General features: G+C 42.2%; 3 protein-coding genes across 5 annotated transcripts in view; 2 read left to right on the top strand and 1 right to left on the bottom strand.

Moving 5' to 3' along the window:
- Nucleotides 1-612: 612 nt before the first annotated feature.
- Nucleotides 613-69759, top strand: LOC129702836 (histone-lysine N-methyltransferase SETDB2-like). The gene is made up of 24 exons (XM_055644863.1): nt 613-952; nt 2374-2482; nt 5836-5940; nt 7186-7319; nt 9799-9842; nt 11781-11890; nt 12151-12284; nt 16682-16818; nt 17645-17709; nt 18458-18503; nt 21916-22028; nt 27880-27949; nt 29539-29664; nt 31329-31400; nt 32546-32648; nt 38295-38891; nt 42928-43023; nt 43582-43751; nt 47546-47798; nt 50864-50978; nt 60026-60176; nt 65652-65938; nt 66957-67045; nt 67327-69759. The coding sequence occupies exons 1-24, from the start codon at nt 933-935 to the stop codon at nt 67442-67444; spliced, it is 3264 nt and encodes a 1087-aa protein (XP_055500838.1). The 5' UTR covers nt 613-932; the 3' UTR covers nt 67445-69759.
- A 7704-nt stretch (nt 69760-77463) lies between these two features.
- Nucleotides 77464-113638, top strand: phf11 (PHD finger protein 11). The gene is made up of 16 exons (XM_055644866.1): nt 77464-77856; nt 84666-84770; nt 86832-86965; nt 90278-90336; nt 92637-92743; nt 93346-93383; nt 97513-97592; nt 99113-99165; nt 99429-99483; nt 101597-101718; nt 105320-105368; nt 107038-107093; nt 108502-108589; nt 111377-111508; nt 112803-112874; nt 113384-113638. The coding sequence occupies exons 1-16, from the start codon at nt 77761-77763 to the stop codon at nt 113476-113478; spliced, it is 1341 nt and encodes a 446-aa protein (XP_055500841.1). The 5' UTR covers nt 77464-77760; the 3' UTR covers nt 113479-113638.
- LOC129702837 (RCC1 and BTB domain-containing protein 1-like) overlaps nt 101214-144179 on the bottom strand; it is a 48772-nt gene continuing 5806 nt past the window's right edge. Inside the window, exons 2-13 of one of the 3 annotated variants that reach the window (XM_055644865.1) lie at nt 139775-139971; nt 138203-138353; nt 132239-132405; nt 131287-131445; nt 127224-127331; nt 126473-126615; nt 125621-125811; nt 124052-124178; nt 123809-123960; nt 120646-120776; nt 118686-118835; nt 101214-101768 (exon numbers count right to left, since the gene is read on the bottom strand). In XM_055644865.1, the coding sequence (XP_055500840.1) occupies nt 118695-118835; nt 120646-120776; nt 123809-123960; nt 124052-124178; nt 125621-125811; nt 126473-126615; nt 127224-127331; nt 131287-131445; nt 132239-132405; nt 138203-138353; nt 139775-139971 (1667 nt within the window). In that variant the 3' untranslated portion in view covers nt 101214-101768; nt 118686-118694. Of the gene's footprint in view, nt 101769-118313; nt 118836-120645; nt 120777-123808; nt 123961-124051; nt 124179-125620; nt 125812-126472; nt 126616-127223; nt 127332-131286; nt 131446-132238; nt 132406-138202; nt 138354-139774; nt 139972-144179 lie in introns of those variants that run through there. The other 2 variants (XM_055644864.1, XR_008724448.1) reach the window with 2 other exon arrangements.

Raw genomic sequence — 144179 nt, forward strand, 5'->3', positions numbered from 1 at the left:
ATGGAGACTGAGATCAAGAAAGAGGAGGGAGGTGTTTGGAGATGGTAAATTTGAGTGCAGGTGAAAATTGGTGATGATGTAGTCCATGAGTTCTGCATGGGTAGGGTCAAAAAGAGAGAGGCGTGGTGGGGAGTTGGAGAGGGGCGAGGGAGGCTGGAGGGGATAGTAGGTGTAGGGGACTAACAGCAGAGATTCAGCAAAGAACTGGCGAGCAGCACCGGAAATTGGAGGAACAGCACCTCATATTCCGTTTGGGGAGTCTGCACCCCGGGGGCATGAACATCGAATTCTCCCAATTTTGTTAGTCCTTGCTGTCTCCTCCCCTTCCTCAGCCCCCTGCTGCTGTCTCCTCCCATCCCCCAGCCTTCGGGCTACTCCTCCTTTTCCCTTTCTTGTCCCCACCCACCCCAGCCCCCGATCAGTCTGAAGAAGGGTTTCGGCCCGAAACGTTGCCTATTTCCTTCGCTCCATAGATGCTGCTGCACCCGCTGAGTTTCTCCAGCTTTTTTGTGTAACCTTCGATTCTCCAGCATCTGCAGTTCCCTCTTAAACACTGGAGGAACTCCACGGGTCAGGTAGCCTATGTGGAGGTCTCCACCCGTAACGTGACCTATCCATATTCTCTAGGGATGCTGAGTTACTCCAGCACGATATGTTTTTTTTTAGTCTAAAGAAGGGTCCCCATCCAAAATGTCGTCTGTCCATTTCCCTCCCCAGATGCTGCCTGACCCGCAGAGTGGCTTTTCTTTTTGCTGAAGTTTCTAGCATCTGCAGTTTCCTGCCTCCCAACATCGCAGATTCGAAATGTAGCAGCGAGCTCTCCCCACCGGAACGGCTTGTTCGGGGAACACGGGGCGGCCGGACGGGTGTGCAGTGAGGGACAGAACGGACGTGTCGAGCCGGGCCTGTGTGTCGACTTGGATCACGGAGCGATGCAGCGCACACGCAGTGGGTACGGTAACCCGACTCCCTTCCCCGGCAGTAAAGCGGCGTCGGTGGGCCCGTCGCCTGACTCGCATCAGGCATGTCCTCCGACCCCGGCGTTGTGTTAATTCAGGCTCTGATTGGAGCTTGCCCAGATCGGCCCTCCTCCACAATCTGACAGCTCAGAATACGGGACACTTTAATCACTAGACATTAAATACATTTCACTTGAAATATATTGAACATGCATTCTCCCACCAAAATTGTAGTTGTGGCAGTATAAATGTATTTCATAGACACAGTGCTGGAGCAACTCAACGGGTCAGGCAGAATCTGGAGGAAAGAAATGGGTGACGTTTCGGGTCGGGACCCATCAGACTATTGTTAATTTCCAGTCGAGTTGATTGACATTTGCACAAGATGGCCAAGTACAGGTGCAATGACAATCTTGTACACAATGCTGCTACACGATGGTATCACGGGCACTTTTATTGGCACCCTATTTGACTGCAGAGTGGCTGTTATGTTTGCCATCTATAAAATGCACTCACCTAGGCTATTGCAATAGTAATTCCAGAACATTTGACCTCAATTACCAAGGATAAGGATGGTCGTCACATGGGAACAAGGCCTGGAGGTTCTCCAGGTTGCACAGTATCCTGACCTGGAAAGGAACTGCATCATAAAATCTGACGGTACACAAAAATGCTGGAGAAACTCAGTGGGTGCAGCAGCATCTATGGAGCGAAGGAAATAGGCAACGTTTCAGCCCGAAACGTTGCCTATTTCCTTCGCTCCATAGATGCTGCTGCACCCGCTGAGTTTCTCCAGCATTTTTGTGTACCTTCGATTTTCCAGCATCTGCAGTTCCTTCTTAAACTCATAAAATCGGAATCCTGGAACCCACTACCCAAAAGGACTGTCGTGTACCTTTGTTGGAAGGACTGCAGCTGTTCAAGAATGCAATTTACTACCACCTTCTGGAAGACAATGAGGATGGGTGCTAAATGCCTGCTTTACAATGATAAAAAAAATAACGTACACTCTTTTGGTTTAATTTTGTTTTATATGTTATTCCCAAGCTTTCTCAAAGTTATTGTACACTCATGGAAGATGTTGCCAAATGGCACTTTCTGACTGATTACCTCATTACGAACTTTTCAACCACAACCAAGATATGGCTTTGCAAGTGATAATTGTATCATTTGAATGTATAATCAGTAGATGCTAATATACCTCGGGTCTGCATGGCTATTTTCTGTGCTTTGAATTCTGTGGATGCTTTTAGCATAATTCAATATGGGTTTAGTAGAATAAACGGTCTTGCACCTACCTGCAATTTGGTGCAGTACTGTTAGTTCAGCAATGAAATGCCAATTCAGCTTGTAAGATTATAGTCCATTGAGAAATTTAACTAAACAGCCTGTCGCATAACTGTAATTTATTTAGTGGGATGCCATCAAAATGTGGATTTTGTAAGCGGATTAAAGAGGACACATGCAGTGGAGAAATGCTCTTTTCTCAGGATGGTCAACTGGTAATTCACCGCAGATGTCTGGTAAGTGTTTCCTGTAACTGTTTAGGCTTACAAAATAAGGAAACTATGTCTTCTGTGCGTGATGCATTTACATTATTATAGTTTCACCCAACACATGAAACACGTCTATTGCTCAGTCTTTCTGAATTAGGAGATCCAGGTGTCCACACCAATGGTTTGAGCAAGTGAAAATTAAACTCCTAGCTTTGAAGTTTCAGTTGGAACGGAATGGATAACGCCAAGGATCTGTGGGGAAGGACCAGAGTCTAGGGTACTTCAGCTGCTGGACATGGGGGGGGGGGGCAGGGTGTGGGGGTGACGCCCCTCAAAATAAGGGAAGGGATTCCATGCCAATGGGCCACATGAGTGGCAAGGATATTGTTTCTGTCACAGGATATTGACTATCGACTGACGTCTATCACAAACATACTGACTCCCACAGCTATCGAGGCTACATTTCTTCCCACCCTGTCTCCTGCAAAGACTATCCCTACTCCCAATTCCTCCGTCTCCACCACATCTGCACCCGCGATGAGGTGTTGCATACCAGGATATCTCAGAGGTCCTCGTTCTTCAGGGAACAGGGGTTCCTCTATTCTATCATAAATGAGGCCTTCACATGTGTTTCCTCAGTTTCCCATAACTCCACTATTGCTCCCCCTCCCCCCAATCACAACAGGGACAGGGTTCCCGTAGTCCTCATCTTTCAGCCTATCAGGCGTCGCATATAACACATAATCCTCCGGCATATTCGCCACCTCCAACAGGATCCCATTACTAGTCACGTCCTCCCATCTCCACCCTTTTCCGCCTTCCACAGTGACCATTCCCTCAACAACACCCTGGTTCACTCATCCCTTCCCACCCAAATCACCCCCTCCCAGGTACTTTTCCCTGCCACCCCACAGGAGATGCAACAGCTGTTCCTATACCTCCTCACTTGCACTTCCTCCAACCTCATCTACTATATTCGTTGCTCTAGGCGTGGACTCCCATATGTTGGTGAGACCAAGCAATCACTTCGCTGAATACCTATGCACAATCCATTGTGGCTTTGCGATAACCTGGTTGCCAAACATTTTAACTCTCCTTCTCATTCCCATACTGACCTTTCTGTGCTGGACTCCTCTATTATCAGAGTGAGGCCACGTGCGAATTGAAGAAACAGCAACTCATATTTCGCTTGGGCAGCTTACAACTCAGCAGTGTGAAAATTGATTTCTTTAATTTCAAGTAACCCTTGCATTCCCTCTCTCTCTGTCCCTCCCTCCTAGTCGTCCTGCTTGTTTCACTATTTGTATCCCTTCATTATCACTCTTCCACAGCCACCAACGGACCATTGTGAGCTGCACCTTTCCTGGGTCATCAGTGCCAGCTCTGATTTATTACCTCTAGTTTCCCTCTCCTCAGACTCTCAATCTGAAGAAGGGTCTCAACCCAAAACGCCACCTATTCCTTTTCTCCAAAGATGCCGCCTGACCCGCTGAGTTACTCCAGCATTTTGTGTCTATCTTCGGTGTAAACCAGCATTTGTACTTGTAGAAGAAAGGAAGAGGCGGAGACAGTAGGCTGTGGGAGAACTGGGAAGGGGAGGGGAAGAAGGGAGAAAGCAAGGACTACCTGAAATTGGAGAAGTCAATGTTCATACCGCTGGGGTGTAAACTACCCAAGTGAAATATGAGGTGCTGCTCCTCCAATTTGGGACGCACTCTGGCCACGAAAGATCAGATTCAGAATGCGAGGGGGAGTTGCAGTGCTGAGCCACCGGGAGATCAGGTTGGTTAATGAAAACTGAGCGGAGGTGTTGGGCAAAGTGATCGGCAAGCCCGCGCTTGGTCTCACCGATGTAGAGCAGTTGACACTTAGAACAGCGGATGCAATAGATGCGGTTGCAGGAGGTGCAGGTGAACCTCTGCCTCACCTGGAAAGACTGCTTGAGTCCTTGGATAGAGTCGAGGGGGGAGGTAAAGCGACAAGTGTAGCATTTGGGGTGAGGAAGCGACTCGGATAATAGCCGCATCCTCGCCAGGAAGCGACTGAAGGACGGTTTCCCCCTTACCCTACCCGCTTCCCCCCACATAAAATACCGAAAAAAAACTAAAAAAAAAAAAAAAAACATACTCTAAACATAACAAAATAAAAAAAGACAGCCAGACCGTGGGCGGAGGCAGCTAGCAACAGCACCACCAGATGTCCAGTATGCGGCGTAGATGGAGGAATTAGGAGTAGGGGATAGTCCTTACAGGAAGCAGGGTGGGAAGAAGTGTAGTCCAGATAGCCATGGTAGTCAGTGGGTTTGTAGTAGATGTCGGTCAGTAGTCTGTTACCTGCGATGGAGATAGTGAGGAATAGAAACGGTAGGGAGATGTCGGAAATAGTCCTGGTGAATTGAGTACTTTACCATTTATTTATTTTTTAATAAATTGAATAAGATCTTCCCAACTGTCTCCCATATCTGTGATAAATGTCACCTCCAAGAAGCTACCTTAACCCATTCCTTTGCATCCTGTATAAAGAAACAAAACCTCTGGATGGGAATATTCGATATCTTCTCTAAAACACTTAAAATTAAACTGGAGTCAGATGCAAAGCTAATAATTTTAGGAATGTCAGAGGCCTGTTCTAATGTAACGATATTTCAAAGACGTTTCCTTGACTATGGCTTAATAACTGCGAAAAAACTTATACTCAAATTCTGGAAAAAGATAACAGTTCCACAGTGAAGATGTGGATCACTGAAATGTCAGAGACACTACATTTAGAAAAGATTAGGCTTGCTTTAGCTGATAAAGTAGACCAATTCTCCAAATCATGGTCTCCTTTTACTGAATTTCTTCAACAACAGAATGGTTGAACACTAACTTGAAACCGATGCTTGGGATGGGTGAGCGGTGGGGGGGGGGGGGCAGTGGGTCATATCTCTTTTTTTTCTTTCTCTTTTTTCTTCTCTCACTTCTTTGGCAGTTCAGGGGTCTTTTCTTTTCTCCTTTTTGCATCTTGCTTTTTTTTCTTCATTCTTTCCTTTTTTCTCAATTTACGTATCAATTTATTTTTTTCGATTAATGTATCAATTTATAAAATGTTAAAAATTAAGCTGTACTAAAATTGTATCTCATGCCGATTGCTTTATTCTTGTACAATTGCTTATAAAACAAAACATTTTAAAGATGTTATGTAAACAAGTATTTTGTTGTTGAACTTGCATCTTTCTTTATTTTGTTAACTAAAATGTTCTAATAGGACAATGGACTATTTTCACTAATTGTAAAAAAATTACCAATCTCATTTCCTTCTCACAGTTAACTTTTCAGGCACGGGGCATTAAAGCATGGTGCTATGACAGTTGAACTTATGCATTTATTTTTCTCCACTAGCTGTTTTCGTTTGCACCCGTGATCTCCAAAATACCCAAGAATGAAAACCTTTGTGGGATTTCGATACAAACTATTCAAAAGGAATTGCAAAAAACTGCTAAAATGGTAATTTTATTTCTTGTAAAAGTACTGTTTGAATTTTATTTTGAAAGAACCAGAGAAGAGATTGGAATGTTATAATAAACTATTTTATTATATAAAATCGTTATAATATATATTTCATAAACTTTGAATAAAATAGAATATAATAAATTACTTACATAAAAAACAAGCAAATTGTGGTTCAAAGCAGTCAGTGAAAGCTAATTATAAAAGATAAAAGTATTCAATTATAAATCAAAAGTAGCATTGTTGTCTAATTATGTTTGTAAGAAGCAGTTATAATGCATGAGTGGTTGATATTTTAATTTTTTAATGGATCAAGAGGAATTTTAATATAATTGGCTGATTATATTGGTGAAAATAGGAAAATTGCACCTAAAAAGCATCTTCTGTCTATGCTTTAGAAGCTAATTAATATTTGTGTTATGTTATTGTAGTGAAATGTAGCAGCCAAATTAAACCAAGCAAGATTCCATGAACAGCAATGATGGCATGATTTAGGGATCTTGATGTAGCATTGGCGAAGGCATTTGGAATATTTTTTTTGTTATTTAAATTTATACATGGAATATTTTAAATCTACCTGATGGGACAGACCTGGTTTGAGTTAAATGATTAATCTGCAAGATTGCACTTCTTGCAATACAGCACTGCCTTGGTACTGAACTGAATGAGCAGATGAGAGTGGATGTGACATGCTGTTCCTCAGTGATCTATTCTTGTATAAATATAGTTTGTAATTGATTTTGTTTGTAGTTTTTAACGATGAGCATTAATGATTTGATTGGAGAAACAGTGGTTCATGCTAATTTGAGCACAAGAATGGGGAAATGTTCATAAAAGACATGCTTTAGATTCACTGCAGATGGAACAGACTTGCCGGGACAAGTAGCAGCAGTTTGTTCAAAGCCTCCATCCATCACACACTTTATCTTAACAATACAATGACAAAACTGCTTTTCTAAAAGGCTGCTTGCCATTTAGTGAACTAATTTATATATAATAGTGAAGTATATATAATATATAATAGTGAAATTGATTGGAAAATTGAATGATAGAAAAAATCAAAATATTTTTGTAGAAGAATAATTGTTACTAAGAATTTGATTTTTCATATCATTTGTTTGCTCATTTACATTAACTGACAACTGTGACGGCCTGGATTTTCACTTTTAATTTACATAGTTATCAGCTGTTTAGCTATGGTTGAAGGTCCTTTTTTACATTTCCATCTATATTTATGTTTAGAAGTGCACTCACTGTCATCGGTCTGGAGCTGCTGTTAAATGTGCTGTAACCAACTGCAGGAAGGTCTATCACTATCCCTGTGTGACGAGTGATAATGGTGCAATCAAGGAAAATGAAATCCGTGGGGTTTACAGGTAAAGTGACCTTGAGCACATACTCTTACATATACTCCACAAAATTGTCAGTGACTCAAATGCAACTGGGTCTGTACTTTCGGCCTTCAAATTATAAGAAAGCTACAGTACCCTCCATAATATTTGGGACAAAGACCCATCATTTATTTATTTACCTCTGTACTCCACAATTTGAGATGTGTATTAGGAAAAAAAATCACATGTGGTTAAAGTGCACATTGTCAGATTTTAATAAAGGACATTTTTATACATCTTGGTTTCACCATGTAGAAATTACAGCTGTGTTCATACAGGGCCCCATTTCAGGGCACCATAATGTCTGGGACAAAGCAATGTCATGTAAATGAAAGTAATCATGTTTAGCATTTTGTGCATATCCTTTGCATGCAATGACTGCTTGAAGTCTGCGATTCATGGACATCACCAGTTGCTGGGTGTCTTCTCTGGTAATGCTCCTTACTAGTCCCCTTCAGTTTTCTTTTCAGTATATAAAAGACATGCTCAATTGGGGTCAGATTGGGTGATTGACTTGGCCACTCAAGAATTGACCATTTTTTAGCTTTGAAAAACTCCGCTGTTGCATTAGCAGCATGTTTGCGATCATTGTCTTGCTGTAGAATGAACCTCTGGCCATTGAGTTTTGAGGCATTTGTTTGAACTTGAGCAGATAGGATGTGTCCATGCACTTCAGAATTCATTATGCTACTACCATCAGCAGTTGTATCATCAATGAAGATAAGTGAGCCAATAATTTCAGCAGCCATACATGCCCAGGCCATATCACCCCCACCACTGTTTAAGAAGGAACTGCCAATGCTGGAAAATCGAAGGTAGACAAAAATGCTGGAGACCTGCTGAGTTTCTCCATCATTTTTGTCTACCCCCACCACTGTGTTTCACAGATGAGGTGGTATGCTTTGGATCTTGGGCAGTTCCATCTCTTTGCTGTTGCCATCACTCTGATATAGGTTAATCTTCGTCCCATCTGTCCACAAGACCTTTTTCCAGAACAGTGGTCGCTCTTTTAAGTACTTCTTGACAAACTGTAACCTCCTGGCCATCCTATTTTTGCGGCTAAGCAGTGGTTTGCATCTTGCAGTGTAGCCTCTGTATTTCTGTTTATGAAGTCTTCTGTGGACAGTGTTCATTGACAAATCCACACCTGGCTCCTGAAGAGTGTTTCTGATTTGTCAGGCAGGTGTTTGGGGATTTTTCTTTATTATAGAAATAATTCTTCCGTCATCAGCTGTGGAGGTCTTCCTTGGCCTGCCAGTCCCTTTGTGATTAGTAAGCTCACCAGTGCTCTCTTTCTTCTTAATGATGTTCCAAACAGTTGATTTTGGTAAGCCTAATGTTTGGCTAACGTCTTCAACAGTTTTTATTCTTGTTTCTCAGTCTCATAATGGCTTCTTTGACTTTCATTGGCTCAACATACCTGCATTAAGGAGATAATTAAACACATCTGATCAATTACAAACACCTATGAAGCCATGTGTCCCAAATATTATGGTGCCCTGAAATGGGCGGACTACGTGTAAACACAGATGTAATTTCTATATGGTGAAACCAATACATAACTGCAAAATTACAATTTGTAGTTCAGTCACTAATATTGTGAAAGACATTTACACTACACTGAAATTGTGTTCTTGTTCCTTAAAATTAATTTTGTCTTAACATCATTGTGCGTAAGACTGTTTTATGTGCTGAAAATGAATAAATGATCCTTTCAAATTATTGTAAAGAGAGAATGTTCCAGCATTTCACCACTTTCACCATTTAATTGGATCCGCTGTTCTCTCTCATCCAGTTTTCTGCCAGTTTCCCCACTTCACTTTGTGCTTTCATTGTTGAAGTCTATCAGTCTCCACCTTAAATGTCCTCATGGACCGAGCAGCCTAGGAGATAAGAGAATTCCAAGGTTTCAGAACATTAAAAAATAAATCTCTATTAAATGTCACAGCCAACTTTACCCTTGTTCTAAACTCTATTTGGATGCAAAAATGGTTACCTGGGAGAAATACCCTTGAGTTCCTTTAACATTGGTGATCTCATGATAAGTTTACATATCATTAAAAGTGTTCCTTGTCTGTTTCAGCTGTAGTTCATCTCTCTTCCTCCCCCTCCCCACCACCTTCCCACCAAGCCACAGAGCTTTTTCGGAATAAGAAGACATAAACATCTTGAACTTGACAATCCACGATATTTTCTGTAAATCGAATATACAGACAGCATTATTGAAACCGCACGCATTCTGTTAAACCATAAACCAAATTCAAATTGATTAAAATGCATGATTTAAAAATAAATGTAATTTATCCATAAAATTGAATAACTAAAGTTTTTGTTCCCACGTTTCTGAGGTCTTGGTGTGGCATCTGGAAATATTGTGTAAATATTGTGCTTATCTGTTTGCAAAATACAGTAACCTATCACCGTACAGGATGTGTTTTGAAATTTGTTTTGCTTTAATCTGCAGGATTTGGTGTCATAAACATAAAACTGAACAGAAATTAGTAGAAGGTAATGTATTTTCTGCTTTGCCCATTTATAGAAAGAAATTAAATTCTACTGACATTTATTATATTTTCATTAATTTGAAACACATAGGTACTTCCAAAATCTTAGTGAAGGATAGAAATTTTAAATCTGAGGGTAGCATGAACCAAGCCAAGCCAAGAGTTTTATTGTCCTATGTCCCAAACAGAACAATGACATTCTTACTTGCAGCAGCACAACAGAATATGTAGAAGTAGTACTCTGTATTAATATAATAAATGAAAAAGAATTCAATATTTATATTTGCATATTCATAATATATATTGGAATAGTGCATTGGTGATATACACGCGCACACACATGTATACACATAAAATCAGACAAACAAATAATTATAGTGCAAAAAGATAAAACCAATGCTCCCAAGTCTATCCGAGCTTATTTGGATGTTCTGGTGTTTAATATGTGGCTGTAGGAAATAAGTTGTTCTTGAACATGGACGTTACAGTTTTCAGGCTCCTATATCATCTTCCAGATGGCAGGAGTGAAATGACTGTGTGGCCAGGGTGTTGCACGTTGCGGAAGGTTTCCCAGTTTGGTCGTTTACCTGGTTCCTGATCAATTCATTGTAGAGAGAAGTTTAAAGTGGAGGCTAACAACATTTCATTTGGCAAGGAAGTTCTGTAGTCCAAGTGGAAAAAGCTACAAATAATTGAAAGCATGGCGGAATATTTCAGATATCCTGGTCAATCTTTTCGTGGATTGAAATGTGGTATGTGGCAAGCCCTCGATGCCATAATCATTTATACAATGATGCAGTCATTTTTAAGAGAACGGTAGTGTGACCGATCCTTTGCTTAAATATTTTATTTTGAAACTCCCTTTAGGTGAAATAAAACTTCTAGATTGTGAGTTGTGATTAATTCCAAATTTGTTAAATCAGTGAATGTGCACTTTTTTGAAGAAATCAAATTTGAAGTATGTATGGATATTGTTGGATTTTCTGCATACTTTTCGGTTGTTTGCGTAGTCAGTAGTTGAGTTTTTCTTTAGTACTTTATTTGCTTGGAAACATGAGTAAATTTGGACTGACTTGAGTATGAAAAAATGGACTGTTCATCATTTATTGAATTGACAAATATAGCTGCCTGATAGCCTTTTGGTTATAAAGGTTTGGTAACTTTATACTTATAAAACTGCTCTTGGGTGTGTGTGTGTGCGTGTGCGTGTGTGTGTGTGCGTGCGTGCGTGCGTGTGTGTGTGTGTGTGTGTGCGTGCGTGCGTGCGTGCGTGCGTGCGTGTGTGTTGGTTAGTGCGTGTGTGGGTGACGCTGCAGGCACCCCCCACCGCATGGGTACCCCTTGGTCTAGTCTTCTATAAAATGGATAACATTTCGAGGATAAGTTTGGGTGAGAATTTCTGTTAACATATAAAATTGAATTTGAAATGCATTCAGTAGGATATGGCTGATAAATCAGAATTTTGGTAAATTTGCCCCCTTCATCATCTCTAGCTACCCAGTTCATATACATCATTTTTATATGTTGCTATGTTCTCATATAAAATATCACTTCAAACTAATTTATCCTGTTCAATAGTTAAAATTAAATGATGATGTGAATCTGGATGGTCAAAGGAATGGGTTGTGTAAGTCTGGTCGAAACTCACTGACATGAACAGTGTTGAGTAGATTTGAGGAATTCTTTGAAATATAAAGGAAGCCTATCTCAATTTTGAGGTGATATGATCACCCGGATTTTGCAACAATTAGGATTAAATTCTCTGATTTAGCAAGATAACGGTGCCGGGTTAAATCCAGGATTGGAATCAATTATGCACGAGGATCGATATTTCAAACAACATGGTCTTGGGGATTAAAAATGCAAGTGGAACTGTAGCATGCAGACGTGATCATGTGAGATTTCTTGCCATCTTTTAAAAAGTGTGGAATCTTTGGTTCAGACAGCTCCTTTGAACATGCTGAAGACGTTCAGGACACTGTACAACCTAAAGGCGAAATGCTGGAACAACAGGAAGGGCAACATCTCTGCAGCAAAAAGGCAGACCCTCAGGTTAGACTTATGAAATTTCTGTTAAGAAGTTAAATCTTCATATATGGAATAGAATATTAACTTTACCTGTGTACTTACATTTATTATAAATCCTCATGTAATATAACTTTCCATTAATTTCCATATGACCTTTTTAATGATTTTCAACTTGATTTTAGTATCTGATCACTGCATTTCAGACATTATGTCATTTTATGTTTCCCGCAGATAGATCGGAAATTGATGCTCACTTCACATGTGGAAACATTTATTTTTCACAGGGACATTCTTCTTGTATGCAGACTGAAATTCTTATGAAATGTGAAGTTAAGAACTGCTCAAAGACTTGCCACTTGGGATGTGCAACTTCTAACAACATAAAGCTCATGAAAAATGTTGAGAAAGGAGTTGACAGGTATGAAAAAGATTTATCCATAAGCATTAATTTACCCATAGAATTCAGCACATAATTTAGGTTGACATTTTGCTGGCATTTTGAGGGGAAGCCACATTATCATTTTGGATGAGATACTAGATTATTTGGGCAGATATGCAAATTCTGTGATGCTATTTTGAAGAATAGCTGGGCGATCTTCCCGATGTTCGGGACAATATCTTTCATCTAATGTCATGTGAACTAATTGCGATAGATCACTGGAGCCCAGTCCTGGATCTCACTGCTATATCTAGATCATAGTGTGGTCCAGACATACATTGTCACAATGGAGTCCATGTCATAATACATTGGCCTGTCTCATGTGATGAAGTGCAGGGCGTCCAACTGGCTGCAGAACACAAGAGAATTGACCAGGTGAAGGCCACGTGGTACATCAACCCCACCCGTCAAATTCCTAGGAGTAAATATCACCAACAACTTCTCGTGGACCACCCTATAGAAGCAACGACCAAGAAAGCACACCAAGTCTCTACTTCTTTAGAAGGCTTAGGAAGTTTGGCATGTCCCTAATAACCCTCACCAACTTCTACAGATGTGCCGTAGAAAGCATTTTATAGGGATGCATTATAGCTTAGTTTGGGAACAGCTCCATCCAAGACCACAAGAAATTGCAGCAAATTGTGGATGCAGCCCAGACCATCACACAACCTCCCTTCTATTGACTCAATTTATACCTTGCACTGCATCGGCAAGGCCAGCAGCATAATCAAGGATGAGTCGCACCCTGGCCACTCCCTCTCCTCCCCTCTCCCATCAGGCAAAACGTGTGAAAACGCACACCTCCAGATTCAGAGACAGTTTCTTCCCAGATGTTATCAGGCAACTGAACCATCCTACTGCAACTAGAGAGCAGTCCTGAACTACTATCTACTTCATTGGTGACCCTTGAACTATCTTTGATCGGACTTTATTTGCTTTATCTAGCAATAAACATTATTCCCTTATCATGTGTCTGTAAAGTGTGAATTGTCTCTCGATCAGTGAAGTTTTCAATCTTTAGATAAGTCGCGTGGCTTTGTCGATTAACCTACCGGCAGGTAGGCTCCAAACCAATCTCTGGCTGAGATCTCTTCAAGTTCAAGTTCAAGTGAGTTTATTGTCATGTGTCCCTGTATAGGACAATGAAATTCTTGCTTTGCTTAAGCACACAGAAAATAGTAGGCATTTACTACAAAACAGATAAATGTGTCCATATACCATGATATAAATATATACACACATGAATAAATAAACTGATAAAGTGCAAATAGCAGAAAGTGGTTATTAATAATCAGAGTTTTGTCCGAGCCAGGTTTAATAGCCTGATGGCTGTGGGGAAGTAGCTATTCCTGAACCTGGTTGTTGCAGTCTTCAGGCTCCTGTACCTTCTACCTGAAGGTAACAGGGAGATGAGTGTGTGGCCAGGATGGTGTGGGTCTTTGATGATACTGCCAGCCTTTTTGAGGCAGCGACTGCGATAAATCCCCTCGATGGAAGGAAGGTCAGAGCCGATGATGGACTGGGCAGTGTTTACTACTTTTTGTAGTCTTTTCCTCTTCAGGGTGCTCAAAATGCTGAACCAAGCCACGATGCAACCGGTCAGCATGCTCTCTACTGTGCACCTGTAGAAGTTAGAGAGAGTCTTCCTTGACAAACCGACTCTCCGTAATCTTCTCAGGAAGTAGAGGCGCTGATGAGCTTTTTTGATAATTGCGTTAGTGTTCTCAGACCAGGAAAGATCTTCAGAGATGTGCACACCCAGGAATTTGAAGTTCTTGACCCTGTCAACCATCGACCCGTTGATATAAATGGGGCTGTGGGTACCCCTCCTACTCCTTCCAAAGTCCACAATCAGTTCCTTGGTTTTGCATGTGTTGAGGGCCAGTTTATTGTGCTGGCACCATATGGACAGTTGCTCGACCTCTCTTCTGTACTCTGACTCATCCCCATCAGTGATACGTCCCACAACAGTGGTGTCGTCAGCGAACTTGATGATGGAGTTCGCACTGTGGTTGGCTACGCAATCATGGGTATAGAGTGAGTACAGCAGGGGGCTGAGCACACAGCCTTGAGATGCTCCCGTGCTGATTGTTATCGAGGCTGACACATTTCCACCAATACGAACAGACTGTGGTCTGTGGATGAGGAAGTCGAGGATCCAGTTGCAGAGGGATGCGCAGAGACCCAGTTCTGCGAGTTTGGTAACCAGTTTGTAGGGGATGATTGTGTTCTTCAGTTCCTCTTCTATAGAACCAGTCTTCAGTTCTGCTTCTATGGAACCAGTCTTCTAGCAGTAATCTCTCTCCAGAGTTCCAGCCCAATCTTCTGTCCCTCTTCCATGGGACCAATCTTCTACCTCCTGGCTGTAAGGTAGCTTTCGACTCTAGATATAGTGACAAACTTTTATATTGTTTCAAGGATTCCTCCTTTGTCACTATGATTGAAGATGGGTTTAGGAGATAATCGATACGCATTCAAGAGCTCTCCATAAGACATTCAATGCCATTGAAAGATAAATCTTCCAAACCCAGTCTCTTAATTAATAGTTTCTTTATTGTAGTAGTAAAAACAGTAAGATATTCATCCAAACGTCTTCTTGTTTAAGTACATTTTGATCTTACTCGTAGTCAAACTCGTGCATGGTGGAAAGCTGTGACCTCTCCTCCATGCCTGGGACCACCACTGCTCCGGGTCCCATTCGTCCGGGGTTGCCCCGGACGTCTCTGGCCTACCCCTGGGTGGGAATGGGACACTCGGGGGGGGGGGGGGGGGGGGGGGGGGGGGGGGGGGGGATGGATCCAGTGGCGGTTCGGGAACGCTTGCGGCGCCGGGGACTCGGGCATGATCCTGGCTGCGGATGAGGCACGGGTCTGTGTGGGCACTCTCCCCTGTCTCCCACTCGCATCTGCCCCCGTCTCTCTACATCCCGCTCTCCCGCTACCTGGCACCCAGATTAAATATATTTTTACACATAAATTATGAATAAAGATAAGAATTTATACACAGTTTATGTAGTCAGCGCTTCGTTCGCTGTTTCTTTATGGCGAATGACCTTTGACAAATCCTATGATTCCTTTTATTTTGTCGGAATACCGAACTCGCTTATTGCCTGTCAATTTCAATGGATTCCCGCAGTGTAACTAACAGCCTATGTTCTTAAAACGGCTGTTAGTGTCTGATTACTGTGAGATGAGCTCAGTCCACTACAACCAAAATCTGTGGGTCCATAATAACGAAGGTAGACTGTTTCGGGTTTTTTTTAATTTATTTAACCTTTTAATATTTGTTTATTACATTATCTATGGATTACTGTGTTTACAAACCTGTTGTGCTGATGCAAGTAAGATCTTGACTATCTTGACTATATTTTGCATTCTGTATCTTCCCTTATTCTCTATCTATTGTACTTGAGTTTGACATGAATATATTTATGTATAGTATTAACTGATCTGATAGATGGCATGCAAAACAAAGCATATTTGGTACTGATTGTGGATGATCAGGAATTGAATGGCGGCGCTGGCTCAAAGGGCCGAATGGCCTACTCCTGTACCTATTGTCTATTGTCTGTTGTCTATTGTCTATATCACTGTACCTTGATACAAATGACAACAAAAATACATCTAAAATTAAATCATAATCAAATTAACATTTATCTTGGTATTGGTATTGATTTATTATTGTCATGTACCAAAATACAAAGAAAAACTTTGTTTTCCATGATGTCAAGGCAAAATAATACCATACAGGAATACAATAAAACTATATGTAAGTATAAAAGGTAGTGCAAAAGGCAACAGTACATAATGTAGTTTTATACAGTAGCTACAGAGAAATTGCAGATTAAAAAAAAAGTGCCAGATCTGCAACAAAGACGATTGGGAGATCAGGAATACATCCTTAGTTTATGAGAAGTCTTTTCAAGAGTTTGCTAACTGAGGTTAAAGCTGTTCTTCAATTTGGTGGTACGTGCATCTTTCCATAATGTTTTCTTCTGCCAATCTGTACTTTCTTCCCTCTACTACCATGCTTTCTTAATTGTTTTAGACATATTCCCGATAATCTTGTGTCTATTATCGTGATTGTACATTAAGTTGCCCTCTAAAATATGCTGTTTTTGTTCTCAGTCCCTTATTTCTGCTAATATTTTGTGACAGCATAATAATGAGAAATCCTTGCTTAAATCACCTTGATAACTACTTTTTCTACCACGGTTGTGGGTTTCCCCCCCTGTATTTTGTAGTACTGCAAATCAGACAGTATATAGATGTTCTATTTTTATTGTATGGTCTTATTTCTGTTTCAGTCTAAATCTGTTTGTGCACCTCTACCCTTTAACAAACTACTCCCTTATGGTTTATATTGTAAATCCGCAGTGGTTCTGATGAAGATCAAAATGATAAGAAGGCCCTTGGTTCAACTTCGAGTAACTACTGCATGGACAACGGAGATGATGAAAGTTGCAATGATTGGGAAGATAACTACAAATGGAAAATGAGAAATAAAACAAAAGGTGGTAAATCATTTTTTAAAAATCTGATGTTCTATCATTCAATCAAAATCACAATCAATCAATCACAATAATATTTTATTAGCCAAGTATGTTTTGCAACATATACGAGGAATTTCATTTGCCAAGTCAGTCATACAAATAAAAAGCAACGAAACACACATTATATATTTTAACATAAACATCAACCACAGTTCAATCTCTTACCATCTTTGCTCTCCAAAGGAGGGCCTTTGGAGGGCCTCGAGCCCTCCATTGACGGGACCATTTGACTCCCATAGCCGGCGGTGTTTGGGCCCTCCGCATCAGGGCGATTAGCTCCTGCATCGGGAGGATGTCAGCTCCCACGCGCCGGCGATCGGACCCCGGGTCAGGCCTGGTCGAACCTCTGCATCTTTAGAGCTCTCGACTCGGCCTCTCCCGAGACTGCGAGCTCTCGATGGTAAAGTCTGCAGGTCGCGGTCGAAGCGATTCCAGGCAAGGGATCGGCTCCGATGTTAATTCCACACCCGCGGTGGGGCTCAAAGTTAATCCGAGGAGGCCTCCAGCTCCATCGATGTTAGGCCGCAGAGCGACCGGAGATACGACCCGGAAAGCAATCACATCTCCGGCAAGGTAAGAGACTGGGGGAAAAAAAGTTTCCCCCTCCCCCACCCCCTCCCCTCACATAAAACAAACCAGAGACAGTTACACAAACTTTTAAAACACACAAAAAAAAAAGACGAAAAAACGGATAGAATGTTGGTGGGGCTGCCAATCGTGCGCGAATCGTGTAGCAATTGCAACAAATAATGTCCATTTCTATGGTTTTTCTTTCTTTTATGCTAAGATGGAAGATTGAAAAAACCCCAGAAACATCATTCCTGTTTATCAAATAATCATGGAACCTTTGAGGTACTGCAGCTCGCGCACAATTAAATTCTATTACTTAAGTCTGTTTCCTGAAATTGGAATGCTCTGTATTTCTTTCCTTGAGAAGATATTTTTTATTTCTTTGAATTGAAAATGAATGAAAGCTCAATGTGCTAATGTTTTATGAGAGACGGAGAACTCGAAGATAGGCAAAAAAAGTTTGAAAAAGTAACAATTCACATCTTTAATTCTGAATGTTTAAAATAGTTGAGGTATTTGATCAACACACACAAGGTGTAACACAAGGTGGGTATTTTGTAGCTTGTCTGTGTTGAACCTAATAGAGAGATTATCTGCCAGCAATTGTTGAACAAATTTGTATATGAAGCATGGCCAGTGTAGGATGCAAGAATGTATTGAATTGCATACTTGGATAACCACAATGTTTCGAGGAAACCAACATTAAAAAAGGATTAAAAAAATGTTCATGCAATCAACCTGTTGCTGAAAACATTTTTGAGATATGCATTTGAGATATACAAGGGTTACTATTTTATTGGTTTTAGAATAATCAACATATTTTCAAGATAAATATAACCACTTTTGATTATAGTTGTTTGTTACTAACCCCTGCTCCTGATGAGGAATTAACATTTAGTTTGGTATGTGAAAATAGGTCCTGCACTTCAGTCATAAGCCGAGTGCACATGTTGGAATTAATCACTTGTTTTGTTGCTAAAAGAAAAAATGCTTTACATTATTTATTTATCTGGAGTGTTATTTTTCTTAGGGTTCCAATGTGTCCAAACCAACTTTCCAAGAACTTGATTCTTTCAGTAAGTTTTGCACTTCATATTTTATCATTATGTTTATTGTATGTTTTCTGAATCTGGAACAATTCAGGGTTGTATTTTCTTGGGTTTGGTTTACAGGGTAATTTGTTAGAACTTTTTACATCATCATGGAAAAAAAATAGTATGAGAAAACTAGACCAAGTGCAGACCCGTTGGGTCTGATCCCCCAACGTGCGGGGTTGGGGGGGGGGGGGGAGGCGGCATGCAGCATCACACACTAACTACCCCCCCCCCCCCGCTCATGCTAATAGAGGGGAGGAGGGGGGAGAGAGAGAGAGGGAGGAGGAGGGGGGGGAGGAGGAGGGGGGGGGGGAGAGGGGGGGGGGGGGGGGGGGGGGGAGGAGAGGGGAGGGGAGGGAAGGAAGAGGAAAGAGGGAGGAGAGGGGAGGGGAGGGGAGGAGAGGAGGGGGGAGGAGGGGGGGAGAGAGGAGGGGGGAGAGGAGAGGGGGGGGGAGGAGAGGGGGGGGAGGGGGGGGGGGGAGGGGGGGGGGGGGGGGGGGGGAGGGGGGGGGGGGGGGGGGGAGAGAGAGAGTGCCTTTTTACTTCAACCCAAACCCAAACAACCATTTGCAGGCAGTGCGTTTTTACCTCTAACCATATTTTCATTTTCAAACCAAATTAAGGGTACTCACAGTGCTGTAGACATTTGTCAGTGTCATTCAAAGCCCTGATTGAGGCACACCACTTGCAGAGACTGATTGAGGCACACCACTTGCAGAGACTGATTGAGGCACACCACTCCCTGGTTTTATAGTCCCTTCCCTTGCCTCCAGCGGGGGCAGCAGAGAGAATGGGGAATTTAGTAAAAACATTAATATCTCTGTCATATTTCATCGACGGGAAAAATTCTCAGCACACGTACAGCGGAGGAGGGCTCTGAGCGAGGTGGATAAAAATGACGGCCGTAGGTGGCGGCGTTCTCTCGGAAATCGCAGCACAGATCGCCAAAACCGGTCAAGAACAGAGTTTTAGTAATATAGATAGATAACTGCCTGTTGGGAATCTAGGACCAGTGCCATAGTATAAATATTAAACCAGGCCTTTCAGGAGTGAAGTTAAGCAAAGCTTCTACATTACGAGGAAGGTAAAAATTTGAAACACACTCATGAATGGCAATTGATGCAGGGTCAATTTTAAGTTTGAGTTGAATGGGTTTTTGATAACTAAAGGTATTATAGATTGTGTGAAAATGGCAGACAGATTAATTTTAATCCTATTGAGGGCAGAACAGGCTCAAGGACCTAAATGTCCGTGTATATTTTGTTCCTTCTTTTCTCCCTCCTGTATTTACTTTGTCTTTTAAATGCAACTACTATTTGCCTATTATTTCCTGTGTAATTGTGAGTTGCACTTGTTAGCCATTCTAAGAGGTTTATTGAAAAAAAAATCCTTTTGGTATGTTAGTGACTATTTTTACTTTTTTGTTTGGCCTCTCTCAAATGGAAAAAGCATCTCCACTACCCTTTTAAAATGATGTTATCAGTTTGCTCTTATCCACATTACTGGAAAAACTCACTCCAACTGCCTCAATTCCAGTTCTTCTGTTTCATTTTTATGATATGTATACTAGAGCAATGCCAGATACATCATTTATTATTATTATTATTATTATTATTATTATTATTATTATTATTATTATTATTATTAATATTATTATTAAATCATTCAAAACATTAGCAACGCAGTGGTGCTGGTTTCTGATGGGCATTCCTTACACTGCTATGTACGACAGTGATTGCAACTTCTCTGCTACAGAAGGTTGTTGAGGCCAGTTCATTGGCTATATTTAAGAGAGAGTTAGATTTGGCCCTTGTGGCTAAAGGGATCAGAGGGTATGGAGAGAAGGCAGAGATGGGATACTGAGTTGGATGATCAGCCATGATCATATCGAATGGTGGTGCAGGCTCGAAGGGCCGAATGGCCTACTCCTGCTCCTATTTTCTATGTTTCTATGAAGTGTGGATGGCTGTTGGCTCGTTAGGAAGTCATCCGCCCCATTGACAGGCCTTGTTTTTGGTCGTGCTGGGGGTTCACAGCCCCCTCCTCACCTGGCAATCCAAGCGGGGGAGACGGTTTAGTCGCCGACTATCCGACCATGGAGCAGGTAGCACAGGATTACATGGTACCCGTGGCAAAGGAAACTCCCCCCGACCTGACCTGATGATACATCAAGGGTGACTATTTTATTGGTTTTAGACTAATCGGCTCATTTTGAATGCAAGGATCATAATCTAGAGTGACTATTAACTACTTTATTTGCGATGCAAAAGGACACAAATTGCTGGAGTAACTCAGCAGGTCAGGCAGCATCTCTGGAGAATATGGATAGGTGATGTTCAGGGTCGAGATTCTTCTCCAGCCTGGAGAATCCTGAAAGAGGGTCTGGACCTCAAACATCACCTGTCCTGTTTACCGGCGATGCTGAGTTACTCTAGCACTTTGTGTCCTTTGTGTATTAACCAGCACATGCTGTTCTTTGTTTCTACTTATTTGAGATGCAGTTTGATTGCTGCCATGGTGATTATTAATATGGTTTCAATGGTTTTTTTTAATTTTCAAGCTAAATAATTGTAATTTGATCTACCTCATTCCTTAGAATCAATGGAAATGGCTGGGACCGTTTCCACTGGAGTGAAGCTCGGTTTTTAATACCATAAATAGCTGATACGTTGTGCCAGCAAGCACACCATGATTTTTCCATGCAAATTTCACCCTTCAGGTGCTCTTCTACCACTTTGCACTGGTGGTGGATTTAGCAGTTATTTAAGGAGTGTAGATGGGTGTGGGTCATTTGGCTGCCTTGTCCTATTGTGTTTTGTTGGCACTCTGCATCTAAGCACTTGGAAACCACTCCAGCCTACTCCTGACCTGTGCCTTAACAAATGATAGAATGTCTTGGGAGTCAGGGAGGGGGGTGAATCACTGCGCATCTAATGCCTAGAATACTTGTTCTTAAGAATTAGTCCAAATGCGATTGGAACAATTGGGATTATAGATAGTGGTGTCCCCAGAATGTTGATGTACGGAATTGAGTAATGATAATACATCATATCTATAATTACTAAAAGTCTGATCTTGACCACTTCCTGTTGTTCTGTATATTGATTTTAGAAAAAACGCTACCACTTACGGCTGTGATTTTTGGCCATCTTACTCAGAGTCCCCCTCCGCTGCGCAGGACAAGAGGATTTTTACCATCAATGAAAATTAAAAGAGTTATTAGTGTTTAAAAATGTTGAGATTCTCTTCTGAAGGCTCCCTTCCGGAGGGAATATAAAACCCGGAAGTGTTGAGTGCCTCAGTCAGTGCCTCAGAAATGCTAAAGCTGTGTTGTCAATAATGTATTATTTCTATTCAGATTTCTAGCACCTAGTTTCTCTTTTTAAATCCCCAGGTTGCAACAACAGGAATTCCAACAAAATGTCAAATATCCCTGAGAGAGATTATTTGGAGCACAGTGATATGAACACTGAGAGAATTAAAGGGAATACAGCAGAGCTCTTGCAGGTACTTGCAAATAATATACAAAAATTCATGATGCTGAAGTAAATGTCAGGACTTTCTTTGTTTATAAGGTTTTACCATCCATTTAGTGTTTCATGCATTTTTGTTTTAAAGTTAGCTGATTTGAGTGTTATTCATTTAATTTAGATTTGCAATCTATATTACTAAAAGTCTAAACTGTGAGCGGTTTTACTGACCTGTCAGTGCCCTTAATGTAGTTTGAAAATGTAGTTTGAAAATACAAAAGTGTGTTTTGGTTTGAAAGTGCTAAAGCTGTGTTGCCTTTGGTTTTGGAAGTGCTAAAGCACGCTGTCTTGCCTTTGGTTTTGAAAGTGCTCAAGCAAGCTGCCTTGCCTAATTAGAGCTGCCTTGCCTATTTAGAGCTGCCATGCCTATTTAGAGCTGCCTTGCCTAATTAGAGCTACCTTGCCTTCTATATAATTAAAAGTCTAATCTGGCCTACTTCCTGTTTGCACTTTATATTGATTTTAGAAAAAACGCTACCACGTACGGCTGTGATTTTTTGGTCATCTTACTCGGAGTCCCCCTCCACTCATCAGGTGCCGAGGATTTTACCCATCGATGAAAAATAAAAGAGTTATTAGTGTTGAAAAAATGTTGAGATTCTCTCTCCTGTGAATCACGCCATGAAGGCCATGCCCCTTTTGGTGGGAGGGACTATACAACTCAGAAGTGTGGGTGTGGCTCAGTCTCTGCAAGATGGGGGAGGGAGAGGTCACGACTCGTTGTCGTTAGTGGCCTTGCACCCTGCTTGAAATGGTATGAAACTGCACTTGAATTTGGTGCCCTTGCACCCTGCTTGAAATGGAATTTCAAGGAATAGCCGTGAGTCAACTGCGAGCCCACCAGCCGTGAGTGAATGAGCTGCCAGCACAACAGGCTTGAGTGACTGAGCCGCCAGCCCAAGTCTCACTTTTGTCCCTTTTGTTTCTTCCTCCCCATCTAAACGGATAGCTTTGAGTTTTTCAGAATTGGGTCTGTTTACACTTTAGGGCATAGGAAAGAGTGAGGATGAGCAGACCCGTATTTTCCACTTTCTATGATCTTATGTTCATATCTCCATGCTTCAATTTTCCCTTTGCCCTCCTGAAATGTACATTTTTACCGAATTGTATTTCCTGCAGGGGTGAAATTCAAGGTGTTGTAAATTATTAGCTTAAGGAGAAGGTGGAAAAAGACACTGCAGTTTTATCTGTTTACTTCATCCATATAAATAGCAAATGGAAAATGGAGTCTTAAATACCTTTTCACTGACTGCCTGATCTAATATTCCAGCATTATCCATTTCTCGTTCAGATTTCCGGTACTTAGCATTTTGCATTTGAATTATTATACAAAATTTTCAACTACAACTTCTTTTTAAAAATAAATTAAATAGCTACATGTAAGAGAATATTTACAGGATGAGCAAAGAAGGATGGAATTAAGTTAGGCACTTCATGAATGAATATTGACATAAATGAGTGGACATTGGGCTGTTTCAATGTGGCAATATTCTGTGCTTGTGTTTAATGTTTAATGTTTTATGTGTTATTCCTAACTGTCACTGTATGTTACGTTGTCACTTGCGGGCAGAGCACCAAGACAAATTCCTTGTATGTGAATACTTGACCAATAAACTTATTCATTCATTCATTCATTGCACAGCATAGTGTCAAAGCAGATCGGCATATATAGAGAAGATACAAGGAATTGTAGATGCTGGTTTGTACAGAAAGGCACAAAGTTCTTATCACACTATCAGTGGTTTACAACAAATTAATTTGCTGTTGTTCTATAGGTCATCATATGTGTCACCCTCTGGATACAGATGAGGGGGTCTGATTGGCAGATAGATGGATAAAACCCTGAGTTAAAAAGACAAAGGACTGTGAGATAAGGTGACGAGAAATGTGAAATGTAAAGCCAGAGGTTATTCTTTGGTTAATTACCTAAAATTGGAGAATTCAATGCTCATACCATTGTGTTGTGGGCTACCCAAGTGGAACTTGAGGTCCAGTTGTGTGTAACCTCACTCTAGCAACGGAGGAAGCCCAGTACGGAAAGGTCAGTATGGGAATGGGAAGGATATGTTTGGTTCGCCCTCTGGATTTTCCGGTTGCTACCCAAGCAACCGGAAGATCCAGAAGGCGAACCAAACGCGGTATTCAGCGAAATGGCAGTCGAATCTATGCTTGATCTCGCCGATGTCAAAGAAGCAGTAGATGAGGTTGGAGGAGGTACATGTGACATTCTGTTTCACCTGGAAAGACTGCTGGAGTCCCTGGATTGATGTGAGGAAGGAGAAATAAGGACATGTTTTGCATCTCCTGCAGTTACAGGAGTACCTGTGGAGTGGGTGTTTTTTGTGGTATAGTGAACCAAGCAGTTGTGAAGAGAGTGGACTCTGGAAAGCAGAAATGGGGTGGGGATGGGAAGATCTGGCAAGTGGTGGGACAAATGTTGCAGTTGGCAGAAATGTTGGAGAATGATGTGTTGGATGTAGAGGCCAGTGGGGTGAAAGGTAAGCACCTTATCATTGAGTGCTCCAGATTGGCTTCCTTTCCGTTGGTGAAACCATTGGTGAAACATTGGTGAAACCGTTTTGCCAAACACTTGCGTTCAGTCTGCTAAGGCCTGCTGCTAGTTGCTAACCATTTTATCTCCCCATCATATTTCCAAACAGACCTTTCTGTCCTGGGCCTCTTCCATTGCCAGAGCATGGCAAAACACAAACTGGAGGAACACCACCTCAGATTCTGCTTGGGTAGCTTACAACCAAACAGTATGAATATTGAATTCTCCAATTTTAGGTCACCAAACCAAAAAGCAACCCCATTTTGTTTTCCTCCCTTCACTTCCCTGTGCCCCATCTGGATACACACCCACTTATACTAACTTCCCTTATACTGTACACGTGATGTATCCCATAGGACATCACTTTATCCCATTTTGCACTTTGGCAAAATAGTAGCAGGTGGCACAACTTTAAACTGAAAGGTAACACAAAAATGACACAAAGTGCTGAAGTAACTCAGCGGGTCAGACAGTATCTCTGAAGAACATAGATAGGTGGGCAGCACGGTGGCGCAATGGTAGAGTTACTGCCTTACTGCGCCAGAGACCCAGGTCTGATCCTGACTACGGATGCTGACTGTTCGGAGTTTCTATGGTTTCACTGTGACCACCTGGGTTTTCTCCAGGTGCTCCGGTTTCCTCACACATCCCAAAGATGTACAGGTTTAAAGGTTAATTGGCTTCTCTAAAGTGTTAATTGTCCCTAGTGTGTGGTTTAGTGTTGGTTTACGGGGTGAGCACTGGTTGGCGCGTACTAGGTGGGGGAAAGGACCTGATTCCAGGCTGTATCTCTAAAGTTAAATTCCCCCCCCAAATTTTACTTTTAAATAATCAAGAGCCCAATACCATGTTAAACTAATTGACAGTATTTGTTGTCACAACTCTAGAAATTTTGAGACATTATTACTCACTGAGATGGCCAGTCCTCATAGGTTTCTTTTGGCATGCATTAAGATTGATTGAAGCTCTGGTTCTCTGACCGTGAGAATTTTAGACCACTTCCAATACAATCAACCAACAGGCTAGTGGAAATAAGCAGGCAGACCCAAGCGCTCTCTCTTTTCTCTCCCCTTTGATCTGTCCAGTGAGTCTCTTTCACCAACTTGGTTACACTTCACATTTCACAAGTGTACTTAAAACTTGTTTGTGCCTTTAATCAACTTTGAAATCTCATCTGGCCATTGCCTGAAAGATCTATTCATCTTTGATGGTACACAAAAATGATGGAGAAACTCAGCGGGTGCAGCAGCATCTATGGAGCGAAGGAGTTTCTGTGATGTGATGTGATGTGAGTATCTCCAGCATTTTTGTGTACCTTCGATTTTCCAGCATCTGCAGTTCCTTCTTGAACACAACTATTCATCTTTGATGTTTGATTAGTAAAACATATCATCCTTACCTTCTCACAGCACCATTGTTCAGTTCAGCTCTACTGATTCCACAATTTTTTTCTACATGGTCATTTGATTGATCATACCTTGATTAGGCAATATGTAGCACTTCTCTCAGTAACCAGTTTTAACAATGAATGTGAATGCCATATTAAACAATAGTAACGCACTAAATCAAACGTATATACGTGGACATGCTAATTACTTTTACATTATTACACAATTAGTCTCCATTTAACTGATTCTGGAGAGTAGATGTGCAGCATCCACTCATTCTTAAATGTAATTTTGTATTGCTGGAGTAAAGTGCTGCCCCCACTTGCATCTGTGAATGTAGATAGCTCTCTTTGACAAGAAAGTTATTTAGCTGGATTGCAAGTCATTCTGAAGGATGGGAGGTTCTACTGCAGTTGTACAGGGTCTTGGTGAGACCCACCACACCTGGAGTATTGCGTACGTTTTGGTTTTTGCAGAGAGGAAGACATTATTGCCATAGAGGGAGTGCAGAGAGTGTTTCACCAGACTGATTCCTGGGATGTCAGGACTGTCTTATGAAGAAAGACTGGATAGACTTGGTTTATACTCTCTAGAATTTAGGAGATTGAGAGGGGGGATCTTATAGAAACTTTACAAAATTCCTTAAGGGGTTGGACAGGCTAGATGCAGGAGGATTGTTCCCGATGTTGGGGAAGTCCAGGACAAGGGGTCACAGCTTAAGGATAAGGGGGAAATCCTTTAAAACCGAGATGAAAGAACTTTTTTCACACAGAGAGTGGTGAATCTCTGGAACTCTCTGCCACAGAGGGTAGTTGAGGCCAGTTCATTGGCTATATTTAAGAGGGAGTTAGATGTGGCCCTTGTGGCTAAGGGGATCGGGGGGTATGGAGAGAAGGCAGGTACGGGATACTGAGTTGGATGATCAGCCATGATCATATTGAATGGCGGTGCAGGCTCGAAGGGCCGAATGGCCTACTCCTGCACCTAATTTCTATGTTTCTATGTTTCTATGTGATGTGAGTTTCTCCAGCATTTTTTTGTACCTTCGATTTTCCAGCATCTGCAGTTCCTTCTTGAACACAACTATTCATCTTTGATGTTTGATTAGTAAACATATCATTCTTACCTTCTCACAGCACCATTCTTCAGTTCAGCTCCACTGATTCCACAATTTTTTTCTACATGGTCATTTGATTGATCATACCTTGATTTGGCAATATGTAGCACTTTTCTCAGTAACCAGTTTTAACAATGAATGTGAATGCCATATTAAACAATAGTAACACACTAAATCAAATGTATGTACGTAGACATGCTAATTACTTTTACATTATTACACAATTAGTCTCCATTTAGCTGATTCTGGAGAGTAGATGTGCAGCATCCACTCATTCTTAAATGTAATTTTGAATTGCTGGAGTAAAGTGCTGCCCCCACTTGCATCTGTGAATGTAGATAGCTCTCTTTGACAAGTCTGTTATTTCTGGATCAAGTCATTCTGAAATGGGTTACTTCTGATATTGGCTGTGTGCTCTTGGCCAGTAGTTATGTACATATAAGCATTGTAATTATGTCTTTGTACAAAGATAGCAAGTTCCGGGAGATCTGAAAAATTATGTAAAAACCACCAGAGATTGGGATTTTTTGCAATTTAGATTTCTCAATGGAATTTTGAATGTCTCTGTTGTGTGTATTATTTTTAATATTACATAATTATCAATAATTAAACCATCTGGTAATGTGAGATTTTGTTTGAAATAAAAAGTGCAATTACAACATGCAACTAAAGTCTATAGTTCAGGAGGTTGCATTCATATTGTGTTGTTATGAATATACAATGTTAGTTTAATATTTGCTTAAATTTATGTCTTGTCCACTTCTTTTCCTAGTCGAAAGAAAATCCTGCCAGAGTAGCTGAGAGTGAGGAAAACACATCCTGCATGGATATCCACAATCTTGGTACAACTACTTGCTACAGTACTGATACTAGCTTTCATTAAAAAAGAATGGGTAATATCTGGGCACTAAGTAACTTTGTTATCTCTCCTGTTCTCACCAATTGGGTGTGGAAGCAATGGGTTTCAGTTCATGGGGCACTGGGTACTGGGTTGAAGGTGGTGAATCTGTGGAATTCTTTGCCACAAAAGGCTGTGGAGGCCAAGTCAGTTGACATTTTTAAGGCATAGATAGATAGATTCTTGATTAGTACAGGTGTCAGAGTTTACAGGGAGAAGGCAGGAGAATTTGGTTAGGAGGGAGAGATAGATCAGTCATGATTGAATGGCAGAGCAGACTTGATGGGCTGAATGGTCTAATTCTACTCCTATCACTTATGACATGAGATGTATGGTGGGGGTTAAGGTTCAAGTGAAGGGGAATGGAAAACATGTAAGTAAATGAGAACATACAAGGTAAAGAGGTGTAGGTGAGTGAAGTGGGTAATGATTTACACAAGAGGAAAAAGAGCATACAGGCAAAAGTAGATTTGGAATAAGGAAATGCAGTAAAAAAAATTGAAGGCTCCTTTTCTGAGGATTTTAAGTATTGATAACGAAAGAGTTCAATTAATGACACAAATAGTAATAAATGGCTACAGTTGTGTCTCCATTAATGGAAACGTGGTTGCAAAATAACCGTAGGCGTCAAGGGGATGTTGCTCCAATAGCTGGTCATATATTGCACAAAGAACGTAAGTTGCAACTGTTGATGGTTGGTCATTCCAGACATCAGGAGTTCCTCATGGCAGAATCCAATCAGCACCCTTGATCAACATCCTTACGTCATAAAGTCAGAAGTGGGAATATTACAGTGTTCAATTCCATTTGCAACTCCATAGCAAACTAACCACACTCTGGACAATATTCAGGCAGTGGTTTAAATGGCATAAGTGGTATTACCGTTGAATGTCAAAGATAAGTGACACTCTATGTGTCACTTCACCAGCATCGGGAGCTTGGGTCAACATTGACTGGAAATCCAACTCAACCAGGCATGTAAATACGGTGGTGCAAGAGCATATCAGAAGTTGAGAATCCTTTTCAAAAGAGAGAATTTGGCAAGTATCACATTTGGCACCTCAAAGCCTTATCTCAGTTTTCAACATACGTCAGGATGTAATGGAATATCCTTCACTTGCTTTCAAGAAGCTAAACACTATCCAGTTCAAAGTAACTCGCTTTTTGGCACCTCATTCACCACCCTAAATGTTCGTCCTGTTAACCACCAGCTCGCCATGTACTGCAGTTATTCACCCAGACTGCTCAAATTGCACCTCTCAATCCAACAAACTCTACCACCAGGAAGCACATGGGTTTCAGAGCATGGGTACATCACCATTAGCATGTTCCCTCCAAATCGCAGTCGGTCCTGACTGACTGGATGTGCAGCATCTTTATCAGAAGGTTTTGCAATGGTTCAAGACACTATTTGCTGTTAAACTTAAGCGATGTGTTCTTAATGTGAAGTGAAAAGTTTTGCATGATATTATTGGATTGCGGAGAACAGGCAAATGGCCAAATGACATTCCGCTGTGTTCTTGTCTTCCTCAGAAAAAGCAAAATTATTTTGGATCAAAATGCAAGCTTCTAGGAGGGTGGAACTCGTCTTTGAGCAACTCAGTAATGTGATAACCTGCCTTAAAAAGAAAATTTCCAATGGTTCAGCAAACAATCAAGGTAACAGATTTTCTGGCATAATTCATTTTTTTTAATACAGGTACAGGGTATTATGGTTTCAGTAAATTTTCAACTTGTGCGTTTTTGAAGCGAAGCGCCCTGTTTGGTTGACAAGGATGTATGTATAATAATTTTGAGTTATAAAACAGTAAACCAATTGTCTTATAGTATTTTTTAAACCACAAAAGATTTGCATTTATCCACAGACGCCCATACCTGCTGGCACTGTGTTTTGCATATTTCGGAAGCAATTTCTTTGAATTCAAATGATGAAGCAAACTAGGGAATTTGTGTTAATATGAATATAGTTTTGATGCACCGAAATATTGGCTGGAATTTTACAGTGTCTTAATGGCATCCTGATCTCACTACTGATCAGCATTATGTGCAGTTATGTTGTTGCATCTGGAAAGAGAATCTTACTGGGTAACCAAACTGCAACTGAGCAAAATCATACTTCAAATTTACTATCTATCAAACCACTCAATATATTTTCATGCTTCTGAACACATTTGTGCTTCACAGACTTCTTATTGGTGTTTCTTTTGAATGTTATTGATATTTTTCCACTTCTAAAATATGCTTTTAATGAATAAAGAGAAATAGGGACACAGCTGTAGCATGGATAAATATAATTATGTGGATATATTATTCACTGTAATAATGTCAGAGATAAGGAACTAAAGTTATGAGCATCGACAAAATATTAGAGCTATTTCCACAAATGTTACAAAGTCCAAGAGATTTATAAATATTGAAGAAATTGAGGGAATTGGTCTGAGGTCCTGAGGTGAAAGGTTGCTATAAACCTATTTACTGATGGAGCAGTTGTCAATGACGAAGTGACCTACTGTCTATTTTTTAAATGAAGATTGTTTTTCAGGGCAAACAAGGAGATGCTACTTGTTCTCTCATCATGGAACTCCATAAAGTATCCAGTGAAGTTAGGAATAATAAGAACCGTTCAATGTGGGATTTTTTTAATGGAGGTAGGAGAAGTAAAAACTTAGCAGAATAATGGATTAACGATGGGCAATTCATGGGGTTAGCCTTGCATTTATTTTCTGTATTTCAATCCGAACAACTAACTGTTCTTGTGCAATAGGATCTGGCTTGGTAAACATAGTTTCCCTTCATTCAGGAATTTTGAACTCTGCTAGTATTGCATTGTAAAATCCTTTGTGATTAGAAAGTAATGAGTTAAGAAGGGCATAGCATTTCTTGGTAATTAATCAGCTGGTGATATTACTCATTATGCATGAATCATACACTGGTCATTGAAGTCTCACAGTTTATAGTATGACAGTGACTTTACAGCAAGGGGACTTTGAAGGAAAGATTTATTTTGAGAAGTATTGAACACTTCAATAAATTAACATGATTCTAACTATGTTCTGTAATATAACAATTAAAATCAACGATCGAGTTCCACTGAATTAAATGTAGTCACTTCTGCTCTTGTCAAATTTATATTTGTCAAGTAGCTGAATAAAGAAAATAGTCATTGCTATTTGACTCCAAATCGTTGACTTCTTTTTAAGCCTATCAACTGAAACTGATTTATTTAAATATTGACATTTGGTACATTAATGCAAATAATATTTAACAGATTCTCCTGGCTAACTATCCACAATATTGATTAAGAACATTTTCTCTTACTGCAGAATATTTGAAGGCTTTAAATTTGCTCAACAAAGCTGGAATCTACAACAACTCGTTTTCACCTGACACAGCAGGTAAAGGCCAAACATTAAAATACCTTATTGTCTTTATTCCATTGAATTTAAGTTATGGACAGCAGTTACATTTATGTCTAACCATATAACAAGAATAGAAGGCATTGTTGTTATCAAACCACTTTGTTTTAGATCCATTGGGCTTTCATGTTTATCTTCTGTTAATTAACCTCATTCCAAATTATATTTAAAAGAAGAATTGCTTACATTTAAGGAGCATTTTTCACCATCCAAGCCAATCGTCTACATTTTATCCAAGATACTTTTCAGTCTGTTATGTATATTTTGGAGTGTTTCCAGTGTTATAATGCAGAGTTAGCAGTAGCAAATTTGCATAAGGTAGATTCCACAAACAACAGTGAAGTAAATGACCACATTTTCTGACTTTATAAAGTTAATGGTTGAGGGGTAATAGTCATAGAGAGATGCAGCACAGAAACAGAGTCCAAATTGTCCAACAAACAACTATTTACATTCAATTTTTTATTTATTTTTGTACTCCCCATATTCTTATCATCTCTCCCAAGATTCCATCACTCACCTACACTAGGGGCAATTTACAGTGTCTAATTAACTTAGCACATCAATTGGTATGTGGGAGAAAACCAGAACATCTAGAGGAAACCACACATTCACTGGGAGATCATGTAAACTCTGCATAGACAACATCCAAAGTCAGGATTGAACTAGGTCTCTGATGCTGTGAGACAGCAGCTCCACTATTTGCATCACTGTACTATCCTTTAGTATTAGCGTGAACATTGCATGTAACTCCTACCCACCTTCAACACTGCTGCATTCTCCAATACTGTATTGGTGTCACCACAATAGACACTTGTGCACATACGTACACTCTTTATCTCCAACCTTCCTGTCTTCCACCAGGTTAGCCTAACCAGTATTGCCCATTTCAGTATGTAATCTGATTGAAATCTAAAAGATGTTTCAATTATTTTTTGGTTGCACACGCTTTGGTTTTTAAATTATATTTAACAAAAATAGAGACACAAGGAACTGATCTGTCTGAAGAAGGGTCCCCACCCAAAACATCGCCTATCCTGTTCTCCAGGGATGGTGTCTATCCATCTCTGGAGAACAGGTGTCTATCGAGCTAAATTACTCTGGCATTGTCTTTTTATTAATAGAAAATGAGGAAAGGTTTCAGTTGAATTGTGAAGATATTTCGGAAAGAATGATAAATACTGAAGAAATGGAAGCAGAATTAGTATTGGACAATCCCCTGTTTTTGTAAGTATGCAGTATTTATTTCACTAGTTAAGGTTTCACCTTTTTGAGTTAATGTCATATAACTTTGTAAGTCACGGTGTATTGTATTGTGATGTATATCAGCTGTATTGTGATATTATTCAAAATTATGTCAGTAGTTCTCCCACATTTTATCTTGTCCTGATTATGTTTGTCTGCAATGTTGTTTGTCTGCATTACTCATAGTAAATCAGGGGTGTTGATGTGAAGATAACACTAACATCAAAAAATTGTGTATAGTTTTTGTTGATCTCGTATACTTTTGTGCATTTTTTTTAACACTTTCTGTAAGTTAACAAACAACTGCCCAAGGCATTGTAACTCCAATGAGTAGATTAGCATGTAATAATAATAATAATAAATTTTATTTGTTGGGCGCCTTTCAGACATCTCAAGGCCACCTTACATAGATTAACAGGAATATAAACATATAATCAGAGTAAAATAAATAATAAAGACATCACAGAGACACAAACTAAAAACAGAATTCAGTCCAAAAACAGAAAATCAAAAACACAATGTGAAGAGAGAGCAGCGGCAGCTAAAGCGCGCCAGCGTCCACTCTCCCTCCACGGCAGCCGTCTTGGACAAAGACTAACAGGATTACATTACAGACAAAAAAAATCATCCCCCCACAGTGGATACCACTGTGGGGGAAGGCACAATGTCCAGTCCCCACCCCAAGTTCACCCCAAAGTCAGGCCTATTGAGGCCACCGCAATTGCCTCCACGGAGGCCCGATGTTCCTGGCCATTCTCACCGGGTGATCTTGCCCCGGCGTCGGGAGAGTCCTCTCAGCAGCTGGGCCACCTGGAACGGCCGCTTTCTAGTTGGAGACCGCGGCTTCCGAAGCCGACAAGGCCGCGCCGGTTTGTAGCTCCCAGGCTCCCGATGATGAAGTTGTTGCCGCCCGCTCCGCTCCGCAGACCCGCAGCCCGGAGGTGTTGAACATGGCGGTCTCAGCTCACCGGAGCTCCAGCGTGTCGATCCAGTGCGGCGACCCAGGCAAGGCATCGCCCGCTCCGCTCCACTAAAGCGCTCCAGCGCTGTGCCGCCACCGAGGCCGAGGTGCTGGGCGGTCCCCGCCAGGAAACGGCGCTCCAAGCCCGCTGGTAGGCCACGAGGATGGGTCGACGGGCAGCCCGGAGAAAAAGCTGCCTCACCGACCAGGTAGAGTTGACACCTACCCCCCACATTATAAAGTCCATATCCCCAACGAACGAAAAACAGGACTCACTAAAAACTATAAAAAAAAGCGAATTAAAGCGGACTGGCAGCCATTCCTCAAGATGGCTCCTCCTACGTCATTATGGAGTCATAGAGCATGGGAACAAGCCCTTCAACCCAACTTGTCCATGCTGACCAAGATGTCCCATGTACACTAGTCCCACTTGCCCGCGTTTGGCCCAAATCCCTCTAAACTTTCCTATCCATCTACCTGTCCAAGTGTCTTTTAAATGTTGTTATAGTACCTATCTCAATTACCTTCTCTGGCAGCTTGTTCAATATACTCACCAATCTCTGTGAAAAAGTTGTCCATTGGGTGTCCTCTGGTTCTTGATTTCCCTCCTGTGAGTAAAATACTCTGTGCATTCACTCTATCTGTTCCCCTCATGATTTTATACACTTCGATAAGATCACCCCTTAGCCTCCTGCGCACCAAGGAATAAGGTCCTACCCTGCCCAATCTCACTCTGTAGCTCGGGGGGGGGGGGGGGGTTTCCATGGAAAACCGGTCAGTTTTCCCTGGTCCTGAAAACTCCAATGAGCCAATCAAAATGCCCGGTCAGTGAAGGAGATTGCCTACGGTTGCCCTCGACTGCCTGAAGATAAGTTCCAGCGACCTCATAGGACCACGTGTCGACCATGCTGCGAGATTGAAGGTCGAAGGCACTCTTCTAAACTCGCAGTGGTCACCCAAGTGGGACAGCCCCTTTAAACTTCCTCTAGACTGTGACACTAATGAAGTTGTTCCAAGCCTTTTCTGAGACTCCCCCCAACCCCAACTCTTTCCCTGCTGTACAACAACTGCAATGGTTCCTTTCCTGCACACATGCAGACTCATCAGTTTCATTTTCTTTATCTCTGATACTGTTTGGATCTCTAACCTTTTGGATCTCTCCGTCTCCATTTATAAACAACTTCTCTAAACCCGCTGACTCCCATACCTATCTCCTACTCTCAATTTCTGCGGCATCTAACTTCTGGGACCCAAAACTTACATTTCAGGGGATTGAGTTTGAGCTGAATGTCTTTTGCACGGTCCAGCACCTTCTTCGGATTGTCGTCGTGCTCATCCAGGTCGCACCCGTAAGCGAGAATGTCATCAACAATGATGGCGCATGGATACCCTGCAAACAGTTGTTCCATGGAAAACCTCACTGGCAGAGTTGATGTCAAAGGGCATTCTCAGGAATTTGTAACGGCCGAAGGGGGTGCCGAACGTAGTAAGGTTGGACGAGTCTGGGTCCAGCGGGATCTGCCAAAATGAGCTTTTGGCACCCAGAACGGAAAACACAGTTGCGTTGCCAATTTGTGAGGCAACTTCCTTTACCGTAGGGTAGTCTGGGCGTTTGATAGCTGTGTTGAGGTCCCTGGGGTTGATGCAGATACGAGTTTCTTCCTTGTTTTTCTTCGTTGCAACCACCATGGTGGAAATCCAGTCATGTGGGTCAGTAACTTTAGCAAAGACACCTAGGGAAACCATCCGCTGGAGCTCAGTGCGTACTCTTGTCGCGCATGGCATGCGGAACACAAAGTGGTGCTCGAACCACAGGAGTGACTTTGGGATCAACGGTGATGTTGTATTTGAGGACAGCTTACCAAGCTTATTGTTAAACAGTTCTCTATATTAAGAGAGTGTCTGCTGAGTGGGGCCGCCAGCGAGAAAGAGTTGATGGACAGCACGGTCAAAGTAGACTAGTAGACTAGGCCCAAATCGTGGCATGCATTGATACCAAGCAGAGTTTCAGAATCCCCCTTGACGATATAAACGTAAGGGTATGAGACTGCGAGTCTATGATGCAGTTTAAATCAGTTTCTGCAAGCGGGTGCAGAACATTAGATAAGGAAATGACATTACACTTCGCTCCTGTATCAATCTTAATGATCACAGGCTTGTTATTCACAATCATGGTTACCTCAGGGTCAAGCTGCTCGTTAGAGGAAGGGAGGAGGGAGTGAATGGCTGAACTGTTATCTTCTTTCAGAGAGGGATGCGGGGATGGCTCCTCCAGCTCTTGGCTTTCGTTATCAGCGGGCTCATGTTGTAACAGGTGCAAGTTCGTCCTTGGGACGGATCGAGTCGCATGGGAACGGCAATATTTTGCAAAGTGGTTGAATGTCTTACAGAAATTGCAAATCTTACCACAAGCAACCACAAAATTCCCGACCTGGAGCATGAGAATTGTTACAATTAGGACATCGAGCAGCAGACCTTCGTTGCAGCCAGGGAAGGGAAGTCTGTGGATGTTTGTTACGACAGGAGGTTTCTGTAAGGTTGACACTATACTGGGTGCGCTGCCAAGAGGTCACAGACTTAGTGTGAGAAGCCGTTATTTCAGCGATCCGACAGGCGTGTTCGGCTTGATTTAGAGTCAGTTCAGTAATAGGAAGCAGTTCGTCTCTCACCTTGTCACTGAGCATACCTCCAACGAGTTTGTCGCGGATAACTTAATCGCATAAATTTTCAAAATGACAGTGTGCAGCCATGTGTTTTAAGTCGCTGATAAAGCACTCAATTTGCTAGTCAACTTGTTGCATACGAGCAAAAAACCTGGTGTGTTTGATTATAGCGTTCAACTGTCTAAACTTTGCAAGCAGGACAGCAGGGTCATCAATCGCTTCTGCAGGCACTTGGACCAGACCGTTGAGGTCTAAAACAGCAGGCGCAAAAGCAAAACGGTCTGCGCGTTTCATTGCCTCAGGGCCAGCCAGGTTTAGTAGCACGGAAGCACGTACCTCTGGAGAATCGTTGCGATGAATACAAATGTAGTGAGCGTAGTCGCGCTTGAAAAGGTGCCAGCGTTCAGCAATATCAGAGTCAAAGATCAGACGGCGAGACGAGTTTGCCATGATGGAAATAACAGGCACATAAAGCAAATGTGAAAAAATAAAACCCGATAAACTTGAACGGAGTAGGTAAGAAATCACTTCTTGACACCATGTAATGAGTCGAGTCATGCACACGTATTTATTAAAGTACACTTACAGCATTGGTCTGCATGGTGTTACAGTAACTAGCAGCTACTCTGACTAAATTATCTAAGCAAACTCCTGGTAATATAAACCGCATAGTAGGCTGAGCTACTACTAACAAGCAATACAATTGGTAAGTAAGCAGCAATCAATCTACATAGGCGACACCTTCTACTTTTAGAGCTTCGGAAATATTCCCCATCATTCTTAAATGTGTCTTCCCCTCCGCCATAGTTGTTGGAGTATTTTGTCAAATTTGCACATATCTGCTCTCAGTCTTCCGCTCCCTTCACTCGGACAGAACAGCAATAGAGATTCTTTGCTTGGTTCTTGCCTTTCACCTCACCAGCCTTCTTATCCAACACATAATCCCCTCGATTTTTACCAGTTCTAATGTGATCCTATCACCAGTCACATCTTTCCCTTGTAAATCATCCATTCCCACCCATCCCTTCCATCCCCTGAAACCTTCCCCTGATGTAACAGTTATGTTGTTACCTCCTCTCTCACCACCATTCATGCATCTAAACAGTCCTTTAAGGGGTGGGAGTTTTCCTGCACCTCCTCCAACTTAGTCAACTGCACTTACTGTCCTCCTCAACATTGGTGAAACCAAACATAGACGAGCTGACCATTTTGTGGAGCATCTGCACTATGTTTGCAACGGCCATTTTGACCTAGATGTGCTTCATTTTAACCCTCCTTCCTATTCCCATATGGATCTGTCTGTTCTATGCCCTCGCAATTTCTATCGAGAGGGTAAACACAAATTGGCAGAACAACGCCTTGTATTCTGCTTGGGTGGCATTCATTACAATAGTATGAACATTGAATATTCCAATTACAGATGACCCACAAGGCTCACCCCCACCCACAATGTTCTCCTCACATGTACACTTGCATGTAACCTAGATTTCTGTCTTTGTTCACCTGTGAACCAGCATCTGCAGTTCCTCCTTACACATGTTGTCTGCTTTCTCCCAATTTGTTTTCTTTACAATGATGATGCAGCAATCTCTGCAGTAGAATTTGAACCATAATTTTCGGAACCCAAGTTAAACCTGCTACCACTGAGTCGTAACTGATATTATATTTGTTGAATGGCCTCCACCTTGTCTTTGTCAATTTTGTTCCACTTATCAACACATTAAGCATTCATCTCAATGACTAAGATTGATACAAAAGTGTTTCAGAGTTTAGAAGAGTAAGTGGTAATTTTATTGTGATATCCTTTAATGTTTGACAATTTATCTGAATATCTGTTGAAATCTTATTGGTGTTTAATATTGTTTTCCAGAATCTGGTATGTGTTTCATTGATTGGTGAACTAAGCACTGTGCTAACCATATACCAGATGGTTTTAATGTTGTCAGAGTTGAATATGATTGTGTTTAAGTATGATAGAAAAAGTAAATCTTTATGTTCTTTTAGACAAACATCAGTTATTAAAAGTCTGGCTTCCTGCGTCACCTGCCCATCACCTACAAAGGAATTAAATTACCCAAATGTTCCTGATCAGTTAATACTTCATCAGCGTAAGTGCAATACCATGTGTATCGCTGGAGTAATGCCTCAAACTTCTGATCATTTCAAAGGGGAAAATCCACTGAAAATTCCCATACTCTGCCGGTTTAAAAGAAGACATGCAAAACTGCACTGGGATACTGAGGTTTTGGAGCCTCCACATGTCTCTTACAAAGCTCCTTGTGGGAGAAGCTTGCGGAATTTCAAGGAGGTGCGCAATTACATTTATGAAACGCAGTGTGGCTTTCTTTTATTGGACTTTTTCTCTTTCAATACATACATTCAGCTTTCAAGAACATTTCCTTGCAAGAACCCAGTTGTTTATGAAGCTGATATAAGCCACGGTATAGAACCTGTTCCAATTTCTCTGCACAATGCGATTGACATCTCTACGCCAGAGCACTTTAAATACAGAAAAGCACGGTTGCCTCATGGATGCCTTATTAGCAATTCATCAGAGATGTTCCAACAGAAATGCAACTGCACAAATGGCTGCAGTGACGGGTTAGTATGATTATATAATTTATTGTTGTAATCCCCTTGATGGTCAACAAATATAAGAGCTTCTTTGTGTGGGATCAATTGAGTTCCAAATTTATCAACCAAAAATGGCAATTAGGATTAACACAGAGACACCAATGCATCAATTTATTTATGCAAAACCAAATTATTGTGAATGCAGGTAGCCTTCAGTTAGTTGGGCATCATCTGTGGAGAGTGAAATTGAGTTAACCAGTCAATGATCCTTTTATCAGTTCTGTTTCATCATTTGCTAACTTTATTTATAAAGCTTTTTAAAGTATACTAGACCAAGTGGGGCCCGTTGGGTCCCTGTCACACGGGAGGGTTGGTCCCCGAACCCAGTATTCCACCACTCGCCCATAGCCCACAACTGCGCAGGCGCAGCTGACGGGTTCCCGGTGTGACGCCAGATATCCCTGTTGTGACGCGAGTCACGGCAACCCTCCCCAAGTGCGCCTCACCATCCCTCTTCCTACCCCTATCCCCCTCCTCTTCACCCTCCCTCTTTCCCCTCTCCTCCCCTCCCCTCCCCACCCTCTCTCACATCTCCCTCGCTCTCATTTCCCCTACCCTCGGTCACTACCCTTACCTCCATATCCCCTCTCCCCTCCTCTCCCTCTGTCTCCCTGCTCCCCCACTCCTCCCCTCTCTCCTATCCCACTCCCCCACTAAACACAATGTTTAAATAACATTTATCCTCCTCCCCTACTCCCTCTCCTTACAACAATGTAATAAATCTCTCATTGCATTGGGAGTCATATCATTTGATAACATTGTAACGGGCAGGGCAAGTTTTAAAGTGAAAAGTTTTAAAAAAAATTAAGTGAAAAGTGATTTTTTTAAAAGTTTAAATGTGAATAACGTAAAACATAACATCAATCTGAATGGAGTACTGCTGTGTATTTGAAAACTGAGTTTTTTTTAATGAAAATTAGATCCCCTAGTGATGTTATTGTGGGGTGGAACACTGCTGATGGGCAGTTTATGTAAATATGATCCCATTGTGGCATCATACGCTGCTAACTGCCAGTGCAAGTTCACGTGATTTTTGTCAAATTGGATTTTGTAAAGTTTAAAATGTGAATAACTTGTAAAATATACCATCAATCTGAACAAAACTTGACACAACACACCACAGGACAATGGTGAGTACGGTGAGCCAACAATTGTAGCTCGATCGTGTACCGTTTTGGTATAATTTCAGAATCACATGGACAGACAGACAGACATAATAACAAACAAGATGAGAGAACCCGTTCCCCAATGCAATATCCCACCACTCACCCATAGCCCCCACGGGAGGCCTGGTCCTCCAACGCAACCCATTCCCCCACGCAATATTCCAGCACTCACCTATAGCCGCCAACTGTGCAGGGGCTGCTCATTTCGCCTTATTCAGCCTCCCACATTTTTAAACTAAAAAAATGCACTTGCTAGTTAGCAGAACTCAGTGCACTTGGATAGCAACATTGTTGCGAGCAGGGTTAAGCACAGGGAATAAGCAAAATAGTTTTTTTCCATGTTTTTAGAGGTTTTTGTACATTTTCATAAATAACTCGAGAAATAATGCATGAAATGTTCAGATAAGGCGTATTTTGACTTCACGGCATAAATCTTTATTGGAATATGTAAAAAAGATGTGAAACGCACACGAACATCACACACACAAATAAATACACATCCAAGATCAGAGTTTTATAAGTATACTAGACCAAGTGGGACCCGTTGGGTCCCGTCCACTCGACGCGTGGTTGCGGGGGGGGTTGGGCCTTCGGCGTCACACACACACTAACCACCCCTCCACACACACATACTAACCCCCCCCTTGATATATTAATATTATTAATTCGCTCCTTTAAACCCATTCCCCACCCTATCTACTCATGCATAACCCCCAACTGTGCAGGTGCGGCTAGAGAGGGGGAGTGGAGAGGGTGAGGGGGGTAGAGCGGGAGAGGGAGGGGGTATAGAGGGAGAGGGAGGGTGGTAGTGATTGAGGACTGGGGGGGTGAGCGGCGTCACAGGGAAGGACTGGTTCCCAAACGCAATACTCCACCAGAGAGGGGGGGAGCACAGAGGTGGGGCCAGAAAGGGAGGGGGGTAGAGAGGGAGCAGGAGCAGGAGATAGAGGGGGAGCGGGTAGAGAGGGTGCAAGCGGGTAGAGAGGGAGGGGGAGGGGGTAGCGAGGGAGGGGGAGGGGGTAGAGGCAGCACCAACGCAGGACGTAGAGCACCAGCCTCCCCACCAGGCGCCGGGTCCGAGCAAGACTGCGGGCGGGAGTGGACCCCTGAGCGAGGCCGCGGGCGGGTGTCGAGCCGAGGACCCTGAGCGAGGTAGCGGGCAATCGTCGACCCTAGGGAAGCTGCGGGCGGACGTTGACTCGAGGAAGGCCACGGGCGGGCGTCGAGCTGGGCTCAGCCCGCGGCAGCGGCCTCCCCATCAGGCGCATGGACGCTGAGCGGGCACGACCACTCTCCATGCAGCGGAGGGCTGGCCGATTGTGGCTTCTGCAAGGTGAAACCCACCCACCCGCGTGACAGACGATCGGACGGGGGAGACAGCTAGGAGGTCGTCTCCCGTGATGGTCAGAGATCGCCGGGTGGGATCGGGATCACCAGCGAGGAAAAGGCATCACGATTCCCTGAGTTCCTGTGATCGACGGACGAATCGCAGGTCTCTCGTATGTGTATGTGACAAATAAACTTGACTTGACAACCTCTCACTGAGGGCGTTATGGCCGCCACAGTCACCTTCCCATCACGCTGCCCTGCACCCTCACCCGCCTCCGCGCGGCGATAACGAACGCCGCCGCCATGTTCTAGAACTTCACCCAGCAGCACGACCTGAGCATCAGTTTAAAACGCTAAGTGATGAATTTAAAGAAGTGAAAGTTAAGAAACCAAGAAGTACAGAAGACATAACAGGGGTGACATCACTCACAGCGCAAGCAGAGGCAGGCAGTCAGATCCATTGTGATGTCATCATCGTTTATTTTCTAAGTTATTTGAGATTTGAGAACATTTTCATAAATAACTCGAGAAATAATGCATGAAATATTCGGGTAAGGCAATTTTTGACATCATGGCGTAAATTTCTATCGGAATATGTAAAAATTTCACCATTAGCGCGTCGTGTTTTCAAGAAGATGTGAAACGCACTTGAACATCACACACAAATACACACACATCCAAGATCAGAGTTTTATACGTATAGAAATTTGAAATCTGACAGTTTCATCAGCTATTCTAATCTGAGAGTTGATACTTACCCAGATAGTTCCATATTTTGTGTTATTAAAGGTGATGTTTTCAAAAATGGATTTGCTTCATCCTTCTTCAAACTTGTTTTTGTCTCTTCCGTTTCTTGTAATAGTTTACATTCAGGTTCTGAATTGTAGTTTTTAACATAATAGTGTAAAATTTGATTTTTAACATCATGACGCAAACCTCTGTCCGAATATGCAAAATTTTCACCGTTAGCGTGTTGTGTTTTCGAGGAGATGTGAAATGCACACGAACATCACACAAATAAATACACATCCAAGATCAGAGTTTTATTAGTATACAGATAGATAGATATACTAGGCCAACCTGTCACACGGGAGGCCTGGTCCCCCAACGTGACCCGCTCCCCAACGGAATATTGCACCACTAACCTGTAGCCCCCGCGGGAGGCGTGGTCCCCAACTCAACCTGTTCCCGAACGTAAGATTCCAGAACTCCCCTGCCTCTCCCAGTAATTCACCCTCACCCTCCCCCTCCCCCTCTTGTCCTGCCAGGAGCTGGGGTAAGAAAAAATCCAATTGCAATTACCCTGCCTGCCAATTGCAATAGCAATTCACCCTCCCACTCCTGTTGAAGCACCTGCTTCATAGGGTACAGTTTTGTAGCTTACTGAGTCCTTATAGGAATTCATTCTGTAAAAAAAGAAAAACAGACAGATTTCAACTATTATATTTAAAATGGATATTTATATTTTGTGTTACTGCACTAATATATGGTTTCTTTATACGATCTAGGTGTGCATGTCAACAGCTGACAGCCAAAGTCAACAAAAGATTTAACAAGGTTTCTGGGTATGAATACAAGCGTCTTCTGCAATGTGCACCTTCTGGGTCAGTTAAACTAAAGTTAATTTCTTCAAAAGAATAATTTAATGTTTGTCTACATTCTCTTGAATGCAGGGTAGCACTATCCTATACTGTTTTGGGAAATAAATTTGGTGTGAGAAATATTTGGTGCAAATTTTAATTCTTTCCTCCAAGGGATTCATTGAATTGTAGCACTATCCATCTGCAGTTTCCAATTGGCTTGGCTGCTAGATTTGCAATGCTAATTTTAAAAGTACTGAACTGAATGACACACTGGAGGAGTTTGTAGTACTTTTTTTTTCAACTACTGAAAACCGGAATTGTTCAGTAACAACTTTAACGTAAAACTGATGGTGTTAAATGTAATGCCAGTACTAAATGATTTACAATTATTTCAATTGCTTATTATTGTAATGGAAAATTTGCTGCATTCAATATGAAGATTGCACTGAAACATAAATTAAGTCCATGAGCAGTGTTCGATCAAGAGATGCCAATGACAGGATTGAGTGTCTCAATGTTGGTTGGTAACTGGAAATTATTGTTGAATGGGATGTTTTCAATGAATGACTTTCTTTCCAGGGTTTACGAATGTAACAAGTGGTGCAAATGCGACAAAAGAATGTGTGAAAACAGAGTTGTACAACAGGGCCTTACAGTTCGACTGCAGTTGTTTAAAACGCACAGAAAAGGCTGGGGAGTCCGTTGTATGGATGATGTTGATAAAGGAACCTTTGTGTGTTGTTACACAGGTATGACAATATGATCTTTATTTGACCAAGTGCTGTACTTTAGGCAAAACTGTTAAATTGTATGATTTAAAAAAAAAAAAAAAGATTCATAATTTTTGCAAATACTTTATAATATGGCTAATTCCAATATTTTTCTAATTTCAAACATCATAGTTCATAAGTTTCATTTTTCCACAATTAGGATGCTTGTGTGTGTTATTAATTTTCTCTTCTTTCTATACTGTGTAAAACTTGACGTAAACAATGCATATATTCCTGGACGCAAGTTTTCAATTTTTTATAATGTTCTCAAAGTAAAGTAAAATTTGCTTTGATATCTGCCAGCTAGGAGTTCCATTTTTCCATTCCACACCTTTTGGAAATAATTTATTTTCAATAGCAAACCATTTGCCGTGGATTATTTGCACTTGCAATAGTATTGTGGCGGTTCCTGGGGAATAGGCCATTCCCTGATTCATCCCCCTCGGCACTTCATGGACAGGTCAGGGGGCGGCTCCCAGCTGCGAAGATAAGAGCAGGGATTATTGGCGCGAGACCTGTCTTCAGTCTCTCACTGAAGCGGAAAGTAGTGTGCTGTGCTCATTAAAGCCTCTACAGAATATGCCTGGCTCCTCGCCTTCATTCCTGGCTCTCTCACGCACCCACTACACTGGTGACCCTCAACATTTCGTCGCGATGGACTCGAATATTCTACAGGACGCACATCCTGGTCAACCACCTTTGGACCATGCCAGTCCCCCGCCTGATCTCCACGCCGTTTTGTTCAAGCTGCCAACCCTGTGGACCGACGATCCCGAGATCTGGTTTGACCAGGCCGAGGGGCGTGACGGCAGATGCAACGAAATACTATTATATTATCAGCGCACTCGACCAGGCCTCTGCCTTTTCTCCGCGCACCCCCCCCCCCCCCCCCCCCCCCCGCCCCCCACCGGCTAATAAGTATGAGGCCCTTATGGCCCTACCCTCCCCTAGGATTGGCCTCAGCGAGGCCGAGCGGGCGACCCAAATCTTGCGGATGACTGGCCTGGGTGACCAAGTGTTTAAGAAGGAACTGCAGATGTTGGAAAATCGAAGGTACACAAAAATGCTGGAGAAACTCAGCGTGTGCAGCAGCATCTATGGAGCGAAGGAAAATAGGCAACGTTTCGGGCCAAAACCCTTCTTCAGACTTGGCCTCTGCCTTGCTGGGCAATATGATGGCCCTTATGGGCGACCACGAGCCCTGTTTTCTTTTTAAACAATCTGCTTACCTGCAGCAGCTTCCGTCGGGCATCCGCCTGCAGCTTACCAGCGACACTTTCACCGACATGCAGTCGGTGGGCGAGAGCGCGCCGATCAAATTTGAATGGCCCGTAAGCAGGCCCTGGATGTGCTGGTCGGTGCTTCAATTGACTGTGTCTCCGCCGCGCCTAAACGCCCTCCGTGGCGGGATCCAGCCTGGTGCAAGCAGACACCTCCAAAAGGTCATGCATTCCAAAGCGCCCCTACAGAAGATCGACTCCGATCCTCGTGGGGTCTACTGTTTTATAGGTCATCGGACCCTGTGGCACGAAACTAGATGGGAGTGGACTCCCCTACAACCCAATCACACATATCAAAATCATTATACAGTTATTGACAGTTCCCTAACCCAATTACAAAGTACCCCATTACAATGTTTCTACAGAAGCTTCTGGAAATAAGTTAACTAAAGTAATGCAACATTTTCCCAGGTTGTCTAAACAATTCAAACAAGGTTTCACACTTCAGCCAATCATCAAACAGCAGTACAAACCCAGCAACATTATTAACAGTATTTACAACTCCCCCTTATTTGACCAATCCTGACCAGGCATTTGCAATACATCTGAGCTCCTCTGCAAAGTCCTCATGAATTTGAACAAAGGAAAGGACATCTGGACTTCACCTCATCCTGCAATTCAGTCTAGGGTCCAGACTTTCTGGAACCGGCTCACAGCTTGCAACTTTTCACAGAAAGAGGCCAAGCAGGCCCTGCAAATGCAAAGACCCTCCATTTTGTAATACCTCTAATTTAGCCAATATCTAAGTTGAAGTATGTAGTGGTACTAAACTAATACTTTGCATCTGTATTCACCAAGGAGAAGGACTTGGAGGACAACAAGATCAGTGTGGAGAATACAAATATACTAGGGCAGATTGAGATCGAGAGGGAGATGGTGCTGACGCTCTTGAAGAACTTTAAGGTGGATAAATCTGCAGGGCCTGATGGATCTATCCCAGGTTATTGAAGGAGGAAAGAGAGGAGATTACGGGGTCGAGACGGGAGTATTTGTTTCTTCTCTAGCCATAGGCGTGTTCCTGCAAAGCTGGAGAGTGGCCAATGTTGTGTCTTTATTTAATAGAGGAAGTAGAGAGAATCCAGTGAGCCTCACGTTAGTGGTAGGGAAACAATTGGAGAGAATTCTTTGAGATAAGATTTACACTTATTTGGAAGAGAATGGGCTAAATTGGGATAGTCAGCATGGCTTTGTCTGTGACAGGTTGTATCTCAATAACTTGGATGAGTTTTTTTGAGGAGGTGACAAGGGAGATTGATGAAGTAGGGCGGTGGATATTGATCACATGGATTTTAGTAAAGCTTTGATATGGTTCCTCATGGTAGGCTGATCCAGTAGATTAAGATGTATGGGATTCACGATGACTTGGTTGTATGGATTCAGACTGCAATATTCATAGAAAATGTTTATGGTGGAAGGAATATATTCAGACAGGAGGTCTGTGACCAGTGGAGATCCGCAGAGATCTGTACAGATGGAATTAAACCCAAGAAAGTGTGAGGTATTGCACTTGGGAGGTTGAATATAAGGAGAGAGTATGCAGTTGATGGTAAGACCCTTAACAGCATTAATGTGCAGATGGATCTTGGAGTCCAAGTTCATAGCTCACTAAAGATGGCAGCACAAGTAGATAGGGTGGTAAAGAAGGCATATGGTATGCTTGCCTTCATTGTTTGGGGTATTGAATAGGAAGTTATGATGCAGCTCAAAGGACTTTGGTTAGGTCACATTTGAAGTATTGTGTGCAGTTCTAGTCACCCCATTACAGGAAAGATGTGGACGTGTTGAAGGTGGTGCAGTGGAAGTTTGCCAGAATGCTACCCTGATTAGAAGGTTTCAACTGCAGCGAGTGGTTGGATGGATTATTTTCTCTGGAACATTGAAGGAACACTTATTAGGACATAGCTATAAGGTGAGAAGGGAAAAGTTTAAGTCTGGGGCAAGTTTTTTTTTCAGAGTGGTGGGAGCCTGGAACGAATTGCCAGGGATGGTAGTGAAGGCAGATACAATAGTAGTGTGTCAGAGGTTTTTAGATAGGCACATGGTAGTGCAGGAAATAGAGGGTTATGGATCATGTACAGGTAGATGAGATCAGTTAAATTAGGCATCATGTTCGGCACAAACATTGTAGGCCAAAGGGCCTGTTCCTGTGCTCTACTGTTCTATGTGTACATAAATGCATTTAAACAACTGATGAAGAAAGAAAAAATGTCACTTCTACTTTTCTGTGCTATGTCAAATATGGAATTACATTTTTCATCATTAGCTAGTCTGCTGCATATTTGGAATTGAACCTGGAACCAATTTTGTCACATGAATTAGTGCCGTGTCTTATGATGCCTTTTCCAGTTGAGTCATTTTGGATGAACCTATATTTTGTTAAGGCTTTACATTTGTTTACACTATATAGATTTTATATTATTTAAATTATACGTGTTAATACAATTTTGCAGAAAATTTGCGAAAATACTATCTTCAATTTGTTTTTATGTTTAGGTCGAATACTAAGGACCACAAATGAAATAGAGAGCCAAGAAAATGAGAAAGCCATTAATGTTAATGGTACTGATTTAGGTGGCAGCAAAACAGCAATGACCTTCATCAAGAGAGAAAGGAAAGACTCCAATTCGGAACCTGAATGTAAACTATTACAAGAAACGGAAGAGACAAATACAAGTGTGAAGAAGGATGAAGCAATTCCATTTTTGAAAACATCACCTTTAATAACACAAAATATGGAACTATCTGGGTATGTATCAACTCTCAGATTAGAATAGCTGTTGAAACTGTCAGAATTTTAAATCTCTATACTTATAAACTCTGATCTTGGATGTGTGTGTGTTTGTGTGTGTGATGTTCGTGTGGCCTCCCTCGAGTCTCCACCTCGCGCTCGCCGTGGGCCCCACAGTCCCCTCGTCGTGGCCCCAGTGGCCCCCCTGCACCCCTCCCCCTCGCCCCCCCCTCCTCTCCCCCCCCCCCTCTCCCCCCCTCCTCTTCCTGCCCCCCCTCCTCTCCCCCTCCCCCCCCCCTCCTATTCCCCTCTCCTCCCCCCCTCTCTCTCCCCATCTCCCCTCTCTCTCTCCCCCCCATCTCTCTCCCCCTATCTCTCTCCCCCCATCTCTCTCTCTCCCCCCTCCCGCTCTCTCCCTCTCCCTCTCCCTCTCTCCCCCTCTCTCTCTCTCCCTCTCTCTCTCGCGCCCCCTCCCTCCCTCTCTCTCCCTCTCTCTCTCTCCCTCTCTCTCCCTCTCTCTCTCTCCTCCCCCCCTTCCACCCCCCTCTCCCCCCCTCCCCCCCCCACACTCCCCCCTTCCCCCCCCCCCCCCCCCCTTCTCTCTCCCTTCTACCCCCCCTCCCCCTCTCCACCCCTCCCCTCCCCTTCCCCCCCCCCCCCCCCTCCTCCCCCTCTCCCCCCTCCTCTCCCCCCTCTACTCTCTCCCCCCCCCTCCCCCCGCTTCTCCCCCCCTCCCCCCTCGTCCTTCCCCCCCCCCCTCCTCTCCCCCTCCCCCTCTCCCCCCTCTCCCCCCCCTCCTCTCCCCCCTCTCCTCTCTCCCTCCTCCCCTCCTCTCTCCCCCCTCTCCCTCTCCTCTCTCCCCCCCTCCTCTCTCCCCCCTCCTCTGTCCCCCCTCCTCTCTCTCACTCCTTCTCCTGCCCTTCTCTCTCTGCCCTCCTCTCTCTCTCTCCCCCCACCTCCCCTCCCCTCCCCTCCCCCTACCTTTACCTCCCTCTCTCCCCGCTCCCCCCGTGTGTGTGAGGGGTGGTTAGGCCGCCCCCCAACCGCGTGTTGAGGGGACGGGACCCAACGGGTCCCACTTGGTCTAGTAATAAATTATATATTTTTAATAAACAAAGCCTGAAGAAAGGTGGGTGGGTTAAGTGGAATTAAATTGAATAAATTTAATTTGCCAAGTATGTGATACAGTTGTGATATAGTTTCATGATAATATTATTTAATGGCAGAAGAAGAGCTAGAAACTGGGTTGTATGATTTGTGAGTATATCAGTGCATTCTTCTGCTATGCACTCTTATAGTCCAGCCCTTCTCGCTTCCTTCCACCCTATCACCAACTATCCATTTTCCTTCCCTACACCAATCTTCTTCTCTCCTTCCTTGCCCGGCTACTATTGTTGATCAAACCCCATCTAATTCTTACCTGTGCCTTACAGCTGAGAGAACATTGCAGCCCGTGCACTATTACAGAGTGGTATTTCCTCAACAGTCAGCCGGCCTGGGTGCAAGATGGGCTATGACAATAGCATTGGGCCAGCGGGCATGCGGTTCCACTCCCAACCAAATTCCCAAAGGCTTACACCATTGGGATGGGGTTTCTGCAGTTTGCTGGCAGAAACATTGTCACAAGAAAATCAGTGTTGAAATTCTCAAGGAGGCTACAAAGATGGTACCACATAGGCAATGACTCCCAAACAACCAGGAGCTGCACAATTGGACTCTCCTGAATCCTACGAAGAGACTATTGGGTCGTTCATCAGAAAACATCAGAGCTAGTTTTATCATAGACTAGGACAAGAGTGGAACTCGCTATCAAAACATAGAGGGGACGGGGGACACAATTTTTTTGGCGGCCATGCGCGCATGCGCACACTCGCACGCGGAGGCTTCGGAGGCTCATTCCAGCGCTAAATGCAAAGATTTTAAAATCGGGATTACAAAAACTTGGGGGGGGATGTCCCTCACCTCTCAAAACATGGGGGGGGGGGGGGGGGGACACGTGTCCCCTCTGCCCCCCCCCGGGTTTTCCGCCCTGGACTAGGAGATTTTAAAAGTGCAACTGTAAGCCATTTTTTGATTGGAAGTTCCACTAATCATTGCGACACAAGCCTTCACAGGCCTTCAGTCGAAGAAACAATCTTCCATCTCCCTTTGCTTCCTACCATGAAGCCAATTCTCTATCCAGTCAACTAGCTTTCCCAAGTCGCCTAACCTTCCAAAGCAGCCTACCTTGTGGAATTTTATCAAAAAGTCTTGACTCTCACAAATAAATATCTGTACTAATCTTTCACCTTTTTCAAAGTCATCTTCAGACAATAAAACTCCTTCATGAGGCCCTGAAAACCATAGAATACTTTCCACACCTTAGGAGCCATCTCTCTGTTAAGGCAAAAAACAAACTGCTGGAGGTTTGGGTTAAATAGCAGCTGATTGGGTGGGAGTGGAAGAGAAAGGAATTGTGGACTGTTTGGGTCAAGACCATACAATGGGTAAGGAGTGCACCTTTGCAAGAGAGAAACGGTACTTTTCTAACTAGTGCCTTCCAGAAGTAGCACTTCGAGTGGGGGAGAGGTGGTGGGTGGTACTGGTGGTGCTGAGCAACATTTGAGGGAGCATTTGCTGAAACAATGCTGATGTTGGGGCAGTCCAGTGGGAATGCTCTGATTTGACATCGGTACAGCACTGAGGGAGCAACCCAACACCCCCTGCTATCATGTATCATTTGCATCTTTTCTCTAGCCTGCTGGGTAATACTGATTTCCAACTTATTGGTAAGTATTGTACAATGATATATTTCATGTTTGTTTTTCAGTGATGTTTAATATTATTGATTACATGAAAAAATACTTTACACATAACAAGCTGGTATACTTGACTAAACGGCACTGCATTCCCCAAGGATGCTAGATAATGATTTATGTCTTCCGATAGGTTGGTGTTAATAAGTATATAAATCTTTTAGTAGGCCCCCCTCGGTCGTGACTGACCATGGGAATCTTTTATAAAGGTGTTTACTCGCTACTGTTAAAACGCCAGTAAAGCTAATTTGACTTGACGAGACTTTTTACAACCTCTTGTGTCTGCAGGAACAAACTCAGAGTTAGCAAGTCTGAATTAGCTGACTCTGAATTGACATCAATAGAACGGCCAAAAACAAAGACGGCGCTTCTTCAGGCTCGTCGAAGAAAGCTTCTGGAGCAGGTGAAAATAAAAGCATCCATTAGACTTTGTTGAGTAAATACCATAGAACCCTATCAATTCACAATTTCCAATTCATTCTTTTGGTGGTATTGGTTGAATAATAAATGTGTCTCAGTCAACCAAGCCATTGATTTACTGATAATTGTTTTATGGTGTTACTGCCGTCTTATATCAGCCTTAACAAGTACACTCAATTTTAATTGAATACTAGACCAAGTGCAGACCCGTTGGGTCTGTTCCCCCAAAGTGTGGTTGCGGGGGAGGGGGACGGCGGCAAGCGGTCTCACACACACTAACTACCCCCGCGCACACACGCTAACTACCCCCCTCGATATTATATTAATATTATTAATTTGCTCCTTTTACCCCATAACCGCCCTATCCACTGACGCATAGCCCCCAACTCGCAGGCGTGTCTAGAGTGGGGGGGGGGGGGGGGGTGGTATTGGGTGAGGGCAGAGAGAGAGAGAATGGGGAGAGACAGAAGGGCAAGAGACAAAGGGAGACGGGGGGGGGAGGGAGGAGGAGAGGAGGAGGGTGGGTGAGGGTGGGGGAGGAGGGTGAGGAGGAGAGGGAGGAGGGGGGGGGGGGGGGGGAGAGTGAGGGGAAGGGAGGGGGAGAGGTGGGGGGAGAGGGAGGGGGGAAGGGGGGAGAGGGGGAGGGGGGGGGGAGGGAGGGGGGGGAGGGTGGGGGGGAAGGGAGGGGGAGGGAGGGTGGGGAGGGGATGGGGGGTGGAGGGAAGGTGGTAGGGGAGGGGTGGAGGGGAGGGGGGGAAGGGGGTTTAGAGGAGGGAGGGTGGGGGAGGGCAGGGGGGGTGGTGGAGAGGAAAGGGAGAGAGAGAGGGGGGAGAGAGAGAGGGGGGAGAGAGGGAGATGGGAGAGAGAGAGAGAGGGGGGGAGAAACAGAGAGAGCGAAATGCAACCGTGCGTCACTCGTTCAGAATGTCCTGGAAATGAAGCGTGCGCGTCTCGTGCACGAAAGCTGTCGGCAGCTCTATGGAATTCAGGGGAGCAGCCTGCTGCTTCACACACAACGCACTAACCACCCCCCCTCTCTAACCACCCCCCCCCCCCTCTCTAACCACCCCCGCTTCTCTCCCCCCATCCCCTTCAGCCCTCCCCTCCCCTCTCCCCCCCCCCCCCCCTTCCCCCCCCACACGCCTCTCCAGCCATCCCCTCCTCTCCGATCTAAGCTGTCCCCTTCCCCTCCTACAGCCCCTCCCTCCCCTTTTTTTCCCCTAACTGTCTTCCCCCCCTCCAAATTAAAAGTTCCGAATGTGTCAAGAATTAGTGATGTTTTTTGAACTGACTTAATTCAGTTTAAATTCAATGAAAACCAATGGATTCTACAACCTGGCAGCTGGGGAGGCAGGGTCGGTGGGGCCACTCATGTGGCCCACTGGTGTGGAATCCCTTCCCTTATTTTGAGGGGCATCTCCACCATACTCTGCCCCCCATGTCCAGCAGCGGAAGGAACGTAGACTGTGGTCCTCCCCCACCGAGCCTTGGTGTTGGCTCCTCCCTCACATCCACCCCTCTCGACTGAAGGAGCAGTTGCTGCAAATCTATCTGGAGTTGACACAATTCCCTCTGACTCTGTCTTGCTCTCTGGAAGCCTGAAGGAGGCAGTGGTCAGAGAATAACGCCGACGTGAGGTCGGTGTGTCTGACCGTGACAGCCTTCGACGTGAAGAGGAAGTCTACCTGGACCGGACTGAACCGTCCAATCTCGACCAGGTGAACCGCGCCTGGGACCCACCTGCAGGGTGGCTGAAGGCGTCGCGCAGCTTTGCGTCTTTTACCATATCCATTAGGAACTTGGAGGTGCTGTCCAGTCTGTTGTCGGCACTGCCGGATCGTCCAGCCGCATCAATGATGCAGTTGAAGTCACCGGCCAGAACGAGCTGCCGGGACGTGGCCAGCAGCGATGGGAGCTGCTGGAGAAACGGCCAGCTGCTCGCTCTGCACGGGTGAGGCATGCACATTAATCAGCCAGAGCGGCGAGCCACGGTAAATTACATCCACCAGGAGGAATCCCACCCACCTCCTCCCTGACCGCAGTGATGGCGAAGCTCTCTCCCCGCAGCAAGATCCCCAGGCCGGAAGTGCGACAGTCAATACCCCCCGACCACACCGATAGACAGCGGGGCCACCATCGCGACCACCTCTGATAGCAGCGGAGGTGTGGCAGCCCGCACTCCCACAGAAAAGTCACTCCGCCTTGACCTTGGCCAGGTACTGCAAGGTATTCCCACATTGCGTAGTGTTCTTCACACTGCGCACGTTTAATGATGCCAGGGGGTTATCCTCTGGCATAATGGGAGTTGTCGTTGGGGGGACCATCCTTGTTCCACCCCCTTCTGGGCGCACCAACCACTCCGCCTACTGTAGCTGGGGTACGGTGGCTGATTCAGTGCTCCCGGAGCTGGGGCCCATCGGCCGCTGCACTGCACCTGGTCTGCACCTGGTGCTGGGGGACAATAGGTGTGGCCTTTCCCTTTTCCTCACCCGTTTTCTTCCTCTGCCTCCGTTGTCGGGTCCTCTATGTTGCCTCATCCTCAGACGAGGAGAGCTTGCTGGCATCGGTCTGGGAAAGGACACTTTTCTTGGACTTACCCGTCCCTTCCGGCCTCGGCTCTTTGGGCAGAACCCTCCAGTGTTTCTTCCTGTTCATCACCTGCCATTCCTCCTGCTGTTTCCCCTCTTCCATTGACTCTCCCACCTGGACAGGACGCTGGGGGTCACTGTCCAGCGATTGGGGGCTTGAGGTGGTCGGGCTGTCCTCATCCCTGTTCTCACTTTCTGCTGGGGCCTTGGCAGTGGTTGGGGGCGTCGCCCACCCTGAGGATGTTGGCAAAAGCCCCTCTTGTCGCCTTTGCGTAGGTGCAGGCTCTTTTAGGGCAGGCCCTGTAAAGGTGGCCTGCCTCCCCGCACAGGTTGCAGTTCTTGCTGACTAAGCAGTCCTTTGTCTTGTGGCCCTGCAGCTTGTAGTTCTTGCAGACAATTGCAATGCATTGGCCTGCCACATGCCCAGGCTTGTTGCAATTCCTGCACAGCCTGGGCTCCCTCCGATAGCGAACACTGAGGGAGGGTGGATGATGGCTCCCTTCTCGTCCACCCTCAGCTTCACCTTCACTTGCCGCTTGTCCAGATCCCGAATAGGTCCTTCACATCCACACAGTTCCGTGGTCCCTTGACATACCGAGCAAGGAAGGTGAGGACATTCACAACGGGCACATGTGGATTAAACATGTGCACTGTGATCATCCGTTCCTTCTGGGTGGGGGGGGATGAAAGAGCGACTGCACCTTCAGCTGCGACAGCGGAGCTTCGTTCCCCTTCTCCGGGAAGTCTTGCATCAACTTCTGCCATCCAGTCGGATACTTGAAGGTAATGTCAAAGTTTCCTTTACCCGGGAAGTCCTGGAGGCAGTAGATGTCCTTGGCCTCGAATTTGCAGACCTCTAGCAAGACCTTCCTCACGAACAGGTCCCGTGAGAAGGGAGTCCCCTTGCTGAGGTCCTTCACACTGGCTCGCAGGATATTGCGAATACCCTGTCCTCCCGCACCAGTTGCTGCTGCCATTGTGACTGGATGAGGTGTTAGGTTGGTTACCCAACCAGCATGGATCCACCTCTAAGCCAGCAACTGACAGACTCCTCGTCACAGACGCGACCTCCAATGTGGATCCATGATCCACGACCCTTGTCCCGATAGGACCGCCAGAACTGTTCTGATAAGAACAGACAGTCTCTTTTACTCAAGTATCAACAGATACTACACTTGATCCGTTCTGGGAGAACCGCCTTTTTGAGCACGGTCTCTCCCCTGCCAGGTAAGAACAGAAACTTCACTTGATTTAAGCGAAAAGACGGAGAGTCGACCCCGACCCCCACCTGACTTAGATGAAACGCAAGCCTGCACACAATGCAGCACCACCGTTGCCAAGACTGTTGTATAGCTAGTGACCTATGATCCGGGCATGTGCAGTCAGAATACCGAACTCGCTTATTTGATTTGATATGAGTTCTCCTTATAATCTTTTATAGTAACAGCAGGAAAAAACCCGGAATTAGAAAGTCCAATTTGCATTAATTTCCATCGACATTTGGCCAAACCGCCATCTATTCAAATTTTGTTTGTTGAGATTATGCATGCTCCAATTTCACTATGTCTTAAACAATAATAGTGGCAACATAGACTGTATTAAAATATTGGAAGAATATTATGATACATTTTATAAATTTTACAAGAGAAAGAAGAATATTATAATGAATTTTATAAATTTTATAAAAGAAAGAAAAGTATTATGGCAGACTATTTTGCAATCTGATAGGAGCGAAAAGCAGCAGTTATGTCAGACGTTCTTCCTGTTTTAAAAAGTATTTAGGAAACCGATCCATTATTCTGTCCACTAATGTAATTATATTGATAATGTTAGATGTGAAAGTATTCCTTGCAGATCTGACATTTATAAGGTGAATTGAACAACTCACACAACTGTTTTCCATATGCTTACCGCATATGGAAAGCAGTTATGTGAATTTCCTATTGGAGGTAAGAGAAAAAAAACAGTAAAAGTCAGTTTGCACGCAGGGCTAATCTGGAACAACAATTCAGATGACGAGAAGATTATCTGTTTCTGTGATTTTGGTTGAGATATAAATATTGGTTGGGTGGGAATGCATAATGGCTATGTTTAATAGAGGCATGAGAGAGGAGCTGGCCAAAGTTGATTGGAAGGGGACCCTAGCCGGAATGACAGTGGAGCAGTAATGGCAGGAGTTTCTGGGAATAATCTGGAAGATGCAGGATCTTTTCATCTCAAAGAGGAACAAACCTACTTAGGGGAGAAGGAGGCAACCATGGCTGACAAAGGAAGTCAAAAATAGCATAAAACCGAAAGAGAGGGCATATAATATAGCAAAGATTAGTGGGAAGTAGGGGGATTGGGAAGCTTTTAAAAGCCAACAGAAGATAACTGGACCACTGGAAAATGACACTGGAGAAGTAGTAATGGGAAACTAAGAAATGGCAGATGAACTGAATATGGTTTTTGCATCAGTCTTCACAGTGGAAGACCTCAGCAATGTTCCAGAAATTCAAGAATCATGGGGCAAAAGCCAGTGCAGTCACTATTACAGAGGAGAAGATGTTTGGGAAGCAGAAAGGTCTAAATGTAGATAGGTCACCTGTACCTGATGGACCACACCCCAGGACTCTGAAAGAGGTAGCTGTTGATATTGTAGAGGCAATAGTAGTGATCTTTCATGAATCTCTAGAATTAGGAAATGCGGAAAGCAGAAAGGGGTGGAGATCGGAAGATGTGGCCAGTAGTGGGATCCCGTTGGAGGTGGCAAAAATGTTGGAGGATTATATGCAGCATTTAATCCTCCAACATTTTCGCCACCTCCAACAGGATCCCAATACTGGCCACCTTCCCATCTCCACCTCTTTCTGCTTTCCACAGAGACCGTTCCCTCTGAAACTCCCTGGTCAACTCGTCCCTCTCCACCCAAACCACCCCCTCCCCAGGGTACTTTCCCCTGCAACCGCAGGAGATGCAACACCTATCCCTTTACCTCCCCCCTCGACTCCGTTCAAGGACCCAAACCATCTAACCAGGCGAGGCAGAGGTTCACTTGCACCTCCTCCAACCTCATCTACTGTAGCCGCTGTTTCAGGTGTCAACTTTTCTATATCGCGAGACCAAGCGCAGGCTTGGCGATTGTTTCACTGAACACCTCTGTTCAGTTCGTCTTAACCTACCTGATCTCCCGGTGGCTCAGCACTTCAACTCCCCCTCCCATTCCCAATATGACCTTTCAGCCCTGGGCCTCCTCCATTATCAGAGCGATGCCCAGCACAAATTGGAGGAACCCCACCTCATATTTTGCTTGGGTAGTTTACATCCCAGCGGTATGAACATTGACTTCTCTAACTTCAGATAGCCCTTGCTTTCTCTCTCCATCTCCTTCCCCTTCCCAGTTCTCCCACTAGTCTTACTGTTTCCGACTACATTCTATCTTTGTCCGGTCCCCCTCCCCTGACATTAGTCTGAGGAAGGGTCTTGACCCGAAAAGCCCATTCCTTCTCTCCAGAGCTGCTGCCTCACCTTCTGAGTTACTCCAGTATTTTGTGTCTACCTACAAAGGAAATTATAGGCTGGTTAGTTTGACTTCTGTGGTGGGTAAAATGTTAGAGTCCATTATTACATATGAGGTTTTGGGTGCTTGTAAGTTGATAAAATAGGCCAAAGTCAGCATGTTAAGGGAGATCTTGCCTGACGAATCTGTTGGAGTTTTTTAAGGAGGTAACAAACAGGATAGACAAAGGAGATTTGGTGGATGTAATTTACTTGCATTTTCAGAAGGCCTTTGATAAGGTAATTAGGAACTAAACAAGTTAGGAGCCCTTGGTATTAGAGGCAAGCCACAAGCATGGATAGAAAATTTATGGTCTAGCAGAAGGCAGAGAGTGGGAATTAAGAGGCCTTTTTCTGGTTGGCGGCCAGTGGTGTTCCAAGGGATCGATGTTGGGTCCACTACGTTTAATGGTGTATGTTAATGATCTGGATGAGGGAATTGAAGGCTTTGTAGCCAGGTTTGCGGATGATACAAAGATTGGTGGAGGGGCAGGTGATGTCAGGGAGCAGAAGCAGGGAGTCGGCAGAAGGACTTGGACAGGTTGGGAGAGTGGGCAAAGAAATTACAAACGGGAAAACACATTGCAAAGTGTACAGTCATGTACTTTTGTAGAAGGAATAAAGGCATAGATTACTTTCTAAATGTGGAGAGGATTCAGATATCGGAGAGGCAAAGGGACTTGGGAGTGCTGGTGAAGGATTCCCGAAAGGTTAATCTGCAGGTTGAGTCAGTAGTAAGGAAGGCAAATGCCATGTTAGCATTCATTTCGAGGAGACCAGAATATAAAAGCAAGGATGTAATGCTGAGGCTTTATCAGGCATTTAGAATGTTGTGAGCAAATTTGGGCTTCATATCTGAAGGATGTGCTGGGTTTGTAGAGGGTCCAGAGGAGGTTTACGAGAATGATCCTGGGGATGATTGGATTAACTTATGAGGAGCATTTCAAGGCTCTGGGCTTGTACTCGCTAGAGTTTAGAAGGATGAGTGGGGATCTCATTGAAACCTACCAGATAATGAAAGGCCTGGATAAAGCGGACGTGGAATGGATGTTTCCAGTAATGGAAGAGTCTAGAACCAGAGGGAACAGCCTCAGAATAAAAGGATGCACCTTCAAAATGGAGATGAAGCTAATCAAATAGTTTTGTGAGCCCAGAGGCCGGTGGTGGAGATCTGATGGAATCCATTGCCATACTTGATTTGGGGAGCCCATATGACAAATGGGTATCCTTTTTGGTGTTATTATGATTGTTTCCATCTATATTTGGTGCCTACGGCTCTGTGCAGGTTACCTTCAGATTATAAGATTTTTTGCAATTGTCATTTGTCAATGTACAGTACAGAGACACCACGAAATGCATTTAGCTCTATATTTGGTGCCACTCTTGAATGTTTAATTCCCAGGTTTGGTCCAGTGGAATACACCCTGAAGCTGGACATAAATAAATGGTTAAAGAAATTATATTTGTAATCACCATGATCTAGTCACAAGATCATAAACCATGATGAGGTTATTTTAAAAATCTGTGCAAGGTCACCAGTTCAAAGCCTCAGTGCCCAAGAATTTGCAATTTACTCAAGAAGATATGGCCATAGTGTGCATGCAAGAATCTTACGACATTATATTTTTGAACTGTACTAAATCTAAAACCATTTGTCTGTTCAGTGGTGTGAAGCTGTCTCACATTAATGACTGTTACAATTTTAGTTAAGCATATGTTAGAGCAATTTACAAGGTGGCAAGGTCTTGCAGTGGTTAACACTGTAGTTTCACAGCTCTGGAGACCCAAGGTTGATCCCGACATTGGGTGCTGGCTGTGTGGACTTTGTACATTCTCCCTATGACCATGCGGTGCTCCGATTTTTCTCCCATGTGCCACAAGACTTGTGGTTATGTGGGCTAATTACCCACTGTTAATTGCTCTTGCTGTAGATGGGTAGCAGGAGTGGAGGGGATTGTTGATGGGGATGTGAGAGGAAAAGTTGGTATGTAGTTGGTGACTTTCCATGTTGTATGTCTCTGACTCATTTATCCACATCTGTCTGGTGGTATTCCTGGCCCTTCTTCACTTTAAAGAACCCAAAAGCCAAAGTGCATATGTAGATATCCATCCAATCAATGGCAGTGGTCAACACAGGCTTGTTTAGTTTAGAGATGTAGCGAGGAAACAGGCTCTTCGACCCTCCGGCTCCCCACCGACCGCGATCCCCATACATTAATACCTATTCTACACACACTAGGAGCAATTTACATTTTTACCAAAGCCAATTAATCTACAAACCTGTACGTCTTTGGAGTGTGAGAGGACACCGGAGCATCCAGGGAAAACTCGTAGTTAGGATCGAACCTGGGTATCTGGCGCTGGAAGGTAGCAACTCAACCGCTGTGCCACTGTGCTGCTTGTGTTTGTTTACTGTTTCTACCCAGGAGCTAGAAGACATTGAGTTTTACCGAATTTTGAGAGTTTCAAATAGATGAAAGTTAATGATGTGAGCAGATGCTTTCTGACTGTGCAGCAATTGGTTCTCTTCCTGGCCTAAAATGAGAACATTTTTGTGGAAACAGAAACCATTTATAGTGCATAACCCACCCGGAATTGACAGAAGGTCCAAAGCAATGTGTTTTTACAAGATAATAATTTTACAGAGAAGTTTATAATTAGTTGATGACTCTTGCAATGCCTAATTTGTCAATATCATGTCATGCAGCGCTGTTTTGTTTTAATTAGTTAAAAGATGTACATTTGTAAAACTGCTTTACACCATTAATGTATTCTTATTCTTGCTCCTGATTATTCAGGATTCGGTTTAATTTTGCTCTTTGAGAATACTAGCAAAATATATAGCAAGTTGCTATTATTGGAATCTATTTGGCTCGAAAAATTGGTTTGAATTTTTGTGCTTCAGGACCAGAAATTATTTATGCACAGTAGTTCTGAGGAGGATGAAAGGGTATCATCAGCAGAGCGACCCAAAAGACACTCCAGAACATTACTGCTATCTTCACCAAAGAAACTCAAGACTTTATCAGATAATCATCTGATCAACAATGATGAAGGTATTTCAAGAAAGAAAAACATTATTTCAAGATTAAAGCCTGGATCTTTCTACCCTTTTGGTGTTAACAAAGAATAGAACATAGAAAATAGTAGCAGCAGGTCATTCAGTCCTTTATAGCCTGCTCTGCCATTCAGTGCGGTCATAGATTAAAGCTCGTTATGCCGTTTATATATTTTTGAGGAAATAGTAAGTGATAGAAAATTCAACAGATTTATTACCCTGAAATGAAAATAAAAATCTTTGGCCTCTCAGTGCTGAAGGTTTTAGTCTGCATCCCAAGACTCAACTAAGGCTTCTAGATTCTCACTATAAGTCTTACCACCAACTCTTGAAATATTCTTGTGAATCTTCACTGCGATAATATTAAGGCAAATTATAGACCTTTCTGTTTTAGTTGAGGAGACCAAATCTGTTCCCACTGCTCCAGGTGCGGTCTCACTAAGGCCCTATGTAATTTGAATATACAGTGGCTTGCAAAAGTATTCATACCCCTTGAACTTTTCCACATTTTGTCACGTTACAACCACAAACGTAAATGTATTTTATTGGGATTTTATGTGATAGACCAACACAAAGTGGCGCATAATTGTGAAATGGAAGGAAAATGATACATGGTTTTCACATTTTTTTACAAATAAAAAACTGAGAAGTGTGGCGTGCAAAAGTATTCAGCCCCCTTTACTCTGACACCTTTAAATAAAATCCAGTGCAACCAATTGCCTTCAGAAGTCACCTAATTAGTAAATAGAGTCCACTTGTGTGTAATCTAATCTCAGTATAAATACAGCTGTTCTGTGAAGGCTCAGAGGTTTGTTAGAGAACATTAGTGAACAAACAGCATCATGAAGCCCAAGGAACACACCAGACAGGTCAAGGATGAAGTTTAAAGCAGGGTTAGGTTATAAAAAATTATCCCAAGCTTTGAACATCTCACGGAGCACTGTTCAATCCATCATCCGAAAATGGAAAGAGTATGGCACAACTGCAAACCTACCAAGACATGGCCGTCCACCTAAACTGACAGGCCGGGCAAAGAGAGCATTGATCAGAGAAGCAGCCAAGAGGCCCATGGTAACTCTGGAGGAGCTGCAGAAATCCATAGCTCAGGGGGGAGAATCTGTCCACAGGACAACTATTAGTCGTACACTCCACAAATCGGGCCTTTATGGAAGAGTGGCAAGAAGAAAGCCATTGTTGAAAAAAAGCCATAAGAAGTCCCGTTTGCAGTTTGCCACAAGCCATGTGGGGGACACAGCAAACATGTGGAGGAAGGTGCTCTGGTCAGAAGAGACCAAAATTGAAGTTTTTGGCCTAAATGCAAAACGCTATGTGTGGCGGAAAACTAACACTGTACATCACCCTGAACACACCATCCCCACTGTGAAACATGGTGGTGGCAGCATCATGCTGTGGGGATGTTTTTCTTCAGCAGGGACAGAGAAGCTGGTCAGAGTTGATGGGAAGATGGATGGAGCCAAATACAGGGCAATCTTGGAAGAAAACCTGTTAGAGTCTGCAAAAGACTTGAGACTGGGGCAGAGGTTCACCTTCCAGCAGGACAATGACCTTAAACATACAACCAGAGCTACAATGGAATGGTTTAGATCAAAGCATATTCATGTGTTAGAATGGCCCAGTCAAAGTCCAGACCTAAATCCAATTGAGAATCTCTGGCAAGACTTGAAAATTGCTGTTCACAGACGCTCTCCATCCAATCTGACTGAGCTTGAGCTATTTTGCAAAGAAGAATGGGCAAAAATGTCAGTCTCTAGATGTGCAAAGCTGGTAGAGACATACCCCAAAAGACTTGCAGCTGTAATTGCAGCCAAAGGTGGTTTTACAAAGGGGCTGAATACTTTTGCACGCCACACTTTTCAGTTTTTTATTTGTAAAAAAATTTTGAAAACCATGTATAATTTTCCTTCCACTTCACAATTATGCACCACTTTGTGTTGGTCTATCACATAAAATACATTTACGTTTGTGGTTGTAACGTGACAAAATGTGTAAAAGTTCAAGGGGTATGAAAACGTTTGCAAGCCACTGTAGATAGCGATTGTATTTCCTGATAATTGAAATACACCAATATCATCAAATTAACCCCGCTGTAGCACTATAATATTGTGAATGAGTGCAACTTTACTATGTTTAAACTAATCAGAACTCAAACAATATTAAACAAATTACAGGAAGTTTGCAAACTCGGATGAATGGAGGAATGAAGGATGTTTTATAGGTGGGAACTAATGGGAATGTGGAAGGATTTGAAAATGATTTTTTTTTTTTAATTGTGGATTTGCCAGGGCAGAAACCTAAGTCAATGAGCTCAGCAGTGAGTTAATATGTCAGGCATCCATGTTTAGTACGGTCTCACGTTTATGGACTGTGCAAAGTGAAAGTTGGCCTTCCTCCTGATGTTGGTAGTTCAGCTCCTCCAAAGTGTAAGCAACAGGTCAAATAGAACAGTGGAGAGTTCAAGTGGTGATGGTGACATAGAGGTGTTGATACAAGTCTGGAATCTGATGGTTGTGATATAAGGATTGTCATATACGTGAGAAATAGGTTGGGGAGAGCAAGTCTAGACCCTAATGAGTCTAGACCCTGCTGCAGGAAATAGTGTGGGAAGAAACCTTTGAGATGAATTTCAGATCTCTAGTTTTTTAGAAATGAAGGATACTAGTTATTGTCAAAATTTGCTGCTTGCAGTCAAGATATCTCCAGCAAAAGGAGATATTACTGATTTCAGTATTATAGCAGCATTTGTGGAGACGGAGAGACTTTTCAGGTTAATGATCTTTCATCACAGAGGTGTTACTGAACTGATTCCAGTATTAACTACCAATTTTATACTGTGATTGGTTGTTTTCCGGGTATACCCCAGCCTCTCGAGCTAACTCATCTGATGTGACTTTAGTCACCTTTTACAAGTAGTAGTGGTGTATCTGCATATATTTCTGCAACTGCCTTCAATTCCACACATCCAACAATTATAATCCACATTTGTTGCTCCGTTCCAAATACTTTGGCAGATTTTTCACTTGCTGTCTTTGTTCCAGATTCTTGTGGCACAGGAAATCTATTTTCAAGATTGAAGCTTCATGTACCAGCGCAAAGGATTATTTGCCATCTTCTCTGTATGCTTCCTGTGTATCATTAACCACATAGTTGTTTTTTTGAAAAAAAACCTGCTGCATACAGCCTTTTTGTGTTATAATCTTTAACCACATCCCTTAATCAAAGGAACAATGTGCAACGCTTTACTTTCCAAGCTTGCCAGAACCAAGTCATTCAATGTTACATATCTCCCAACCCAATTTTTATTGGCTTTTCCCTGTTTATGTCATCCTTCTTATGTGCAAATCAAGGGATGGTATAATGATTATACTACTGCAATGATAATTTGGAAATTAAAATGCCAGCACATTCATGGTGGATTTATATTTGAAAATTAAAAAAATGTCCTTAATGATGTTTCTATTGGTGTAAAAGCAAACTGGTTCACTTATATCTTTTAAAGAAATAAACTTCCGTTACTACCTCTGACTACAGACCTATAGGAAAATGGTTGATTATCAGCTGCTCCCTGAAACAGTTGTAACATTGCATGACAACAATAAACAGGACGCACCGCTCTGAATTAACTTCAAATTCTGATATGTGTAGGAAGGAACTGCAGATGCTGGTTTAAACCGAAGATAGACATAAAATGATGGAGTAACTCAGCGGGACAAACAGAATCTCTAGCGAGAAGGAATGGGTGGCGTTTCGGGGCGAGACCCTTCGTCAGACTGAGCTGAAGAAGGGTCTCAAGCCGAAACGTCACAAATTCCTTCTCTCCAGTCTGTCTGTGCCGCTGAGTTACTTCAGCATTTTGTGCCTATCTTCAAATTCTGATATGACAGAGGTGCTCCAAGTTTTAAAAGAAACCCTGCAAAGTCAGCAACTTCTTGGTGTGTATCAGAATTGAGATTAAAAACCTAATTTACATCTCAGTCTTGTCTATTAACACCGTAAGAATAGACCTACTATTATGGTGACACAGTATTATAGAAATGAAAGGAAGTGGTCTTGGGAAAAGTAAACTTGCATTTCATGTCAGTCAACAGGTATGGGCAGTCATCTAACGTTACCTGACAGTTGATGAATAGCGAGTCATGTTGAGCACCACATGAGAGAAATATTAATACAGGGTAGTAGCAAAGGCAGGAAATATATGCTAGGTAGAGACCTCTGAGTCATTCTATAACTGAATTGGCATAGCTGGCAGACTGGACTTAGAACAGATATTTTGGGAAACAACACATGGTGGAAAAACTCCAATCTACAACCTCAGTCTAGCCAATCTATTTTTGGATTATATCAATATCACTACAGTCATTGTGAAGATGAATTCTTGATTTCTTATTGAAACTACCTCCTTTCTCTGTTCATTCAGTGTAATGTGAATCGCAAATATCTTATTTCCCTGTAAAGCTGCAGCAAGTAAGAATTTAATTGTTCTGGTTCAAATCCGGTACATGTGACAAATAAACATTCTTCACTCACTGGGAACCAAAACAAGAATATAATCTTGTATGTCAAAAATAAATTAAAATCATTCTGCAAACCTCACCATTTTCTTTTTGCCTGGGCAATTGTATACTGTTGTCTTTAACTTTATTATCCTGCAGCTGGACTTTTATTTTTGAATTTAAATGTCGAAATTAATTGAATTTATTGATTTTGTGATTATCATAAAACGTATGACTTTAATTCCTATGTACAAAGGCAGATTTTCTCTATGGGGCTAAAAGCCCTGCAAGGCAATTGTATTCCTTATTACACAGCACTGGGCTCCAGATTTGATTTGTGCTTTGAGAAATGTTACTCAATTTAAATTGTTGAATGTTGCTTTGCCACTCCTGAGTGTTAATCAGAAATTGTATGGGAGGTTTAGGGTTGGTGGTGGTAGATGCTTGCAGGAGAACTTTCCATCCCCTAACATTGCAATCAAATGACCTAATGGCGCTCACTAATTTGCAAAGGAAACCAAACCTTTAGGTGAAGTTCATGCCTGTATCTCATTTACGGGATTAGTGCCAGTTACTTGTAAGAGGACATAAAAGATGCTTAAATTAAGAAATGGTGATTACAATTAATGACGTTAAAATTAAATGTACATGGAATAGAAACATCTGCAGCTGCTGGTGAACTGAAATAAAAATGAAAATGTTGGAAACCCTCATAAGGTCGGGTAACATTTGCGGAAAGAGAAGCAGAGTAAGCATTTCAGATCTGTACTTCTGTCCACAGATGTAAGTGGAAATCTTTGTGATGAACAGTGGAAATATTTTGCTTTGATTTTCAGGTGTCAGCTAAACAGTTATTGAAGTTGATTGCAATTAAATATACCCTGATTGATAGTTTGCTTTTCATCACGGTAACATCAGAAATGTTTCGGACTTACTAACTGTATACACTTGTAACTTTATAGGAGTCTCAACAAACAAGAGCAGCTTTGATTACAGAAAAAGTCATCATATCCCTTCTGGAAACATTCTTGAATGTCCTTTGTTCTCTCAACAAGCACAACAAGAAACAGATAAACAGGAAAATAAAATAAATAATGAAAATGGAAATATACAAAACAAATTGATTCAAGATGACAATCATAAGCAACCAATGTTAAAATTACACAGAATCTGCGTTGGTGATGAGCAAGAGGATTGCTGTTATCTTTTGGATGCCACAAAAGAAGGAAATATAGGTCGTTTTCTTAATGTAAGTAACCAATAATTACAGGAAATAGAAACTGACACATTTGTCTGCTGAACATCTTTGTAAATTGTATGAATTTTCCATTACTGTAGAAGTGGGTGTGGTGTACTATAACTAAAATGGGAAAGGCAATGAGCTGTGAACACAAATGGAAGAAACATCATATTCCTTCACTTGAAAAGTGCTGTTTAATTACACAAAATGTAAAAAAAAATCAAACAGCAGATACTAAAAAAAATGTAAATCTAAGAAGATGTTGGTAACACTCAGCAAATCAGGCAGCATTTGTAGAGAGAGAAACAGTTAAAGTTTCAGGTGGAAGGCCCTTTGTCAGAACTGGAGAAAGAGAAAAAAGGTAGCTTCAAACTGTGGGAGGGGGGGGGTCAAAGTTTATTTCTTAAAAAGCAGATAGCAACAAAATTGTTAAAGGTAAACCATGGCAATCTTTAATTGATTCGTCAGACAGGAGTGGCAAGATCCACAATGAGCACAAACGTTGCTCATTGCTTCTTGGGCTCCACTCACAGAACAAAGGAAAGTTAGCACAATTATACATTTTTCTTATCAGTAAAACATTCCTACCAAGTCTGAATATGGCATGACTGAAAGATTCTATAGCCTTTCAGAATATAGGAAAAGCTGGGTCCAAATCAAGCTCATCCAATAACAAGTTCTTACTTATCTCTGGAGCGTCAGCTATTTTTTCAATCTAGGCTTCTTTATGGCCTTGAAAGAAGCACATGTTATTACTGCAGGATTCCATCTTGATTTCTTTATTAAAAAGATAACCTGTCCTCCATATTGTGTTCAATATAATTTACTAATTCATTCGGACTTGGCACCGAGCCATAATTTTGTTCTACTAGATCATGCTTTTGGAGAAGAACAACTCCATTTTGTAAACTATATTTGACTATTAGCTCTTTCAGGGGTGACATGAAATATCTTCAATTACATTTTTTTCTATTTTGCTTGTCCTGGTTTGTGTAATCTGATCCTTATTTTCTGTCCTTGTTTGCAGCATAGCTGTGATCCAAATCTAATGGTACAAAATGTTTTTGTCGATACTCATGATAAGAATTTTCCATGGGTGGCTTTTTTTACCAATAGGTAAGTAGGTATTAACAGGCACTTATTTGATAAATATATTAATAACAGTTTTTTAAAAATAATTTCAGAAAACAGCTGACACATGGCTTTAATTCATTAATTACTCACCAATATTGAACGACTTATTTTATAAGAATAATCTAAAGCCATCAAACTTTGTACCATATTTAATCATGTGTTTGACTCTTGCTCTCAATTACAATGGTTTGAAAGCTGTCTTAATGAGGAAGGCCACCTCTTCCTTTATTGAGAGACTCATTGTGTGTGCCTGTTTTTGTTAGGTATATTAAAGCAGGATCAGAGTTGACATGGGACTACAATTACTCGGTGGGAACCATACCCGAAGAAGAAATTCCATGTCTTTGTGGATCCATCAAATGCAGGAACATTATAGTGTGATACCTCCAGTTTAATCGTTGCAAGGTTGGGAAATGAGGATATAATTCTTTAAATATATCTTAATTAACTCTAATATGAATTGTAAATGACTAATGTGTCAGTAAAACTGCAGCAACTAAGAAATTAATTATCCATGTTCATATCTGGTACATGTGACAAATAAATACTCTTGCCTCACTGGGAACCAAAATAAGAACATCATCTTATACATTGGAAGTAAATTTAAGTGATCCTGCAAACTTCACCATTTGATTACATTTTGGCTGGACAATTAATTGCAATACTTTATTTTTTTAATTTGAATGTTGAATTTATGTATTTTGTGATTATCATAAGACTTGTGTAACTTTATTTACTCTGTACAAAATGATAGATTTTATCTGTGGGACTAAAGGCCCTGTAATATAATAGTACCCGGTTTTACACAGTAGTGGGCTCCAGATTTGATTCATGATTTGAGATATATTACCTGATTTAAATTGCTGAAGGTTGCTTTGCTACTCAGTGTTATTCAGAAACTCCTTGCGGTTGGGGGTGATGGTAGGAGTGATAGATCCCGGGGGAGATGTGTCAACTCCCTACCCTGATGTCAAATAACCTAGTGGCAGTCACTAGTTTTAAAGGAAAGCCAAGCTATTGGTGAAGTATGTACCTGTTTCTCATTTATGGGATCAGTATCAGTGATTTGGAAGAGGAAGAGAAAAGATGAACGAATAAAGAAAACGTCATTAAAACGAATGAAGTTAAATTAAATGTGCATGGAAAACTAAAAAACTGAAGATGCTGGTAATCTGAAATAAAAATATAAAATGCTGGAAATCCTCAGTAGGTCAGGCAACATCTGTGGAAAGGGAAACAGAGTAGGTATTTTGAGTCAAAATCTTCACAGATGTAAATGGAAATTTAAAAAAAAACTGTTGGCAACATTTTCTGTTTAAATTTAATGCATGCTAGACCAAGTGTGGCCCGTTGTGTCCCTATCACACAAGAGGCCAGTTCCCCAGCCAACGCAATATTCCACCACTCACCCATAGCCCCCACGGGAGGCCTGGTCCCCCAACACAGCCCGTTCCCCAACGCAATATTCCACCACTCACGCGTTCCCCCAACGCAAGCCTTTCCCCCAACGCAATATTCCACCACTCACCCATAGTTCCCAACTGCGCAGGGGCGGCTCATTTCCCTTATTTCCCAGCACTCCTTCCCCCTCCTCTTCACCCTCCCTCTTTTTAAACTTAAAAAAATTGACTTTTCATTGTAAAAAAACCAATTGCACTTGCTGCCAGGACTCGGTGTCCTGTGATTTGCAACATTGTAACGGGCAAGGCCAGCAAGTGCAATTGAATTTTTTACAGTGAAAAGTTAAGTCGGCTGTTTATGTAAATGAGATCCCATTGTGACGTCATAGTTGCTAACTGCCACTGTAACTTCTCAATCAAGACTTTGTAAAGTTAAAAATGTGAATAACTTGTAAAATATACCATCAATATGAACAAATCTTGATACACCACACCACAGGAAGATTGTAAGTAAGGTGGTCCAAAAATTGTAGCGCTATCGTGTACTGTTTTGGCACAATTTCAGGATCACATACGCAGACATCCACACATGCACGCAGACAGAATCACACACATAGAAACAAACAAGCTGAGAGTTTTAGTTATGTATATGTATAGAGAGAGCGAGAGAGAGTGTTTATTCTTACATGCTTGACACTTGACTGTAACGGCTTTTCAAGCAAATGTGGGGTCATCAATGCACTGTGAATCATCTTCTGCATTTGTTTGGCTACTTTATGGGTTTTGCCTCATTTATGATCTTGGGAGAGTTGTGAAAATATGTTTGTGTCTCTGCTATAAGATGACTGCTGTATTATTTTTACTTTGGTTTTGAGTTAACAGCTTGAAAACCAAATAAAACTTAACAACAAACAACCCGATCTTGAAATAAGTTATTCCAAACGATGATTCCATATTTGTGAATACTTGATGCCTCATTTTGATTGTATAATGTTCAATGAAATCATATCAATTAAACATTTTATACCAGTAGTTTTAAAATTATTTAAAGGCTCATTTCTGTCACCAGTTTGAATTAACTGGATTAACCAGGATATCTTGTCTCCCTAAATTACATTGTGTTATTTTGTTTATTATAATATCCACAACACTGAATATTGATACTTAAAAATGTTTAATGTTAAGTTGTATTCAATCCAATTTTGTGTTCTGAATTTTATTTTTATACTAGACCCAAGTGCGGACTCATTGGGCTCGCTTCTCCCAACGCAATATTCCACCAAACTGTGCATGCGCGGCTGAAACCCGCAATGCCTTTTTAAGTTAAAAGGGTACTAAAGGGAGGGGGGAGGAGAGGGGGAACAGGGAGGGGAGGAACAGCGAGGGGGGGGGGGGGGGACAGGGAGGGGGATGGGAGAGGTGGAGGAGAGAGAGAGATGGGGGGAGAGAGATTTTTTTTAATCAAAGGACTTGCGAGAGGCGCGACTGGCAGCACATTGGGTTTGCAGCGGGAGGGGGGGAAGAGGTAAGGAGGATGGGGAGAGGATGGGGGAGAAAGAGGGAGAGGGCGGACCTCAACTCGGTGAGCGGGCGGCTCCGACGGGGCCAACCTCGGGTGGCGTGGAGAGCCTCTGCAGCTCTCGCGTGGCGATTCCCCGTGTCCGTGCGATCAACGGAGGAATTTCAGATTTCCCAGAGGGAGTAATGTTCGCATCTGCAGAGCATTTTGAGAACGGGGGGGGGGGGGGGGGACCAGCTGCGGGGGGGCCCGAGCGTACTTGTACTGGGCTTTAATCCACAGCAGCGGAGGTGGTGGCGCCTGGAGGCAGGTGGGCCTCGATTGGTGGGAATGTGGCCATTGTGACGTCAGCAGCTCAAGCTACCATTTATTTTTTTTAAAGTGAGTTTTGTGATCAATTTTATTCAAAATCTGGGGAAATAATCGACCAAGGAGTGGATTTCCGAACTCTGAATCCATACCGAAATGGTAGAGAAGGGGGGAAGGGAAGGGGGGAGAGGGGAGGGGGTAAGTTAGTGTGTGTGATGCCGCATGCCGCCCAGCCCCCCCCCATCTCCCCTGCAACCACACGTTGGGGGAAGAGACCCAACGGGTCTGCACTTGGTCTAGTATTTATTAAAAGTTTGATCTTGTGCTTATGTGTGTGTGTGTGTGTGTGTGTGGTTGTCTTTACATCTTCGCAAAAACACTGCAGTAACAATTACATTTTGGGGGATATAAGGCAGGTGGTGTCCTAGGGAAATGATGAGGGTAGGTGAAGACGAGGGGGAGGGGGAGGGAGTGCTGGGGGGGGGTGGGGAAATGGAGGAGGATAGGGTTAGGAAGAGGGATTAGCATGGAGTTAGAAAACAACTCCATGCTAATGCAAGAGGTAGCCTCTAGTGTTCCTCTGCTGAAATAGGATTAGAAAGGTTCATTAAACTGATGATTGTAGGAAAGTAGATGCACCTGAACCTGTGGTGTGGGTCTTAAGGCTCTCGTACTTCCTTCCCAATGGTAGCAGCGAGAACAGGGCATAGCACAGATGACGGGGATCCCTATTGATGGCTGCTGCCTTCTTGAGACAGCACCTTATGTAGATGCTTGTGATGATAGGAAGGGCTGTGCCTGTGATGTGCATTGGAATTGCCATACCAGGCCATGATGCCACTGATCAGAATACTTTCTACAGTACATTGGTAGAAGTTTATTAAGAGTATTTGGTAACATGCTGAATTTCTTTAAACTTCCAATAATAGAAGCACTGGTATGATTTCTTGGTGACTAGATCTATGTGCTAAGCCCAGGACGCTCGTACTGTAGTTGTATACTTCAACATTGAGTCCAGAATGTGCTGCAATGTGCCCAGAAGGAAGACAGGTGCTGTTTCTCAAGGTTATACTCGACTTTATTATAGTAAAAAATATCAGAGATAAATAAATCAATGGCAGTTTCACGCCATGGGAGTGTATGTGCCTTCTTGAAATCTTGGCTTTTCAAGCTAAATGTCAAGCTAACGTTCCGTTGTCTTGATGCTCCAAACACAAGCAGTACATTTCTTACATTAAGAAATGGGAACAGTTTCTTCTTCTTCAACACAAAATATTTCTTACCACACTGCAGACGCTTCAGATGTTGCAGAAATTTGTCAAAATTACATTTTGATGATAATTTAAGCTGTAGTGTGATCAACGCAGCAAGGAATGCTTTGTCGGCATACTTATCGAGACCATCGGAACATCAAGTTCTAGGATCACACCCTTTGATTTGTAGATACATGAAGGGCATCTTTAATGCTAAACCTCCCAGACCGAGATATACGGAAATCTGGAATATGAGTGATGTACTATCACTACTTAGGGATTGTGATCCCATCTCAAATTTGTCGTTAGACAAAATTACGATGAAAGTAGTCATGTTAATGGCTTTAGTATCAGCTTAAAGAGTACAATCATTACACAAGTTAAGGATAGACAGAATGGGAATGAAAACAGAGGAAATTACATTCTATGTCTATGACCTGCTAAAACAGAGCAGACCAGGAGTCTCGGGGTGTAAATTGATTTTCAGCATATCCTGCAGATCAAAGACTTTGTGTAGTTACATATTTAAAATACTACATTGAGACTACCAAACATCTTAGAGGTGTAGAATCTGGATTATTCATCAGCCATAAAAAGTCACACACAAAAAAAAGTGACAACACAAACAATTTCAAGATGGCTGAAGAAGGTGCTATTGGATGCAGGAATTGATACTGACAAATTTAAATTCTCATTCCACCAGGGTGGCGGCAACATTGGCGGCCAAGGATTTGGACGTTCCAATAGACCATATCCTTTCGGCCGCAGGTTGGGAAAATGAAAGGATGTTGCACAAGTATTATCACAAAGAAATTGCAGACCCTGGTGTATTTGGTGGTACGGTTTTGAATTCAGTATTAAATGTCTCTAGAGATTAAAATGGGACACATAATATTAACATAAAATAAACCATTATTTAATTAAACGAGTATGATGGTTTGCAGGTACTGAAAAATGCTGGAGAAACTCAGCGGGTGCAACAGCATCTATGGAGCGTAGGAGATAGGTAACGTTTCGGGCCGAAACCCTTTTTCAGACTGGTTGATGGTTTTTCACTCATCGAGTCAAGCAAAATGCAGTGATACGCCGGAACCCAATCTACGGCCTGTAATCACAGAAGCTTTAAAATCTTCACGTAGTCACTCACGTGACTCCGAAGTAAAATAGTAAGATTAAACGAGAACTTACCAGTTTGAAGTTTGATCTTTATTGTATGAGGAGTTACGTCGAGGGACTACGTGCCCTCCGCTCCCACCCTAAAAAGATCAAAGGTAAGTTAAGTTTCTATCAAGTAGCTTACTATTATGCTTCAGAGTATATCATCTGTGATTTCACACCGCTGCTTTGAAGTTTGACGCGTGTGCGCCTGGACGGCCTTCTTCACGTAGTCCCTCGACGTAACTCATAAAATAAAGATCAAACTTCAAACTGGTAAGTTCTCGTTTAATCTTACTATTATCCATCTTCGATATTGGCCTAGTGTTCCATTAGCACTCCAAATGACCCATTGGGCATGCACTTCATAACTTTTACATAGGAAATCTGTAACGTAACTCTCTAAATGCCCTCATTACGTAACTTTTTATGAACCAAGGATCATGCTCTCTCTCCCTGACTGTCTGCCTCTTTAATACATTAACCAAAAGCCCCATTAATGCAATAACCAAAAGGATACTGCTTATCCCCAAAGTAACCCTTAACTCGTTGTGTAGGAAAGAACTGCAGATGCTGGAGTAACTCCGCGGGACAGGCAGCGTCTCTGGAGAGAAGGAATCACAGATATCCTCTTTACCTGTCCACAACCCTCCCCAACTTTTTTTCTCTTAGCTCTGACCAAAGATCCTAGAGGAGCAAGATAGACCACTCCTCGAAAAACGCGTAGTATGACGTGTGTGATCGTCGACGCCATTTTTTGAGGCATTTATTGGGCTTCCCCCACACTGTCATGGCGTCCCGATCTAAATTTCATCTCACTGCTCTGCTATCAAGTATTCTAATCGTAAATCTAAACAACCCGATCTGTCATTCTTTAGGTTCCCCAATAAAAAAGAAAGGTGTGAAAATATTTTTATTTTCTAGATATTCTGTCGTGAAAATGTTATTTTCCATCAACGGCCATTGGGAAACTGGATTTGTCGGTACATTGGAAAGTTATTAGACTTATGTTTAATAGTTCTTTACTCACCACAATAATAAAGACAATTTTAACACTTCTGTACGTTTTTGGTTTTATTTTGTAAGGGGTTAGTCTCCACAATATGGCCCGCGGACACATTAGGTCCAGTGACCAGGAGATTGTTCGAGCTGAGATTCAAGTCCGAGAATGGGCGGCTGTTACCCATTATATTCCTCGAACATAGGGACATAGCAAACAACACTCACATACATACAAGACATCACAAGCAAAGATCACAAGCCCGCCGTGAAGAAGGGTGCAATCAAATATCATATAACTCAGCTCTATCATCTTTGGGGTGCAATGGTGGGTCGGGGGGTTCGGTGGTGGCGGCCGCAATCAAAGATACTAGTGGAGCTCTGCTCTATAATCTTTGGTCGTAATGGGACGGCTGCGCGTTATAATGTGCTATCGTTCCACTCTCCCTCTCCCCCTTGTCCCTGTCCCCCTTCTTCCCCCCCTTCTCCCTGTCCCCCCCTTTCCCCTTCTCCCTCCCCCTTCTCCCTCTCCCCCCTTCTCCCTCTCGATCTCTCTCTCCCCTCCTCTCGTTCTCTCGCTCCCCTCTCTTCTCTCGATCTCTCTCTCTCTCTCTCCCCCCCTCTCTTCGCGATCTCCCTCCCTTCCCTCTCTCCCTCCCTTCCATCTCTCCCTCCCTTACCTCTTCGTGAGAGTTGGCAGCTCTGCTATGCCTGGGGTCCAAAAGAGGATAGATAGAAAATACTTAATGGTCTTTGTAAGAAGATTTTAATAAGCTCTTCTACATTTAAGGTAAATTGACATATTAGAGGCAAAACGCATTTTCAATATACAGGTCTCTCCACACAACTGAAAACAATTGCATTTAAGTGATATATCATCCATTGTTCAGGCAAGTAGCACTAGGTTACAATAAACTTCCTACATATTCCAGGAATTCATCTCATAAAAATGGGAGAGGCTTAAATGCATTGTAAAATCATAAATCCATGTTGACTTGGACTAATCCTTTTACTGCTATCCAAATGCCCCATTATTACATCTTTAATAATTGACTCCAGCATCTTTCACACCACCAAAGTCAGGCTAACTGGTCTGTAATTCCCCGTTTTCTCTCTCGCTCCTTTCTTGAAAAGTGGGATAGCATTAGCTATCCTCCAATCCACAGGAACTGATCGTAAATCTATTGATCGTTGGAAAATAATAGAAACATAGAAATTAGGTGCAGGAGTAGGCCATTCGGCCCTTCGAGCCTGCACCGCCATTCAATATGATCATGGCTGATCATCCAACTCAGTATCCCGTATCTGCCTTCTCTCCATACCCTCTGATCCCCTTAGCCACAAGGGCCACATCTAACTACCTCTTAAATATAGCCAATGAACTGGCCTCGACTACCCTCTGCGGCAGAGAGTTCCAGAGATTCACCACTCTTTGTGTGAAAAAGGTTCTTCTCATCTCGGTTTTAAAGGATTCCCCCCTTATCCTTAAGCTGTGACCCCTTGTCCTGGACTTCCCCAACATCGGGAGCAATCTTCCTGCATCTAGTCTGTCCAACCCCTTAAGAATTTTGTAAGTTTCTATAAGATCCCCTCTCAATCTCCTAAATTCTAGAGAGTATAAACCAAGTGTATCTAGTCTTTCTTCTTGAGACAGTCCTGACATCCCAGGAATCAGTCTGGTGAACCTTCTCTGCACTCCCTCTATGGCAATAATGTCCTTCCTCAGATTTGGAGACCAAAACTGTACGCAATACTCCAGGTGTGGTCTCACCAAGACCCTGTACAACTGCAGTAGAACCTCTCTGCTCCTATACTCAAATCCTTTCGCTATGAAAGCTAACATACCATTCGCTTTCTTCACTGCCTGCTGCACCTGCATGCCTACTTTCAATGACTGGTGTACCATGACACCCAGGTCTCGCTGCATCTCCCCTTTTCCTAGTCGGCCGCCATTTAGATAATAGTCTGCTTTCCTGTTTTTTCCACCAAAATGGATAACCTCACATTTATCCACATTATACTGCATCTGCCAAACATTTGCCCACTCACCCAGCCTATCCAAGTCACCTTGCAGTCTCCTAGCATCCTCCTCACAGCTAACACTGCCCCCCAGCTTAGTGTCATCCGCAAACTTGGAGATATTGCCTTCAATTCCCTCATCCAGATCATTAATATATATTGTAAATAGCTGGGGTCCCAGCACTGAGCCTTGCGGTACCCCACTAGTCACTGCCTGCCTAATGAAGAACTCAACCATATTATGGTCACTCTTGCCCAAGGGGGCACGTACAACAAGATTGCTAACTAACCCTTCCTCATTACTCAATACCCAGTCTAAAATAGCCTGCTCTCTCGTTTGGTTCCTCTACATGTTAATCATATGTATAAATATATATGTATGTGTATATATATGCATGTATGTGTGTATATGCATGTATATGTATATGTGTGTATATATGTATGTATATATATGTTTATATGTGTGTATGTATGCATATAAATGTATCCATATGTATGTGTGTATTTGTATGTGTGCATATGTATGTGTATACATATGTATGTATGTATGTATATATATGTATGTGTATATATATATGTGTGTATAAATATATATATGCATATATATATTATTACTATATAATTATATATATAATTGCCTTTATGGTTTATGTATATCATCTTACAAGACAAATAAATTAATAGTGATTATTTAAATCAAAGTTGCTTCTGATCCATGAGAATAAACTTAACTATCTCTAACTTGCCTCTCACACACAGACACACATTCATATAAATATATATAATATGTATACGTTAAATTTAATTTTGTGCAGTGTGTGTTAAAGCAATACAATGCAAGGGAAACTACGCAAAGGAGGGGGCTGTTCCCGCTACAAGGTACTCGAGGATCTTTGCTTTGGATCAAAGATTATAGCGGAGCTCTATAATCTTTGCTTTGGATCACAGCGGGTGGCATACCGGAAGTCGCGTGTCGCATTGAAAAATGGCGGCCATGACGTTCCGTCACGTACTACACGTCAGCCCATTGTATTTCGAAGGAGTGGTCTATCTTGTCCCTCTAGGATCTTTGGCTCTGACTAAGGATCACAAAGTTGAAATGTTCTTTGGTTCTTTTTTCACAGATTCGCCATGATCAGCTAAGCGTTTCCAGTGTTTTTATAAAATTTCAGAATTGCAGTATCTGCGGGGTTTTTTTTAAATAATTTATTTTGCCGGTCTTATGTTAACATATGTGCCGCCAAGCTGTTAATCAGTGCATAAATATACCTTTCACCTAGCAACGGAAGTTTGGCACAATTGTCCAGTGTAACAAATGTTACATTTGTGTAAACCAGCATCTGCAGTTCCTTGTTTCGTCAAGTGGAGAAAAATGCTCGCTAATCGCGAACAGATTGCTATGAAGTTAATTATTAATTGAATATCAGGTCGAAGTCTCAATTCTTCTGATTGTATGATATATCATTTTATTCTACCACCTTATTTAGAGGACAACTGTTGGTTAATAAAATGAGTTATTTTAATTTCCAAAATAAACTTTATTCAGAATTTAAAAATGTATACAAAACAAGAACAGCGCAGAACTCTTCCGATATTCTCAGTGTCTATACATTAATTGCGTAAATGGGAAAAAAAAAGCAGCAGTCAAAGAGTACGAGTTTGTTGCGCGTTGGGTTTTTAAGGTTAAACGTGCGTAAAGAATGCGAATAGCAAGAGGAAATGACAACATGCAAATGATCAGCCAAATATTTCACTTTCCACCGCCTCGTTACACTATTTTGTTCGTCTGTCAACAATGTGAGATCATCAACGTCGAATTGCGTCTGCTCTTTTTCCGTTCCGAGGCCTTATTCGTATGATAGCGAAACTGACCAGCGAAACCCCGAGACGGCGAGTAGGTGTGGTCGTTTCTACAGCCTCATCCGGCACAGAAACCCCGCACAACGGAGCAGCAGTACTTTCGGTAGCCATCGAAGCAAATTATTTGTTGGCAGGAGGTTCAGCCGGTGTGAGTGTCGTTCGGGATCTACCAGCTGAGTCAATATGGGCAAATGTGGACTGTGTTTGAAGGAAGCGGAAACCCATATAACGGGGAAACTCTTCGCCAACGGCAGCATCGCCGTGCATCAGAACTGCTTAGTAAGTAGAGAACACTGCGGCGAGTTCCAAATCCCGTGGGCGCTTTGGGATGTGTGATGTTCCGACTGAAATAACAATTTGTCCCCACTGCATTTTACCCCCTAAGGAGACATTTCTTGTATACTTCTATGATTTCCAACGTTTTCTTTTTCATTCACTTTCAACTCTGTAGAAGATGATATTTGTAAGAGGTCCCGACCCGAAACATCGCGAGTCCATTCCCTGTACCGATGTTGCCTAAAACCCCGAGTTCCTTCAGTGTTTTGTGTTTTGTTCATGGTGTATGTAAGATCGGATCACAAATGTTTATGTAATACAGCACGGAACAGACCCTCCGACACCTAGTCCATGCCGACCAAGATGCCCATCCAAGCTCGTCCCATTTGCCGTGTTGACCTATATCCCCGGAAAACTTTCCTCCCCATGCATCTGTCCAAATAACTTTTAAATGTTCTTATTTGTTTTGCCTCGCCCTCTTCTGGCAGCTTTGGTAATAACCTCGCTGGCCTGGATAGAGTGAATGTGGAGCGGATGTTTCCATTAACGGGGCTGCCAACATTGGGTGAGAGTTGAGAATGAGAAATTGCGAGGGAGCGCAGCGACCAAGCCCGAGGGAGAGTAGCGACCAGAGGGAGAGGGCGTGGGAGGGGGGTGTCCCCCCTCCTATGGTAGGGAGCTTTTGCATTTTCAGCTTGAAATTGTGCATTCCGTGTACTGTAGGTGTAGACTGTAGTGAGTATTTTAACTTACACTTGAATGCAACATTTATGCTTTAAATTGAATTAGGTATAAATAAGGTTAGGCTAAATTACATTCCTAATTACATTCCACAGTAGAGCCAGGCTCTGATCAACAGGTCCAACCTGTGTAGATTTGAAAGTAGTAGAAAGCTGACATCCAACTTCATAGTGCACTGAAGGTGGCAGCACAAGTAGATAAGGTGGTAACGAAGGCGTATGGTATACTTGCATTCATTGCCAGGGGCATTGAGGATAATGGTCAGGAAGTCATAATGCATCTCTACATGACTTTGGTCAGACCGCATTTGGAGTATTCCATGCAGTTCTGGTCGCCCCTTTACAGAAAAGAGGCGTGGGTGCAGAGGAGCTATGCCAGAATGCAGCCTGGATTAGAGGGTTTGAACTACACTTACAGCGTACTCAAATTATCAACACTTACAGCGTACTCAAATTTTTCATTGTATTCATGGTTGTTGGCTCTCCTCTGGCAGTTAAAACAGAATTAAATGTAAAATGAACAAACTCAGACTGCAAACAACTGGCATGAAGAGATCGTACAATTACAAGGAATTTGGCCTACTACCATTAGAAGCCACATTGTTTCCAAAAGTGTATTTCTAACACACTCGAGTCACATGTAGAGTTAGACAGTACAACTGCGTTTGAGATGACTGTCAATTAGCCATCTACCCAAACTCCAGCTTTCTTCCTGTATACCGATCACAAAGGGATTTAAAGCGATTTGTTTATTTTTCTTGCTTCCAATTCCCCCCCCCCCCCCCAACACACAATCAGTTTGAAGAAGGGTCCCAACCCAAAACGTCACATATCCATTTTCTCCAAAGATGCTGTCTGACCCGCTGTTACTCCAGCATTTTGTGTCTATTTTTGGAATAAACCAGCATCTGCAGTTCCTTTGTACATACTTGATCGGGTAGATGTTGTCCAGAATATGGGGACAGGGCTGGAATATAAGGGACCAGTCATTAGAGAAATGCCTTCGGCCCACCAAGTCCACACCGACCAGCAATCTACCATACACCAGTTTTATCCTACACACCAGGGACAATTTACAGAAGACAATTAACCTACCGACCTGCACTTCTTTCGGATGTGGGAGAAACTGGAATATCCGGAGAAAACCCATGTGGTCATAGGGAGAACGTATAAATTCTGTACAGACAGCACTCGTAGTCAGGATCAAATCTGTGGTGCTGTAAGGCAGCAACTCTTCCGCAGCTCCACCGTACCATCCCATTAAATTATTTTTACTGTAATATATTTATTATGGTGTCACGTCAATAAAGATGAACACATGATTCTGATTTCTGCCCTTAGTTGGATAACACACATCTCCAGTCATTGTGTTTTACATCTATATGGCTGGCCTTCAACCTCTTTAGGCTGAAGGTCTCAACCCAAAATATCACCATCTCCAGAGATGCTGCCTGTGCCGCTGAGTTATTCCAGATTTTTGTGTCTATCTTCAGTTTAAACCAGCATCTGCAGTTCCTTCCTACACTCTTTGTTAAGTGAAACGGGTCCTATTCTCATAATATTATTCACCTCAACTAAATATTTTCTTCAACTGTTGTTGCAAAGAATACAATCCCAGTTATCAAATCTCTCTTCAAGGTGAAAAAAAAAAATTCCAGCCCTGCCAACATCTTCACAAATGGCCCTTGGATCCTCTCCAGTCTCCAGGGGAATTGCACCCTTTCTACAATGTGTCATAATCTTACAGAATGGAAACGTGCCCTTTTATCCCAACTTGCCCATGCAGATCAAGATGCCCCATCTAAACTAGTCCCATTTATCCGCATTTGGCCCATATCCCTTTAAACCTTTCCTGTCCACGTACGTGTCCAAATGTCTCTTAAATGCTGTAATTTTTTCTGCCTACTTCCCCTGGCAGCTCGTTCCACACACCCACCATCCTCTGAGTGAAAATGTTGTCCCTCAGGTTCCTATTAATTTGTTCCTCTCTCACTTTAAACCAATACCCTCTAGTTCTTGAATCACATATCCCGGGATAAAGACTATGCATTCACCTTATATATTCCCCTCGTAGTTTTTACTCACCTCTAAAACAATTTTTACTTTATTTTAATTTTCCAGCACCTGCAGATTTTGGTTCCATGAATGTCAAATGGAATCATTAGTACAGTACTGCAGTTACATAGCCATTTTAAATAGTGTGCAATGAGCTTAAGCCAATCAAATTGCTCGTTCTTTACGGGAAACCCGCCAACAGAAAACTATTCTCATTGGTGAGGATGGAGGAGATCTGGAAGTATTTGGCGAATTGAATTTTTCGTGATTTTCTTTATTTTTAATCTTTATTTATTTAATTTTTTTGAGCGTGAGAAATGCTGTGATCAGCGTGAGAATTGTGTGAAATGCGTGATTCGCTTGTTCAATGCGTGAAATTTGGCATCCCTGCCACTAGTGAAAGTGTCTAGTACCGGAGGCTATAGCCCCAGAATAAATGGACGTACCTTTTAGAAACACATTTTTTTAGTCGGAGGCTGGTCAATCTGTAGAATTCATTGCCACATCTGTAGAATTCATTGCTGTGGAGGCCAAGTCAATGAATATTTTTACGGTGGAGATTGACAGATTTTTGATTAGTAAGCGGGGAGGGTGGGGGGGGGGGGGGGTATGGGGGCAAGGCAGAAAAATGGGGTTGAGAGGGAAAGATAGATCAGCCATGATTTAATACTGGAGTAGACATGATGGGCCAAATGGCCTTATTCTACTCCTTGAACTTATGAATTGGCCGCCGCATAATTCTAATGTGGGATTCCTCCTGCTGTCAGCCTGAGTTGGGTGGATACTTTGTGAATCTCAGATTTTGCCTGTGATGCCCAAGGCAATTTTCATCGTTGGGTGGAGCATTAGTACAAATGTTCTCGATTGAGGTGGGGTTAGTGCGGAAGAGGAACACCTGTATAGGTAAGCTTTAAAGAAACACAAAGTACTGGAGGAACTCAGCAGCCAGGCAGCATCTCTGCAAGACATGGACAGGCATTGTTTTGGGTCAGAATTCTTCACACTCCAGGTGAATTAAATGTTGATGGAACTAACTTTGCTTCCAAGCACCTCTCCCCACCCCTTTCCTTACATTATCAAACCCCATCCCACACTTCCTAAAGGTGTCCATGTTAGATTAAATTAGATTAGATTCCTTTATTTGTCATTCTGATCGTTCGGTCTGAACGAAATTTTGTTGCCTGCAGTCATACATATAATAATAAATAATAAAACACACAATAAACACAAATTAACATCCACCACAGTTGGTTCACCAGGCACCTCCTCACTGTGATGGAGGCAAAAGTCTTAAAGTCACTGCCTCTTCCCTCCTTATTCTCCCTCTGAGCTGAGGCGATCCAGATCCAGGCCTCCGATGTTGTTACCCCACCGGGCGATGGCAAGTCAGTCCCGCGGCTCAACCGAGCTCCGCGAACGGGCCTGTTCAAGCTCCGCAGCCCGGGGTGGTCGAAGCTGCCGAAGATGCCACCCTCCAGTCCAGCCGACGCAGCTGTTGCCGCGGTAGCTCCGTAAAAACAGGTCGCCAACCTGTGACCTGCGAGCTCCCGATGGTGTCGTCCACTGGCCTGCGGCCGAGCCCCGGATTCAGGTCGCAGCCGCCGGAACGCCGCCTCTGCCCCGAAGCCGGGTCGCTGCCACCGGAGCACTGCCTCAGCCCCGAGTCGTGCTGCCTCAGCCACCAGAGCGCCGCCACAGCTCCGGATTCGGCCAGTTGGTGAATCCTGGCTGGCTCTGGCTCCGAAACCTCGAGGTTCGGTCGCAGTTGGAGTCTGCCAGCTCCGCCTTTAGGCCTCAGCGCAGACTGAGGCAGAGAAGGGGGGATACGACAGAAAGAGTCGAATTCCCCCGAGGAAGAGACAGGAAAACATGTTTCATCCCCCCCCCCCCCCACACACAACACAACCTAATAAACTAAAATTTATCTAAAACCAGACAAAAAAAAACACCAAAAAAATTAAAGACAGACGGACTGCAGGCGAGCCGCAGCTGTTCAACAGCGCCACCATGTCCGGACCATGTCGGTCATTTTTGAGACGCATCAAATGGATGATGGTGGTTGTGGTCTGGTCCACATTGTGTATGCTATTGGTGGATTATTCTTGCTTCAGGTACACCATTGCCATTCTGTTCACCTGACTGGCCTGTCAGCCTTCTGCTACTTTCAAATCTACACTCCCCATTCCATACTCGAGTACCCACATTTTCATTCATGAGTTTGCAATGATTCCCAAGTGCTAATGTTTGCTCCCAGATTCATAAAGAGAATGTGCAAATTCCACACAAGTCAGGAGCAAACTCAGGTCCCAGGGGCTTTGGGGAGCCACACCATCATGCCACACACCTACTAAATTCCCACTGATTGAGTAGTGGCATATTATCTTTACCGTTATTCATCCATTCACTCCTTTTACATTACTTCTGCTGTGTGCTCTACCTCTGGAAGAACATGTCTTATGTAGATACCAAACTCGTTATTGGAACCTGACAAGAACCAGAGGATCTTCTGTCTCTTTCAATTACCACGTATCTTCTGTAATGAGATAAATTGTCTTCAATAATGTGTTTTTTTGATAGTTTTAATCTCTGTCATGTTCGTTTTCATACAATCATCAAATTTTGAATTGCCTAGGAAATTTCTAGTCGAACATTAAAGGAAAAATGTAGACTTCGCTTCAAGAGACTTTATTTCATGATATCATGGAGAGATGGCGACAGTTATCTGCCCACCAGTTCTCTGATTTTTCAGTGGAATTGGCCGACAGTTATACAATGCAGTAAACTACTTTTTTTGTTAGATACAAATATACGAAAATATAATTCATTCTTCGCTATATGTTTTCTTGTTATTACTATCTACTACGTGGGTATTAATTATTTCATTAGTCATAAATATACTTTTTGTTTATGTTAATCTTATTCAACAATGGATGGTTAATACAAGTCAAACATAATAGAAGGGCAGGTACACAAAAAGGCTGGAGAAACTCAGCGGGTGCAGCAGCATCTATGGAGCGAAGGAAATAGGCAACGTTTCGGGCTGAAACCCTTCTTCAGACTGATCAGGGGCGGGGGCGGACGGGGACAAGAAAGGAAAAAGGAGGAGGAGCCCGAAGGCATAATAGAAGGGCATCTTGACATTATTCTATCTCATCTTTCAAGCAGACCGTGCCACTGCACTCTACCCGAGCCAATCATTAGCCCCCATTGTCTGCAACGTTTCTGCGCTACTAGCGGCAGGGGGTGCGGGTGGTCTACCCAACTATTGCTGTTGTGTTTTGTTCACCAACGCCACGCATTCCCAGACAATAAACACATTTTAAATAACGTGTTTTAAACCTGTTTTGCTCTGCAGCTGGTCAACAAGATATGCCAAATAAATGCCACATCCACACACCATTTCGTTACATTATTTAATTCCAACCATAATTAATAATCTGGAGATTTTAAATTTTCTTCTACAAGAATCATGGAATTGTTATGGCACAGTAAGTGCTTTGGCCCTGTGAGTCTGTCAGATGTGGAAGAAGAATCAATCCCATTCTTCCTCTCATTCCTCGGGGTTTACGGATCTTTACAATCAGTAAAGCGGAAGGGATTGTTGGATTCTGGGACTGTTTCAGGCAGATGGTCAGAGGGAGCAGGAAGTCCCTGAAGCAGTGGTGAAGGAAATTCTGTGAGTGTGTCGCAATCTTTTTAATAAGATTCACTTGGAGGAAGATGGATTCCTTGGACTTTATTAGTAATCCACACTAGTTTAAGATGTATAGGACCTGAAATGTCAGGGTCTGAAACTAACAATAGCATGCCATTTAACATTTTCTAGATGCATAAGAACTGGCATAAATGCCCAGCGACCTCCCTATACCAACACATCATGTTACTGGAGAACTGAGCAACAATTTTGGACCATGGCCTTCTGTTTTGACCTGAAAATTACCCTCCATGTACAAACATTCAGGCATCCCTGACTTGCAAAACCCAAGATACACTTATAATCGTTGTGTTCCTTTTCAGCTTTTCTCTTCAAATCTTGTCAATCAAAACTCTCAAGATTTTGATGATTTTGGTGGATTTCTTCTCGAAGATATAAAACGGGAAATTAGAAGAGGAAGCAAGTTGGTAAGATTTCAGTAAATTCAGTAAATTATACATAGACTGATCAATGTAACTAATACCTAGAAACTCAAAATATGTCAGTGCACATGTGTTATATTTCAAGGCAAGATTTACTGTAATATCTATAATCTGCTCATTCAAACCTGAAAATAATTACCATGAGTAAAGAAGATCTTTATATTAATGGGAATACAATCATTTACAAAATTGCACAATCTCTTCCTTCTTTGAAAGGTTACCAGTGAAAAGGATAAACTCTGGTTGGTTTAGTTTATTGTCATGTGTACCGAGGTATAGCAAAAAGCTTTGCGTGCTAATCAGTCAGCAGGAAGGCAATACATGAGTACAATCCAGCCATCTACAATGTACAGAGACATGATAAACGGAATAACGTTTGGTGCAAGGTAAAGTCCAATTAAAGTTAGTGCAAAGTTCTCCAATTAGATACATAGTAGCTCAGGACCATGCTCTAGTTGGAACCTTTCTCTTTAGGAATCGTATAGATAAAGTCAGCTTGTGGCTGTGGGGAAATTGAAACATTGAGAAGCCAGATTGTTATTGAAGCAGTGGTGTAGAAGCAGTGATGCTGGCCAGTTTGAGGTTTAGTGTAAAGGTTCAAGTGAATTTTGAGAATTTCTCACATTTTGTGCTCTTTGTTTTTTTATATATTAATGGTATTACCTAACTGTGTCAGTTAGCAATTCTTTACCATTTAACATTTTCTGAAGGGAAAGAAAACCTGATGATTACACCTTCATTTTAGGTGATCAACACATTGTTGTCCATTCTCAGTTTTTGATTCAATCTGTGACTGTTGCTCTTATCACTCTTTCAAGGTTAGTTTAGTTTAGAGATACAGCATGGAAACAGGCCCCTCAGCCCACCGAGCCTGTGATGACCATTGATCTCCCATTCATATTATTTCTATGTAATTCCACTTTCTCATTCATTCCGTACACATTAGAGGCATTTTGCAGAGGTAATTAAACCTACGAACCTGCATATATTTGAGTTGTGGGAGCACTGGAAAAGAATGGGAGCCAACAATCAAAGATCCCGGAAAGAAAGGAAAAGAATAGCACTCCAGCTAAACTCCAATTTCCTCGGCACCCTTGCGACTTCAAACTAGCAGATTTTGTAGATTATTGCATGTTACTAGTATTACGACAATGTAAATTGATTTTATTTTTCCCAAAACGTTACACAGTATCACATTAAATTTCCCTGTGAAGCTGGTGAGTTTGCAGGGAGTGAGAAATTGAGCTTCAGTTAGTTTAAAGGGAGTGTGGGAAAGAGAGCGCAGTAAGGTTCAGCTTGTAGAGCTGAAACATGCAATCACTCCAGAACCCAAGGATGTGAATCTGTGCATAGTAGGTCTCTAAATAATGACGGCTTAGTCTGCTAATGAATTAACTAGTTGCCCAACCATTAGGTTTTCCAAAAAAAAGGATGCCATATAATTGGAGTTTTATTACATTTTGCACCTTAACATATCCAAAGTACTTTATCTGGCGACAATTTGTATTTTTTAATTTAATTTAGTTTAAAGATACAGTGTGGAAACAAGTCCTTCGGCCCACCGAGTCGACGCCGACCAGTGATCCCCACACACTAACACCATCAAGTTCAAGTTACATTTATCCTACACATACTAGGGACAACTTATAATTTTACCAAGTCAATTACCTGCAGTACGTCTTTTTTTGGGAGTTTGGCAGGGAACTGGAGCTCCTGGAGAAAACCCACGCAAGTCACGGGGAGAACGTACTATATCTATACAGACAGCACTCGTAATCAGGATCAAACCCGGGTCTCTAGCGCTGAAAGGCAGCAACTCTACTACTGCGCCACTGTGCCGCCATTTTTGCCGACATCATTAATGCAGACTCGTATCAAGTTTACACACTCTTTGAGGAACTTACTGTTCAGATTCCATATTACTCCTGTTTACTATTTTGTTGTGTTTCATTGGTCGCTTGGCTCTTTGCTCATATGTAAATAAAATCTTGTTCTTTCTTGTTCTTTGTCCAATCAGTTTCCAATGAATCTCTGTTCTTGTTTCAGAATTGCTCGTTTTGTAGAAAGAAAGGTGCAACTGTTGGGTGCGAAGTGAAAACCTGCAAAAAGTCCTTTCACTATCCATGTGCCAATGATGCCGAAGCAAAAATAATTGAAAATAACGTCAAGGGCATTTATAGGTTGCTATTTTATTTTGAAAAATCTTATCATGTATAGGACCAGATATTAGTTTATAGTCGATCCTGGAACTAGTGTGGTTACAAGCTTTTAAATAGCAGCCACATGGACAATTTATTTTCTAAATTTCTATACCATCATTGTTCAGTTATTTTACTCAATGACATATTGAGATTGCTAATTTTGCATCAATACCCAGTACACATAAACATATTACAAAAATGGAGAACAAATTATCTCCTAATCATGCAAAACTCTGCCCAGAATTTCTTTAATAGAACGTTTGGAATGGAATGAGGCTGACATTCTGCTGCATTTAAGGTTCGGATTCTATTCCTGTGTCAGATGCCAGCTTCAGTTTGGTGTTGGATCCAAAGCCCTATAAATTTCAATGGGGAATAAGAACTTTATTTCATTTTTGTTGGATGTTTCAATTGTTTACGTGCTTTTCAGCATTTTTATCTGATTTTACTGCCTTTTATTTTGTTAATTTGATAATCATTTACTTAAATACTGCCTCCCTAGACTATGAATGACCTTGCTATTCTTCACTTTGAATCTTCCTCTTTGCATTATCTATGGTACTTGAGTTTGACCTAATTATATTTATGTATGTCCTTGATCTAATTAGTTAGCATGCAAAACCAAGGTTTTCATCATGACAATAATAAACCAAAACCTAAGCCTGGTTGAGGGAGCTGTTGTCTCCTGCTTCACGAGCCAAGGTGTGAATGTGCCCCCTTAGTGGCCCAATCACCCACAGGCTTGATTTTTGATTAGATTATTCATACAAGAAGAAGTGATTGATAGCTTTGTTTTTAAAATATAAATGTAGTATAAAAGTTTGGAAACTTTCTATGCAGATAATAGTTGCAGACTGGAATGCAAGTTGCCATTATTTTGGTTTTCATTCTATCTCATTTACACTCGCTCTCCCTGTTTCTCTTCCCCTCCCCCACAACCATCATTTCTTTTTTCCAGTTCTCTTTCTCTGCACCTCCCTCTTACATACAAACACTCAATGCCTTTTATCAAGTCATGGAGTGATACAGTGTGGAAACAGGCCCTTCGGCCCAACTTGCCCACATAGGCCAACATGTCCCAGCTACACTAGTCCTGCTTTAACCCCTTAAATTCTAATCATATCACTGCCTCAAACCTATCCTAACTATCTTTCTCCTGTGGTACTACCACTCCACTGGCTGAGTCTTCCCTGATAATTACCATTAAAATTACCTATAATTCACCCTCCAAATCCCCAGCCCAAAGCAAACACCAATGGCCTCACAAACTGCTACTGCAGCATTACAAATGTGGCAGTCTTGTAGGAGGAAGGTTGACTAATGTTGCAACATGATACAGATCAGATGGAAAGTTTGTGGAGTGTTGGTAAATGGAATTTAATCCTGACAATATGAGGATGTATTTTGGGAATCCCTCGTAGTAGAACATATAGGGTAAATGCAGGGCAATAGGGAATGGTGGAGAACGGAGGGAGCTTGGAGTTCAAGTCCACATTTCCCTGAAAGCTGTAACACAAGATAGGATGGTGAAGGAGGTCTCCATGCTTCCCGTAATAGGTTGGGGCATAAAATAGAAAAGTTGGGAAGTTGCAACTTGACAAAACAGTGGCTCGACTGCACTTGGATCACTATGATAGCCACACTACGGGATGATGTAGCATGATCATATGGGATGATGTGGATGTGCTAGAAAGAGTGCAGAAGAGATTCACCAAAATGTTATTTGGATTTGAGGACTTTAGTTGTGGAGAAAGATTGGATTGACTGGATTTGTTTTCTCTGGAGTGAGGATTGATCTGCTAGATATACATAAGTTTATGTGAGGCGTAAATGGGGTAAATAGTCAAATCCCTGCCACCCCTCCCCTTCTCCCCCAAGGTAGAGGTAACCAAAAAAGGGCATGGGTTTTAAAAGGGATTTGAGGGGAAGTATTTTTACATAGTGAATGGTTGATTTGGAACTCGCTGCCATAGGAGGTGATGGAATCAAATACAATCACAACATTTAAGACTATGAGATAGTACGTGAACAGGCAAGGTATAGGAAGGCTTAATGCAGGCAAATGGGATTACTCCAGATGGGCAAAATGATTGGTGTGGACATGGTGGGCCAAAGGGCCTGTACTGACTGTGCTGTACTACTCCATGGCAACAGGGCACTAGCACTATAGGTTAATTTCTCCAAGTCATACCTCTTTCAAGGCCAGTTCCCCTTTACAAATGCAGGATTGGCAAATTTAACATAATGATCCTGGTATTTTGAAAACTTTATTGTTGAATTAACTAGTCACAACTGTTAAATATTTGTCTGAACTAAAATCCCTTTGTTTACCCAAGGCAATGCAATTCTGTCTGCTCTCCTAATACTGCACATTTGTTAGACTGCCTGCAGTACCAGAGTAATACAAGTTCAGGTGATGCGGGGAACCATCTTAAGGTTGAAGGGTTAGTTTTAACCTTCTGTCAACTGTTGTAGTTTTTGCTTAATTATGGTTGCAGCAGCCAAGGGCCTGGTGTCAAGTGTCCCTCACCATTTAGACCCAAGATGTAGATGGGAAGGTTTATTTGTCCAGTTATATTCAGCATTCTCCCATAAGATTGAAACTAATATTGGTATTTATTAACCTTCTTACTTAAAAAAAAATGTATCATAGCTTTTCATGTGGCAACTCCTTAAAAGAAGAACTTTCCTGAGATTGTATGAATACTCAGACATTTAAATTTTACCTGACCCAAGTTCTAGGCTGTGGTAATCAATCTCTCTTTCCCACCAATTTGTATAGCACTGCATCACCATTATCCTGGTAAAACCTCAGCAAATGCCATTATTTCCCATTGCAGAATTCCACAATATGAAACTCTGCTGTGCAAAGACTTTATTATCTTTCCATTCTGTGCCAGCCACGACCAGGAAAATCAGATTTTCAGATAAATCAGCATTACGCAATCGCCTTTCCTTTTCTGCCTTAATCTTTTCTCTAATTCTCTTTTGTAAAGCTTAAAGATCTGGCTTGGAATGCTGTCCCTTCTCCTGCGCCGTAAAGATTTGCTTCAACTAATGACGTACCTCACAGACAACTTGTCTGAATTTGGGACAAGCCAAGGGTTCATATTGATCCAGTACATTGGTCATGTGTCCTAAGTCCATGCTGATAAAGTTCTTTGCTAACCATGTGTGAAAAAATTTGAGAGATAATATTCGGTCATTCTGTAATCCTGTGATCTGATTACTTTCTTGTTTATTTTCACTATGATTCATGTTGCACATTCATTGTCTTTGTTTTTCCTTTAGAGTTTATTGCAAATTCCATAAAAGAGATGGAAACCCAACTCCAAGTAAAACAGCCTCCAGTAAGTCGACGTGTTAAATATTTGCTTTATTTTTCAGTCACTGTGAAGATGGTAGATTGCAAGAGGATGAAGGCAACCTTGTGTCAGGAGATAAAAATAAAATATGCTGAAAGCAGATAGACACAAAGTGGTGGAGTAACTCAGCGGGTCAGGCACCGCAGTCACCCCGATATATAAAGCAACGTCATGCTGGTGTTTCTGGCACTAACTGTTTTTAATTCACATGGCCAATATTTGCAGTTTTAATTTCAAATTTCTCCCATATAGACATGCTTCACCAATGCAGTTGGTTCAGTGTACAGTAAAATTCTGATAATCCAGCTCATTTAAAATGGTGCTGTATTTTCTGGATTATTGGATGTTACTCCTATGAATACATCAATATACTTTGATTTTTTTTTCCAACATTACATAGTAATTTAATAAATTTAGTTTAAAGGGAGTGTGCTCTGGTGGATTCTAAAGGTGCGCAGGAATGGGGCCCTGGTAAGTTTAAAGTGTGTGCAGGAATTAGCCCTGGTTTGCCAGGTGCTGAAACATCAGGATTACCAAGCAATGGGATAACTGAATGTTGGATTATTTACTTAAGTGGTTTCATTCCTATTCCATGCCACCTTATCTAGCTTTGAAAAGGATAACACAAATTAAACTTCTTTTCAGCTGATTGTAATGTAACATTAAGCTGAGGAATTAGAGTCCTTTTGCATGTCCTCCTTCAACTCCCTCGGGTAGCAACCATAGTAGTCTACTGTGTAGGAAGGAACTGCAGATGCTGGTTTACAACAAGAAGATAGACATAAAATGCTGGAGTAACTCAGTGGGACAGGCAGCATCACTGGATAGAAGGAATGGGTGACGTTTTAGATCAATTCCCGAATCTACAGACTGTGTAGTGCCTCGTGAAAGATCTGAACAGAACCCTTTGTTAGCATGGAATTTGTAACAACAATTACATCTAACTCAACTGACCCACCCTGCTGCTTCTATACCATCACTTGTTCAGATTCTGCAACCTTCAATTATTTGCCCCATTATTTAATTATCCAACTCTCTTTCAAACATTCCACTGTCATTTGGCTCAATTACTCCAGGTGATTGCACATTTTGCATTCCTGCCACTCAGATGAAAGGATTTTTTTATACTGGATTTATTTCTCAGTGTCCTGGATTTTGAACGCCCACAAAGGTGAAATCCTCTCCATATTGATCACCTCACAATTTTGGAAACCTTTAACAGGTCACCTTTAAGAGTTCCTTCACTCTCGGAGGGGAAATAAAAGGCCTAGCCTTTTGGGTGCCTCCTGGTGGTTGTACCCTTTCGTATTTGGCATTACTTAGGCAGATCTTCCTTGTCTTCTTTAGCACCCTTACACTCATTTTACAGAAAAACGACTGGAAATTCAGACCTCGTCTGATCAAGTTTGTCGAAATTCAATATGATTTTGCTGTTCCATCTGCTTAAACATGAACCCCAATGCTTCATGTGCACATATTGTGGCTTAACATTTTTTTCTCCTTTCAATGCTTTATACAATCTGTACTCCTTGACCTCATTGCACCTTTATTCCAATTGTTTTTAAACCTGATATATCTTCTGGCCTAAAACAGCCATCCAAAGAGTACTTCTACTGAGCCAAGGCTCTTTGTTTATGGGTCCAGTCTAGTTCAGTTTAGAAATACAGCATGGAAATCGGCCCTTCGGCCCACTGAGTCCACGCCGACCAATCACCACCCGTACACTAGTTCTATCCTAGACACTAGGGACTATTTACAGAAGATAATTAACCTACAAACATGCACATCACAAAGCAAATTACTTGGAGTTCAGATCATCAACACATACAGTGGAGATGGTGTGGTTGCCATATTTTCTCCAGAAAGCAGAGGAAGCAAGGTAGCTCATTCTAGGAAGCATGGAGAATAATATGCAGGTATCAAAATAGCTGGTGGTAGGAATGTGAATGGCTAAATAATCACCTGAATGCATTCCTATCTTGTGGTAGGAAGGAAAGTAAGGTGGGAGGAAAGCAGAGCATCTGGAGAAAACCCACATGGTCAAAGAGAGAACATACAAATTCCAAGCAGACAGCACCCATAGTCAGTGTCGAACCCGGGTCTCTGGCACTGTAAGCTGCAAATCTACTGCTGCGCCACTGTTCTTGGGACAAAGTTTGAAACATTTTAGTTCAAGCCTACATTTGGCAGATTTATATTGAATGGATAATTTGGTTTAATTACAGTCAATCTGAATTATCAGGCATAGACTGAAATATGACTTTGTAACCAATTATCTCTCATAGAAGGCAATATTGCTGGCAGTCATACTGATAATGGCATCATGAAAAAAACTAAGGATAATGCTCCTCGTGAAGTCTTCCATCCCACAAACGTTCAACCTAAGACGTCAGTAAGTTGGCACAGTAATTATGTCCTTCTGGTATTTGGCATGATAATAAGAAATGTGTGAGTCCATTTTGAATCAAAAACAGATACAACTATATTGTTCCACAAGATTAATGGAGTACAGCTAGTCTGGGCTGAGAATAGTTTAAATCAACATGATGGAGATTGTGACCATCTCGGTTCACAGAGAACTACAGCGGAGACCCATCTTGCATCACCAGGAACAATGACATTTATTGTTGCCTTCCATTGTAGTGTCACATGGACCTTGTGTGCACCTACAGGAACATTGCCCAGGTTGTTCACTTGGGCAATGACTATCGCATGAAACATCTTCGCAGATCATGGGTTTGGATTAGAAAGGAGAGTGTGTCCTGATTCCCAATGATTTCCACTTTGTACCTTCCTTCAACCTGATATTGTACAAGGAATGTGAATATTATAAAGCCGACAGATTCTCGGTGTATTGTTTCCTCTGATCTATTGTCAGACGGGTGGGAATAATTAACTTTCCATGCAATTAGGTATAGAAAGTAATTAATGGATGTTCCTTTCATAATCGACATTTTCATTGCAATTTTATTTTTTGCATTTTATTTCTTTAAGGGCAATATTATGAAGAGCAGTGCCACCACAAGAAAGAGGTAAGTGATTTTCTGGCACAAGAAATTGTCATATAAGAAAAATCTTCAGGAAAGTCATCTTGGCCTAGTTGGCTGTGGCTCCTTTGGTTTCAAGTGTATTGAGCAGATTAAGTCACTGCAGAGTTGAAGGACACCTTTATGGGTTTAGATGGACAATTAAACCAGGAATATTCAGTGGTTCAGGAGGACGCATAATTTTCTCTGTCACTCCACTCGGGGAAGATGATACTTTTTATGTTAGTGAACATTCTCCATAAAGCAAATTACCTGGTTGTTCAGATGATCAATTCATACGGCGCAGATGATGTGGTTGCCATATTTTCTCCTGAAAGCAGAGGAAGCAAGGTAGCTCATTCAGGAAAGTATATAGAATAATATGCAGGTATCAAAATAGCTGGTGGGAAGGAAGGAATGTGAATGGTTAAATAATCACCTGAATGCATTCCTACCAGAACCAGTCAGCCACGCTAATTAAATCAATAAACCACCGTGGGGTGGGGAAAGTGCCTGCAGATTCTCCTGATTCATTAAAAAAACTATCTGTAAAAGATTCCTCTTTCTGTCCTGGCTTTGTTATTTAAAACATCAGTGGCATCCATAGATGTGGTGCAGACCCTTGTTGAAGCCCCTAGTATTGGCCTCTGCCTCAGATGACATTAAAGGGCCTTTCCCACTTGGTGATTTTTTCGTCGACTACCGGCGACATCATTGACCGAAAAAGTCGCGGCGTGATGACGCATTGACGCATGGTGTTTCCTCAAGTGTCGCAACTGGATTTTGAAATGTTGAAGATCTTTTGGCGACCCTGATATGACGCTGGCAGTCGCCGAAAAAATCACCAAGTGGAACAGGCCCTTAAGGCTGCTGCATTCTTTGCGAACTACAATATGCTGCAGTAGAGGCACCAAGTGACCCAGTCAAGCGCCTTTTAGAGCATCCCGTACAGATGGCCAGATCAGCTAGGCAGAACGAGCAAATGGAATTTAATTTAGAAAAGGAATGCAGTGGATGATGTGTAAAAAGCAAGGGAAGGACAATAAATGGGAAGCTATTGAGTGCTATGAAGGAAAAGGGGAAGTTGGAGACTACTGTGCCCTCCATAATGTTTGGGGCAAAGACCCGTTATTTATTTATTGGCCTCTTTACTCCACAATTTAAGATTTGTAATAGAAAAAAAAAATCACATGTGGTTAAAGTGCACATTGTCAGATTTTAATAAAGGCCATTTTTATACATTTTGCTTTCACCATGTAGAAATGACAGCAGTGTTTATACATAGTCCCCCATTTCTGGGCACCATAATGTTTTGGACCCAGCAATGTCATGTAAATGAAAATAGTTATGTTTAGTGTTTTGTTGAATATCCATTGCATGCAATAGTCATTGATTGAAGTTTGTGATTTATGGACCTCACCAGTGGCTGGGTGTCTTCGCTAGTGATGCTCTGCCAGAAGTATATTGCAGCCATCTTTAGCTTATGCTTGTTTTGGGGGCTAGTCCCCTTCAGTTTTCTCTTCAGCCTATAAAAGGCAATTGGGTTCACATTGGGTGATTGACTTGACCACTCGAGAATTGACCATTTTTTTTAGCTTTGAAAAACGCCTTTGTTGCTGTAGCAGTATGTTTGGGATCATTGTCTTGCTGTAGAATGAACCGCCGGTCCAATGAGTTTTGAGGCATTTGTTTGAACTTGAGCAGATAGGATGTGTCTATCCGAATTCATTATGCTACTACCATCAGCAGTTGTATCATCAATGAAGATAAGTGAGCCAGTACCTTCAAGCGCCCAACATGCCCAGGCCATAATACCCCCACCACCGTGTTTCACAGATGAGGAGGTATGCTTTGGATCTTGGGCAGTTCCTTCTCTCCTCCATACTTTGCTCTTGCCATCACTGATATAAATTAATCTTCATCCCATCTGTCCACAAGGCCTTTTTCCAGAACTGTGGCTGCTCTTTTAAGCAGTTCTTGGCAAACTGTAACCTGGCCATCCTATTTTTGTTGCTAACCAGTGGTTTGCATCTTGCAGTGTAACCTCTGTATTTCTGTTCATGAAGTCTTCTGCGGACAGTGGTCATTGACAAATCCACACCTGAAGACTGTTTCTGATCTGTCGGACAGGTGTTTGGGGATTATTCTTTGTTATAGTGAGAATTCTTCCGTCATCAGCTGTGGAGGTCTTCCATGGCCTGCCAGTCCCTTTGCGGTTAGTAAGCTCAGCATTGCTCTCTTGCCTTTTATGTTTTTCCAAACAGTTGATTTTGGTAAGCGTAAGGTTTGGCTGATGTCTCTAACAGTTTTATTCTTGTTTCTCAGTCAAATAATGGCTTTTTTTTTTTTTTTTTTTAATTTAATTCAATTTAATTGTCATTTGGACCCCTTGAGGTCCAAACGAAATGCCGTTTCTGCAGCCATACATTACAAACAAATAGACCCAAGACACAACATAATTAACATTTTACATAAACATCCATCACATCGCTGTGATGGAAGGCCAAAAAAACTTATCTCTCCACTGCACTCTCTCCCCCCCCCCCCATGTCAGAGTCAAAGTCAAAGCCCCCGGCTGGCGATGGCGATTGTCCCGCGGCCATTAAAGCCACGCCGGGTGGTGCAAGGTCGCACACCGGGTGTTGGTGTTAGAGCCCCCGGCGTGCGCTCGCAGAGTCCCGCGGCCATTCCAAGCCGCGCGGGGCAGTGATGTCAGGCCCCGCTCCAGGAGCTCTTCAACCCCGCAACTCGGGCGGGAGAAGTCGCCGTTGCAGGAGCCCTGAAAAGCGGTCTCCCTCCAGGGACCCGCGGGCTCCCGGTGCCGCCGTCCGCCAGACCCGCAGTTGCAGCCTCCGAATCTCCGGAGGTCGGGCCGCAGCAGCAGCAGCAGCAGCAGCAGCGCTCCACCACCGCTCCACCCGCTCCGGACTCGGCCAGCTCCGCGACGAGGTGAGTCGTCGGCACCAGAGTCCCCGGTCTTCTCCTGTTGGAGGCCGCTCCATATTGCAGCCCCAACCGTGCAGGGAGAGATTTAAAAGTTACCCCCTCCCTCCCACATACACACACACACACACACCCCAACAAAAAATAACAAAAACTACATAAAAACATAGACAAAAATAATAAAAACGCGGACGGGCTGCAGAGGCCGCTGCTGACGTGAGTCGCGCCGCCTACCTTATTTGACTTTCATTGGCACAACTTTGGTCCTCATGTTGATAAGCAGCACTAAAGGTTTCCAAAGGTGATGAAAAGACTAGAGGAAAGACTAGATGCTGAGAGCTCTTCTATACTTGCATAAAGGAGGCAATTAAACTCATCTGAGCCATTACAAACACCTGTGAAGCCATGTGTCCCAACATTATGGTGCTTTAAAATGGGGGGGACTGTGGACAAACACAACTGTAATTTCTACATCATGAAATCAAAATGTATAAAAAATACCGTTTAATAAAATCTGACAATGTGCACTTTAACCACATGTGATTTTTTTAATATTACAAATCTCAAATTGTGGCGTACAGAGGCAAATAAATAAATTATGGGTCTTTGTCCCAAACATTATGGAGGGCACTGTATATCTTCAGATTCTTGGTGCCAGGATTGTTTAGTAAGTTGGTTGAAAAGGCATAGGAATGCTTTCCTGATTCACTAGCTGGTGAAAGCTAGCAAAGCCTTTACTGGAGCCACGCCATGAGTGTCACAGGGTTGGAGACCCCCAGGGTCATTGTCAGCTGACTATATACCATCCTGCTGTCTCTTCTAGTTTTTTTTGTCCTGCTGAATGGAAAGGACGTTTCTGTGAACACAACGGCATTAGGTTGATGCCCGACTGGTTTGTCGGTTCCCAGATGCTGGTGAAGAGGACTATGCCTGGGCTGGGTGTGCCTGTGCTGTCTGGTGTTTGGGTTTATCTATCTTTGCTACAGCATATTCACAGATGAAATGGACATCTTTGCCTTCTCAGCGGCATCAATCTTGACCTTGTGGGATGGTGTTTATTTCCATTGATTTTAGTGACAAGAAATGTAAGCCAGGCTTCCAATTCATTATCAGACAGAATCGGTCTGCCCTGGAAAATAGGTCATTGTTGTATCACTGCACCAACAATTAAACATGGTTTCTTTTTTTTAAGGATAATCAGTTCTGACACAGATGAAAGCGATGACTTGCCAATATTTACTGGCACCCATGTACAAGTCAGTGTCAAATCGAGTGAGTAAAAGTGCATTTGTTTTTGTGGCTGACATATTACTTGTGCAAGATATCGTTGTTTTGGCTAAGCATGTGGGGTTCTTGCTGAATAGTGGAACTGAAGTAAAAGATCAGCCATGGTCTTACTGACTGGTGTAGCAGACTCAAAGTCTACTGCTTTTTGCTGTGATTATGTTGTTTGAATCGCAAAATGTAGTTCTAAATAGGAGTGGAGCATATGTTCTATCAGTTTCTTGAAGATAAGATCATATAATGCATATTATATCTCTTGCATATATGTTGTTTGTCTACTGCAACTGATTAGTTAATTGAACAAGACATAAGGTTGGTCCATATCTATCCAGTTGATTCAACCTGGGACTCGGGTGACCTTTTCCAAATCTCACAACAATGGCAGTTCCTCGGAGGAGAAAATTTTGCCCCAAATCCACTGTAGTTTTTAATAATAGCTTATTCATTCTTTCTTGACCACCTTGTAGCAAAGGTGTCCTGCAGATATATTGTATAAAATGGTAATGTATCTTACTCATGGTTCCCTTGTATTGCAGAATCTGGATTCATAAATCATGATGGTTTTGTTTTTTATGTTTTCATTCCTCTCCATTTTTATGCTGTAGTTACGATATGTGTTCGTTCAGAGCAATTATGAATATTCACTTGGTTGAAATGCATTTGGTACTGTACATTGGTATTGTTGCTGAAATGCAGCCAGTTCCCAAAGGGTTAAAACCATACAAGAACATATAAGGGGTGGTATGAAAGAAACTTGCTCGTTATGGAGATAATCAGATTGTTTGGTTTGTGTACTTCTGTCTTTTGTGCCTGCCTTCACAAACGTTTCTTACTCTAAAATGTACAACTGAATTGGCTCTGCACAGTAAACAAAATATAGAACTTTTCTCAATATTGGGGCCTTTATTTTCAGTCAATTGGTTTAAATTCAGGATTCAGTTCGGACCTTAATTACATTAATTAACTTAACGATGCTTCACTGCAGTGCTGAGGGAGCGCTGCATTCTCTGACACATTATCTCTTAGATATTGAACGAAGCACCCAGGTACCAGGTGATGTGAGATATTTCATGGCACTAATTAACAAAGATAAGTGGGCATTTTACATTTCAATACATTTTACATAACATTGCATCCGTTTAATTTACATGGAAGATGAAATATCATTTAGGTTTCCTATATGTATTTTTTGCTGCTTGACTGCTCTCTTGGATTTTAAATGCAGTTAATTGCTGCTACCACTAGTCTCTGTAAAAAACCCACACAAACAAATCTGACTATTGCACATACATTTCACTCTGTTACAAAAAATGTTACAGGAACATCGTTTCCTAATGAATTCTTTATTATCATAACCCTAATTCAGGTTTATTGTTTTATTTGTTTGATGAATAATGAAATGGCCAATCCAGTGGAAAATAGGCAGAAGCTGTTGAACAAGGTTGTTTTGACACGATTAAATTAATCAATAATTAAAATGGCTGTTATTTGCATATGTTTACTTTAAGAAAATGGATCGAAACAAACAAAGCTTGAAAATGATGGTGGAAAACAAGTTGAGGTTGGTAGCATAATCATGCTTTACTTCAAATAATTTTAGGCAGTTCCATTTTTAAATTGACTTTGCTTAGTTTTTAAATTGACTGCTCCTTTTATTGTTTTGTAATATAAATTGCAAAAGTTTGAATTTAGAAATTTGGCATTGATAAAAAGTTCATGAATAGTAACAGAAAAATAATTAAGTAATATCTCTTGGGGATTACTGTGACTAGTTAGTTGTGATATCAGTTTCCACAGCACCTTATTGTATCTTGGGTATTTCAGACACCATGTAACTTCAGCAGTGCTCGCGCAGTAAGGATGAAAAAGTCTTTAGATGGTATGTATAACACAAGATGTTAATGATGCACGTAAACCTTTTATTACATTAGCTGGATAAAATCCAAAGACAAGTATTGCTTAAGTAATAGAACACTTACTGGATCTGATAAATTTAGTTGATCAAGGGAGGCAGTCCGTATACTTTCACCAGCAGTGTTGATCGTTTAGTAAAATCTTTGATTGTACCCACCATTGTGTAGAATTGCTGACTAATAAATGAACTTTGTTCATTTGTATCTACAAATTGGGGGAACAGACCCAATGGGTCTGCACTTGGTCTAGTATCTATTGAAAGTGTGTGTGTGTGGTGGTGTCATTTTGCATGTGAAACGTATCTCCTAGAAAACCAGACGCAAAAACGTGGAGATTTTTACAATTATGGTAGGGATTTAACTTATGATTTCATGAATCCACTCCTCTCTAAATTCAGTCGTTTATTTCCCCAGATTTTGAATAAAATTGTTCACAAAACATCAAAAAATGTTTAAATCAAACTGCTGCATGAGTCACAGTGCCACCTCACAGATGGCCAATCACAATGGATCTCATTTACATATATGACATCACAATGGGACAGGAACCTTCACATGGTCCCACTAAAATCAAACTGCTGCATGAGTCACAGTGCCATCTCACGCCACCGCTGCCCAGCAGCTGACGTTACAATAACAGAGAAATGTTTACATCTTCTGGTAGAAAATTTCCTTATGATTTCAAAAATCGAATCCTCTATACATTTGGTTGATTATTTCCCGAGATATTTACTAAAATTTATAACCAAACTGACATTTAAAAAAAATATTAAGGTTGCCCAGCTGCTGACCTCACAATGCCTTTGCACCTGACCCAACTGCTTCCTGGCCCTGCGACCCCAGCCTGCCTGGTGGCCCCGCACAGCCCCGCCTGCTGACCTCACAATGCCTTTGCACCTGGCCCAACTGCTTCCTGGCCTCACCCAGCCCAGCCCTGCCCACCAGCCTGTCTGCTGGTCCTTAACATCACTAATTCTTAGCCTGCCAGGTTGTTGATTCCATTGTGTTTCATTGAATTGAATTGAATTATTTCTCACTTAACATCACTAATTCTTAACATTAACTTTTAATTTCAAAGACAGTTTAAAAAAAATAAATGTGCTGTCTTCATTGACACTGCTGACGGCTTTCGTGCTTTCGAACTGAGATGAGGAAAATCTTTTTCACCCAGAGAGTTGTGAATCTGTGGAATTCTCTATCTCAGAAGGCAGTGGAGGCCAATTCTCTGGATGCTTTCAAGAGAAAGTTAGATAAAGCACTTAACGATAGCGGAGTCAAGGGATATGAGGAGAAGGCAGGAACGGGGTACTGATTGTGGATGATCAGCCATGATCACAGTGAATGGCGGTGCTGACTTCTGCAACTGTTGCCTATCAAACACCACACACACAGTACCCGAGATCAGGATCGAACCTGGATCTCTGGCGCTGTGAGACACCAGCTGCGCTACTATGTCAACATTTTTTTCCTAGTTATGCAACAACAATCTTACTACCTGTTGCACAGCATATTTTAGGTGCTTTAAAGGGCGGGATATTTTTTCAATTATATACTTCCATGGTTAATGTAAGCAGGAATTTCTGTGCATAACAGCTCCACAAATAGTAATCTATTAATAACTGGATTCCCTCTCCCCCCCCCCCCCCCCCAATGTTTTTCATGGTTCAGAACAGTTAAACTCTGCTTCTCTTTCAAATAGTTGTATGGGATTTATTTCATAAACCTGAAAAACTGGATGAGAACCATTTCAACCAAAGGGAGTACAATCAGCAGTGCCACATTGCCCCATTACCAGTCTAACAATGTAATCACATTATAGGACTCAGCCTTGAACTCTCAATCTTCTGAGTTACAGGCAAGAGTACTACCATAGAGCCAATACTGTCAGTCTGATTATTAAGATTAAAACTGCCCTGATTTGAAATATTTAGAGTTTCCACATTCAAGTAATTAGTCTAAGAATAAATGATAAATGATTTTTGCATTGACAAATCCTCCATGACATCCTTGAGTTTGATTCTACAGAGTATCTTGTTCGTATGCTCCTCGCCTTTAATCCTTCTCTTCTCTGTGGAACAGATTGGTCATTATCCATGCTCGGTGGAGATAGTCCGGGAGGCACTCAAGAAGCCCAATTGAGAGAGGTGCATCAGAGTATCACTGAGGAGGGATCTCATTCTGTGTCGGAAGGTTGCCTTCAGGTATCAATGAACTGAGCAAGGACTGGCAAATCTGGCAACGATGGCAACATCTACAAAGTGAATAATCAGATATAAATAATGATACTGTGAGGCAGAACATTTCACTTGCCATCAATATATGTTAAACTATTTAATATTGAATGTTTTCTTACAAATTGAACGAGGGTTACACATTAATCCATAGAATACTGCCGCACCGTAATTTCTGCATTTGATAATTAATTTGTCTGTGACCTGAGATCTTCAGACTCTAATGGGGTAAAGTCACACCTTTCTGATAGCTATGCAGTTGCCACTCATGGGTGTGATGTCCCTCTTCTTAAAAACACTGCACTAACATTCTGAGTGACTTTTTTTACCATAACTGGTTTGTACACTCACCTCACAGTCACTTTCATCACAAGCAGCTTTTTTGTTTTAAATTTCCAGACTTAATTTGAGACTAAATTGTGTTAACATCAAATGTAAGATATAATCAGAATTTAAACAAACATTATTTGAAGTAGAAATGTATTTATTGCTCATGGTAAGTATGTATATTTGGTGACATTTTTGACCAACTTTGATAACTTGGCTCTTTTGACCTCATAGGGGTTGAATATCTCTAGTGCCACGCGACATGTAGCCATAAATCTCTATGTACATTGAGCACGAGTGAGGTTCAATTTCCACCCAATTGCTACGGACTAATGTGGAGAATCTGACTATTTTTACTGTCTCCCCCTCGGGTTGGTTGTCTGGATTCATTGCTTGAATGGGTGATATGGTGTGATACCTTAGACCTTTTGGGCTCAAATGGGCCTTTCCACTTTCCCATGTTCTGGGCACCTGCCCTATGATGACTGTGACAGAATTCTTTTTAAAGACTTGTTTGATGAACCCAGGCAATACTGCGCTGATTTGCCTCATCTTGAATTCAAAAAGATACCTGGCCTGCAATCTGATTCCATCAATTGTGGCGTTCATTGGTCGGTAATTTATGTTTATTGCTTGGAGTATTAACACAACTTTATTTGGGAAATTATCTTATTTTATGTCATTTTGTATTGAGTACCAAATTGTTTCAATTTATTCTCAGTATTTGGTTCTGGGTGGTCAACCAGGGTTAGGAGGAAAAATCCATCCATTTGCATTTATCCAGAAATGCCTTGATTAGCAGGTTAAAAATAATCCACATCTGGACTGAAAAGCTGCTGTTAGTGTAGACCATTTGCCTCCTCCATCAGCCTCAGCATGAGTAGTTTGTACCGATTGGTTCCACTGTGAAACTCGCCGACTATGGGAATCCTGATGATTATGAATCCAGCTCACCCAATAACGTTTGCTGTGTCCCCTTTCAACTCACCGCATTCACTGTTAAACCTATTACAGTGCATTCAGAAAGTATTCAGACCCCTTCACTTTTTCCACATATTGTTACGTTACATCCTTATTTTAAAATGGATTAAAAAAAAAAATTTAATCATCAATCTACACACAATACCCCAGAATGAAGAAGTGAAAACAGGTGTTTGAAAATTTTTGCAAAGTAATTAAAAATAAGTAACTGAAATATCACATTTACATAAGTATTCAGACCTTTTGCGATGACACTCAAAATTGAGCTTAGATTCATCCTGTTTCCATTGATTATCCTTGAGATGTTTCTGCAACTTGATTGGAGTCCACCAGTGGTAAATTAAATTGATTGGACATGATTTGGAAAGGCGCACACCAGTCTATATATGGTCCCACAGTTGACAGTGCATGTCAGAGCAAAAACCAAGCCATGAAGACGAAGGAATTGTCTGTAGACCTCCGAGACAGGATTGTGTTGAGACACAGATTTGGGGAAGGGTATAAAACAATTTCTGCAGCATTGCAGGTCCCGAAGAGCACAGTGGCCTCCGTCATTCTTAAATGGAAGAACTTTGGAACCACCAGGACTCTTCATACAGCTGGCCGCCCAACCAAACTGAGCCATCGGGAGAGAAGGGCCTTGGTCAGGGAGGTGATCAAGAACTCGATGGTCACTCTGACAGAGCTCCAGCGTTCCTCTGTGGAGATGGGAGAACCTTCCAGAAGGACAACTATATCTGCAGCACTCCACCAATCAGGACTTTATTGTAGTGGCCAGACGGAAGCCGCTCCTCAGTAAAAAGCACATGGCAGCCCGCTTGGAGTTTGCCAGAAGGCACCTGAAGGACTCTCAGACCATGAGAAACAAGATTCTCTGGTCTGATGAAGCCAAGATTGAACTATTTGGCCTGAATGCCAGGCGTCACGTCTGGAGGAAACCAGGTACTGCTCATCACGTGGTGGTGGTGGCAGCATCGTGCTGTGGGGATGTTTTTCAGCCGCAGGAACTAGGAGACTAGTCAGGATCGAGGGAAAGATGAACGGAGCAAAGTACAGAAAGATCCTTGATGAAAACCTGCTCCAGAGCGTTCTGGACCTCAGACTGGGGCGGAGGTTCACCTTCCAACAGGATAAGGACCCCAAGCACACAGCCAAGACAACGCAGGAGTGGCTTTGTGACAAGTCTGTGAATGGCCTTGAATGGCCCCGCCAGAGCCCGGACTTGAACCCGATCGAATGTCTCTGGAGGGACCTGAAAATAGCTGTGCATCGATGCTCCCCATCCAACCTGACAGAGCTTGAGAGGATCTGCAGAGAAGAATGGGAGAAATTACTCAAATACAGGTGTGCCAAGCTTGTAGCGACATATCCAAGAAGATTTGAGGCTGTAATCGCTGCCAAAGGTGCCTCAACAAAGTACTGAGTAAAGGGTCTGAACACTTATGTAAATTGTGATATTTCAGTTATTTATTTTAAATTAGTTTGCAAAAATATCTAAACACCTGTTTTTGCTTTTTTATTATGGGGTATTGTATGTAGATTGATGATAAAAAAAATTATTTAGTAAATTTTAGAATAAGGCTGTAACGTAACAAAATGTGGAAAAAGTGAAAGGGTCTGAATACTTTCTGAATGCACTGTATACTCCATTGTAATAACTAAAAAAAAAAATAAGTGTTGCAGTAGTAAAATAAACAATACCCAATGGTCTGGAATGGTTCTACCAGTTGGGCACCATCAATGCCCTGATTATGCTAATCAATGAAGGTTGACTGTATTTGCGTTGATTCTACTCCCATAACAACTTGCTGAGTGTTTCCAACACTTCCTTTTTATGTTTTAACCAAGTTGATTCCATGGAATAGTAGTGATATTAGTTATATTAACTGAATAAAACCAAGATTATCATGTATGACTTGAGTACATTTTTAGGATATCATGTCACAGGAGGAGGCCATTCAACTGAGACTGCATTTCACAAAAAGACATTAAATTAGACCCATTACCATGCTATCTCTAAGTCAGTAATATTTTCCATTTCCATTTATATCTAATTACTTTTAAGTCGTAATTAAATCTTCCACTTTTTCAGGAAAAGTGGTCTAAAACATAAGTCACTATGCAAAACAAATTTACCACTTCAGATCTGTTGCTGTTGTTAAATCCGTACTTTCTAGTCACCAACTAATACGTTTTTCAAAGAAATACATTATGCATTTTCCTGCTTGTATTTAAACTAGCAGTATTTTTGTTTCTCTTTCAGGCAACTGTTTCTACTGGAAATCCAACTCTTTGTACCCGTCCCATGTTAGGTATGATCATGGTTTTTGATTGCACTGGCTGAGTTAAAATGTAAACAAATGATGGGCTAAGTATAGGCTTCAGAGTGTGTTGGCAATTAATCAGTCATTTGTGAATAGTGTGGCGCAGCATTCTTCTGAAGGAAGTTTACAAAACTAATAGAAAAAGACCATTCAACCATACTCGTCTGCTGTATACCACGTGATTCTTTCCTTATTCCATCTTCCTCATCCCAACTTCAATGCTCGCTTCGAAGTAATAGTTTTTGTTGCTTTTTATGCAATTTGGCTCGTTTCTGTGCACATATAGTTCATGAAATTTCTATTGTTTCACTATTAGATTGATTTATGGCAATACCTTTTGTTTTATGGCCTCTAGTTTTCGATTCTCCCACATGGACATTTACTCTGCACCACCTCACCCAATCCGTAAGATTATTGCTAAATCTTTTCACAAAATAAAAGCCCCCATCTGTTCATTTGTTTCTAATTCCGTTGTGAATTCTCAGTTCTTGTAAATTGTTTTTTGCAATTTCTCTCATGATTCTCTGTCCTATTTTATGGGAAATAGCTAGAAAGTTCATAGTGCTATTGCTAAGTGCAGCCACAATTCAAATTCATTTGAATGTTACAAATGTGCCCTCCATAATGTTTGGGACAAAGGCCGATAATCTATTTATTTGCCTCTGTACTCCACAATTTGAGATTTGTAATAGAAAAAAATCACTTGTGCACATTGTCACATTTTGTGCTATTCGAACAATTAATCATGACAAACTTTTAGATTCTATTGTATTTCTTTATTAAATTTCTGTAGCCTTTTCTATTAAGTATTCCAGTATATATCCTGGCATCATCATCACCCAAACTGGTCTTTTGCAGCGGGAAGTACTCCAGTGGGGCAGATAGTATCACTGGAGAAAAGGAATGTGTGACGTTTCGGGTCGAGCTATGGCTGGTGCATGGACTTGAGGTTTTCAAAGTCATTCTCAGTGTTCCTCCTACACTTTGAGTACTTGAGCATCTTCTTGCATCTTTGCGCCAAAATCTTGTCCTCTTTTATGAAATATTGTATGTGTAAACTAGATCTCCGTTACTTCCACCCAGGATACATGTGTTACATGCAATTCCGGCCTAGAATTGTTTTTCCTTTAGTTTTGATAGTTTATTACTTTTCCCTTTCTTTTTAAATGGGATCGATATTTTTTCAAGTCATCCTCATCTTTGATTAAAAATTATGATGTGTTCAATATTCTGTGACCATTCTCTGCCATTCTGTGTGTTCATCTTGCTCATGTTTTATACCTCTAATTAAATCTCAAAATTTCCCTTTAATAACATTCCTGTAGAATACTATAATTTTTTTTTCAATATTACTTCAACTTTTTTAAATTAATTTTGGTCCTAAATTGGTTTCTTTAGTCCTCCTTTGGTGTCGAATAATTTTCTTTTCTTCTGATTCTTTGTGGTAACCTGCATATTTCTCTTGCACTGAGGAAATGCCTCGACCCGAAACGTCACCCATTCCTTCTGTCCAGAGATGCTACCCGTCCCGCCGAGTTACTCCAGCATTTTGTGTCTACCTCAAAAAGGAAGAGAATCTATGCGTTTTTAAAATAAAATTTAAAATATTCTTGACTGTCTGAGAATGTCATAATTAAGTTTATGCTTCTTTCTACAGGGGAAAATGAGCCAAACAATGGAAACGGCAGTGATGCAAGCACAAATATAGATCAGGTAACATAAAGTTGAAATGTAGTGGAAAAATATTGAAATTCCCATGTACCAAATTTACTAAATTACAAGATTGCCAGTGATTGAAGTACAATGCAAAGTAGAATTTCAATTTTGTCTGCAGTAGAAAACCTGACTAAGAATCAATAATTAATTTGTTGTGCATGCTTTTTTTATTTTACCCTTCACATTGCCAAGTAATTAAATACCTTGTGGGTATCAGAAAATTCCATCTGTATTGAGAGCAGAAGCAGTACCCTCAAAGGCAGAAATTCAGCCTATGTAAACTACTGACAGACTCATGACAATGTGGGCTGAAGGGCCTGCTCCCAGGCTGTTCACTTCCAAAATGTGTGGTTGTTTAATTTTGTTAAGCTTGGGATGAGGCTTGGATATCATTGGGGGATATCCAGAATTGATTTGAAAACCAGCAAGTCTTCAGCCTGAAGCGTTCATTCTATTTCTCTTCCCACTGATGTGGCCTGACCTGAGAGTTTTCAATATTTGCTGTCTTAGGATTTCTACCTTTTGTGGGAATCGATACAGTTTGATGTTTTGCATGTAGTTAATCAAAATTTAAGTTCTATATGTATGTAAGTAATTTTTATTTATATAGCACTTTTAATCAAATCACGTTGAGGCCAAAGTGCTTTACAGAGAAGAAATCAGATTACCATGCATCCATATAAAATAAAAAATAAAAAAGACACAACACTATAGAATTTAACATGAACGTTCCCCCACAGCAGAATCAACACTTTCCACTGTGAGGGAAGGCACTCAAATGTCCAGTCCTCCTCCTCTTTGTTCACCCGAGGTTGGGGCCTATTTGAGGCCTCTGCAGTCGCAGCAACAGCTGCCCATATGATATTGAACTGAAAAATTTCTGAAGAAAAATATTGCTTCAAGCCAGGTTGGATTATAATAACACCCAAGCAATGTGCAGCAGAATCAGGCACACCCATGCTTTCTCAGAAATTCCTTCACCAAGAGGCCCCATGCTTCTTGCAGGAAAGAAAGGAGGCCTATGAATGTGGTCCAGTATCAGCTCAGCAACCACATAACAGTTGAAAACCACCAGCTAGGAAATATATCTTATTATTCATAGAAACACAGAAAATAGGTGCAGGAGTAGGTCATTCGGCCCTTCGAGCCTGCACCGCCATTCAATATGATCATGGCTGATCATCCAACTCAGTATTCTGTACCTGCCTTCTCTCCATACCCCCTGATCCCTTTATCCACAAGGGCCACATCTAACTCCCTCTTAAATATAGCCAATGAGCTGGCCTCAACTGCTTTCTGTTGCAGATAATTCCACAGATTCACCACCCTCCCCTTGTGGTGGAGAGGTTTGGGAGCTCTAGGTCCAAAATCCCAGAATCAAACTTAAACTTGTGTTTTCTTACAGCGCGAAGTCCACGAGGAGATTGATGATGTGCAACAGGACGTTCATATGGAGATCATAGAAATGACTTCAACTCCAATCACAGAACCTTGTGAGCGATCGAGTAATAAAAGATAAACTGTATATGATAAATCAAGTTGAGCTACTGCATGCTTAATTCTGTTAGATGGTGCAACTGCTCAAGGAGCTGCTCCCTTTTATTTGGTTTGATAGTTTTTAACATAATATTTTAATAAATGAAAAAGTTGCTCTTAGATGCCAATTTTACAGATATTTTGTAAGATGTTGGCAGTTGTGAGATATATACATGACATTACTTTACAGTTGGATTAAAACAGTGATTCAATGTGTTGATCAATGTAAATTTAATCGAGTGAAGGTTTTTTTTTGAAAACGATCATTAAAATGATCATGCAGGGAGAGAGAAAACGGGGAATTACAGACCAGTTAGTCTAACATCGGTAGTGGGGAAACTGCTAGAGTCAGTAATTAAAGATGGGATAGCAGCACATTTGGAAAGTGGTGAAATCATTGGACAAAGTCAGCATGGATTTACGAAAGGTAAATCGTGTCTGACGAATCTTATAGAATTTTTCGAGGATGTAACTAGTAGCGTGGATAGGGGAGAACCAGTGGATGTGGTGTATCTGGACTTCCAGAAGGCTTTCGACAAGGTCCCACATAAGAGATTAGTATACAAACTTAAAGTACACGGCATTGGGGGTTCAGTATTGATGTGGATAGAGAACTGGCTGGAAAACAGGAAGCAAAGAGTAGGAGTAAACGGGTCCTTTTCACAATGGCAGGCAGTGACTAGTGGGGTACCGCAAGGCTCAGTGCTGGGACCCCAGCTATTTACAATACATATTAATGATCTGGATGAGGGAATTGAAGGCAATATCTCCAAGTTTGCGGATGAAACTAAGCTGGGGGGCAGTGTTAGCTGTGAGGAGGATGCTAGGAGACTGCAAGGTGACTTGGATAGGCTGGGTGAGTGGGCAAATGTTTGGCAGATGTAGTATAATGTGGATAAATGTGAGGTTATCCATTTTGGTGGCAAAAACAGGAAAGCAGACTATTATCTAAATGGCGGCCGACTAGGAAAAGAGGAGATGCAGCGAGACCTGGGTGTCATGGTACACCAGTCATTGAAGGTAGGCATGCAGGTGCAGCAGGCAGTGAAGAAAGCGAATGGTATGTTAGCTTTCATAGCAAAAGGATTTGTGTATAGGAGCAGGGAGGTTCTACTGCAGTTGTACAGGGTCTTGGTGAGACCACACCTGGAGTATTGCGTACAGTTTTGGTCTCCAAATCTGAGGAAGGACATTATTGCCATAGAGGGAGTGCAGAGAAGGTTCACCAGACTGATTCCTGGGATGTCAGGACTGTCTTATGAAGAAAGACTGGATAGACTTGGTTAATACTCTCTAGAATTTAGGAGATTGAGAGGGGATCTTATAGAAACTTACAAAATTCTTAAGGGGTTGGACAGGCTAGATGCAGGAAGATTGTTCCCGATGTTGGGGAAGTCCAGGACAAGGGGTCACAGCTTAAGGATGAGGGGGAAATCCTTTAAAACCGAGATGAGAAGAACTTTTTTCACACAGAGAGTGGTGAGTCTCTGGAACTCTCTGCCGCAGAGGGTAGTCGAGGCCAGTTCATTGGCTATATTTAAGAGGGAGTTAGATGTGGTCCTTGTGGCGAAGGGGATCAGAGGGTATGGAGAGAAGGCAGGTACAGGATACTGAGTTGGATGATCAGCCATGATCATATTGAATGGCGGTGCAGGCTCGAAGGGCCGAATGGCCTACTCCTGCACCTAATTTCTATGTTCTATGTTTCTATGTAAACAAAATGACACATAGTTCAAGTGGCATTTCAGATTTTAATTATCATATTTATAACTAATCATATTCTATTTTGGTTTCATTCCAAATATTCCAAGGTCACTTCACTTCCCAACTACTTCAGAGACACAAATATCTTTCATTAATCCACAACTGGCAGAGATTCTGCTGCATTTAATTCTTGACAACCAGTTGTAAGCTAAATTTTGCAAAGTTGTTATAGGAATTTTTTAACCCCGCAGGGGTAATAAGGTAAATAGAGAGCCGGATTTGTTATACATTGTGAAAACTGTGAACCCTTAGATATCTGCATAATTTGATGTATAACCAACAACAAACCAGCATTTTTAGATTCCACTTTTATTTGCATGTGATTTGGGGAATGTGTACTTAATTGGTTGATATTCTGATGTATCGCCTTTCCTGGGTGAAGTTAAACCAGTTTGTTTATTTCCTTCGATTATGAACCATCATTTTTTGTTCCTGGCTCATAGATTTGTTGTCACCATTGAATTAATATTGACCATTTACTGCGTAATAAAAGGCCATTTGACATCTCATGATATATTTCCCCATCCTTCTGCCCAACTTCTTCAAACTCAACACAACTTGCATTCTTTCGCCCTCTGTACCCAGATTTCAAATTATTTCTCCCCTCTCTGTTACCTGACAACCTATGAGCAGCTGGTTCTGTGCTATGATCAATTTACCTGATATCCCAAATCTATTAAGATATGTGGCTTTTTTCCAAATGAAAAAAAAAAACTCCACAAAAAGTAAGCCTGCCCAACATGTGCACAGGAAAAATGCCTGACTTTCACTAATTGACCATCATATCAACTCCTATATTTCACTTTTCCCTTTGTTCTATTTTCATACCTGTCTCGCTTAACCGTCTGGTCCCTGTGGCCTAGTCGTAGGAATTAAAGTGTGTTTGGGATAAAGGTGCTTAGAAGGGAACTACTGAAGTGATCTATACTCTGCAAATAAGTAATTTCTCTACAATTAAGTCATCCCCAATTTCTGATCAGCTGCAGGACAAGCAGAGAACTTCTGGAAGATGTGCAAGGAAGCTAAGTGTTTGGAGAATATTTTCTTGATGATCCAGGAAAATCTGAGTTCTATTCAGCAAAAAATAGCGAATGGAATTGCCACCAGTAAAGGTACATTTGTACAGATATTTATCTTGCCCCATTTTTGTTTAAACAGGTGATACCATGAAATAGAGATTGTCCCTTGATGGCCTAAACTTATAATATATTACATTGGGGCTGTGTATCATTTTTTTCCACTATAACTTTACTTTCACCTGAGACTGAATTGCCGGAATCTAAAGTAAAAAAAAAACAACTGCTGGATTTACTTATGCCAGGCAGCATCTGCGGAGGAAATGGACAGATAAATTTCAGGGTCGGTACCCGAAAGGTTGGCTGCCCATTATCGTTCCCCTTCTTCACTTTTCTCCCGCATTCTCAATGTCATTGGGTTAAAGCACAAAATCCGATTCACCTGCTCACTGGTTTGAGGTTCTTTATATTAATTTGGGTCCTAGTTCCTCTAATTCTGGGCAAAGACTCATTACTAGTACTACAATACATTAGATATTTTTTGAAACACTTAGCAACAACATTGAAGTGTTCCTTGGAAGTTGCTTGCCCTGCCAAGCACTTTGTTTCTCTTTCAGAATTCATACTGCAGTGTTGTGTGATTTTGATTACTAATTCTACATGTTTTATCCCTTCCATCTCCATGTTCTTCCACAATTACAACAGGACATTCTCAACTCTCTTGGCAGAACTACCTGTACTCAGTCACAGGAGACCCTGAAAATGCCACAAATGTTTCCCTAGAATAAATATACAAACGTGTTAATGTAATCCCAGGCACATTAAAGCATCCATCCAGTGAAGCTCTGCTGGTTTTACTTCGTCCAGGGCAACAGTTTGCATTATGTACTGAAAAGGTTTGTAAGGACCTTGATGAGGTAGATGTAGAGTACGTTTGCCATTCCTGGGGATGTCTACTGGTGGTTGGGGAGTTCCCACAGTCAAAATAAAGATCAGCCATTCAGAACAGAGATAACAACTTTATTCAGCCCAAGGGTCGCAAATCTTTGGTATTCTTCGGACATGACCTATTTCATGTTTAGTGTTTTCTTTTATTTAACAAGCCAGAATTATTAGAATCTTAAGATTCAGGAAATTTAAGTTCCTCAAATTATATTTTTAATAAAAGCAAAGTACTGTGGAAATATTCCAGGTCAGGTTAAGTAACATCAATGAGGGAAGGAACAGTTAATGTTTCAGGTTGATGACTTAACTGAAAGGTTAACTCTCCACCTATGCTGTCTGATCTACTGAGTATTTTCAGTGTTTTCTAATGTTATTTTAGATTTCTAGCATCGCATCTTCTTTACTACTTTACTTAAAGGTTACTTTCCTATTAATTATTTTTCAGACAACGAGGTTGCATGGACAATTCTTTTGGCTGCGAATTCACTACAAGACATCATGTCGGAATTTCAGTCACGTAAGTATCAGCGCTTGAGCTTTAGTTTACTTTAGAGATGCAGCATGGAAACCGGCTCTTTGGCCCACTGAGACTGCGCCAACCAGCATTCACCCCGTACACTAGCACTATCCTACACACTTGGGACAATTTACAATCTTTACCGAAGCCAATTAACTGTCCGTCTTTGGAATGTGGGAGGAAACTGGAGCACCCGGGGGAAACGCACGCGGTCACGGGGAGAACGAACAAACTCCGTACAGACAGCACCCGTAGTCAGGAGCTCTGAAACAAACAGAAAATGCTGCGACACTCAGCGGATCACGCAACACCTGTAGTGGGAAAGCAGTAAGCAGAACTCATTCAAGATTTAAAAACATGTTATTTGATCATCTCATTGCTGTGGGACACTGCTGTGCATCAATGAGCTGCTAAGCTAAGCACAGGGACCACTCTTAAAGTACTATATTAAATGTGAGAGGTATTCTATGAACACATCTCTCAACCTTATTTTCTTTGTTCTCCAACAGAAATACAAAAAAACATGCAGCATCTTGAAGAAGAAAAAATATCCTTGCAGAGACAAGATAATCTTGTTAAGGAGTTCGCAAAGTTAGCCCGTTGACTAAAGAAGAATGCCGAGAGAAAGAAATGACTACTCCAAGTGCTAAACTACCCTCTACATATAGGAAACAATATTTGTTTTGATAATGAGTACGCTGACAATAACCAGAATGGAAGCAAACTCTGACTGCAGCTATTCTGGGGTTTGAAGTGCAACCTATCCGGGGAAAAACCTTTTACCTTCACCACCAGCAGCACACAGGGTTCAACTCACTCCAGTGTCATCTTTGGCAAGACTTTCTAGTTGTGCTACTGTCTCCCTAATTGGGCAGGTTAATCTACACAAAGCAGCTTCTTATGAGTAACAAAAATCTGATTTTACTGGTTATTAGCTGGATTGAACCAGGTGTTAAGGGTAGAATATTTCCTCTTTTCTCTGCAGCAATTGTGAGGACCATGTCTGACCTACCAGAGGATCTTCCCTCTGGATCACCTGACAGCGTGGTGGCTGTGACGAATGTTCCATCTCCAGTACATGCAGGTGATCTCCCAACCAACTGTCTGATTAGATACCCTAATATGTTCCTGTAAAGTTATCAATTATCACCTCTGGGTGCTTTCTCCAGAAGACATTCAAATCTGAATGTCAAACCAGAAGACAATCAATACAGGTCCACCATCCATTCTTCCAACAACGGGTGGTCCTGCACCTCCTTTAATCCAGACAAATTTACGAGAGCAAACTTGAAATTCCCACCCCCCCTTAATTCCCCCAGAAAATGTGGTGCCTAGACTGGGTGAGGTGGCAGAACTCTGAACCTCCGCAATTGATCGGCGGGATAAATTTGTCCTCTGCACTCTGGCTCTGCTGGAGCAGCAGATCTGTTTCCATAGCCCATTTCCAAGGCTAACTGTACAGGATCCCCGGCAGCCTGTTCACCTCCTCTTGGAGGCCATGACCTCTGTTGGTCTGGCAAGACGGATAATCCTGCAAGGCTCTGGAAACAAAGGTGCCGGAAAATCAAAGATGTTCCTGTATTGGGTAACTTGCTAACAGGCAGTAGATAAAACCTATGGGAAGAATTCTCACTCTCGGCCACGTCACCACCTGCTGGTCAGATTCTAAATGTATCTGATACAACTTAACCAAAATTCAGGGCAAAAATGTTATGACAATGTCCAACTAAAAAAACTATGCTGTCATTGGTAACTTTTCCCCCCACTTTTAAAACATCCGAAGCTTAATCACACATATACAAACTTTATTCCTCTCATAGTAGCTTTGTGTAGCTGGCCTCTTAAGCCTAATGAGATCATGGCTCATCAGTCCATAACTTCACTCCACTTCCCCATCTACCTGTGTATTGGTATTGGTTAATTATTGTCATGTACATTGAGATAAAGTGAAAAGCTTTATTTCCATGCTATCCAGTCAACCCATACTATACACGATTACAATCCATACACCATGCACAGATATAACAGGTTGTGCAAAGAAAAATATGCCATAATGTTGCAGCATTACAGTTAGAGAAAAAAGTGCAGGGTCTGCAAAGAGGTAGGTTGGAAGATTAGAACTGCACCCTAGTTTATGGGAGGACTGTCAAGTAGTCTGTTAACAGTAGGGAAGAAACAGTTCCTGAAACTGTTTCAATCTGAAGCTTTGGAGGTACTTTCATGCTTTTGTATCTTCTGCTCAACAGGGGAGGGGTGAAAATGGTCCTTGATTATGTTAATTGCTTTCCGAAGGCAGCATAAAGTGTAAATTGAGTCGATAGGGGGGGGGACAGGTGATGAAGGCTGGTCTAGGCCACATCCATAACACTGCAATTTCTTATGGTCTTGCCTCTATGAGATAACTCTGAAAAAAATCTTATCCATACGTCTTAATGGGCAACCATTATTTTTAACATGAACCCTGAGCTTTAGATTCCTCCACAGGAAAAAGCATCCTTTCCACAATCACACTGTCAAGAATCCTCGGGATCTTGTATGAATCAAATTGCCATTTACTCTTTTTAAACTACATCTGATACAAACCTATCCTGTCCAACCCTTGTTTCATGACAAACTGCCCATTCCAGTTATTAGTCTAATAAAGCTTCCAAAGACTTGAGAACACAATTTTAGAATTCAAAGGACTTTCCTAACATTCATACGATGAACTCAAGATTATCAGCAAAAATCCAATGAGAACAGCAAAGCTAATTAACATTCATGAGAGACATTAAAATAAATTGTATTCCAATGTGCACACTGCAAAGAAACTATAAATAAATCAATTAAAAAAATCTGCAGATGCTGGTTTTCTGAAATAAAAGACAGAAAATGTTGTAAACACCCTGCAGGTCAGACAGTCGCTGTGGAAAGAGCAACACAAAATATTTCAGGTTGATAGATTTCAACCAGAAGTGTCAATTTTCTTTCTCCTTCCACAGATCCTGCTTGTATTACTGAGTGTTTCCAGCAATTTCTGTTTTTAAATGAAGTATTTTATTTCATTTGTGGTTGTACTTTTACCCTGAAGATAAATTGCATCAATTCTTCGTGAACATATTTATATGTTGTTGTGATGCTAACAAATCTGTGATTTAAGGTTTATTCAACAATGAAGGACTAATATTACAAGCAATTTGTCACAAAACCACAAAATTAAACTGGGCCACCAAAGATGTACTAAGAAACAGAGCTGAATTGCCTGGATTTAGAGAACCAGGTTACCTGAGAGATTTAATCCCCGTTTCTAGTATGGAAACTGACAGAAGGCTTTACTCCGTCTCCATTTGTTATTCCTTTTTTTTTTTAAACTTTGATTTATTTTCCCTCTTTTTCAATTTGAAATTAATCAGCCACACTCTGGATAACATTTGACATTACAATAGCCAAATTAAATTTCCAGCTGCTTTATCAAAACAAATTATAATTTTACTGGAATGTGCAAATGATGCCGTTACTTGTATTACTCCCGTAATTATTCTTCGTGAACTTAATTTTCTATAATGCACTTTGGGATGTTACAAAGTAGTGAAAGAAGTAATTGTTAAGTCTTTGTCTCTATTTAATCTGGTAGAATATCAAAGAGATTGTATCATTTCAATGCAATGTCAAACAATTTACAAACCGTTAATAACTATGCCTTGTGCAATAATAGCAAGAGTAAAATTAAGATGGAGAAACAAGATGCTAGAATCTTGAGCAACACACAGAGCTAGAGGAACTCTGAAGGTCAAGCAGCATCTGGAAAGGGAATGGACAGGCAATGTTTCAGGTCGGGATCAGTCAGACAATTTCTTTTTTAAAAAGGTCCATTTTGGGATTTGTACTGATAAATTACCTTGACGAACTGAAAGAGTTTATAGCAGTTCTATCAAAGAGTAAAGGTATGCTGGATTGGTTATATTAGGGCAAAGCTATCTAGACTGCAGTGTTATTTTACTTGTTATTTACTGTCATTATTGTTATACATGAATGTGTAATACTTTTCCTTTATAGAGTACACTGTAGAATTAGAATGTGACTAGAAAAAGAACATTTAGCTCATTGCACCTTTTGTAGCTTTTTTAAGGCGTGGACAATCAGAATTTAAATACAAAATGATTAATTTAATTTTTAATATTCATTTAATTAATAAAAATAACTTTTGCAAACTGATGGACTCAATGATTTAGTGCTGGTGGGAATTAATTCTGAATACTTTAGAATGTTTGCAGCGCTGCAGGCAAGATGCCAAGGGACAGATAACATCCTGTTTTACAGGGATGAAGGTTAAGAGTACAAGTAATGAGCCTGGCCAGGCGACTGGTATAATTGTGGAAGAGCATTTTGGGGATGGTGATCACAACTCCTTAAGTTTTAAGATTGTTTTAAATAGGGAGAAGGCTGGACCTTGCCCAAAGGTACTAAATTGAATTAAGGCACTCTACAACATTATTAGGCAAGATTGCCGGAGGATACACTGGGAGCAGTTGTTCTGGATAAGCCCACATCTGACATGTGGGAATTGTTGATCTAAGTTCATAATCGGCATGTTCCAGTAAGGATGGCAAAGCAAGGGAACCTTGGATGACCAAAGAGGTTGTAAATTTGGTCAAAAAGATAGGAAGCACATGCGTGGTTTAAAACAGTGGTTCTTAACCTTTTTGGCACCAGTACGCGCATACGTGAACAAAACACTATATGTGGTATGTACCTTTGTTAGATTCCTAACCATGGCCTCAACAAATTGATATGTTATTTGTGTCCCCTTCATGACCCCCGGCAAAGCCCCAAACGACCCCCAGGTTAAGAATCACTGGTTTAAAAAGATGGAATACCACAGGGTCTTTCAGTAAGAAAGAAAGGAGGAAAGAACTCAAGCATATGATTAGAAGGGACAAAAGGGGCCATGAAATAAATGGCTTTGGTGAATCACAAAGCTTTTTATACCTACATTAAAAACAAGACGATAACCAGGGAGAAGAGGACAAGTAGGGCAACCTACTCTTGTAACTTCAGAACTAAAGCATGGTAAGTAAATCCGTGGCGTTGGTAATAGCACCAAATACACTGAAATCATTATGCACCATGCTGGTGGCATTTTTATTTGTGTTTTCCGTGTTATATGGAGCTGGCTAATGCTCCAGTATTCTCAATATCTTTAATGAAATCTATCAACAGAAGGATCCTGCATAAAAACAATGCTATAAATTGACCTATAGGACAGCAAAGTGATGTAGTTAGTAGAGCTGCCACCTCACTTCTCCAGCGATCTGCGATCTTGCAATTTTCCTCTGGGTACTCCAGCTTCCCCCCACATCCTTGGTGGGATGAAGAGCCTGTTTACATGCTATATCTCTCTATAACTCCGACAAACAAAATCACAACCGTGACATTTTGTTAAAATAAAGAACATTACAATTCTAATTGCCATGACTATTTATTGGGAAACACGACAGCTTTGTGACGTTAATGAAATGGAGATAATCTCCAGTTCACAACAAGTAGTTACTGTCACATAATTGTTAAAAAGATTAATAAATTGGTGCCTACTACACACAATTTTGTAAGATCCATACACAACCATTTCTGTACAAGAGGACAGGAGTGTGATTATTTACATCCAGAAAGCTAACAGCAATCAAGCAGTGAGCCATAACATCAGTGCAGTTTTTAGTATTATACTGGCAGGAGTACAATGAGCTTGGTAGAAGACTACATATTTTGCATCAAATTCTCATTAAGTCATGGAAGAAATATATTTATAATAGAATTATATTTAAGCATATCTACCCAGCAAACTCAGTTTCTGAAGGCTCCACATTTGCTTGCCTTTCCAAAAAAATCTTTCAAGAGATCTCCATCCATTTGCCAAAATGCATCAGTGTTGATCACAGCAGTCAAATGATTCACACAAAATTTGAAGCAAAACTCTTCCAAATCCTACACACAAAGAAATAAAAGAAATTGAAGTAATAAATCGTAGTAATCCAAGAAGATAGGCACAAGCTGTTGGAATCATTCAGCAGGACAGGCAACATGTCTGGAGAGATGGAATAGATTACCCAGGTTGAGAACTTTCTTCAGACTGAACTAGTCTTGACCCAAAACATCATCCATTCCTTCTCTCCAGAGATGCTGCCTACCCCGCTGAGTTATCCAGCATTTTGTGTCTACAGTGTAAACCAGCATTTGCAGTTCCTTTCTACACATAGTAATACAAGAGATAATTGGAAATAATTTGAGAGTTCATTTCCTGCTGCAATAAATTAAAAATTGTTTCTTTGTGCAAAACAGTCGCACTTTACTGATCAACAGGCAGTCAGGAAGACAAAGAGAGGAACTTGTGATGCTACAGCCTGGATATATCTAGTTAGGTGGGTTCAGTTTATTATTGTCATGTATCCTACCCAAACAGATCAGATATACCATGCATTGATACATTCCATTCAAACTCGGGCACAAATGATAAAAGCGAGAGTAGAGCAATTGTATCGGATGGTAGTAAATCTTTCTCTGGGAATAGGCACATAGAGTCACCACTCTTCTGACGTCATTTTGGTGGTTTACCCCTAATTTTCCCAAATTCCCAATGAGTATTTCAAAGTTCAGATTTAATGAAAATTTAATTCCTTTTGTGCTACTTTGCCAGTGTCAGATTCTAATATGCCCCAGTCCCACTTAGGAAACCTGAACGGAAACCTCTGGAGACTTTGCGCCCCACCCAAGGTTTCCGTGCAGTTCCCGGAGGTTGCAGGTGGTTGCCGGCGGTTGCAGGTAGTGGAAGCAGGTAGGGAGACTGACAAAAACCTCCGGGAACCGCACGGAAACCTTGGGTGGGGAGCAAAGTCTCCAGAGGTTTCCGTTCAGGTTTCCTAAGTGGGACAGGGGCATTAGTTGCATGAAAGTAGCATGGGGAATGTTGTGGGAGGAGGTGGTGGTGGGCAGAGCTTTTCATGAGATGTGAGGCCATGACTCTACAGCATAAAGGGTGACAATCAGTTCAGCAGATCATGGGCATGATGCTGGATTCTATGTTCTTGTCTTCAATTATATTCCCGCTGTCGACAAAATGACTGGGGTGCGGGAGGATACTGGAGCAGCCAGAGGAAGCCCACACAATCACAAACTGTACATTGGACGTATCGGGGTTTGGATTGAACGGGGTCACTGGAGCTGAGGCAATAGCACTACCTGTTGCACCACTGTGCTACCCAATGACATCACCTAAGACCATGTTGCCAGTAACTGAACCTTCAGTCTTATATATATTTAATAAGTTATATAAAGGGCGGCATCGTAGCGCAACGGTAGAGCTGCTGCCTTACAGCGTCAGGGACCCAGATTAGATCCTGACTACGGGTGCTGTCTGTACGGAGTTTGTACATTCTCCCCATGACCTGCCAAGGTTTTCTCTGGGATCTTCGGTTGCCTCCCACACTACAATAGGTGAGATATAGGTTTGTTGGTTAATTGGCTTAGCATAAATGTGAAAATTGCGTGTGCGGACGTGGCGCCGACGGAAGAGAAGCCGAAGCAAAGAGGTCGAAGCCAAATAACCGAATGGAAACGAGGCCGAAACGCCAATAAACCGGGAAGAGTACAAAGACGAAACGCCTACTGACCGAAAGGATGGGACGCCTAAATGCAAACTAACTGAAACGGCGGGACGCCTAAAAGCCAACGAACGGAAAAGCTGCGTCGTGTCTGTGTCTGTATGTGTTCCACTCACGAACATTTCATGAACTCGCACCTTAGCATCGTATCGGACAGCTGCTGACAGCAACAAAAATGCGTTCTCCATAGTAATATCTCGCTTGATTATATCCTGGCACAGCTTCTTCACGGTTTCTTCACAGTAAGATGTAGCCAGATCCAGAAGCCCTGTGAAGAGTAAACTTAATCAATACTGTAAAACACCTCAAGTAAAATAAAACTAAAAGGTAAGGCAAGACAGAATAATGCGTTACACCCCACCCTATTACAATGACGTACCGCACCATGCAATTACATTCATGCATTGGAGAATATATAAAGAATTTGCAGAAAATTCAGTATCTACACTGCAGAGGTCATGTTTAATTCTAATAAAAAGGTAGAAAGAAGCAGTTTTGAGCATCTACAGTAGATTGTATGATAGAAACATAGAAACATAGAAATTAGGTGCAGGAGTAGGCCATTCGGCCCTTCGAGCCTGCACCGCCATTCAATATGATCATGGCTGATCATCCAACTCAGTATCCTGTACCTGCCTTCTCTCCATACCCCCTGATCCCCTTAGCCACAAGGGCCACATCCAACTCCCTCTTAAATATAGCCAATGAACTGGCCTCAACTACCCTCTGTGGCAGAGAGTTCCAGACATTCACCACTCTCTGCGTGAAAAAAAGTTCTTCTCATCTCGGTTTTAAAGGATTTCCCCTTTATCCTTAAACTGTGACCCCTTGTCCTGGACTTCCCTAACATCGGGAACAATCTTCCTGCATCTAGCCTGTCCAACCCCTTAAGAATTTTGTAAGTTTCTATAAGATCCCCTCTCAATCTTCTAAATTCTAGAGAGTATAAACCAAGTCTATCCAGTCTTTCTTCATGATAGTGCTGTGGGTGCCATTTTGGTACCAAATAAAGATATTTATCCCAAAACATTATTTAAAAGGACTTACAATTGTCTCACTGGTGCTTACAAATTGGCTCTTGCAAATCTTACAATGGCAATGAATAGTAAAATGTGCTTTTGGGCAGCAATGTTCTGAAAGGCAATATATATGTATAAAGCATATAAATATGTTTTTTTGCCCATAACCTGGCAGCACCCAAGAATAAGTTGGCTGATTGAATAATAATTTTCCCTCACATGACTGCAGAACTGTGGCAGAGCCGGAAAATTTTAGTACAAGTGAGTTGTGACAATTTGAAAACTGTCTAAATACAATGCTTAAACGCATCCATCTTAGAAGAACAAGATGCTACTTAAGAAGTTTCAGAACTCTTCAGATTTTCCCAAATGTCTAGAGAAATCTCACCAGCTGTTAAGAATCAAATATCTAGATATACAGGCTCTTAGAAAGAGAGGTTGATTAGGGATAGTCAGCATGGGTTTGTGAGTAGGAGATCATGTCTCATGGATTTGATTGTTTTTTTAAAGAAGTAACCAAGGAGGGCAGGGTCGTAGACATCGTCTATATGGACTTCAGCAATGCATTTTACAAGTTCCACATGGAAGGCTACTCTTGAATGTTAGGTCACATGGGATCTGGGTAGAGCTAGCCAACTGATTGCAGAATTGGCTTTGTGATTGGAAGCAAGAGAGTGGTGGTGGAAGGTTGTTTGTCATCTAGGTCCATTGGTGTTTGAGTCCATTGCTGTTTGTCATCCATATCAATGATTTGAATCCGAATGTACAGGATATTTTTAGTAAGTTTGCAGATGACAGCTAAAATAGGTGGTAACATAGACATTGAAGATGGTTACCAAGAATTACAGCAAGATCTTGATCAGCTGGACAAATGGGCCAAGGAATTGAGTATAATCCAGATCAGTGTAAGGTCTTGCATTTTGGGAAGTCAAACCAGGGAAGGATCTTTGCAGCGAACAATAGGTCCCTTGGGGAATGTTGTAGATGGTTTAAGGTGAGAGGGGAAGATTTAATAGGAACCCGAGGGGCAACGGTTTCACAAAGAGGGTGGTGGATATATGGAACGAGCTGCCAGAGGAAGTAGTTGGAGCAGATACAGTAACAACATTTAAAAAACATTGGGACAGGTACAGGGATAGGAAAAGGTACAGGGATAGGAAAAGGTTGGAGGGATTTGGGCCAAATATGGGGAAGTGAAACTAGCTTGGATGGGACATCTTGGCTGGCATGTAAGTCGAGCCAAAGCGCCTGTTTCTGTACTGTTGAGGGATGGGTAAGACTAGATGCTCAGTGTCCTGGGGTACAGATACTCCCAACATGATAGAGGTGGAATAAGAGAGAAGTGGGAGTTGCTCTATTGATTAGCGAGACATCACAATGCACTTGAGAAGAAATTGTGGGGAAATGTCCACAAGGTTAAAAAATAAGAAAGCGATGATTGCTTTGATGGGATTATACCATAGGCGAATATGTTCGGAGATCACAGATAGATATATGAATAATAAGGTTGTAACAATAGGTGATCATAACTTCCCTAATATTGACTATGACGGCCAAAATACCAAGGGATTAAATGTGGCAGAATTTGTTAAGTGTGCCCAGGAAGGTTTTCTGAAATAAAAGGTAGATGGCTCTACTGCAGAAAGGGCTAACCCTGACCTCCTTTTATGAAACAAGAGGTGGGGCAAGTGCATATGTCAGTTGTGGAGCATTTTGGGATCTGTGACCATCATTGTATTAATTTCAAGATAGTTATAGAAAACTAAACGATTGGTCCGCGTATTGAGATTCCAAATTGGGGCAAGGATAATTTTGATTTAATTAGGCAAGGTTGATGGGAGAGGGGGCTCTTAATTAAATAGAGAAACATCTGGCAAGGCTTTTAAAAGTAAGATGCAAAGAGTCCAGGGCCAGTGTCCCCCTGCAAGAACGCAGAGCAATGCTGGCAAGAAAAGGTACCCCATGGTTGATAAGATATATTAATGGCCTGGTCAAGAAAGAGGAGGCATGTCTCATGTACAGTCAGGTGGGATCAAATGAATGCTTGAGGAGCATAGGGATGTCAGAATACACTTAAGACAGCAATTAGGATGGCAAAAAAGGGGGCATTGGTGGATTCAATTCCAGCAGTAATTAGTGGAAAATTCATCCTTTGCTACACTACATCAGGGAATGTTCTTCATATGAAACTTATTAAACAAAGTAATATTTATAATATTGATTCCTGTAGCTCCAAATCCAACAGCAATCATTAAGCAATAAATAGTTACATATACGGTACCTACTGCGTCCTCGGGAGGTAGGTTGACAGAGTCTGTGTACAGGTACTCTAGGAAGGCACGGTAAACTGGGTAGCTAAACTGGTCGATTTCAATCACCTCTTTCTCATCTTCACTCCAGTAGGACTGGAACATACTTCGGAAATGTTCACACCTGGGGTGAAGCAAAACTAACATTTGCACATTTTACAAAAATTGAATTCCAAAAAAAAATAAAAAAATTGGATGAAATTTCAAAGCAGTACCTGATTTTTAGAATAGCTTTATGAACATGGATTAATTTTCCTTCCACGCAAAACTTTAAATCAGATGTTTCCAAACTGTCAAACTCCCTGTGCAAAGACTGGGCTACTGTTGGGTGATCATCCTGTTCTAGACAGAGTGAACATTAAAAGACACAGCTAAGTGCTCCAGAATTAAATGAAGCAGAGAAACATCCTAACAAACTACATCAGCAAGTTTGTCTGGGGATAAGCTATCTAAGTGTCCTGAAAACTCATCTGAATAAATGACACGGGGTGTGTGCGAGAGGCACAGGAGGGTGACATATTTAGGTGGAATCAAATAAAGGCACAGAAATCTGATTATTCGTAATGTAATAATTTCATAATTAGTGGATGCAAATTCAAAAAGCATGCAAACAGAAAATCAAAGACCAAGGAAAATATGCAAACAAGGCGAGTTTACTGTCTGCAGTATAAGTAGGGAGAGGTACAGGTACAATAAAAATCTTGCTCGCAGCAACATCACAAGCACTTAAACGCAGAAAAGAAAACATAATATACATAGATTACACAAATACTTCACAAAACAAAAGCAAAAAGAATGACATTAGTTGGTAGGCGGTCTGGCCAGTAGCGGCCTCTGCAGCCTGTAGGGTCTGTGTTTTTTATGTAGTTTTTGTTATTTTATGTTGGGGTACAAACTTTTGAATCAATGGAGACCCGACCTTTTCTCGGCGGGTCTCAGGTGTCGTTGAGGCCGCAACGAGGAGCGGCCTCCAACAGGAAGAAGCCGGGGACATTGGTGCCGACTCACCGTTGCAGTCGCAGAGCTGGCCGAGACCGGAGCGCGGTGGAGCGGTGGGAAAACTGCCGCTGCCGCTGCTGCTGCATGCTGCTGCTGCTGCCGCTGCTGAGCCGCTGCTGCACAAATGCGGGTCTTTTCGGGGCTCCTGCACGGCGAATTCTTGTTGCAAAAAGAGCTCCTGGAGCGGGGCCTAACACCATTGCCCCGCGCGGCTGGAAGCACACACACAACACCAAGACCCCCGACCTCGCACCACCCGGCGTGGCTTCAATGGCGCCGGGACACAATCGCCATAACTTTGAGAAAAGAGTGCAAGAGATAAGTTTTTTTGGCCTTCCATCACAGTTATGTGATGGATGTTTATGTTAAATGTAATTATGTTGTGTCTGGGGTCTATTTGTGTGTAATGTATGGCTGCAGAAACGGCATTTCGTTTGGACCTCCAGGGGTCCAAATGACAATTAAATTGACTCTTGACTCTTGGTACATAACATAATTAGAAAAAGCAAGTCCATGGTGATGCAAGAGGTGGTCAGTGGTATCCCATTGCCAAGGTAGGATTATATTGTGCCTATAGTTCTTGAACCAACCCGCGTAGACAGCACCCAAGTTGAGCACAGAACCCGGGTTTCTGCTCTACTAGCTGCACCCATTCCTTTTGGTAACAAATTTGTAACTGGACCAAAAATAACATACAGGTTCAAGATGCATGTTAGATAGTGTATAACTCGAATATAAACATGTCAGATTTTGAGGCGTGTTCGTCCAATTCATCCTGAACTTACCTATCGACAGGAGGCGCCACGTAACTGCAGGAGACGCAAAGCAAGCAAACACATCGTCTGTGCAGGAGAAATGTGTGAGGCATGGTACGGTGACCGATTGCCCACGGCATTGGCCCCACATGTACACTTGGCCACTCTGGGTTTTAGCAGCCGAGGTACTGGTGGAATGGCAGGCTGCAATCTCCACAATCCTACAGAGCAAACACAAATAAAAGAACTGGTAGGAAAGCACAAACACGACATATTTAAGGGATTTTGTTTTTCTATTGAATTAGTCAATTGTTATAAATTAGTTGATACTTTTTCATCAAAAAAAATTCAATGTAATACTCAACCACTTACATAGTTTTAAATATGGCGATTCATAAAATACAGCCTTGTCTGACCAATGAAAGTGTGAGACAGAGAGCAGTCCAACAGCTAAGTATTTACTTGGCAAGGTGATGGGAGAAAAGCTACAGGAAAGACTGACACGTACTGTCTCAACCAGAAAAGCTTGAGTGGGAGGGGAAGCAATGGACTTTTTATTCATTTATCATGAATGATAATAGGACTGGCAATCAACAATATAAACAAAGAGAGAAAAACTAAAAAATATTCTTATTGTGTCAAGCATGCCAAAATATCTACTTAATTTGTACATTCATTGAATGCATTTAAGCTCATAATTTCTCCAATTTCTTTTTGAAAGTTACCATTGAATCTATTTCTACTATCATGTTAGGCAGTACATTCCAGACTCTAACAATTCACTATGCAAATTAATATTTCCCTCATCTTTACACTTTAACAGTTAAAAGTGATATATTGAGAGTCCAGTCACAAACTGAATTAAATGTTAAACAACATTACCTTTCTTTCTCCAACGTGATCAGCACCGGGACCATCTGGTTAGATCTACTTCCAAAACCCAGCTGCCCAACCGTATTAGCACCCCAGGCATAAAGCAAGCCCTCATCTGTTAGTGCGAGCGTGTGAGCATAACCACAGGTGATCTGCAATCAAAGTAAAGTTCATCAACCGCAATAAAACTCAAGAACGCATTCTACAAAATACCAGATTCAGATTCAGATTCAATTTTAATTGTCATTGTCAGTGTACAGTACAGAGACAACGAAATAGAGCCAAGATTAAATTTATGGCGGCATAGTGGCGCAGCCGTAAAGTTGCTGCCTTACAGCGATTACAGCACCAGAGACCCAGGTTCGATCCAGCCTACAGGTGCTTGTCTGTACTGAGTTTGTACGTTCTCCCTGTGACCTGCGAGAGTTTTCTCCGAGATCTTCGGTTTCCTCCCATACTCCAAAGACAGACAGGTTTATAGATTACTTGGCTTGGTAAAATTGTAAATTGTCCCTAGTGTGTAGGGTAGTATTAGTGTAATGGCAATTTCTTAACTCTCCAATGTCCAACTTTTAATTGCCGTTATACCCAGAGATGCCGACATTTGCTTCTAGCCGTTGGCTAGCAAAAGGCGAAAGCTCTGCTTAAAAAATATTTTGGTAATGAACACAAGATTGCCAATGCATTCATGGTCAAGCTTTTGGTCAGTGATCAAGACAGAGGATGTGAACGCATTGCAATAGTCGACATCAGTACCCACCTGTAGGATGCAAATTCCTTGTAATGCGATCAACCTGTAAGGAATAAGGTGGTTGCCGTTGAACCCTGATCCCAGTTGGCCGTTGCCATTGTTACCCCAACCAAACACCTGTAAAATTAGAAGGAAAGAGCTCAGAATGATGTAGATCTGAATGGAAGCTTTTTGGCCCAAAATGCTTTTGTCTTCCCTGCTGCAGTTCCACTCTCCTGCTCCATTCCTTCAACATTGCACTTTAACCCCAATTATTTATCCAGTGCCCTAATGAAAGTCACTTTTGAATCTACTCCACCGTGCATCCAGGCAATGTAATGTGAATTACTGCATTAAAGGAAATCTCTTTGCTCTTTCAATTCCACTATGCCATATACCTGCTGACTTACTAGGTGGAATCCACTTTCATACCCAATATTACTGAGAGTGTTGGTAAATGTTCCTCAGAGATATTCTCTTATCATGCTATATGTTATTGCAATCTTAGTATCATTACCAGTAATCTTACCGATATCTACCTGTATTGTCACATGTATAGTCTGTGCTCCAATGTTTCGCATGTTAAACATGGCCTCTCCTATTTCAGCTTCCTGGTATGGAAAACAGTTACCCCCTGGCTACCACTGTTATAAGTCCCTTTAATTTTCTCTGCCCTAGGACAATATCTCACTTTCCACACAGTCCCAACTATTCAATTCATGAACACATCGTCCTCACTAAATCTCAGTAGAGGACACTGCAATTTACAAATTTGCAGATGACACTACTATAGTGGTCAGATCTCAAACAATGACACTGTGGAGTACAGGAAAAAGTGAGAACTTTGTAACATGGTGTCGAGACAACAACCTCTCCCTCAATGTTAACAAGATGATAAAGCTAGTTAATAACTTCAGGAAACAAGGTCGTTTATACATCCCAACAAGCATCAATGGAGGTAAGGTACCACCAAGGAGGTAAATATCACCAATAATTTGTCCTGGACCAACCACATTGAAACTACAGTGCCTTCCATAATGTTTGAGACAAAGACCCTTTATTTAATTTTTTGCCTCTGTACTCAACAATTTGAGATTTGTAATAGAAAAAAAAAATCACATGTGGTTAAAGTGCACAATGTCAGATTTAAATAAAGGCCATTTTTATACATTTTGGTATATAGAAATGTAGAAATTACAGCAGTGTTTATACATAGTCCCCCCCCCATTTCAGGGCACCATAATTTTTGGGACACAGCAATGTAATGTAAATGAAAGTAGTCTTGTTTAGTATTTTGTTGCATATCCTTTGCATGCAATGACTGCTTGAAGTCTGCGATTCATGGACATCACCTGTTGCTGGGTGTCTTCTCTGGTGATGCTCTGCCAGGCCTGGATTGCAGCCATCTTTAGCTTATGCTTGTTTTGGGGGCTAGTCCCGTTCAGTTTTCTCTTCAGCATATAAAAGGCATGCTCAATTGGGTTCAAATCGGGTGATTGACTTGGCCACGCAAGAGTTTACAATCTTTTCGCTTTGAAACACTCCTTTGTTGCTTTAGCGGTATGTCAATGTGATTGTTGTCCTGACATAATTTTACTACACTTTCTATTTCCTTCCTTGTCACAGTGGGACTATAAACACTGTTGTAATTTCTACATGGTGAAACCAAAATGTGTAAAAACAGCCTTTATTAAAATCTGACAATGTACACTTTAACCAAATGTGATTTTTTCTATTACAAATCTCAAATTGTGGAGCACAGTGGCAAATAAATTAACGATGGGTGTATACACTTTATACACATACACTGTATGTGTATAAAAGCACACCAATCCCTCTACTTTCACTGAAAACCAAGGAAGATTGGCATGTCTCTAACAGCTCCAACCAAGTTCCACAGAGGCACCATAGAAAGCATCTTATCAGGATACATCACAGCTTCATTTGGCAACTGGCCTGCCTGAGGCCCAAAAAATTATAAAGAGTTATGGATGTAGCCCCTTACCTGTCCCCCCCTCCATAGAATCCAATTACATTTCACGCTATTTTGCAAAAGCAGCCAAAGACCATTTTCACCCTGATCATTCCCTCTTCTACTCTCCCCGTCAGGCAGAACATACAAAAGCTTGAAAGCAATACCACCAAATTCAAAGGCAGCTTCTCCCCTCCTGTTATCAGTCTACCGAACAGTTTCCCATAGCTAGGGTGAAGTCCCAATCTTCCAACCTTAAGTACTTCGTTAATGGCATTGATGTGCAGAAGGATCTTGGGGTCAAAGTCCATAGTGGCAACACAAGTAGAGTTGTAAAGAACGCAAATGACACGTTTGTATTCATCGGTTGGGACAGGATTAAGCTTATTATTGTCATGTGTACATAGGTACAATGAAAAGCTTTTACTTGTGTGCTATCCAATCAAATCAAATCATGAATACAATCAAGCCAAACACAAGTAAAAAAGGAAGAGCGAAGATAAATATATCAGAATACAGAATATAGATTCTCAGCATTACAGCATTAATTCCAGAGGAAAAAGTCTGCAATGAGGTAGGTCTAAAAAAAACAGGAGCGGGGAAAAGAAATTACCAGGATGGGAAAGGTCCTTAATTATGAGAAGGGTCTCGACCCGAAACGTCACCTATTTCTTTTCTCCAAAGATGCTGTTGTCCCGCTGAGTTACTGCAGCATTTTGTGTGTATCCCTGTTGATGACTGGTGCTCGGCTTTCGCCTTCACCGAGGGGGTTAACCGACAGCCACTGGGTAAGGCGAGAGGTGCAGCTGATGGTCCCCGGCCCGTCGAGGAACGAGCAGAGTTGAGCTGGAGTTAGAGCTTCTTCTCCGTGCTGGCTGTAAGCCTGGGGCCGCCACTGCTCTGGGCAGGTGTCCCATCAGTCCAGGGTCACCCTGGACATCTCCGGCCGTCCCCGGACAAGGATGGGACACTCAGAAGAGGACGGGGACGATTGTGAGACTACGCTCACAAATCTGCCTCCTGGGGCTATGCAGGAGATAGGTGCGTGGTTCGCCCCTGTATAATAACCCTGTATAACCCGGGTGGGCAGCCAGACTCAGAATGGAACCCATACACCCAGGCTGAGGGGGACCAGACCCATGATTCATTAGATTGTCACTGCTGAGATTTTTGCATGGACCAGTGGAGAAGGGAGAAATAGTGTCGCTAACTCCAGTAGCAATTCAACAGTGCTTGCAGCGCCGGAGACCCTGACTACGGAAGAAACACAGGACTGTATGCACGCAGCAGCTCAGCTGCCGAAAATGTTTATCTCTAGTGACCTATGACCTGGGCATGCACAGGCGGAATACCGAACTCGCTTATTGTCACCTAGCCTCACTGACTATGGTCTATGGGTCAGAAAGTCGAGGATCCAGTGACAGAGTTGGGTGCTGACTCCTAGGTCTTTGGATAATAAGTCAGTAAGTTATGTTGCAGCTTTATATAACTTTGGTTAGACCGTGTTTAGAGTTTTGTGTGGATTTCTGGTCGCTTCCATTAAAGGAAGTATGCGGAGATTTTAAAGAGGATGCAAAAGAGGTTTACCACTTTTAATGCACGGATTAGAGGGTATAAGGAGAGGTTGGACAAACTTCTATTGTTTTCTTTGAAGCATCGGTGAATGAGGGGAGACCTAATAGAAATATATCAAATTAGAAGAGGCGTGACAGTCAGAATGTTTTTCCCCCAGTGTGGAAATGTTAAAGAATAGAGGGCAAAGTTTTAAGTTGATAGAGGCAAAGTTTAAAGGAGAATTACGGGGCTTTTTTTTTTTACATAGAGATTGGTGGGTGCCTGATGGTGGTCGAAGCAGATATGATAGTAGAATTTAAGAAACTTTTAGATAGTGATATGAATATGCAGGGAATGGAGGAAAATGGATTGCATGCAGGCAGAGGTGGGTAATTAAACGGTACCATGTTCAACACAGACATTGTGAGATGAAGTGCTTATTCCTGTGCTGGATTGTTCTACGTTTTATATCACGGTGAATCGCTGTGCCCTCATTACCCTTCCAGTAACATAGGCAAAGTAATAATGAACGCCAGCTTGTGTGGTGCGTCACAAAACACGAAATACCTCTCCATTGTCTGTTACAGCCACGGAGAATACTTGACCACAAGATATGGTGACAATCATCCTGTTCTCTAGACCGTGTATTACTCTACGTGGTGTTGCCTGAGTTGTAGTCGATCCTGATCCGACTTGCCCACAGTTGTTGGAGCCCCAAGAATAAACCTGTTATCAAAGCAAATGAAAAAGCTTGAACAATGTTTTTAAAATGTACAGAATTGTTACATTCCAAAGGAAAGGTTAAAATGTGATTAACTTGACAAAGTCCAGCAGATGCTCGGATATCTTGCACCAGGAACCGGCACATGTGACGTGCACACAATTCTGAGGCTATGATTTTCCAAAGAGTGAACAATGTTCCAATTTGCAGAAATTAAATTACAAAATCATTACCGCATGGAAAGACAAGTTTCAGCCCATGGCTTTTTCCAAGATACTTAGCCAGCGCCTTTTTGAACACTAAATGACTACCTGTGTCTGAGCATTCTAGATACCTAGAATCTTCTCGTGTCACCTTCAGCTCTGTTGCCCTTCATCTTATTCTCTGTCCATTAGCTATTGACCCATTTCCCAACATGAACATGCACTCTGCCTATTTTAAATATCTATAATCAGATCTCTTCTTAATCTTTTCTATTCCAAGGACAACAACACCAGCTTCTACACTACATCCAGAAAATTGAAGTCCCTTATTCCTGCAATTAGAACATAGAACAGTAATGCACAAGAACAGGTCCTTTGGCCCATAATGACGCCCAGCTACCACAGGCCCTCTCGTTCTTTATAAAAAGAACTCAAAGGAAATTTGGTTGAAGCTCACATAGTAACACCATAAGATTTGTATTTGATTTAAATTATTTTTTAAGCTGAAAAGTGTATCCACAATGTAGATAAAATTATATTATAATAACAAACAAAAACAATGTTATTATACTACAATGAGAAAGTAATCTCTCACCTCTCCATCCGATGTGAGAACCATAGAATGACTGAAACCACAAGCCACCTCGACTGCTTTCTTAGCACAAAACATGCTGGAAACGAGGAAAGGCAACGAGGCAGGACCAGTTGTTCCATTTCCCAGCTGGCAACTGCTGTTGAGACCCCACGAATAGGTCTCTCCGTCTGTAAAGAAGAACAAGGGTTTTGACAAAATGACTGGCATGCTCCAAAAATTACCCATAGATGATAGTTGGCAAATGCAATGCTAACATTTATTGGGACTAGAATACAACAACAGGGATGTAATGCCGAGGTTCTCTCAAGGCACAGGTCAAGCCGCATTTGGAGTATTGTGAGCAATTTTGGGCCCCATATCTGAGGAAAGATGTGCTGGCTCTGGAGAGGGTCCAGAGGAGGTTTGCAAGAATTATCTCAGGAATGAGTGTGTTAACATATGATGATTGACAGCACTGGGCCTGTACTCGCTGGAGTTTAGAAAGATGAGGGGGGACCTCATTGAAATTTACCGAATCGTGAAAGGCTTGGGTAGAGTGGATGTGGAGAGGATGTTTCCACTAATGAGAGTGGCTAGGACCAGAGGTCATAGCCTCGGAATTAAAGAACGTTCCTTTAGGAAGGAGATGAGGAGGAATTTCTTTAGTCAGAGGGTGGTGAATGTGTGGAATTCTTTGTCACAGAAGGCTGTGGAGGCCATCAATGGATATTTTTAAGGCAGAGTTAGATAGATTCTTGATTAGTACGGGTGTCAGGGCTTATAGGTAGAAGGCAGGAGAATGGGGTTATGAGGGAGTGACAGATCAACCATGATTGAATGGCGGAATAAACTTGATGGGCCAAATGGCCCAATTCTGCTCCTATCACTTGTGGCCTTATGAGACACTCAACCCGACTGAAAATCTAGACCTTCTGTATTCTAAATGATCAATGATCCAGGGAGATAAGTGCCTTTTGTGTGGGTGAACTCATGAAAGCATGTGCAAGCCCATGTGGATCAATGATTGCTCGAGATGAGAGATCAATGGAAATGCTGAGAGGAAGAGAAGGACTTCCAGCATTTGCAGGATAACCATTCCTCCTTCTTTAGGCGGGGACATAAAGGAATATCTGAAGCAAACGGTGAAGTACTCAAAACAGTGATGAGGATTCCAGATACATGGGGCCAACCTGAAGTACTGTCAGAATTTCAGCAATCACCTCATGGATCCAAGGATTTAAAAAAAAAACGACTCCCTCTGTGCATGGACACAAAATATTTGGTTCCTTCCAACTATTTTATGAGAAGATCTGGAATTGGTACAGTAGGACTGGGAAATGAATGGGGCTCCACACAGCACCTGGTCCAGAGGGTGAGTATATTCCCCCCTCTTATGCCCCCCCACACTTTCGCAATCCAATGTCTGTGGCACATTCCATCCAATGGCCCCCAGTCAGAGAGTCCCTACCACTTCCCTTTTTCGGCTTTCTCCCCCCCTTATCCTATCAGTCTGAAGGAGGGTCATAGAAACATAGACATAGAAAAATAGGTGCAGGTGTAGGCCATTCGGCCCTTCGAGCATGCACCGCCATTCGATATGATCATGGCTGATCATCCAACTCAGTATCCCATCCCTGCCTTCTTTCCATACCCCCTGATCCCTTTAGCCACAAGGGCCACATCTAACTCCCTCTTAAATATAGCCAATGAACTGGCCTCAACTACCTTCTGTGGCAGAGAATTCCACAGATTCACCACTCTCTGTGTAAAAAATGATTTTCTCATCTCAGTCCTAAAAGACTTCCCTCTTATCCTTAAACTGTGACCCCTAGTTCTGGACTTCCCCAACATCGGGAATAATCTTCCTGCATCTAGCCTGTCCAACCCCTTAAGAATTTTGTAGGTTTCTATAAGATCCCCCCTCAATCTTCTGAATTCCGGCGTGTACAAGCCGAGTCTATCCAGTCTTTCTTCATATGAAAGTCCTGCCATCCCAGGAATCAGTCTGGTGAACCTTCTCTGTACTCCCTCTATGGCAAGAATGTCTTTCCTCAGATTAGGAGACCAAAACTGTACTCAATACCTCAGGTGTGGTCTCATCAAGACCCTGTACAACTGCAGTAGAACCTCCCTGCTCTTATAATCAAATCCTTTTTCTATGAATGCTAACATACCATTTGCTTTCTTCACAGCCTGCCTCACCAGCATTCCTACTTTCAATGACTGGTGTACCATGACACCCAGGTCTCGTTGCATCTCCCCTTTTTCTAATCGGCCACCATTCAGATAATAATCTACTTTCCTGTTTTTGCCACCAAAGTGGATAACCTCACATTTATCCACATTATACTGCATCTCCCATGCATTTGCCCACTCACCCAACCTATCCAAGTCACCTTGCAGCCTCCTAGCATCCTCCTCACAGCTAACACTGCCCCCCAGCTTCGTGTCATCCGCAAACTTGGAGATGTTGCATTCAATTCCCTCATCCAGATCATTAATATATATTGTAAATAGCTGGGGTCCCAGCACTGAGCCTTGTGGTACCCCACTAGTCACTGCCTGCCATTCTGAAAAGGACCCGTTTACTCCTACTCTTTGCTTCCTGTCTGCCAGCCAGTTCTCTATCCACATCAATACTGAACCCCCAATACCATGTGCTTTAAGTTTGTATACTAATCTCTTATGTGGGACCTTGTCGAAAGCCTTCTGAAAGTCCAGATATAACACATCCACTGGTTCTCCCTTATCCACTCTACTAGTTACATCCTCGAAAAATTCTATAAGATTCGTCAGACATGATTTACCTTTCATAAATCCATGCTGACTTTGTCCAATGAATTCACCACTTTCCAAATGTGCTGCTATCCCATCTTTAATAACTGACTCCAGAATTTTCCCCACCACCGATGTTAGACTAACTGGTCAGTAATTCCCCGTTTTCTCTCTCCCTCCCTTTTTAAAAAGTGGGGTTACTTTAGCTACCCTCCAGTCCTCAGGAACTACTCCAGAATCTAAAAAGTTTTGAAAAATTATCACTGATGCATCCACTATTTCTGCGGCTACTTCCTTAAGTACTCTGGGATGCAACTTATCTGGCCCTGGGGATTTATCGGCCTTTAATCCACTCAATTTACCCAACACCACTTCCCGGCTAACCTGGATTTCACTCAGTTCCTCCATCTCATTTAACCCCCGGTCCCTTGCTATTTCCGGCAGATTGTTTATGTCTTCCTTAGTGAAGACAGAATCAAAGTAGTTATTCAATTGGTCTGCCATGTCCTTGTTATTGGTCTGCCATGTCCTGACTCAAAACATTGCTTGTCCATTCCCTCCGCAGATGCTGTCTGACCCGCCGAGTTCCTCCTGCACTTCGTGTTTTGATCAAGGTTTCAACACCTGCAGTTTCTTGTTTCCACCGTCTTGTCACAGACACTGTCCATTCCTATCACTGAAGAGACATACCTCCAAACCTGAACCATGGCCTACATCTGAAATATGTAGAAAAGTATACTGGGCATGGATATCCTCTATGATACTGTGTTAGCTTTATCTTATTGGATTTGCAAGTTATCAGCCTGGACCAATGACCTGGAGATTCCAGTTCAATTCTCGCCATAGTTATCAAAGTAGATACTAGTATTGGTAATCTTCTACAGCAGCATTTTGGAACAAGGATGGCTTATTTCTGAGGTGGCTGATGCCAATGTGGGAACGCTTCTCGAGATCGGTCAGGTGAGAGGGTAGGTAGTTTGTGAGGTAGTTTCTTTCAACCACCACGTTTCATTAATAACAGAAATGGTGTTTATACTGACTACTTTGTTCTAGGTACAGGGTGATTATTCCTGAAATTAAAAAACCTGAAATGTATTTAGGTAAAGCGATACAGGTCCTATTGAAAATGTAGAAAAATATCTACTGGGCAGTTCTCAAGATATCCCTTACTATCTGTGACTGTCTACGTGCGTTTTGGAATCACAGTGCTTTATCTAGTTATTGTCAAGTTTATTTGTCACATACACACGAGTTGAAAGTCAGCCGCGGACCAATGACCTGGAAATTATAAACACAAATTCAACATTTATTTTACATAATAAATAATAGCCTGTAGAGTTAGTCCCTAGTAGAAAGGCGTTTACAGTCCGATTGCCTCTGGGAAGAAACTCCTTCTCAATCTCCGTCTCACTGCAGGCAACATTTTGCCTGACCGTACAAGTCCGATGCAGGGGTGGATCTTCTCTGATTTTGTTTGCTCTGGATTTGCACCTCCTGTTGTATAGTTCCTGCAGGGGGGTGAGTGAAGTTCCCATAGTGCGTTCGGCCGAACGCACTACTCTCTGCAGAGCCTTCTTGTCCTTGGCAGAGCAATTCCCGAATCAGATGGTAATGTTCCCGGACAAGATACTTTCCACCGCCGCTGCGTAGAAGCACTGTAGGATCCTCGTAGACACTCTAAATTTCCTCAATTGCCTGAGGTAAAGGCGCTTTGCCTTACTCACCAGTGCTGAGGCACCATGTCATATCCTCAGAGATGTGGACTCCCAGATATTTAAAACAGTTCACCCTATCCACAGGATCCCAGAAATGGTGTACATCCTCGGATGACTCCAAAGTCCATGACTTTCGTTTTTTTTGATGTTCAAGAGGAGGCTGTTTCCTGGCAGTGCTCAGGGTAGGCCCTCTCATCATTGTCTGAGATCAGGCCCACCACCACAGTGTCATCAGCAAACTTAATTATTGAATTGGAGCTGAACCTAGCCACACAGTCATGTGTGTACAAGGAGTACAATAGGGGGCTGAGGACGCAACCCTGGGGCGATCCTGTGCTCAGGGTGAGGGACTTCGATGTATTCCCTCCCATCTTGACTACCTGGGGCCTGGCGGTGAGAAAGTCCAGGATCCAGACACAGGGAGGTGTTGAGCCCCAATTCCAGTAGCTTCCCGGCCAGTCTGATGGGGACTATCGTGTTGAAGGCTGAACTGTAGTCTATGTGCAGATGTGATTCTTCACCAGCCTCTCAAAGCATTTCATGACTACCGAGGGAGGAAGGCGCAGATGTGATTCTTCACCAGCCTCTCAAAGCATTTCATGACTACCGAGGTAAGGGCCACCGGACGGTAGTCATTCAGGCAGGCTGGGGAGGCATTTTTTGGTACCGGTACAATGATGGATTTTTTGAAGCAGGCAGGGACCACGGACTTGTCCAGGGAGAGGTTGAATAATGTAGTGAGCACTGGAGCTAGCTGCGTAGCACAGGACTTGAGTACAAGTTTAACATGGGTCTTAATATTGTACCTTACACTCAACATCCATAAGACAAAGGCCCTGGACCAAACTACCCCAGCTTGACCACAGTTTAGTTTAGAGATACAGCATGAAACAGGTCCTTCGGCCCATTGAGTCCATGCCGACCTTCGATCTCCCATTCTAACTCGTTCTGTTATCCCATTTTCGTATCCACTAGCCACAATTATGTACAATTTAGGGGCAATTTATAGAGGCCAATGAATCTACAATCCTGCATGTCTGAGGATGTTGGAGGAATCCGGAGGACCTGGAGGAAACTCACGTGGTCACAGGTAGAATGTGCAAACTCCACACAGACAGAATCAGAGGTCAGGATTGAACCCAGATCTCTGAAGCTGGGGCAGCAGCTCCAACATCTGCGCCACTGTGCTGCCCTAATATAGGAAAGCAACAACAACACCCTCTGGCCATAAATATTCAGGCTGAGACATGGACCATATCTTGGGACCCACTTCTTAATGGATAAGACATGATGATGAACTTCATTGCCAATTTGAAAGCATCAGCCTAGCCTTTGATCAATTCTGGTAAAGAGCATTTAAATCGACATCTCATCTCAAAGTACCCATAGCAGGTCAAGATAATTACACTTACAATTTTCTTGATAGGGAATGGACATTAAATACTGCTCTTTCCAAAGATGCCCTCAAGAGAAATAATAAATAAAATAAGTTTACCTTGAGTAGCGAGTAAAATATGTGGTCCACTTCCATAACTCAGAGATATTATCTTCTTCCCACACAAAGCATCAATTTTCTTTGGTACTGCTATACTTTGGCCATCTCCGATTCCTAAGCAGTTACTGCAATTTACCCCAAGTGCAAATACCTGGAAGAGACAAGTTGTGTACAGTAAGCAATGCAAGAGTGTGAGCTATTTGTCAAGTTGCACCATTCATGTCACAAATCACTTTCACCTTTTTAAACACCCCAGATAAACATCTCTTCCTCCACAAATACAAATGTTCTTAAATTGATAAACCAACCCTATAGAGTGAGGAGAAAATCCAGGTGTGGAGGGCTGCATCTGCACATATTAAAAATAAATAAAACACAACATTCACTGTAAAAAAGGGGGTTAACCAAACTGCAGCCTGATTCTTAAATGCAAAAAAGGAAAAATATAAATTCTAATTTTCTAAGTGGTGATCAGCTTGATATGAATATTAGAAATGGTTATGAATCCTTATGAATATTATAAATCAGAGTTAATAGGAATCCCAAAATGGAAGGTCACATTTGATGAATCACGTTGCAGTCTTTGAAGTGTCAACATATAGAGTACGTGAAGGTAATGAAACGCATAGAATAGAATTCAAAAAATTGTCAAGCTGTTGGTTGAGTCAATGCGTTTCCTAGTTGAAATGATGCATGACTTGATTGGGAGCTTGCGTGCGGTGTTGTGAGAATTACACTTAGAACATTTGGAGTCAGGGAATGTAACCAAACGGGTAGCAACATGATTACCAAATAGAATGCTGAGAGCAGGAGTTAAATGGTATTGCTGGGCTTTACTGCAAGAGGATTTGAGAATGAAACGGTTTAAAAAGTTTCAAAAGCATAATAATTGGAATTATATTAAAATTCAGGAATGGTTGATCAAGAAATTGTCAACATCTGCAGTTGCTTTTGACAATATGCATGTTTATTCATGCCTGTGAATGGTAGAACTAGTTTCCTCTCTCTAGCTCAACTTTTATCAATTATTTTTTCTTACCCAACTAAACTTTACAAAATGGGATTTCTTAGGGATTATTAGTATTGGAACATTTTCAGGAGTTATGGAATAGCTGGAACAGTTAGTTAATTCAAACAATAACAGTCTTCAAAAATACATGTAAACTCCCTGCAGCAATCAGTCAGGGAGGCGTTAAGTGACGATCTACTGTATTAACACGTCGTTAAAGACACATCCCTGCCATGTTGTACACAGTTCAGGACATGTCTGCTTTGTGAATTAATGGAGACAGCAGGAACTGCAGATGCTAGTTTGCCAAAAAATACACAAATGATGGAGTATATCAGTGGGTCAGACAGCAACTCTGGAGAACATAGAATGGTAACATTTCGGGTCAGGTCTGAAGAAGGTTCCCGATCCGAAATGTTGCCTATTCATGTTCTCTAAGGATGCTGCCTAACCCACTGAGTCAGTCAAGCACTTGTGTCTTTTTTGTGAATTAGTGTTCTGGCAGTTTGTATCTCCAGAAAGGGAAATAATCTGTACTAAAATAAAATCACCCAAGAACTTACATCGTTATCCTTTGTTACATAGACAGCCTCAGTAGCTGTAGTACCAAAAACACAGGCTTGCTGAATTGATTTGAGTTCTTGCGAAGAAAGTAAGTTGAACACTGGCCACTTTCTAACATCCACCATGACTAGTTTCTTATGCAGAGTTGATGAACATGACCATCCAGTCACATTTCCTCCGCGATACAATTCGGTATCTGGAAGAGAGATGGGAGAAATTAATCTTTTTTTTGATTAGCAATACTTTGAACATTGAGGGAAAAATGTGAGATTATCCACTTTGGTGGCAAGAACGGGAAGGCAGATTATTATCTGAATGGAGTCAGGTTAGGAAAAGGAGAAGTACAACGAGACCTGGGTGTCCTAGTACATCGGTCACTGAAAGTAAGCATGCAGGTACAACAGGCAGTGAAGAAAGCTGATGGCATGTTGGACTTCATAACGAGAGGAATTGAGTATAGGAGCAAAGAGGTCCTTCTGCAGTTGTACAGGGGCCCTGGTGAGACCACACCTGGAGTATTGTGTGCAGTTTTGGTCTCCTAATTTGAGGAAGGACATTCTTGCTATTGAGGGAGTGCAGCGTAAATTCACGTGGTTAATTCCCTGGGATGGCGGGAAAGTCATATAATGAAAGAATGGAGCGACTGAGCTTGTAGTCACTGGAATTTAGAAGGATGCGAGAGGATCTTATAGAAACATATAAAATTATTAAGGGATTGGACAGGCTAGATGCAGGAAACATGTTCCCGATGTTGGGGGAGTCCAGAACCAGGAACCACAGTTTAAGAATAAGGGGTAGGCCATTTAGGACTGAGATGAGGAAAAACTTCTTCACCCAGAGAGTTGTGAATTTGTGGAATGTTCTGCCTCAGAAGGCAGTGGAGGCCAATTCACTGGATGCATTCAAAAGAGAGTTAGATAGAGCTCTTAGGGCTAGCAGAATCAGTGGGTATTGGGAGAAGGCAGGAACAGGGTGCCGATTGTGGATGATCAGCCATTATCACATTAAATGGTGGTGCTGGCTAAGGTGAATGGCCTCCTCCTGCACCTATTGTCTATGTATCTATGGAAAACATTTTACAAATCAGAAATCGGAGCCTGCAGAACCCTGTTAATCAAGTTTAACTTTTAAAGCAATAACATTTTAAATATGCAAAACTGTAAGAATCCACTATGAAGATTTTAATGGAACTGGTTTTCAATTATTGAGTGACAGCTCTTATATAACCATCTCACATTGTGTTATAGGTGAACACAGGCAAGGGAGGGGTTTGACAGGGAGATGGTTGGAACAAAGGCCAGAGATTAAAACAGGTGTGAAACAAAGGGATTGAAGAATTGAGAAGCTAGAAGCTAGAAGAAGGAATGTGGATAGAGGAAGGGGAGAAAATAGGTGAGTGTTCACATGGGGTACAGGGACGGGGGAGTGTAGGGATGAAAGGAGAAAGGCTGGGTTGTTAGAGGATGCCTAAAATTGGAGAAATCAATGTTCATAACATTGGGTTGTAAGCTAACTTCCCACGCAAAATACGAGATATTCCTCCAGTTTGCATGCAGCCTAATTCTGGCCAAAGATCTTATAGCCGCTCTAAGATCTTTGATTCTGGCAACGGAGGAGGCCGAGAGGTGAAAGGTCAGTATGGAAATGGGAAGGGGAGTTAAAAAGGTTAGCAACCTGGAGATCCAATAGGCCTTGGCGGACCGAGCGCAAGTGTTCGTAGTGTTGAGATAATATTTGATAAGATTAAGAAAACAAGTGCAAAAATAATTTGAAATATCCTAAAGCATTTCAGTGAGAGAAAACATATTAGCTTTCAAATGGTAAGATATATTAAACTATTCATCATCATCATCATTCTTTATTGTCATCATGCAAAGCAACAAATTGTACAGTGCAAAATGAGAAGCCGTTTATCAGGGAATACCGGAGCATCGTACATAAAAACTTAAACATTTCACACATAAATAAAAACAATCCATTTCCTGATAAAAACAGTATGAATAGTTAAATAAAAGTGCAGGTAAAAAAGCAACATTAAAATACAATTAAAAAAAGTCATAAAATGTCCAGAGCAGCTGATTTAAGTGACCTGAGCCAGTGCCAGAGTTATTACTCAGTGCCAGTTATTAAATTGTCAGTGCAAAAGCAGCAGAATCAGGTGGAATGACTGTTTAGCAGCCTCACAGCCTGTGGAAGGAAGCTGTTTAGCAGTCTGGTTGTCCTATAATGGTTTACTATAAAGCCAGTAATTCTTCCTGTACCACAGATAATTATGTGAATCAGTATTGTTGATAGGTTTGGTCTCAGAGCTAATTGTAGATCAGCCACGACAGGTTTGAGAAAATGACTGTTTTTGTATTAAAATTACAGGTGCACAACCTTTTATCCAAAAGCCTTGGGACCAGACACTTTTCGTAATTCAGAATTTGTCGGTCTTCGGAATGGAAATTTTTTAGCGTAGATTTTAATGGCTGGCTCAGTGGTAGAGTGCTCGGCTCATATCCGCAAGGTCGCAAGTTTGCGCCGCGATCCCGGCAGTTACTCGGTCGCGAGTTTGAGTCTTCAATGTAGGTTTTTTTTGCAGAATAAATGTTTGTATGAAATGCAGTGTAGGAGAGGTGTACTGACTGTGTGGGCAGAACTTTGGAAGTGATTGCCCACCAGTCTTAAAAAGCCGCTGTGTCTCCCTGTCCCTGAGATAGCAGAGGGCGAACAAACAGCACAATGCCCCCCTCCAACTCCAGAGGAATCCTCTCACGGATGGGCCGCTACGGCGACAAGTGGCAGTTTGCCCACAGCCCGAGCTGCGCCACCCCAAGAACGAGACGTACCTTGCACACCATCAGCTTCTGCCCCTACGTGTTCCTCTGGAGTTGGAGCGGGGCTGGGCTGGAGTTGCTGCTGGCTGTGGGTCTCTGGGATCTCCGTGCTTTCAGTGGGCCTGGGGGTCGCTGTCCCGTTGGTCCTGACGTCTCCGGCCACCCCCCTGGACTGGAGCTGAGACTGGGAACTGTACCGCCCTTGCCCCCTCCCTCTGCAACTGCAAACAACCCCACTCTCCTGCAAGGGCGGTACAGTTCCCGGAGGATAGCAGGTGGCCGGAGACGTCAGGACCAACAGGAACCCGCTCCCTGATGGGCCCCTACGACGCCCCGAGCTGCGCCCCGTCATCCGCAACCCAGGTTCCTCTGTAGTTGGAGCGGGGCTGGGCTGGGCTGCTGTTGGCTGTGGGTCTCTGGGTTCTCCGTGCTTGCGGTGGGCCTGGTGGTCGACGTCCAATTGGTCCTGACGTCTCCGGTGACTGTACTGGCCTGCTGGCTGCCATCGCCGACGTGAAGACTGTGCAAAGCCCCCGCGCCGGTGCAATGAGCCACTGCTGGAGAGGGGAGGGATGGGGTCACACACATGGCCGAGAACCAGAGGGGTGTAGGTGGGGTGAAACTGAAGGGAGCGACAATCTGCTGCTGCCTACACTGTGTATCGTGTCTACCGTGGGAACTTTTTAACTCAGCGGGCAGGTAGCAGCATATTGTCAATTGTTAACCCTCCCGCGCAATATACCCTCACCTTCTCTTTTATGAATGGGGATTTAGTTCCCCTTTCTTCGAGGACCGACCGGAGGTTCCGCTGTCACCTCTGCGGGCCGCCCTCGGTGAACGTCCTGTCTCCCTGTCCCTGGGTTAGTAGGGGGCGATCAAACAGCACAATACCCCCCTCCCCCTCCAAAGGAATCCGCTCCCCGATGGGCTGCTACGGCGACAAGTGGCAGTTCGCCCACAGCCCGAGCTGCGCGACCCCAAGAACAAGACGACCCTTGCACACCATCAGCTTCTGCCCATACGGGGAGCGTGTTCCTCTGGAGTTGGAACGGGACTGGGCTGGAGTTGCTGATCTGGGATCTCCGTGCTTGCAGTGGGCCTGGGGGTCGGTGGCCCGATGAGGGGGCGCAGCTCGGGGAGCGGCTTCTGGTGGTCCTGACGTCTCCGGCCAGATTGCAGTTTTCCTCTGCAGTTGGAACGGGGCTGGGCTGCTGCTGGCTGTGGGTCTCTGGGATCTCCGTGCTTGCAGTGGGCCTGGGGGTCGGTGTCCTGTTGGTCCTGACGTCTCCGGTGACTGGGACTGTGCTGCTAGCATCGCCGACGTGAAGACAGTGCAAAGCCCCCGCGCCGGTGCAATGAGCAGGGAGCTGGAGAGGGGAGGGAAGGGGTCACACACATGGCCGGGAAGCAGAGGGGTGTAGGTGGGGTGAAACTGAAGGGAGCGACGATCTGCTGCTGCCTGCACGCCGAGTTAAAAAGTTCCCACGCAAGACTCACGATACACTGTGTATCGTGAGACTACCGTGGGAACTTTTTAACTCAGAGGGCAGGTAGCAGCATATTGTCAATTATTAACCCTCCCGCG

The sequence above is a fragment of the Leucoraja erinacea genome, chromosome 13 (assembly GCF_028641065.1).
Source record: "Leucoraja erinacea ecotype New England chromosome 13, Leri_hhj_1, whole genome shotgun sequence".
Taxonomy (NCBI): Eukaryota; Metazoa; Chordata; class Chondrichthyes; order Rajiformes; family Rajidae; genus Leucoraja; species Leucoraja erinaceus.

Excerpts from the sequence above, each read along its gene's own strand:
- phf11 (XM_055644866.1), top strand. The coding sequence starts at position 77,761 with ATGGGCAAATGTGGACTGTGTTTGAAGGAAGCGGAAACCCATATAACG. Across the intron at positions 84,771-86,831 it reads TTAGAAGAGGAAGCAAGTTG|AATTGCTCGTTTTGTAGAAA; the intron begins GTAAGATTTCAG and ends TTCTTGTTTCAG. Across the intron at positions 90,337-92,636 it reads TCCAAGTAAAACAGCCTCCA|AAGGCAATATTGCTGGCAGT; the intron begins GTAAGTCGACGT and ends TATCTCTCATAG.
- LOC129702836 (XM_055644863.1), top strand. The coding sequence starts at position 933 with ATGCAGCGCACACGCAGTGG. Across the intron at positions 27,950-29,538 it reads CATGGATATCCACAATCTTG|AAAAAGCAAAATTATTTTGG; the intron begins GTACAACTACTT and ends TGTCTTCCTCAG. Across the intron at positions 47,799-50,863 it reads CAAAATATGGAACTATCTGG|GAACAAACTCAGAGTTAGCA; the intron begins GTATGTATCAAC and ends TTGTGTCTGCAG.